This window comes from Opisthocomus hoazin, chromosome 2 (genome assembly GCF_030867145.1).
Source record: "Opisthocomus hoazin isolate bOpiHoa1 chromosome 2, bOpiHoa1.hap1, whole genome shotgun sequence".
NCBI lineage: Eukaryota > Metazoa > Chordata > Aves > Opisthocomiformes > Opisthocomidae > Opisthocomus > Opisthocomus hoazin.
The window spans coordinates 116,278,890-116,423,068 of NC_134415.1; the positions used below are offsets into that span (position 1 = coordinate 116,278,890).

Below are 144,179 nucleotides of genomic sequence, written 5' to 3' on the forward strand. Positions count from 1 at the left end.
GCCAGAAGTGATGTCGGGATGCTGGGCTTGGCACTCCCCTCTGACACACCCAGAAGTCTCACGGATATCAGGGCAAGTTTGTCTGAAGTTACACAGAGTGAGATCTATGATAACCGGATTCTACACTCTGATACTGAACCCAGCAGAAACAGAAGGCAAAATGGGACAAATGGAAAAGAAAATGACCCTTTTCCAGACTTGATTGCATGGAAGAACAGAAAAGCTGTGCTGCCTTCACAGCCGTACAGTTATGGTTGTGTAGTTCTGTGGCTGTGCAGGACGGCAGAATAAAATTTTGACATGAAGAACCTGTCTTGAAAACAAAATTAAACCATTAAAATGTGTACTAAATATGATTAATGACGGTAATAAAATATTGGCAGTGAAAATTCCTTGTATTCTATTCACAGGATTTATAACTCAGCAAATTGTCTGACCATAAAAATCTCATATGGAAGTAAAGATGCCGACTGGAAGTGAATTTGTGTTTGTCAGGCTCTAATTTTTCACTGAACCTTATGACTTCATTAGGGTGTTTGAGGAGTCAGTTGCAAGGAAAGTGTGCTCTGGTTTACTGAGCTCAGATTTCTTGCTCTGACTCTGGTTCCAAGAACCTCAGCAGGTAAAATTAGCAGGCAAACTTGATCACTGGGAATTTATATTCTCTGGAGCTTTGTTGTCGACAGCTAAAACTTGAAGGCAGCATTTTTGTGTATGGCCAAAACCGAGAGCGATTTTAGTGGTGTACGTGAAGAATGGGAGAAAACGATCAGCTCAGGGTGTCGTCTGAGGAGGAAGATCAGCCAGAGACCCTCAGCGGCTCCCCTTGGTCTTGGGTAAGAGCTTACACCCTAACGATGCATAAATGACATTTTAAAGCTCCAGAAAAAATTAAGCAGCTGTGCTGTGTGAACCTGGGTAGAGCTGAGTACCATCAACTTTTTCACTTGGCTGTTGAGGTTGGTGTCTCGTTAATGGTTAGATTATCTGTTCTAGTTCTACCTGTGTACATCTGAAAAAAATTTGAGTGGGGAAAATCATCTTTTGCTTCTGTTGTGTATGTCAGATGCTACGAGAAATACTGGCTGATTCTGCACAGTTTGCTTTGCTGTCTCACTAGCTGTGTAGAGCAGCACCGTTGAAAGTTACCTTTTAGGTGTAATGAAGGGAAAATGATGTAAATAAGAGTGTAAATGTTAGCTCTGAAGGTCTGCATTAAGGAAAGAGCCAGTGAGACCCCTGTTACAAATAGAGAAATGTCCTGCCATAGATTTTTAGTAAGCTAGAAGCTGCCTTAATGAAAGACAATCTGCACTGACGGTCCACCAACAGTGGTTGCATCGCCCTGTGTTTGAAGATCTGGGCTTGGTGCCTGATGCTGCTAGAGAGGGTGTGGGTCAGTATGTGTTCTGATGGAAAGACAGAGGATGCATTCGCTCTGAAAGGGCTTCAAGAGGAAACAGGAACAGCTTTACTGAATGGTCTGGGAATTCTCTAAGTTTCAGGAAAAGGGAAGAGCTTCAACCAAGACTTTAAATTACTTTAAAAAAATAATTAAAGTGACTAAAAACCAATTATATGTCTTGAAATTAGTATTTATAGTTTCATTTAATAACCTTAAATTTCTATATCTTTTTATAGACTTACACACCTCTGATTTTTCTGGAAATGTCAATGTTTGAAATGGATTTTAAGTGTTTGTGGTCAGGCATGAATGGAACTTTCCTTCAGGCACCCAAGGATTTATTAGAGACAATTACTTTTTGAAGGTAAAAGGCATGGAATAAATTGGTTTAGCTGACGATAGGAGTGTGGATTTAAAATAGTCTCTTCTTCGGAGGAACATGAAGGGAGGATGAAAAGGAGTACCAGTTGTTCTCTCTATCATGATAAAGCTTTCCTGGTGAGCAACAGTATTTGTGTGTTGGTGAACATCTACATTTGATGAGTAGGAAGATAATTTATAGATATTGATTTCTGAATTAAACATCAAAGGAAACTTTCTATTTGCAATGAAAATCCGTACAGACGGAGCAGAATGGAGGCTGGGTGTGGAGAGACAGGTACTAAATAGTTAGCAGGTGCTTGGGGAGCCAAGGAACATCTAAACTACATTCAGTATCAACCAAACTCTGAGTATAAACAAAGAAAGCAGGGATTTTTTTTTTTAAACTTCAATCATCAGTGAATTTCTGGCTATCAGTTGTATTAAAATTAAGATGTCTTACATACAATGTTTTTTGACTATTGCATTTGTATGATATGTACTTTAAGTTTCCTTCTGGGAATTTCCTTCACGTCTAAGTCTCTGAAATTTCCACGGGAAATCACAGATCCCACTGCTCTGTGGAACAGTCTGTTCTGCAACAGGTGTGTAAGTTTCATTACAAGTTAAACTAACAGTGTTTTTCAGTGTATAAAGCATATTGGGTTTCTGATAGAAATACATGTGCTAAAGAGCATTTGAAACTGTTGCTATTGGCCTTTAGATGTTGCTGACTCTGGGCTTCTGCTCAGGACTTTGGAAGAGAAGGACCACTTACCTCCACAGATTTACTGAAGTGCTTCTGCATGTCGGTGTATTGCAGAGTACAGAGAAAACTGTGGTCCTTGTAGAGGATGACAGAATACATATATCTGAGAATATGAAAAGCTCATAATAGAGAGCTTTCCGATAAAAGGTTCCTTGGGTATGCAAAGACAAACATATGAGCCCTAGGCTCTGAAATGTAGCATGTGATTACAAAATTACATGCTTACGGAAGCAAAACTTGGTTTTGTAAGCATCTAGACCTCAAAACACTTTATCTGACTTACCATGATGTTGAAAAAGAATCATATAAATGTGATTTCATACATTTTCTTTCCCTAAGGATATGAATGAGATTGTACACTTCTGTCCTTTTTAGAGGAGGAACAAAGAAAAAAAAATAAATAAATAATGAACCATTGAGAGAAGCTGATACAATGCAGAGGGGATGGTGGCACTAGAATTTAAACACAGACTTGAAACAGAAAGATACTTAGGAAGATGGTTTTATGGTAACTACACAAATTAAGCAGCAAGAAAAAAATTACCTTAAAAACCTGCACGATCAGTCCAGCTTCTTCTCCACTTTTGACCGGTCAATGTGACGGCGTGTGAAGGTTCAACAGAGAAATGTGGCTAACCTGTGTTTTTAGAACTGGGAATGTTCAGAAGGGAGGACTCAGTGTGACCTGAAGCCCAGGTTGCTGCTGGACTATTTAGGTTACGCTATCCTGAAATACTTGCCTTTCTAGAACTCCTGTGGAAGTAAGACAGTTACAAATCCTCTGCAGTTGTTATAGTGCATTGCCACAACTTTGTCTGCATAAGGCAAAAGTGGATACCTGTAGCCCATTCTTGCACCCGTTTAGCCCACATCTAAACTGGGGAGAGGCTGCTGTATGCTACAGTGCTCTCTCGTGTTGCGGAGAGCTTATTTCACACTTCTGGACTGCTCTGGGAAGGGCAGGCTAAAGCCTCTCTAGCCTATCCCTGAGAGCACTGTACTGGCAACATCCCCAGACTGCACCCTGCAAAGCTGGGAGGAGGTGGTGGCTGGGGAGGTGACAAGCTCATGACCTGCAGAAAGAGGGCTAGAAGACAACACGTCCACCTCAGGGAAATGGTCTGGCTGTGACGGAGGAGCCAAGCATGGCAGTGCTGTGCCACCGGCGTTTTGACATGGCTGGCTCTTCCCACGCCCCTCTTCCCACTGGTGACACACCCTCGGTGACGGACTCTACCGACCTGCAGACCATGCAGACTCTGTCGATCTGCCGACCAAGCTGGGCTGTGTGTTACTGGTGAGGAACTCATCCCAGCCTAGCTGTTAGCATAGGGCTGTCACTGGGGCTGGCACCCCCATTTCAGTGTATTAACCAAAGGAGACGGGCTGGGGGAGCGGGGAGGGCAGGGACCATTCCTGCCGGCCCCTCCGCCCCCCTGAATCCACACTCGCCCCGCGGTTGGACGCTGCTGCGTTGCAGGGCCCCACGCCGCCCTGTTTGCTCAGCTCTGCTGGGGCATCCCAGCAAGGCAGGGGAGCCGCAGCAGCTTGTGCCCCCCCAGCACTGAAAAGCCAAGGCAAGCCATAAGCGACGGCAGCAGCGAAGGGGTGCCGCGGTCGGACGGCTGCGCGCTGGGCGTGCCCACCTGGATTCCCGTTGTGTGACTGGGACAGTGACGAGCTTGCTTGGATTCCAGCTTGTTCGCTGTTTCACCGGTTCAGTGGGGGGCTATTTATTTTGTTTTTAAGAATGTGATTGACCCCCCCGTGCTCCGGGGCAGGCAGCTGTCTTGCCAGCGCGGCGTGGTGAGGGGCTGCTCTGGGGGAGACATGTCGGGCGGCACGGCTGCCGCTTTCCCGGGAGAGCATCAGCCGGGCCGGAGGGGTCCCAGGGTGGCTGTGGAGCTTCTCTTCCAACCAAACATTGCCCAGAACAGCCACTGCTGGGCCATGTGTGGAGAACGCGTCTGCTCCTCCAGCCGGGGGTGAAGCGCAGTCGTGTTCAGCAGGGCGACAGGACCCTCTCGCACGGAGACCCGGTGCCAGCCCGACTCGCCGGCCAGCGTCCCTGGGCACTGCTGCCCTCCTGCTGAGTCCCCAGCGGCTGAGCCACGCGGGGGTTGTCTCAGTTAGGCTTCGTGGTGGGCATTGAAAGCCAGCAGCGTATTTAACAATAACAAAAGTACATCGGGGGAAAGAGAAAGTTATTAAAACTTCTCCAAGCTCTCCACATGGCAGTGTTTCTTTCAATTTGACCCGATAAATATGTTTTTTTTTACCTGTTAGCTAATAAAATACTGTGGGCTGTGTAGCTTAACTAAGAGGTGCTGTCAATGCTGTTCACAGTTAACGACAGAAATATCAAGGAGAGACACTGAAAGCACTCACCCACCCTGGTTATCACTACATTTTAGAGCAGGACTGGGCCTGTCAAAACATAGCTGACACGAGGAGATCTGTGCAAATTCCTGAATCAAATACAAACTTCCCATATGGCCCTAGGCAGAATTCAGGTTTTATTTTCCAGTGTTTCCACTTACTGTAGGTAGCTCTGCTCTGAGATCCCGTCTGGAGACCTTCACGTTCAGAGGAATTTCTACACATTTCACCTGAACTGCAGGGGCAGAGTGGCTGTGAAAATCCCCCCCAGAGCCGCTCGCAATGGGTGCACAAAGTACATGGGCACACTTGAAAACTGTCACCTTCATCTCTCTCCACTCCCCAACTTTTTAAGGTTAATTTAACCTGAAGCTTATATTGTATTTTGAGATCCTCTGGGAGAAGCCTTCTAGAAATGCAGAGCTTTATTGCAGCGAAGTTGCCATCTGTTGCCAGTGCTCCAGCTGCAGTTGATGCTGCTGTGGGAGAGGGGTGGGCTGGCTTCTCAAGGACGAGTTGCTCTCGGTCTCTGCCCAGTCCCAGGCCAAACCACTGGGTCATTGATAAAATGCTGTCATTTCTCCACGCTGCAGGCAGTCCTGGTTTTACCGTATTCCAGTGGGGGTAACCATTGAGTTAGCATCAGTTTCTTTGGAAACATCTGCGTGTGTCTCGCCGTGAGACTTTTACTGCAAGAAAACTGTCATCGCACGTGAATCAGAAGGAGCAGGCTGGGGACGGAGGCTGCTCCCCCCCGACCCCGCCATGCCGTGCTGCTGGGACCAGCTGGAGACCAGAGCCGGCTCACCTGCAGCTGCGGTTGCCTCCAGTCCCCTGCGCTTGGCAGCAGGAATGCCCACAGGGTCAACAGCATGGGCTCTGGTTCTGCTTTATTTCGTGGGCCTTTCTGCAGCCACCTGCAGAGCAGACCGGCTTTTCGGAGGCAGGAGCTCCTCTCCGCCGTGGTGGCCTTACCCAACTGTGCCCAGCAGGTCAGCGGCTGCAGCCCGGGGAGGAGGTGACACGGGGCTGCTCCCGTTTCAGAGGGCTGACAGGATGTATTTTTGCAAGGGTAAAGAAGTCTCAGCGGTGTTCACCACAGATGTACTTTCCTTCAGCATCAAGAATGTGTGCTGCCTTCCCACCTACCGAAAAACAAACAGTAAATTGAACCCGAATCCTTCCTCGTGGTTCAGCCCGGAGCTCCCAGAGCCCCTCTCTGGGCAGCTGACTGGAGACCAAGTCCTTTCGCATTTTATTTAGAGCAGGTTGCTGGAGGTCAGCAATCCTCCTGCATCTGGAGATCATGTCTCAGAGAGCCTGCCTTGTCTTAATATAGATTTGAAAGTTCAGCTTGGCCCCTGGGGATGAATGGCTGTGAGGGTGATCAGTGGTCAACAAATGGCATCCAGGTTGTCAGCTGCTTCGCCCGCAGTTCCTGTCGCCCACACTGCCTTTGCCTGATAACCTTTCTTTGCATGATGAGTAATGCTTTAATAACATTTATCTTCTGCTGCAGTAAATGCAAATAGGGTGTTAACCTCTCTGTTTCCGACTCTCCTGCTCCTTGTTGTGGTCTGTGACAGCCAAATCTCACCTGGAGCAGGAGTTTGCACCACGTCAAGGCCACAGGCTAAGGACTGGTCAGTCCAGGGGTGAGCTTCAGCAGCCCTGATCGGGCTAAGCAAAACCTACACTGAGATCTTGGCTGCAAGCGCAAAACACTCCTAAAAGTGGAGCACATAAGGAGAACCCAGTCCAAATAGGCAGAAAGCACAAACACATCTCCAGGAACCAGGGCTGCCTTAAAAGATGAGATTTTTGAAAACAGTGATACATACTGGTTCCCTTGTACTCACTTTCAGATTTTTGAATTTAAAAATTTATCAAGCTTTTACCAGTCATGGCAAAGGTTAAAACTTCTTTCCATTTAAAGTCCCCTGTCTCTGGCAGATATGAAAAAGCTTCCTGAAAAGCAGCAGAAGGCTGGCGCTTACACTGCAGGCTCCCAAAGAGCTTCTACTCTGAATCAATGAGCAGACAAGGGCTGGGCTGTCATCAGCTGAGCATCTCTCACCACTGTCACTCACAGAGCCACGAGGCTGCGCGTGCTATAACAGGGTGCGTACCAAAAGGGACCGTCATGCTGGCACCCCAGAACCCGCATCCTTTGGTTTTAATGGGCACAGGCTGGGGAGATCATTGGAGAAGTCCATTCATGGCAAAATGGTTCAGGAAATGCAGAACTGTCTTCTACTTTGCTAGAAATTATATGGGGGAGGGAGGGTGTTAAGGAAATCGGAGCAAATGGTCTTGTGGATGTAATTGCTTTTATGAAGCTAGAAATAATTAATGAATTGCAAATGGAGCTGCATATGTCAAGGGCTAGAGACGGGCGTGGAAGTGAGCGTGGGGGCAGAAAGCAAAGCTATGCTTGCCTGTGGAGTAAAGGAGCAGTGAGAAGAGAAGGGCATGAGACCATGAATTTTCTCTCTTTCAGTACCAGTAGCCACTCTCACAGGAAAATCGGGCACCATTTTTCTGAGAGATTACCAGTACAATGCCTCATATATGGGGGCAGAAGGAAAAAGAATTTCCCAAAACCATTTCTCATTTAACCTGTGGTCTGTATGGTTCCAGATGAAGCTGGTGCCTTCTGTTGCACCTCCATCACCAGCCCCGAGCTCTCTCTACACCTGCGCCACTGCCCGTCGCTGCTGTATCGGGTTGGTTTCCCTGCAAAGCTGACAGCAAAGCAGAGTCTCCAGCCAGCTTTGCAGAGCATCCTTGTGTTTTGTCCTGCAGGGACCTGACACTCCCCTCGTGGGCAGGAATTTCATGTGCATGTGTGTGAGTTTTGTTTAGGTTTCTGAAGCAACTGAAGTAGAAAATGAAGTAAGTACAAAATGCTAAAAATGTATTTTTTTAACAAGGCCTCCAGGGAGATGAGGTTTCAGTGTCTTGGAAAACTCTGCAGCGCTGCCATGGCACTCAGGGGCGGGAGTCAAGAGCCTGCCTATCCCTCAGTAGTACCACTTAGAAGTTATAGCTCTTTAAATCTTCAACAACTGACAAGCTGTGATTTTTATCTTTAGGGTCTCCTAGGCAGTTCATCATCAAACCCACAGACCACAGCACAAAAGAGCAATCATTTACTCAGACACCGCAGGCACTACATTACAGGCACTGCGACCAGGCGATGGAGGCATGGCATTCACAAAAAATTCTCCGTCCTTCTTTCAGAAAGGCCAAGAAGAAAGTACTTGATGGAGGGATTTATGTGGTTTCTGTATGCTCTTGCCCTCTCCTCCTTTTATTCACTTCTGTCTTCTAAATTTCCTAAAAGCCTTGATCTGATCTTGGAGCAATGCTCGCTTTGCAGCGTTGCTGCTGAAATCCACTGCTATAATGGATGAGCAAATCTTCCTGCTACTGGACCTTGTGTTAACAAACAAGGAGGGACTGGTGGAGGATGTGAAGGTTGGAAGTAGACTCGGCTGCAGTGACCATGAAATGGTGAAGTTCAGGATCCTGCGTGGAGGAAGCAGGGCGATAAGCAGGATCAAAACCCTGGACCTCAGGAGGGCTGACTTTGCCCTCTTCAAGGAGCTCCTGGGAGGAATCCCATGGGCCAGGGCTCTCGAAGGCAGGGGGGTCCATGAGTGCTGGTCGCTCTTTAAACAACACTTCTTCCATGCACAGGAGCAATGCATCCTCCTGAGAAAGAAATCAAGCAAAGGAGGCAGGAGACCTGCATGGTTAAACAAGGAGCTTCTAGCGGAGATCAGGCAGAAGAGAAAGGTCCATGGAATGTGGAAAGAGGGACAGGCCACTTGGGAAGAGTACAGAAACGTGGTGAGAGCATGCAGGGATGCGACGAGGAAGGCCAAGGCCCACCTGGAATTGAAGCTGGCAAGGGATGTCAAAAACAACAAGAAGGGCTTCTTCAACTACATCAGCAGCAAAACGAAGGCTAGGGACAACGTGGGGCCGCTGCTGAATGAGGCGGGTGTCCTGGTGACGGAGGATGCGGTGAAGGCAGAGCTACTGAATGCCTTCTTTGCTTCAGTCTTCAGTACTAAGACTGGCCCTCAGGAATCCCAGGCCCCGGAGGTAAGAGAAGAAGCCTACAAAGAGGACGACTTTCCCTTGGTCGAGGAGGACTGTGTGAGGGATCGCTTAAGTGATTTGGATGTCTACAAATCCATGGGCCCCGATGGAATGCACCCACGAGTGCTGAGGGAGCTGGCGGATGTCATTGCTGAGCCACTCTCCATCATCTTTGAGAGGTCCTGGAGGACAGGAGAGGTGCCCGAGGACTGGAGAAAGGCCAATGTCACTCCAATCTTCAAAAAGGGCAAGAAGGAGGACCCAGGGAACTACAGGCCGGTCAGCCTCACCTCCATCCCGGGAAAGGTGATGGAGCAGCTTATCCTGGAGGCCATCATCAAGCAAGTGGAAGAAAAGAAGGTTATCAGGAGTAGTCAGCATGGATTCACCAAGGGGAAATCATGCCTGACCAATCTAATAGCTTTCTACCATGACATGACTGGCTGGGTAGACGAAGGGAGAGCCGTGGATGTTGTCTACCTCGACTTCAGCAAGGCTTTCGACACAGTCTCCCATGATATCCTCCTAGGGAAGCTGAGGAAGTGTGGGCTGGATGAGTGGTCGGTGAAGTGGATAGAGAACTGGCTGAATGGCAGAACTCAGAGGGTTGTCATCAGCGGCGCTGAGTCTAGTTGGAGGCTGGCAACAAGTGGTGTCCCCCAGGGGTCAGTACTGGGCCCAGCCTTGTTTAACTTCTTCATCAACGACCTGGATGAAGAGTTAGAATGTACCCTCAGCAAGTTTGCTGATGACACCAAACTGGGAGGAGTGGTAGACACAGCAGAAGGCTGTGCTGCCATTCAGCGTGACCTGGACAGGCTGGAAAGTTGGGCAGAGAGGAACCTGATGAGGTTCAACAAAGCCAAATGCAGGGTCCTGCACCTGGGGAGGAGCAACCTCATGCACCAGTACAGGCTTGGGGTGGACCTGCTGGAGAGCAGCTGTGTGGAGAAGGACCTGGGTGTCCTGGTGGACGACAGGTTAACCATGAGCCAGCAGTGTGCCCTGGCTGCCAAGAAGGCCAATGGGATCCTGGGGTGCATCAAGAAGAGTGTGGCCAGCAGGACGAGGGAGGTTCTCCTTCCCCTCTACACTGCCCTAGTGAGGCCTCATCTAGAGTACTGTGTCCAGTTCTGGGTTCCCCAGTTCAAGAAAGATGAAGAGCTACTGGAGAGAGTCCAGCGGAGGGCTACAAGGATGGTGAGGGGACTGGAGCATCTCCCCTACGAGGAGAGGTTGAGGGAACTGGGCTTGTTCAGCCTGAAGAAGAGAAGGTTGCGAGGTGACCTTATAAATGCTTTCAAATATCTGAAGAGTAGGTGTCAGGAGGATGGGGCCAACCTCTTTTCAGTGGTGCCCAGTGACAGGACAAGGGGCAATGGGCACAAACTGAGGCACAGGAAGTTCCGTCTGAACATGAGGAAGAACTTCTTCCCTCTGAGGGTGACGGAGCAGTGGAACAGGCTGCCCAGGGAGGCTGTGAGGTCTCCTTCTCTGGAGATATTCAAGACCCTCCTGGACAAGATCCTGTGCAGCTTGCTGTAGGTGACCCTGCTTCGGCAGGAGGGTTGGACTAGGTGACCCACAGAGGTCCCTTCCAACCCCTACAATTCTGTGATTCTGTGCTTTGCCCAGCAGAGACAGGGAATATGAGGGATGAAGGGCTTGCACGGCAGCTCCCAAGCAAGAGAGGCCAGGAAGCAGTCCCCTGGCACCAGAGCCTGAGCAAGCACGAAAAACTGCAAAAAGAAAGAGGCTGAATGTGGATGCCGGTCTAACAATCCCTTTTTATTCAGACACACTGTGCCTCTGAAGTCAATTGTATCCATCATTTAAGGATGACCCCACCAGAGGAGGGGGAGGTGAAGATTTTGCAGGATTCACCTAGAAATCAATCCCATACACAAAACATCACTACTTTTTTTTTGCTCTTGCTTTACTCCTTCAGTGGTAAAAGCCTGAAACTTGGAGCTTTTGAGCTAAGTGGTAGACATCTGATGCATGGATCAGGTGAATAGTTTTAACATCTTCTTTTAAATACAGAGGCAGTAATGTGTCTACATAGCCAAAAAGACAAAAAAATATGTTCTTTCTCATTCTAATCCAATCCCATAGCTGTTTCAATTAATTGATTTATTAATGTTATTGTCTTTCAGGCCAAAATAGCCACATTGCAAAACTCTGTAATATGGAAAAAATTTAGTGAGAATAGCTGTTTCGTGAAGACAATTTACTATTATTCCCTGAACTGCTTCGGGGCTACAAAATATTCTAAAAATAAATAAATATTTTCCAATGAATTTTCCTGAACAAGTTGCAAACTGCAGTTGTGCTCCTTTCTGCTTTTGCTGAAGTTGTACTGCTGCCAAAAGGCCTCTGAAGTGGAGGATTTCTAAACCAAACGTGACCTCCAGTGGTCACACACATTATTTATGGCTGATGTCTAACATTCATCTTAGAAAAGAGACAATGTGATAATTAGCAACCTGTGGCAAGTGTGGGCAATTAAATTGATAAATCCTTAAAAAAAAATCTGATTGTATCCTTACGTCCAGCTATTTTGTATACCTGCTAATCAGTCTGGAAGTTTTTAATTTATTTATGATTACATCAGTGTTATACGTCTCAGGGGTGTTATTTTCTGCATTGTGCTGGGGTATAACGCACTGTTCTCTTTGCTCACCCTCTGCACGTAGCACAGCTTTGAAGCTCACCCCCTCCATAGAGCAATCTGCTACAGGACAGTGGTGACCTTTTAAAAAAGCGAATAATATATCACCAAGCATCTCAAGGTTAATATTTACTTAGACAAACAATTAGGAGTTCTGCATAGCTTTCCTAATAAAATCACTGGTTTTCCTTTAAAATCTGGAAATCATGATGGATTGCCCTGTCTTTTCCCGAGTACTTTAGGATGCCATGGACTCATCCTTTCTTGGATGCGTGAAGGCAGAGAAACGTGAGGCAGAGGCCTAAGTCAGGGCTTTGTGGGATCTCCATTCCAGTAAATATCTCTGAGAAATCTCTAGAGTTCAGGGATCTCCTTGCATCATAAATGTCCGAGCCCCTCCAGTCTGCCAGCTTTTGCTAGGATATTTTTACGAGTCAAAGATGTCTTCAGGGGGGCTTTCCTGCAGAGGGACACTAAGGAAATTCAGTAAAAAAATACTATTTAATAAATAAATAAATTGCAAGAGATATTGTCTGAAAACTCTTTTGAAAAGCAATTTTCCTCAATTTGTATTAGCCTAATTTAGTATTAAATGGATTAAACTTGAAGGAGAGTTTTCCCATATGTATTAAAATGTCCTTCATCTGTATATCATTAGTTAAATTGGATTCACTGCCATTTTCGGAATGTCAGTGGAAATGCATCAGTCACTGCAACTGAGCTAATTTAAAGCAACACAGATATGACCTTTGGTAAAAATGTTTGGGTACTCACAAATCTCTTCCCCTGGAAATGTGATGTTGTGAGTGCAATAGAGGCAATGACTTGAATGTAAGTCAAGCAAGGCTGGACTCCCAGCTAAGACTGGGAAATAAACGCTAGCTCTTGGCCTAATCAGTGCAGTGCTGGCCAGAGACAGGATGACAAAGCTGTTTTCCCTTGTGCTGCTGGATGCGTTTCAAGAACCCAGTGCAACTTTCTCGGTTGCTCCATCTGTTAAAAGGGGATTATGCTGATAACATCTTTTGTAATGCACTTTGAGATTCATGGAGTTTGTGCTGTGTGTAAGAGAAGGGTAATGCATTTAGTAAACAGATTATTAACAAAATAATACTTTCCCCCTTCCCCATGTAAAAAGTAACATTAAGTAAAGGAAGTTTAAACGATGGAAGAAGAAAATTTGCTTTATTTTGCATTTCATCTGTCCCTTCTGCTCCCCTCCAGCTGATGTATTAGACTTGTAAAGTAGGAGCCCATGAAGATGGCCATAGAACATTTCTGCAGCAACACATTCGGATATAAATTGGGTCATAAAGCTTACTTTCTGCTCAAAATTAATATTCTTTCTCTCCCTCTTCCCCCCTCCCCCCCTCCCAGGGTGGTAGGTTGTGTATAGTCAGGCCCTAATGATATAGCTGAGAACCAGTAGTTTCCTGTGTGTCGTCTATGTGACTAGTTCCTGATTTTTGTCTTCTTCCTCCACTTGTAAGCACGGTACAAATCTCAGCAGATTAGGAAAAGGTACAGAAAAGAAAGGTGTGTTAGGATGTGAAACACAGACAAGACGGATAGTGGAAGGCGAAACAGCATTTTATCTTGGCATCAGACTGCGACAGACAAAAAGGTGGTTTATTAATAGGGGTTTGGCAGACATACTATACCAACACTTAATGACTGCAAGAAGACTGAAGCAGGTGTCTAATTTCCTGCAGGCAGTCTGTGCCTAATGGGTGACAGGTTAGTGCAGCAGCAGAGGCAATTGTCAAGTTTCCCGACTGTTTTCTCGGCAGTTGTGGGCAGCTGGGTAGGAGGCGGCGCTTTCTGCAATGGTTGAGGCACTATGAAAATGTTCTGGACTAAGTATTAACTCAGTGCTTGCTGCAGGACCTAGATTTTTAGCTTTTGCGTGGGCTGGGAACTTTTCCTGCAGAACTATGACTAGGAAAGGACTGTCAGTGGGACAGTCTGTGAGGATGGCGCCGGGTTTGGAAGAAAGGCTGGGCAGAGGTGGGGGGTTAAAGGCAAGCGTGAAGCGGAGTCAGGGGGTGGGAGATGGCAGATGCAAAGGGATGGGGGCACTGGCTGGTAGGGAAAAGGTTTCCCTTCCATAGAGCACCTATATAAGATGTATGCAAGAGCTGGGCTGCATCCAGCCCAGCAATGCTCTCCCTTAACTTCTGGCAGGAGCTGGAAGGAGCCTTCAGCCTCCACTGAGGAGGGCTGCCAAAGGCCAGAGGCATAAGCCTTTAACCCTTCCTCGCCTGGCATTTGGGGAAGGAGCTTCAGCCCCAGCCACTCCTGGAATTCCCACAGGTCCCCTGGGGCTCCCCGCTCCTGCTTTCCCATGGACTCCTTTCATCTCCACCCACACCAGAGCGAGCGAGGTAGGATGCTGCAGGTTTTCTTATTGTCTTTGTGTTCAGCAGAAGGAGAGGGACGTCCCTACAGAAGGTTTTGTCTCCCCAGATGAAGACAGCAATCATGTTGGAGTAAATCAATCCCTGAAATCGTCTCTACCTCTCTGCTGCCCACAGAGGGAAGTGTGAGCTCGCTTAGGCTTGGGCTAAGGTTAGGGAAGATGCCACCCACTGGGGATCTGCACAACATTTCCACATTGGACTTGATGATCTTAGAAGTCTTTTCCAACCTTAATGATTCCACGATTCTACATGTGAGAGGCAGTTCCTCACTTTAACTGGGCTTCTGCCAGTTCACAGCTGTTGAAAAAAAGTGGCCTTATTTGCTTGGCAATGCCAGTGATTTATTTTCTGCTTTGTACAATGCCTTTCAAATTCCCAGACAAGCATCCCCGAAACCAGGCCATCGGGAGGGCTGGGGCAGACACCTCCCGACCACTCGCCAGTCCCACGGCAGCCAGGCAGCACATTCCTCACCCCGCCGCACACTCCAAGCAAACTTCTCTGCTCATCCTACGCAGCCTACATTAACGACATGTTTCTCTTTATTATGTTAATAAAACTGGTAACCAGCAGCAGCCAATGAATGACTGACCAGACTTTTGAATATCAATATTTGGAAATCCTTTGCTTTCTTCAAATAGGGAGGACTGCACAAAGGAGAGATCCTGGCATAACCCTTTTGTTTTGTCCCTGTAGAGCGGGTGGCAAAATGGGGCACAATTAAAGCCTCTAAGCACTGCTTAAGGCCAAACAGCAGTATAAAATGTCTGTCTTCATGCACATTCTTTTCCTTTGTAAACCCTAGGATAATGTAATACTGATAAAAATGAAGCTTTTTTGATTGCTGTACTGATTTTCAGGATGTGTTTACATTTGTTTTCACCTTTCCACTGCCCACAAGAGCTTTGCTGAAGAAAAGCTGACATTGTTTCATTGAGCTGCAACCCCTGTGCTTTAGGCAAGGTACAAAACCAGATCTATCCTGTGGGGAAAAACGGTGAAAACTGTGAAGGAAAAAGACTAGGAGGCGGTTACAGAAATGGTCTTCCCAAGACAGACCAGAGGTCCATTTACAGAAAACAGGTTATATTTGAGTGCTCCATGTTGTACCATCTGGAGGTGGGTCAGATGGATCATGCTCTAGTTATGCTACACTTCCTGTTGATTAGGAAGGGAATCCAGACGTAACCGTCTTCATTATAGATACCTAAGGTAAGAGGGGCAGCCCCAGGATCTGATCCCACTTAAGAAAGGTGCCTTTGAGGTCAGGGGGACTATTCCCTGTCCTTGAAGTCAGATGGATGCATCTAGGCTGAATATAGGAGGGTTCTCACATTAACATCTTTGCATTGCATACCATGGGAACTCCAAATCTCATGCTGTCTCACTAAAACTAACGCTAACAAACCAACCCGGAGGCAGCAGACCTTTCTAAGCAGCTGATGCCACATCATGAAAACTGTGACCTGGATGAGACAGACTTTGAAAAGTTAGAGTCCTGTGTTGCCACCTGAAGGAAAACAAGAGCTGCTGGACCCGGGTGCTTGCTCTCTGCAGGAATCCCTTCATATAGCAAGAATTACATTATGGGCATTGCATGATGAAGAAAACCCAAGCAAATATACTGGACCCTGCAAGATTATCTCTTGTTGTCACTGTCTCACTTTTTGCTGACATCCTGATCTGTGAAGTTAATTTAAAAACGGAGTCTGCTAGCTTGGAGTATCAGGAAGTGTCCATTTATTCACAGAGCAGTTAATAATCCTCCATCCCTGTGAATGCAGGAGTACCTTTAAAATCCAGCATAATAAAAATGATAGACAAATTGGAGCTTTGAATTCCTTGATTTCACTTCTGGGGAAAATCAGCCTGTGTAGGTAACAAATGCCAGTCAGGATCCTTCACTGACAGAGGTGGGTCTCTGAAGTCCTCGGCCATGTTACTGGACTCTGGGAGAGGTTGGTAGCACAAGTCTTGAGACCTGTTGCTCCATATTGTTCTTAAGCTACAAATCCAGAAAACAGAGAGCCCCAAGGCATTCCTGAGGGCAGCTGGTTGTTGCTGTGTCAATCCAGCACTGCTTCACCACCAGTTTATCAGCAATGGCATCTTCAGGGCTGTAAAAGAGACACTTGTAGTGAATGTTAGGACCTGTTGCTCTTTTCTGGGGTCAGCTGGCCCTGTGTGGAGCATCCACTGGTGGTGTAAACTGCGTTCTGTACAGCCGGGGATCTGTATAGCTTCACCCACAGCATTGTGCTGCCTGGAGAAAAACTATGTGACATTTAACAAAAGAGCAATAGCTATCAGGCCACTGAGTCTGGTTTAGAGAAAATACTAAGGGAAGTAGGAGGAGAGGCAGGGAACCTCTAAAAGTGTGATATTGTTACATGGTGGAACAATTTCAAAGCCAGCCCAATTATTTTAGTATTAATTAAAGCCCAGTTAAGCCCAGTGGATTATTAACATGTTCTAAAACATTTCTAAAGGCTTTTGAAGCTTTTTGTATGAACATCTCCTAAACTTGCTCCGCAGGGATAATACGCTCCCGCCCAATTGCATTCTGTGATGCTTCTCCCCAAGAATTTGAGTTGAAGACTCCCTCTTGTTCTGGACGTGCTGTTTATCTACTAGTCAGCAAAGCTGTTGTGTATTTTCATTGGTTTTTATGACTGCCTCCTTCTTCCTAGAAATAGTCCTGAACAGTGTGTAGTGTTAGTGAGAAAAACAAAGCACGTGCAACGAAAGCCACACTTCGCTTTCCCCTCCTCCTTATTTTCTGTTCTCCTGGATAAAATCCAGCAGCGAACTGTTTCCAAAGTCTATTTATGAACTTGTGTTTTCTTTTACGTACACGTAGTCTTTACTACACGTGAACACTACGTACTGACCCAAGGAACTCAGAACATCTGTGAACACTGAGAAATTCAGTTTCATAACAGTAGTCTGAGGTTGATTCTGTTGTCTCTATTTTATACTTAAAAAAACAGAAGCTGGGTTGTGCAGCAGAGCACAGAAAGCCTGCGATAGTGCCAGCTGCCATGGAAGTTTCCAAACTTCCTGACCCACCCCTCAGATGTAGGACTGTTTTTCTTCTCCTGTTGTTCCCACTTCAGAGATCTGATCTTGGGACAGAAGTTCTGTCCTCTCTGTATTACAAACACACCCCTGTTCCACAAAATTATGTAAACTTACTCCCTAAAAGGCTGTGGGTAGCAAATAATTTAAAAAAAATATGAAGACTACATAACATACAATGATATATTTTTTTCTGTGGTTAATAATGTGCATGTAAGGCTTTAAGATTTGACTGCTTGAAAGGTTTGAAAGAATCACAGCAAACCTATCTGTGTTTTTTCTCCAGATGAATAGAGAAAAGTGGAGAAAACCCCGTGTGTATTTTAATTCACTTGCACCTTAATGCAGGCTTGTTGTCACTCTTTCAAACCTGTCATGAAGCCGTACCTTGAGATCTGATGTGCACATTACTCTGTTGGTACGCTTGCTGACCCTGGATGGGAGCTTGTATGCAGGTACCTAGATATCAGTACTGATTCAAAGCAACTTCAGTCTGCGGCAAAATTTAATTTGTTCTGAATAAGTTGCATTCTGGTGGGAGGCTTACCACAAATCCATGGGCGGGGGGATGGGAAGCATCACCTGGAGTCCAAAGCATCCGTAACACCCACAGGGAAGACCCTTGCATAAAAGTCTACAAACAAACAAAGTGAGCAAACAGAATAAAAAGCCCAGCTGATTTTTAAAGGCTCGCCCCAGATGTGACCATTGCCTCCCACTTGCTGCTGTGACATTTGTGCCACGCTACAGAGGCAGCTGCCTTAGACAAACAAAGGGTTCAATTCACAACACGAAAGGCTTGTCCAGCTTTTCAGCGTGTAGCACCCAGCTTTGTGCCTGTCACCTTCCCAACCCCATCGTCACTCCTGAAACTCACACCCAGCTTTACACAGAAAACAAACGGGATCAGAGAAATGCTCCTTTCCCAGAGCTCCCCACAAGCTTCTGTAAGGTATTTGTAGGGGATCTATGGCAAAATTTACTAGCAAGTGAAAACACACACAAACTGTGCCCACTGTTATTTAAAGAGCAGGCAGAAGCACAGCAGTTCAAGCAGTTTTTATTCCTGCTTACTTCTGGGTGCTGCAGAGCCTGGGGATCCTGCGTGTCTCACAAACCCTGTTTCTCAAGCTTGTGAACAGGACCGCTCCGGGTTTAGCTCCGCTGCCATACCTGTTTGACCAGAATATGTGCGAACTAAGCCAAGTGCCTCTTAATAGCTCCTGCCTTTTTCTCTTCCGGAGTGTACAGGACTAAGCACGTATCTGATGTCTCCGTATGGAAACCAACAGGGCAGGCATCAGCTTGGTCTGTTTTCTATCTATCATGCAAAACCCAACGTTTCCAGATTCTTCATGGGTGCAAATCCCATATTCTGCCAGATCTAGCTCTGAACTCCTCTGCCTCGTACTTAGCAGTGAGGGTCCGGATGACTCTAAGCTTGCTACAAGGCTAAGTCCGACATGTGAGGGCATGTGTGGTGGAGATACCACAGTCCTGAAGCTCCACCACCCATCAGCTTTCTGTCCCTAAGTGTGAGGAGAAGGCAGTCGTTTTAACCCTCCTCTGCTGAGAGGTGTGCATGGCCTTCCTTGATGCCGAGCTGCAGCCAGCAGCCCCCACCGCCAGGCGTGAGGGTGCGGCGGCCCTGTGAAGGAGAGGGCTGAGAGGCCCCCGGATCTGGAAAGGCTGAAGCCACAAGACACGGTGTGATGATCGGGTGATGTGGAAACATCACCTCATGAAACACCTTTCGGTAGCCTGGGGTAGTTCCTCAGAGGAACACTCCCAGGCACGGTGTTAACTGCAGTCATTAAAATATCTGGCTAAAGCAGGCAGCAGGCGTGGCGGTGGGGCCACCATGCCAGCCAATGGAGGTGGTGGTTAGACACGTTCCTCGAGCTGAATGGTTTGGTGGAGACGAGGAAACCGCCTTTATCAGCTGTCAGTAGATGTGTCACAAGATTTTAGAAAAACAGGTGATAATTTTCACTGTGACTAACAGCCGGGTTGAGAAATGGGAGGAGATCAGTAGAAAGAATTCAGACCCGGGGTGTATTTCAAAGACCTGTGCTGGAGTCTGATGTGTCAACCCAGTGCTGAGATGTACTCAGCAAGGTGTCTGGCTAAATAATTTAACTGCCGTGTAGTGTTCCTCCTACCTTTGCTCAAACTCACTTTCAAATGTGGTTAGCAACCACCGTGCCTGGGCTCTGCTGTGGTTGCCACAGTCCAACAGCTCCTCTTCTCCCACTGGCGCTTAGCAATAAAATTGGAGCTTCAGGAGAGAAATGCCATGGATGCTGGATTATTAAAAAGCATTCAGCATAGGTCTAGATTTCAATATTGTTTAGGAACTTGAGGTAGAGCAAAATGCAGCTATCCATATTTTCAGCAGTGGCGGGGCAGGGAGAACATTGTGCTCAGGCTGCAGGAGCTGCCCTGGCTCCCATGCTGTCCCCAGAGCGATGCAGGCTCTGAGGGCTGGGGAAGTAAGGAGGCACCCAAGCTGCCTGGGATCTTCCCACCCTGTACCCATGCCTCTTTCTCCATGTAATGCCTTGGGACCCTGGAGCTACCGAAATGCTTGAGCATAACGCCCTGTTAGGCTTGAAAGCGATGACACAGGCCAAAATGAGTGGTGACAGAGCTGGACTGGTTTCTTGCTGGGCCTCCTCCACTTTGTCTGATAAAGCTTGACTATGGTTTTCACACTACAAAGTACTTAAACTGTGCTCTGCTGATCTCCATGTGCAGTAGCCCTCCGTGGCCTCCTACAGACCAGTGGCTATATTTTGGTAGCCCTCTTGTAGAAAGTAAATGTAGACAGCAATTCTTTCGCTTGGTGGAGTAAGATGTCAGGGTATTTGACTAGGAACTCACTATTGCAGCTTGTACAGAGCTCTGTGTAGTTACATTTCCGACATTTAATGAAAATACTAATTCATTGATGTTATTTATTTACGTCCCAAGCTTCACTTGACTCTAGCTACACCTCTCCAGAAAAATTTAATATTTTCAGTCAAACCTCAATATCCAAGATAGTAGGAAATGTTTTTCTTTCTTTAGGTCATTTCAAAAGGTAATTTGGTCATGTGCTGAATTTAGAATTGCCATCTTATCTTAGAAGAAGGTGGCCCTCCTTCCTCTTTGGTGATTAAAAGACACTATGTAGCGGAGATAGCATCCCCTCATCAAAGGCACTGGCCCAGATCTGCTGCTCTGCACTATGCAACCACACTACAGAGAAAATGCACGTCACCTCTGGGCATCAGGGGTGGGTCTTCTAATTGTTTTTTAAAATCAGATGCTCCTTAAGGGAGGAAATAGGATGTTTCTACCCGGTATTAGCAGAAAAGCAATGAAACACACGTACAGTGTGTACCTGACTACGTTAAGAGGCATGATTACTGTAGGAAACAGATTTGAATTACCTGAGTAATGCACAAATGAGTAACTTTGTTTACAACATCTATTGCATCAGTGTGATGAGTTAATCACCAGTCAGGTGATGTCGTGAGACTGAGTCGGAAGTTTGAGACAGAACAGCCTCTTAGGTCATGCAGTCCACCCCTCGGCTACTCTGCCATGCTTCCCTACAGCTCGTTTCTGCACTATTTTCTTAGTCAGATTCAAAACATTTAATGTAACAGGGTTTTCACCACCAGTTTCTGAATTTTTTCCACTGTGAGATTTCATTGGTAGGAAAGTGCTCCTGAAAATGCAGCTTCATCCTGCTGTGTCATTTTGTCACAAAATAATAGAATGCAAGGCTGGAAGAGACTCCGAGATCATCCGGTTCATTTCTATGCCTACAGGCAAATTCAGCTATAATTAAAACATTTCTGACAACTGCATGTTCAGTCTGCTCTGAAAGATCTCAGCTTCTTCCAGCAAGCCGTACCAGAGCTTGCCTACTCCTGATACTATAAAGTTGTCCTAATGCCTAAATGTTTCCTGTTGCATTTCATGTTCACTACATCGCCACATCTCTTTCAAGGAGATACGGGATTACAGTTACCACCTTTTCATTTTCCTTGCAATATTTTTATAAAAGATATATATTTCACTCTAGTGAGGGTATGAAGTATAGACCAACCTGTCCTCCCACAGATCTTATGCCATAATATCTGTTGTCTCTGAATCTTCTCTTGTTTTACTCCATCTTCTATCAGCTATAAGAAATCTCTCAACTCTTAAATGATTCATATTTATCTGGGAAAAGTACAGCTTGGCTTAATGCTTCCAGACTGGCCAAGACAGGGTCACAAAGCCTCTCTTTCAGGGTTAAAAGGCAAATTTTGCTTTACATCACAAGATACTGTTTTCTCATGAATATTAATGAATTTACCCTGACAGCTTAGGAGGATATTACTCCTGTCAGACGTCAGCAGAAGTGAACAACAGGACTTGTGATAAGTCTACGCTTGTGGAAGGAAGCAAGCTCAGGCAGCTCCAGAGGACATCTGGATCTCTTGGCTACAGTGGTGTTAGCGAACTAAACAATATGACATTGCCCATCCTCTGGCTTGGATGCTAACCAGTGTGATCCAGTCATCTCCATGCTATTAAGCTTCTTCAGCCCTCAAACCAGTTGGCCCCATTCAGATGCCTGATGGAAATGCTCCATGCTCACTCCCAAGCTGGGAACTGCTAGCTGGCCAGGGCTGCAGCCGTGCCAAGTGCTGCTCTTCCAGCGTCAGGGCACAGACCAGAGTGTCCCAGTGCCTCTGTCTGTGCCTTGGCCCTGTTAAGTTTTCTTGTACAGGAATAGCCCTTGTCTCCTATTTCACTAGCTTAAGCGCAAGGTCAACTTTTGCCTACGTTAGCTTTGTTCTTTAAGGTCAGCAGGGTGACTACAGAGACCGGTACAACTGACGAAAAGATTTGAGGCATCGTGTCTGCTTTAAAATAATTCTTACTCAGGTCAGTTTGCATTTCCAAGCCTACTAAACAGGAAAGGTGGACAGCTGATTTATAACAGCCAATCTAAAAAATGGACAAAACATCATTCAATAAAAATTTTTCCATTAATTGCAGAACTGAGTGAAAGCTCCTTAGGGTTGCCTTTCAAACGTGAGCAGAAGCAGAGATTAGGCAACTTGAAAGATCAAATACTTAACTGCAACATTCATTGCACTTTTAAACTGCTGGCAGGGATCCTGGAGAGTCGCGTGGTTGTTACACCAGTACACAAAGAATGTTTCACAGGACTGTCTCTGGTCACTGTTTTTCAGAAGAACTGAATGCACAGGCAGCAGCACTATTGTACAATTATCAACTCTGTTGCAGCACACTGTTGACTTTTCTGCTAATGAAACATACTGTTTTCCACTGGCAGTTCCTATTATTGCATTTCTGAGATTTTATTTATGTAATTACAGATGTGATTTTTTGGGAACTTTGACTCTTTTTAAGAAAGAAAGGAAAGGAAAGAGAGTGGGAGAGAAAGAGGGAACAAAAGTGAGTGAAAGAGAGTGAAAGAAAGAACAAGAACAAGAACAAGAAAAAAAGAAAAAGAAAAAAAGAAAAAGAAAAAACAACAAGAACAAGAAAAAGAAAAAGAAAATAAAAAGAAAAAAGAAAAAGAAAAAGAAAAAGAAAAAGAAAAAGAAAAAGAAAAAGAAAAAGAAAAAGAAAAAGAAAAAGAAAAAGAAAAAGAAAAAGAAAAAGAAAAAGAAAAAGAAAAAGAAAAAGAGGGTCAGTCTAATCCTTTCATGAATACAGATATTTGTAAAGGAATCTACTTGTCTGAGCTCTTTTCTAGCTGGATGGGCTCCAAAATAGACTGCAAAGGTTGGGGAAAGAGGAAGAAGGGATGAATTAATACAGAAAACCCTTGATCCACTCTGCCAACGTGTCCCTGATGTCTGGAGTATGAAGGTGGCAGCTCCCCGTGTACTGCCTGCCTTCACAGCCAATCCTTCCAGCCCACCCACAAAGCGTCTGTTCTGGACCCAGTGGCATGCACAGGAGGCAGACTGGTACCCTAACTGGTTCTCGTCTTGCACGGCTCATTTTCTCTGGGAAATCCGGACACTACATCCACGCTGTGGGGTGGGCATTTTCCAGGGAATGAACCCAGTTGTTCCCCAAACACTGCATCCAGCTGGCACCTCTGGGTTTCCTTTTCACAGGACAAGACATGCATGGGGCTGGCACCCCTCCCTGGGAGGTGGAAGTGCTCCTAAAATTCAAAAAGCGACAAAGACTAAAGACATGCACTGAGACCCACACCTCAGATTGCGTAAAATGGGATGCAAAATATATTGCAAAATATAGAACACATATAGCATATGTATTTTATATGCCCCAGAAATACAAACATGAAGTACACAAACACTGTGAATTTGCTCTGATATTTCATGTTCTGAATATTTAATGTTATCCCTGAGCAGTCAACTGCCATGAAATCTTCAAGCCACTGTCCTGGTCAATAAAGCAGCATGATGCATCTTCATCCCAAACAGGCCCATACAGCAGGAAAATATGATTATATTAAACCCAGTATTTGCATAAAACACACATCTGTATTTCAATTAATAATATAGCCTGCAAGAGTATTTCTGTTCATTTAATTCTTGGCACAAAAATGCCAGTATTTTTGTTCTGCTTCTGAGAACTGAAAGAAAGGGTAGACTTGTTTTAAATCAGTGGGTCATATTGAAAGAGATCTATTTCTAATTCGGATGCTCTACTTCCTTTGTAACACAGAGCAAGTAATTTAATCAGGGTGTATCTCAGTTTCTTCATTTGGAAAATGGAATTAATAATACCTCCTGGCCCATAGGGTTGTTGAGAGACTTGGTAAATTGTGTTTGAATAGTGTGATGCAATCCCTAATGGAATGCTCATGTACAAGGTATTATCGTGACCAGAGAAGGGCTACGTGCCAGACCTCTACTGTCCTCTCCTGATGGTGCCACCCCAAACTTACTTTTCACGCCACCCACCTGAAATGTTGTTCTAATTATACATGTAACAGAGTGTGTGAGTGAGTGTAATGAACATTAATGGAACCCTTAAGAACTGCACCTACCAGAACTGGGTGAATTTATTTCTGCAGTGCTTGTTTTTTATTTCTGATTCCTCTTTAATTTTTATTCTTTCATTAGCTGTATTTAGATGCGAAAGACTTCAGAAAAGAGACAATTTGGTGCCTTTTCTATTCGCTCAGTAAGATTCCACAGAGTATTCTGGGTGTCATGTAACTTGAGAGTGATAAAGAGTAGAATGGATTAGTTTTTTTCTGGTGAGCATTTGTGCTTGAAAAATTATGAGATTTGAATATGAGGGAACATGCATGTTTTCAGAACACACGTCACCAGCAAACTTGGCCATATTTGAATGTCAATTTTTCTACGCACCAAAGGGAAATCTTTCAAATGATTGGTTCATATCATCATACATATCAATCCTGCAAATTAGTCCTTTCAGTGTAAAATTTCACTATGGAATAAAAAATAGTATAAACTGTAGTACAGAATTTCTCTTCAATAACTTTTCCTTTTATTTTAAACATGAAACCCTTCATCTCCAGCAACACTGGAAGCTTACCCATTTTACTATGTATTAATTTATTTCAACATGTCTTGCAACTGTGGTCTCTTTAAAAATGAAATCACCATTCACTCCTACTTCTGTGTATTCAGAAAGAGGTCGTCACTGTCGTTGTGTGCCACCTCATCTGTGGGGCTCTGACTCTCAGAGTACAGCCACCCCGTTGAAGCTCCTGTGCTGCCTGTCAGGAGGGGACTGCTCAGGGAACAAAGTCCTGGCTCTGCTGTGCAGCCCCTGAAGTCCTTGTTGCCTCAAAGGGGCTGAAACGTGCTCTTCTTGTCCTACAGAACTCCTTTTCTTGTCCTACTGGGTATTACAGTCTTCCTGTACCACAATCAGATCTAGGGATGCTGCCATATGAAAAGATCTTCTCCCCAGGCAGCAGGGTGGGATTACAACTCTGCCTCTGTCCTTTGCATCGGGCATCCCCACCCTGAAAAAGAATAAACAGAGCTTGTTGTGGTCCATGCTTCTTCAGAGCTCACAGGGATCCCCTGCTTGCAAGCTCCCTCTGACTGGTGGTACAGAGCCTGCCAGCGGAGGAGTAAATTCTTCTGCAAAAACCCTGAAAACTGAGATGATGGAAAGAGGGAATTGAGAATACCTCTCAGCACAGATAAAAAGTGAGGAGGAGACCAGGGCAATGTGGTTTACAAAGGAATCACAGGAGAGGTATTCATTAGAGCAGTTGGGTTTCAAGGACTTTAATCGAGGCCTGGATACATTAACTTCTGTTCACAGTTAATTAACTGTATTATTCCTTATTATTCTTTGTTTCTTTCAGATTCCATTGATGAAAGATCCCGGCTGGATTCGAAACGTCTGGACTCTCAATCTAAATGTAGGAATTTAATTGTTTATTTGCTTTTTAACTCCAGTGCCTTAGGGCAGGGCTAGCTTGAAGCCTGGCAGGTCTTTGGGAAAACAGGATAAAGCAGTGGTTGACCCTTGTCCACCTGCTGATATCCAATGCAGCAAGTCCAAGTGTCGCCCTTTGGACACTGTGCTACTGTATGTCCACTGTGGTATTACAACTGCTATGAAAGGCTGGGTGGCTCTGTGAAGCTGGTGGCCCTCACATGTGGCTGGTACTAGCTGGGTAAGGATGGAAACTTTGGAAATTTGGCACGGCAGCAAGTACAGAATCAGAAAACCTGTGGCAAATGTGAGATGTGCGATGTGTCCCAAGCCAGGGAAAACGTGCCCAGACACCCCTGCTGCTGCTCTCCTGGAAGGCAAAGAGCACATCTATGAGGTGGTGGTCTTGGGACACAGCCATGAATCGGACAGAAGAACCACTCAGGAGAAGTGATGAGGGAGGGAGAATGGCACTTACTGCCCCAGTTACAGAAGTGCCACCACTGAACGATTTGTGAAGGAGGCAAAAGAGACAGATCCAGCAAACAACCTGATGATTTCCTAAGTGACTCTGGACTGTATTCCTCAGCAGTCACCTACTCTTAGGGTGACGGTGGGGCAGAATATTTAGAGGCTGACGTGTTCGAAATCACAGGTAGGACCACAGCATTTCCACCCAGCACCGAGCAGAGCCATGTAGGCACATCCGCCCAGCTGAGCTACTGGAGTCACCGCACAGCTCTGCGTAGGTTTCACAGGAGATGTATTAGCCTGGGTGGAGTATAATGTTAGCATAGCCGTATTGCTATCTCGCATAGATCCCACTCAGGTGTTTCCATACAACCCACACAGTGCAGTGTAGGATATACTCTACGGTTTACAGACGAACCTTCCTGATCCAGGAGTCTATGGTGACTTGCGTGTAGCTCCTCGGTGTGCTAGCTGATTGGTACAGCCTGGCAGCTTTTCGGTTTGGGTCTGACAGATTTAGGTCGAGATTTCCATGAAGGTATGTCAACTTTTATAAACTGAGGATCTAACCTTTATGATGAGTTTGATACTAGCAATGTCATGGAAGCTGGATGGGTAGAGAAGTCAACCAGGCAGTCTGAAATGAGGGTGAGGTGGGTTGCTGTTGGCAGTGGCTGGATTTGGACATCCACTTCAGTAGCTGAGCTATGCAGACAGAAAGGTCCCTGGGAGTTGAAACTGTCAGTAAAATAAACAGGGAAGGAGCTCCAATTAGCAAAGGGCAGCATAAAATCTGAAACTTAAATGTGTGAAAAGCAATACTATGGATATGATCTTTCCTTTGCAAACTTGGGGAACATTCAGATCATTCTTCAGGCGAGACTCTGAACTTTACAAGAACATCTCCTGGGTAACTGAAACATATCACGTGAACTTGTGCTGTGACTTTAAAAGCACTGAGGATAATGCATTCCTGCAGTTAGATTATACTTTAAGAAGAAGTCAGTTTACATTTTATTTGGGCAAAATTTTCAATTCATTTTTGTATATCGTTATTACACTGCTTGTAACGTGGTACAGAAAGATATGAGGAAGAGGAGGAGGAAGACCTTTGTAACGTGGCTGTGCTATATTTAAAACATGCCACATGGGAGGGAGATTCTGGGAAATTAGCAAACCACTAACGATAAAAAAATCCCACAGATGTCACAGACAAAAGACGTGTTTGCACTAAGCTGTGCCTATGTCTGTACAGACACGCTAGCAGTATGAAACAGAAAGCGAGAAAACCCTATCGAACTGCGTCTGCCACAGGCAGCAGAATTGCACGGGATGATCTCCATCTGACCGGGACAAGGTAGATGAGCAATGGGCATGATCCCAGCCCCACGCAAGCAGCATGCAAAACACGCCGGGTGAACGAGCTGGGCTGTCACCGAGGGCTGCAGGGGAGGGGCAGCTGCTGTCTCCGGGATGACAGCACAGGGAGGCTTTTTGGTTTGTGCCCAAATTGCAGTGTGGGGGTGGGCACGGGGAAAAACAGGATGTCTGAAGAGTCCAGAGCAGAAGCAGACATGTACCTTGACGTGACTCTGAGCTACCTGTGGGTATGATTTCGGTTTTTTATTCTATTAAATAGAATTATTTTCTGTATTTTCTGCTCAGGCCCTTGTCTCTTCTTGTATTATGACAGAGCTGGACACAAAGCACTATCTGCTTGCCTGTTCCTAGTCTTGCTTTTAAAAAAAAAAATTCCACCCTTTTGAAACAATGAGCATGACCTTCTGTTTGTGTAATACAGAGTTCACTGGCTTGAATGGGATTACGTTGCTTTGTGGGAAGTGAGCACCAGGCCTGATACTTTTCAGACTCCAAACTCACTGGGATGGGAATTCTCTTTGCTCATGATATGCTGAACACAGTGTCGCTGACGTGCGCATAACAGTGAAACAAGCTTATGTTGCTTTTGTGGGCAGAAGCTGCTAGGTTTGAGAGGCTGTTCGTGGTATGTAGATTTGTCTGGAGTAGATAAACATTAAACGGTAATGAGGGTAGCAGGAATGAGGAAAAGTCTCTGATGAATTCTCAGATTTGCATAACGGAATATGTAAAGCATAGAGACCGCCAGGACAACGGCTTTCTACCCCAGAACGTGCTGGACCTAATGAAATGGATTCCACTAATTTCAATGAAATAAATGATTTCCATAGACTTATGCAAAATACTTGTATGTAAGTGCAAGTGCTTGTAAGCCTTTCTCAAACTGTGAATAAAACAGGTGGACACAGAGTTGACCTTTATGTTGGCTTTTACGTGAGGGAGGGATCTAGACAATGATACGTAGAGCGGGCAGTTGATTACATGTTCATTTACAGTATTTTAATACTGGACTAACTAAAATTGTTTCAGCTTTCTCAGTTGACATTGGATTAGAATTCCTCATAATGGATCATTGCCTCCTGAGAGCCATTCAAATACATCATACCTTCTGGCCAGATTACGCAGCCATACTAACCCCCCTTTAAGACAGGTGTTTCACCTGCAAAAACTTCTGTGTATTTTATAGTTCAAGATTCTTTTATATTTCAGAGTCTGTGTTCAAATACTAATATTTGAATACTGAAACTTTCCGTTGCATTAGAATTCTAATTTTTGCTTAGCTTTCAACACAACAGCAAAAATCAGAAAAAGGAAATACTTCCTTTTAAGCCACAGACTGTGGTTCGTCCATTAAACGCTTCCAGATTGGCTGATATACTCTTTGTCACAGCAAACCTAAGTTTAGTTTTTCAAATAATTATTTTTAGACTGATGGACATGAAATGCTGTTTAATTGCAGTTCTAAAATAACATCCATTACAATGTTCAGGGACTGTACAGCTGTAACACTTCTGGAGAGACTACACTCATTTCGACACCAAGAATATTTTGAGGGAAGGATTTACTACTCAGTTACCACGGTCACTTCTCCCACTCATAGAAATTTGAACATGAAGCCAAAATAAAATAAAGTATATTTTCATGGTTTTGGAAAGCCAATCACATCTATTAACTCTATTAGCACTCCAGATGTAAAAATGGTAAAAAGGAAGTCAGTTCCTCAGCTGATGTCACATAGATAGGCACTTCCTTACAGAAGATGTAAAGACAGAGAGCAGGTACAAAACTGAAATAAATGACAATGCTGCTGCTTTAACATATTCAACTTAGAGGTACCAGGGGGAGTTTTATACAAGTCCTCAGCCTAAACTAGTGAGTGAACTGCTTAGATAAGAGAAAGACTGCACAGTAAACAACCTGATTTACTGATTAATTGCCCAGGTTTGATGCAAGCCATGAAAGAGAATTTATTGGCCTGTGACTGCATGTGCAGGATTTAATTCTGTGCCTCAGCTTGTTCCTAGGATTTCAACACAATCTTGATCATTAACTTTATCAGTAGCAATATATTTCTGAGAACAAATCAGCCCAAAACAGTAAGACTAAATCGGCTCTGATAGCAAGCAAGACTGAAAAGATCAGTCACTTACGCCAAACGTATTTTTAAACATTATCATTGTTCCATATAGCTCAAATTTTGCCTGAAGAAATTATTGTCACAAGCATTCAAAGGGTGACTGTACTTTAAATCCAGAACAAGCACAGTCCTTTGCATAAACTCTAATCACTAAAATCCCCAAGAATGGAATTGCAAAGAAAATGCGACTAAGACAAGTTATCTCAAAACAGCATCTCACCTCTCACCCCACATCACCTGATACAGAGTCTAGAGGTTAAAGCTCAGAGAGATCTGAACTCCGTGCTGCCAGATGCCAGCTGTCCTCACAGCTCGGCACAGGAGAAGCGATGAGCAGACAGTGTAGAAGGGCCTGGGGCCAGAGCTCCTGAGCAGACTTGCACCCTGTTCCCGCAAGCCTCGAGGAGGGGCAGCGGGCGCAGGACCCACGCCTCCTGCACAGGCTGAACTGGGAAAGGTGGAGAAGCGCCCTTTCAAATGGCACACACAGACGTTTAAAAAAAATGCCTTAACTTGGTTACATCCTACCACTTCAGATAGTCAAGAAAGCTAAGTCTTAGTGAAAGAAAAAAAAAAAAAGTAGCAAGCAGTTGGATTATCTCACTTTTTTCCAGCAAAATTAATAAGATAGGGCTGAAGAGGGGAACTTTTGGGCAAAGCTGGCAGAGGCCTCCCCATCAGTTCACCAGTAGGGCAAAAAGCAGCCAGGGTCTGCCTCTCCTCCTGGCAGCCTGCTCACAGTCCTCCATCTGCTTCTCTTTCTTGATGGGAGATCAAAACCTTTTCCACCCGGTTTATATGACAGCCTGAACCAACGACAGTACCTGAGACAGTGCAGAATTCTCTGGCTTCAAAGCCAAGTAAACCTGCTTCTTGGAACTACAAGCGAGGGACAGGGTGCCCCTCCATTCAGCAGGAGCCACACACAGAACAATCCCTTCTGCACCCTGGTCTGCACAGAAGGGAAGAATTTTTCTGTCACAGTGAGAAGCACCAAATATTGTTACTTTTATTATAAAACTGATGTTAGACACTTTACTCTCTCAGTGGAGTTCAGAATGAATTTCAAGCTGAGCTCCTGCACTTCATGCCTTGCCTACCACAAGAAACAGCTTTATACAAAAATATCTCTTTATCTTCCTATTATCTTACGTTGGCTATAACTGTTACAACTTTGTCAGCTGCAGGAAAGACAGACTAGTTTGCACAGTAAGGAGGTAACAACTCCGTGAACTAATCAAGATGTGCTACTTTACAACCCCCAAGCAATAACTTTCAGAACATTTTTGCAAGGATAATTCACTATTGGGAGGCAGTCTGATGTAGAAATTGCAGACATGAGACTGAGAGGAAAGCAAAAATCTTCTCAACAGAAGGAGGTGGTTTCCAAATACGTTTTCCTCTTCAGGATTAATATTAGTATTATAGTTTGTGAAAGTTGCAGTTATAGTAAAGAAAAGATGATACCCTGAGAAGCAGAGCAGCTTTGTTTGAAGTTCTCAAAGCGTGCTTTGTACTGTTTTGTTTGAAAAAAATAATACCAAAGATCTTTCATTTGACTTGCTGTGCTTTGAAAGTGTGTTCTGGGCAAAAGCTTTGCTAGTCATGCATTGATTTACCGGACTGATGAAAAGCTAGCTTTTGGGCTGGAAAGCATTTCAGTCTAAACCAGGACAGAGGGGTTTTCCACGGAGTTGTGTACCATCTCTTATTTCTTGTACATGTGTGCATTTAAATGTCAGTATGTATTTTCCCTGAGCAGAGTAAAGGTCTGTGTTTGAACATGCCTATGCAGGAATTCCGGGCTTTGGCTGAAGAAAGAACATGTTGATGATTTCACTTTTATATCCTTAATCTTGTACATTGTGATGGCTTTGCTTTATCAGGGATTAAGACTTTCTGAACTTTCCGAGATCATATGTAGAGGGCTCAAGCTTGGTTGTTTACAGATTTGGAGCTAAATTACTTTCTGATGAGACTGGACTGGCACAAGTGGGCGTCCCGCAGGGCTGATGCATTTAGACTCTCTTGTTTCTAGTTTAAATATTCCTACGCTCTTTTTCTTTGGCCATGCTTGGATCATAGGAGTCAATAGGTGCCTCTGTTTCTCAGTAGCCAAGTAGTTTGTATCAGAGAAATGAGTTTTGACTGTGGAAAGAGCTGCTAGGATATAAAGGAAGCATTGAGGTTTTCATGGTTTTGCAAGGCTGGATGTGGATCTAGAGGAAAAAGAAAGGCTCTTTTGAGAATCATCATCATCGAGACTGGTTATATTCTGAAAAGGAGACAGCAGCTTGTCTGGCAGTTTGTCGGCTACAGATCCCCTTTTTGGGACTATATTTTCGGGGGTGGGGGGGGAAGTGTATCTGTCACAAAACTAAGTCCGAAAGTACTTGGTTCAAAATCAAGTTTGGTTGTGCAACGCAAGCCCTGATGGCATCAGAGCTGATAAGCCTGTTATCATTACAGATGAGCATCTTGGTACATGACCGGTGCCTCCCACCCTGCCTCAAATTCCAGCTGCAGCAGCTCCTGGAAAATTATAATCCCTCATTTGATCGATTAACAAAATAATCCTCTCAGTTTCCCTTTCCACCTGTCATCCCCCTACCTCACTAATGACTTAATATTTATAGTACTTCTGATGACACCACAGTCCTCCTAAGGATGATGTCACCCTCTCACCTCTTAACAGTGAGGCCAGAGAAGGAAGATAAGAAATGATGTCAGAAGTGTGTTGGCTAGCATGCGTGACTGTCAGCAGACAGTTACAATACTGTGACCATATGGAAAGCAAAACCCAACAGCCCAAGCTGGCCGAGTGCAGGGAGCTCAGCTGGGTCAGGCTTGATGGTTGGTGCAGGCCAGAAGCACCTGCCTGCATGTCACAGACTGAACACACCACAAAAGGCAAGGCGGTTTCATACGGAATAAAGTATAAAATCTGTCCTTTATGGCTTTATGTTGGACAAGGACAGCATTCTTTCTCTTTTCAAAGTTGTTTGCTACTCAAATCTTCAAGCACAGGACACTGAAAGTGGGAACAGTGGATCCCAGGAATAGAGACAAAGCAAAACCAGGAGGACAGACAAAACTGGCAACAAGTTAAAGATAAGGGGGGGCCAAACGTTTTAGAAATCTCTGCAACAAAATAACATCTCCTCACACTTCTTAAAAAAAGTTCTCAAATAAATCACCCACTAAGAGGCAGATTAAATGTCAGGATTTACACGCTACAACAACCAGCGCTACTGTGCCTTCAAATGAAGGACAAAATGAAATATGAGATAATTGGACTTCAATGGAAAAGAAAAAGAAAGGGGGAAAATAATGTGAACCAGACAGAGACTTCGGTAGATTATCACAGGTACTGTAGGTACTGTATAAAAATATCTACTTATGTTAGGAGAACTATTCCTATATTAAGATGGTAGAACATTTAATTAGGCAATTATAGAACCAGAGTCCAGCCATTTTCTAATGTTTACACTACAATAAAACTAGATCAACTCTTTATGCTGCCTGAGCTACTCTGAGTTTGATACTACTACAGAGAACATCAGTGCCAGACTCCAGAGCCATCTTTGCTTAGGAGTTCATTATAAATCACAAGCTAAAAGCTCAACTTTTCTATTTACTGGATCATTTTTACATGCACAGTGTGCATGCCTTAGCAATTGCAGTCATTCATAACCCAGGTACTATGTGCCTGAACATGAACTCCACTTCTAGTGGAGGAAATGCCAGACATTGCTGATAGTGCATTAAATAATTAACTTTTTGGTTTGAGTGGTTATGTTGCTCACTGGCAACACACTTGCCAGAAAAATCTAATGTCCCAAGCTAGAACTGAAAGCCTTTTTTTTCCCCCTGCATGAACTTATGTACCTCTCTCTTGGAAACTGTTCTTGAGTTTATTAAACTCCTCTGTGCTTGTAGACTGTTTTTTTTTTTCCAACATACTTCTATTAATTTACAGAAGACTACACAGCTCAACTTTCTTCTTACTTGTATTCTCATTGAAACTGTGAGCCCTGATCACAGGCTAGAATTCCAGTGTGCCAGAACTGTGCAAACACAGAGTGAACACGTAAACTCTGAGCTCTTTGGGACAGAAATCAACAGTTAGGTAATAATGGACAGATACAAACAGACCAGTGAAGGAGTGGAAAGAAAAAGCTTTCATAAGCAGGTTCTTTGAAAGTTTGTGGTCAGTTTTAATTCAGACCTTGGGAAACAAACTTGTGTTGCTCAACAAAACGCCACCAGAAAGCAATCTGTTAAGGGGGAAATGTTACAGGAAGAAAACAGTAAATAGTTCAGAACTTCTCCATTCCTGAGTGTGTTTTGGAAATGCCACCACCAGTGACTGTCCTCTTGCAAGGGCAGAGCACGTCTCCTGACTACAGTGAAGGGCCCTCAGCCATCTGGTTTTGTGGGTAACTCCAGCTTACTTTGTAGTAACCGTCCCCAACCACACAGTCCTCCAGACTCTGCGCTGGGCTGAGCCTAAACCACAGCCTTGACCATGCTGAGGCTTGGGTGGTAGGGAAGGTTACGCACTAGTGCTTATTCCCCTAGACAGATGTAACTGGTGAGAGTAGATCTGAGCTGAAGTGCAGCCCAAGACGAGTAAGGATATCAGTTGGCAGAGGCTGGTCCACAGAAGTAATCTGAGAAACACCGCCCTGCACTGCGGTCACACCATCAGTAACAACAGAGTGAAAAGGCACAGAAGGATGAAGACGGTGCCTTGCTGTTAACAGAAGCTCACTGTTGCTGTGCAGGCATTTGGCACTTCCCATGGCATCTTGTGTGTATCGCGGCTATATTTACACTGCTCCGTAGGCAGAGAAACCTCGCACATGGAACCATTAAAAACGTAGAGCATTATTCCCTGGGTTATTTTACATCAAGCAGCAGATGGCTGGACATGATAAATAACTAAACACAATATAGCACTTCCCAGAGCTGAGGCTCTAGCTTCTGGATTTCTGAACAAAGCAGAGAAGGGTGGGCGTTGTTTGGGCTGTGGAAAGACAGTGGGTTTGGTTCAGTGTGTCACAATTTTGTTTTTGTTTTAGCATAGTAGTGACAGAATGTAGCAGAACAGTATGTTAGAGCAGTCTGGACGGTGATGGCTGGAGGATACCACTCCCCAGGAGAGAACAAAACACGGGCTCGTATTCCTCACCAACGCGGTGGGCAGAGCACTGGTCAGGATCCACAGCCGGCACAGACACAGCTTCTGCCGTTTACACCAGGGATGGGATTATTTGCCAGCACTGCTTATAGCCTGGAACGGCTGACTGCCCACTGAGAAGGGATTAGACACGACACACCTGGGAAGAGAAACTGCAGGCGTTTCTGGGCTCAGGTGCACACTGTTGTATCTCAGGGATTAAGCAAACTCCCTTGGTTGTTGCGCCCAGGCAGAAACCGCCTGCACTGATTTTTTCATTCTAGAACCGAGGTGCGCTCGTTAGCTGTGTAACCGGGGATGGAGGCCAACAACAAGCAGGGGTTCGCGCCGGCGAGCGTGCTCCGGGCCCCGTCCCACGGTGGTTCTGTCACCTTTGCACAAAGAACAGCCAGCGCGGGGCCAGAGTTAGCAGAACCGCGGGAGGAAGGCGCGCTGGAGAAAACCAGCTCGGAGGGTCACAGTCGGGTGATGGCCTTGAGGAGATTCCACTGAGATTGTTTCACAGAATAACTGGAAAGCTGACAGAAAAAGGAAGGCTTAAGTGCTAATTAGTCAACAAGGAACTCTTCCGGGGCTTCAGCTGCGTGTACGTTTTGGGGAATGCAACATGTAGACACACGAAATCCAGCTCTGAAAATCTTGTTTTCAAGCCTAAAATTCGCAGGCTTTTCTTCAGCTAATGAACTTGGATCCTTTTTTTTTGCGGATATTCTTTGTCCTCTTTTTTCCGCGTTGCTCTGTTTCCCGCAGAGTTGGTTTGCACTTAGCGCTGCCCTCCTCTGCCTTCTGGAAACAGACTCAGAAAAGCCTGGAAGGTTCCTCCCTCCGTTAATTCTTGTCACGGACATCCACCCCCCTGTTCAGCTGCGTAAGGCGCTTGCTGTAAAGGGGGGTTACCATATGGCTTAAATGGAAGGGAACGGCTGTCTGGTGGAAAAACTTTATTTCATGGCGTTTATTTGCAGGGCTAAAGTGTAGGATAGTGCCCAGTGGTCTGGGCTGAATCAGGAGGAGAGGCTGAGGGAACTGGGCTTGTTCAGCCTGAAGAAGAGAAGGCTGAGAGGGGACCATAAAAATGCCTATAAGTATCTGAAGGGTGGGTGTCAGGAGGATGGGGCCAAGCTCTTTTCCGTGGTGCCCAGTGACAGGACAAGGGGCAATGGGCACAAACTGAGGCACAGGAAGTTCCACCTGAACATGAGGAAGAACTTCTTCCCTCTGAGGGTGATGGAGCAGTGGAACAGGCTGCCCAGGGAGGTTGTGGGGTCTCCTTCTCTGAAGATATTCAAGACCCGCCTGGACAAGGTCCTGTGCAGCCTGCTGTAGGTGACCCTGCTTCGGCAGGAGGGTTGGACCAGATGACCCACTGAGGTCTCTTCCAACCCCGAACATTCTGTGATTCCCTGTTCCAGGCTCTGGTTTTCCCATCCGCTGTAAAGATGCCTCCTTTGTTAAACGTTTTTGACATCGACTGAAACGAGCTGGTAAAAAAAAATAAGGTATTTCTGTGATTGCCACGTCAAGCTTGACGTCATCGTTTAAACAAACCAGCAGACACAGCGCCCGGCGCTGCCGAAGCTCCCGCCGGCCAAGGCACAGCAGCGGGCGGCGAACTCGGGGCGGCCCCGCGGGGACGGGCGGGAGGAGCCGCCCGCCGCATCCCCTCAGCGCCGCCAGGCCGAGGGCCCGCCCGCCGCTCCGCCCCGGGGCACAGCGCGAGGCCGTCACGCCACCCCCCGCCACCCCCCGCGGCGCGGTTCGTGCCCCGGCGGGAGGCGGGGCCGGCAGCGCCAGCGCCAGCGCCCGCCCGGTCGCCCCCTCCGCCCGCCCCGGGCACCACGGTCCCTCCCTCCGGGGCGGGACCCGGCCCTGTGGCCGCGGCGGGCGGCGCGCAGAAAGGCGGCGGCGGTGGCGGCGGGGCATGCTGCGTGAGGCGGCGGAGGTGGGTGCTGGGGCTCGGAGCCGCCGCTGCGGGGACGGGGAAGGGGAGCGCCTCTCCCCGGCGTTGAGCTGGGCGGGGGAGGCCGAGCTTGGCCCGCCGGAGGCAGCGGGTCCCTCCGGCCTGGGCATCCCGGCGGGGCTCTGGGCGGCCGCCTGTCCTTGCGGCTTTCGGGAGTGACGGCAAGCGGCGGGGCTGTGGGGTTCCTCTGGGGCTGGCCGTGCCGGGGGTCGGGGGCTCGGATGCCCCCCGGCTTTGCCTTCTGGGGGAGGCACCCAGCGCGGCGGGGTCGGGCTGGGCCCCGGCTCCCGCCGAGCCGTGGCGGGGACCGCTGCGCCTTCCCCGGGGACGGTACCGGTGAGGGCGGTGACAGGCCGGGGGGTAATGGCGCGGCAGAGCAGGCTGGAGGGAGCGCAGTTGCTACCTGTGAAACTGAACTTTCATGTATTTTGGGTTTCTTTTCCGTGACTCCCCCCCCCCCCCCCCCCCCCCCCCTTGAAGAGCTGTTCTTTTTCCTGCTGATTAGTGTATCCCCTCTGCCCTCGAGAAGAGAAAGCAGAAGAGAATGTGTCTTGTGGAGAGTGTGGAGGAGACCAAACCCTGCAATGTTTTTGTTAGCTCTGTCAAAAAGGAATTGCATCGAGGCCTGTAGCGATGACAGGAGCTCGGCACTGCTGGTGGGAGGCTGACTAGCAGGTCATTTCTCCTTTCGCATTGAAAATCAGCGGCCTCGACAGATTTGAATTGATTTGGCTCACAATCTGGAGGGTGGTTTGGAATGGTTTGTTGATTTTATTTTCTGGGTTGCTTAATCTGTGCCTCTGCTGTTTTAGGAAACAAATACCGGCAGATGTGGAGTGTACATAGATAAGGTTTTCCTGTCATCCGTGTACCCAGTCAGAAGTCAGATGGATGGATTCCTACTTCAGTAAAGTGAGCCTAATATCATGAAGAGAACTGGAGAAAACGTGGGGAGACAGTGAAGGAGATAGGATGGGAAAGACTCAACATAATTATGTTATGATTTTAGGCATAAAGCCATGCGAATAGCTTCTAATGGTTTTAGGTACCTTATGCTTTTCTGATAGCTCCATTTCACTAATGCGGAGTGTAGACTACCTGATGATATCTACTGACCTGGCTCAGCGTGGTCCGTTAGTAAAGGGGTTGGGCAAGTTCTAGGCTTTGGCCCTTTTCCGTTCCTGCGGATGTGCAGGTGCATGCATTTGTTTACCTATGAACACGCATACACACAGCAATCATTGAAAACAGTTGAAATACAGTAAGAGCTTAGTTTAAACTCTGAAAATGTGGAAAGTGTAAAGTTACAGCCTAACGAACAAATTTGTTTTCCAATCCTAGTGAAAGGACGGACATCAAGTCACATGAGGTATCAGCATAGAGTGGAGCTACTGCTATGCTTCTGCTCTGTGTTCCTCCTCTGACATCAGAACAGTAGCACAGGGCAGCATAGTATGTGATCTACCATATAGTCTCCAGTTACTTCAAAAAGTCTTGGTTTCAGGCATCAGCTGGTACTTTTCAATTTGCTGTGAAGTTTGATCCTGTTTTTGCGGCATCAGTCCAAAGGGGTGTCAGCCTTTGTGTATGTTCCCTCAGAGGGTCTCCATGAGGAGGGAAGCACTGTACAGCTGGGAGGCTGAAATGCAGAGAGTTCAAGGGACATGTGGAAGGTCTTGCAAGAGATCTCTGGGAAAGGAGGAGACAAGTCTTGAGATGCAATTTCAAGATTGCATGAAATGCCAGAAGAGGTGTCCCTGACGCCTGACCCACAATCGGTTCTTTCTCACCTTCTCTCTTTAGTTGATGCTAGCAGTTGTATGGGTGTGTGGTGAGTCAGACCATCCCATTGATCCAGCTGGAAGTTACTTTTGTATGGCTCTCATGGTAGTTTTTAGTGCTGACACAAGGAGATTTGGGAAACTCTGGAATGTACGACTGGGAGGTGGGTGTGGGGACCGTGGTCGTACGCTTAAACTGGCCGTGAAATAGTTCTCTTGGACTCCTGAGTGCCAGTCTGATGCCCTGCCTCTGCCCTTATAGACCAGTCCTCCCTTTGCTTGAACACAAGGATTCATTACAGGCAAGTTTTAAGTCTTCAATTTGAATTTTTGATTTCAAGAAAATATTCTGTCCTTTGCAGGGTCTTTTTTCAAGTATTGGGTCAAGTAATGTTTCAGATATTTGAAAGGCGGTGCAATACCAGAACCAAGTGAATAGTCGTCTTCTAGGCAAAGTCCATGTCTGTGAGTGAGTGTGAGTGAGTGGGTGAGTTCTGGGAGGGACTGACCGCTTGGAAGGCGAGTTTGACATTTGATCCATTTGACACTCTGGACATTATAAGAAGTCACAGTTTTGGCACTGGACTTGGCAAACTTGGAATAGGAATCAAATAGTTCCTAGTAGAATTAAGCCCAGAATAATCCCAGCCTTAAAATATTTCTGGAGATTTGGCTGGCAGGAAGCAAAATGGTCTCACACTGGTGTAGAGCCAGCTACTTGGTGCATCTTGCTTTCTGGTTTGGGATGTAACAGTGAATTGCACTTGTCTCCCGATTGACCAGATGTATTGTCAAATCACCTGCAGGAATGTGGTCTGTTCCATGCCGCTGCAACTGTGGGAAGGTCGAGGAAAAATGTGCACGTAATCAGGTTTGGACAGAGTTTGACCTCCTATTTTACACAACAAGGAGAGCTCAGCAGAGTCCTCTGGAGTTCTACCTCAACAACTTGTCCAAATCAGGGTCATGGCTGCTTATGGCTCCTTGACACCAGATCAAGTGTCCAAGTTTCCTTTCCCGGGAAAAAAGAATATGCAAGGAGAGTGCTTGTCTGTGTCTCACTGATGATCTTGGCGTGCTGCAGTTGAGGTGTAGCCACAGTGGTAGACCCTGCTTGAAACTAATGGGAGTTAAACACTCTCCAAGATCTAAGCCTTCATAACATGCCCAAGACTGCGTGGAAATCTTGTAGGAGTGTAGGGACCTAAACTGAGGCCGCCTAAAGTCCTGTGCAGTGCCTTCGCTGCTGCTCTAGAGAAAGTAAATCCAGGCTTTGATTTTGCTCTGAGAAATGCACAATTTTTAGGTTCTGGGTGGGAATTTACTAAAAAAAAAAAAAAAAAAGTGGGATGGGAATTCATGACAGCAGCCTTGGGTTGGACTGATGTAGGAGCTAACAAATAGTTAAGAAAAAGGCTTTCAAAAGTTCTTAATGATTTTCAGTTTCCAAGCTGAAACGAGTCAAAGTATTAAAAGGGTTTGAATGTGATGGTCACGCAGCATTAGTGATTTAATGTGTTGACCATTTACTAATAAACAGAAGTACCTTTTTAGAAAATGATAGAGTGGTAGTTATTATAAGCTTTTGTAGTTAAGAATTCATCATTACTATGGTTGTGGTACAGGCATGAAGAGCTAAGCTTAATTTTGAAAACATCCATCTAGGGAATCTTAATCTGAAATATTTCCTTCTCTTCCCTACATTTTTATCATAAATCTTTTTTATAACTTAAGCTCTGATACTGCTTTTCATGGTAAAGAATATGTCAACAGTAAAATTCCATCAATTGCTCTAGAGGGAGTTGATGTTCAATACTGCAAACAGAACTGAATTGCTTCAGAGTGAAGAAAATAAATGATGCGTAATAAAAGAGTGACAATAAGCACTTACCTAGGAGTCTTTGAAATACGGTCATTTACTTTTTTGCAAATGAGGACTCGTTCTCTTAAGGAGCCACAGTCTGATTCCCAAATATAGTCCGGTCTCGCTCAAGTCTTACATCTTCAAAACAGAAACCAAGGGCAGATCAGGGGATCAGGTTTGTAAAATTGTCGTAGTTTCAGTGTCAGCAGCAGAGCTGCAGTGATTTATTTTAACTGAACCATCAATTTTTGGCTCCCTTTCACCATTTCACAAGTTGTATGACGAAGTTCTTCAGAAAGTTGATTTGCTTTGTGCTTATGCCCATCTCTTCAGTTGTGGACCGGGATCTCATCATGATGTCAGGTATTAAAAGCATAACCGAAAGATAGGTCTGCATGTGTTGTTTTGCTTTGTGCTAGGCATTTGGTTTGTCTAATGTTTACCATTGCTGCAAATCTTCCTCACATGGCTTACAAAACCAGTGCACAGTCCTAACTATAGAAGCTGAGAAAAGGGGCTGAAAAGGGCCTGGATGTTGCATCCCTACTAATGAACGAAACGGTGCCAAAGTCTGTTCTTGGTGGCCAGACCAGCTAGCACCATCTGTTCACATCTGTTCTGTAAAGCTCTCTTAACCTTTAAAAGAAGGTGACTACTTCTAAACTGGCCATGGGAGCAGTCCCCAGTCCATCTTATCTCATTAGCTGTGGCTGGGAATTGTGGCTGGGAATTGTTGTGAGAGTGCTGATTGGGCTGTACCTAAAATGTACCAGAAGCAGATTTTGTAATGCAAATAGATTCAGTATAGGTAACCAAACTGTAATGATTTGGGCTGTGATATGATCTGGTTTGATTTACAGCTTTGGACACACGCACAGTGGCAGTCTCTGTCCCAAAGATTATGGTTGCCTGGTCCTAAACCAGTCCCAACAGACGTTTGTCCTGCTCCTCAAATTTTTCTGTACTGCAGATTTCATATCTTGCAGAAATGTGTTCCAGTTTTGAATTACCCTTACAGCATGCTACCTAAATCATGTTGTGGTTTTTTTTTTTTTTTTTTTTCTGTTTTCAGAAAGTGTCCGTCTTTAGAGCATGTTGTATGGCACTTGTATCCCTATGTAATTTGGACATGTGTGGATATCTAACCTGTTACACACTGTGTTGTGCCACCCGAGGAGGCATTGGGTCTTGCAAAAGGAAGAAAAAGCCTTTAGTTGCTCTGATTTTTGGTATTGTATTTTACAAAATACAGTAAAGAATGATGAAATAATATGGGGAAGAGGTGGGCTGTGAAAAACAGGCCATGCAGGGTACAGTTACTAGCATTTTCAGCGGAATTAGGACATAATCAGGTGTACCTGTATGAAAGAAGTGGATTATCTAGATGACAGTGCGTTTGATCTTACTGTGGCATTCAGTAGAGTGGGACTTTAAAGAATTAACTTTGTTAGGTTGATCTTTGATAAATGAGTTAAGTAGTAAGGGAACACTGAGCTGTTTATTTTTCACTTGTTTTTCCACAAGATGATCAATTCTGAAAAATGATTGCTGTCTCTAACAATCAAAAGAGTTGAAAATTTTCTGAGCCTTCTGGCGCTAGTTAAACTGACATTAAAAATTATACTAGAAAATACTTTTTATTTCATAATAGATGCATGATGTAGAGCTGTGGAGTGTCTCCTGGCAAAGAACAAAACTCAAACCATTTGAAAATCCTGACAGAAGCAGTACAGACTGTTCTCACTTGCTGTGAGCTGAGATCAAAAGGATTTTGAATTTTCCCAGCAGCAAAAAATATTCTGTTATGTCCACTAGCATGGTATGAGAACAAGAGTTTTACTAAATTCAGTGTAATTAACAGGCAGGCACTGGGGATTTAACCCATGACGTAAACTCACATTGACTGCTGATGTTGCTGCTGCCTGGTTAGTAAGTGAAAGACTTCTTGGAGTGGCCACAGTAAAATGTTGCTCCAAAACCACATGCAGTCTCTCTGGGATTTGAAGAATGTTGGTTTCCTGGACTACTGACATAGTATGGACTAACTGTAGGTTTGGAGTATAAACTTACAAACCTCAGTGTCCAAACAATCTCAGCTTTGGTTGGCAGGTATAAAAGTGAGGATAAAGGGCCTATGTCCATCAGGGTCCACTTTCTGAACTCTCCCCCGTTTTAACTACAGCATCTTTTGTTCCCTACATGTGAAATATAAAACCATTTTTGTCTGATTCGCTGAGGAAGCAGGGTTTATGTGATTAATTTCCCAGTCTGTCTTTTAATTCCACAGTGATTTTATTGCACAGGCCAGGTTCAGCTCAGCTTGAAAGGAGTGTCCATCACAAGCTGGCAGTTTGAATGTGGCACTTTATTTTTAAGGGATAAGAGATTTTCACTGTATGGATGCAAGCTGTGCTGTGCCAGTTGGCCTCAGAGGTTGAGGAAGGTGTGAAACTTTTTTAATTCATGAGTATAAAAATAATCCGTGTCCTAGGACAGGGCGGGCAGTATGGCTAAAATTTGTTGTGAACAAGAATAGTTGCATAGTTCTCTTTAGAAGTTTAGGAGGCCTGCTGGTGTAACTTAAGAGGATGTGTGAGTCCTCGTCTTTGGATTGTTTACCCATAACTCTTCCGAACAGTGGGCTGTATGTACTGTCCCAGCAACTCCTTCCCCACCAAGGAACAGTTGTGGCTGTTTTGCACCTAGAAATGTTGTTACTTCAGCACACCAAGCATTAGCTGGGGTGAACTACACCATGTAATTTTGAGTCTAATCGTAGCCATCTTTAAATTTGAGCTTAGCTCAATAAGAAATGCGTTTCTTAGTGTGCTTTAGGTTAGAAGAATCCCCAGTAGGAAAGGAATTATTTTTCTGAAGAAAAAAAATAATTTTAAAGGTTTGCTTACATCTGTCACCGTGGAGACTCGCTTCTGAACTTAGATCTGTGCCGCTGTGGTGTCAGCTTTTTAGAGTTTGAATGATGGCCACCAAGATAATTCGGGGCTAAGAGCTGGTGAGTTCAAAGGAGAGGCTGGGAGAGCTAGTTTTGTCTTCAGCATATTCGGTTACCTGTTGGGTGGTATAGGGGAAACAGGCCCGGAGTCTTGGAGGTGCACAGTGATAGGACAAGAGGCAAGGGCACAAGTTGCGACAGGAGAAATTCAGTTTGGGTATTGTGAAGAAAATTTGCTGTGAGGGCAGGCAAACAGGAACAGGAGTGCTGGGAGGCTGAAAAATCTCCATCCTTGAAGACACTGAGCACTCAGTGGGACCAAGGTCATGAGCAACCTGGTCCAAGCTGGCCCTCCTTTGGGCAGAGTTTTGGACCAGATGACCTCGAGGTCTGTTCCAACCTGTTGTTCTGTGACACAGCGTAGGGTGCGGCGTGAGTTTCAAGCTTACCACTGGATTTGTATTCAGGAAGGCATGTTTCTAATGTATGATAGGAAGCAGAAGTGCTAAGACCAGTTGAATGCTGGAGAACTGAATATGAATGCTCTTTCTGTCATGAAGTTTTTTTTGTATTGACTTTTCAGTAGGTGGCACTTTCTAGATGCCTGAAATGCTTCTCCAAACAGTATTTAGGGATTGTTCTTTTATTAGTCAACATCTTGTATATGAAATACGTCAAAAAAAGTCTGTTTGGTTTCCAAAGTGAGTGCCTAGTTTTAATCTTAATCTGTTTGTGATTCAGCTCCCCAGTTGTCAGATGGGGAGACCATCATTGCTTTTCAGGGGTACTGTAGTGATGACTGTCGTAAATGCCAAAAGAACATAAGTAATTCTTCCTTCAGAGCATGGCTTGTGTCCTGACACCCATGTATTGCAATAGAAACTGAGAAGGCAGCAAAGCTTCAGTCCATCCTATGTGGAAGGACTTGTGAAAAAACCCCACAGGTGATCATTAGTTATTTAGAACCGTTATACATGAAGAGACCAGCCTTAATTATAGCACTTCCAAATTTTCCAGTTTTTTACTGTAATGCTTTCCCTGTATTATTTTAATAGTTTTTTGTTTCTAAGTGTAAATCACAGTGAAAAATTGAAGCTGTTTTTACAGCATTTCACGCTTACGTGTTATTGTTGTTTATGAAAGAACACAGCTGAAAGAGCATCTCTGTTGTAGCTGATGACGCTGGTTAACACATGCTGCGTGGCTCAGTGCGGTGACCCTCTCTCAGACGCTGAGCTCAGTTCTGTTCTCATCACCAATAACGGGAGTTTTAGCATTGCCTGCCCTGCAGTTGTCGCTTTTATTGATGTCCAGGTGATGTAGTACAGCCTAGCAGAGAACTTGCATGTGAGGCACATGCTTTATACTGAGTGCATAAGGACTTTGTTGAAATCAGTGGCTTAGAATCTGTAGAGGTTTTGGAAAAATAATGAAAACAACAGACATTGGAAGTCCTTAAACTCTGTACTGTTCACGAAGGTATCTGCTTAAATTCATTCACATTTTCGAGAGCCCTTGAAAGACTTTTTGAACTTTTAAGTATGTCTGAGTATGCATGCTGTCCCTGATAGGGGTCTAAGTGCATTGATGGATCATAAGCAGGATGTGCATTAACAGAGTAGAAGCAGGAAATGAAATGGTAAATACGAAATAAGTCCAGGAGCAGGGGAAATAAACCAAATCACTTCAACCTTCAACACATGCCTAATTTTCAATAAACCTGCTGTTACTAAAACGCTGTTTTAAAACAAGAATGGTAAAGTTGCATTAGGAAGCACTCTGAAGTTCAGATGCTCTGGATTGAAGGTTGCTTGTCAAAACTTAATGCAAACCTGTTGTGGATATGCATTATAATAAGCTTTTAGTGGGACAAATCCCTGTAAAGTGGGAAAATAATCTTTAACTTCAGTGTAGTGGAAAAGTAGATCTGCTTAAAACCGTTCACTTGCTCTGCCCTTAAAAGCCTGTAGAAATACATGAGAAAAGTACAGTTGGTGTTGAGGGAACAGTAAATGATAGGAGGAGATGTGATTTTGGAAGTAATGCTTTTCGGAGATAATTGGAGACATTTATGAGCTGCAGAGTCTAAAAGTCGGACAGTGGTTTTGAATGCAGCTGATTTTATGAACTTTTGAAAGTTGTTACAGTTCTCTGAGTTACAAGATCTCTTTTGCTTTTGTCTTTTAATAGCTCTCCACAAACATGTGTCGGCTGTAAATAAATTGAGAAATCCCAATTCGATGTGAAGCTGTTAACTTGTGAAACAGGGGAATGCCCCACTGCTGGAATCTCTGCCTCTCAAATGTCTCTAAAATACAAAGTAGGGATCAAAATCTTATTTGTTCTTTCTTTTGCTTTTCAGGTCCAAACCATGAATTACGTTGGACAGTTAGCGGGGCAAGTGTTTGTAACTGTGAAGGAGCTCTATAAGGGACTAAACCCAGCCACATTGTCGGGATGTATAGATATAATTGTTGTACGTCAGCCAGATGGAAATCTTCAGTGTTCCCCTTTCCATGTACGCTTTGGGAAAATGGGAGTTCTACGTTCTAGGGAGAAAGTGGTAAGAAAATTGACGATTTTGGTATGTTCTGTCTGTGTGTTAACTCTATGGCATGAAAGTTGCTGAGTGTTCTGTAGTCAAGGTTTTCTTTAGACACGCGTTATAAAGTGCTGAAATTGAGGCAAGGTTCATTTAAAATGTTTGTTGCAGATTCTTGCATTTCAAAGCGTGATTTGTAAGACATTGATTATAATAAAAACCAAACAAGCCATGACATTTGTAACATTTATTTTCAATAAAGCAAAATTTTGAATGTTCTAGTTTGGGCCTTTACCATATTTCATTAGTGACTGTGTATTAAGACCACTTTGTTTAATATGTTCAATGATAGTTACAAAAAGGGAGGTAATAGTGAAATAATATTTTCAGATAACAGAACGTTGAGGTTAATTGAAGCTAGAAAAAGCAGTGAGGACCTTGACATAAATATAATCAGGCTGAATGACCTGACAGTATGATATCAGATGCGGAGTTGCCAGTGACTAATGCACAACAGATTATTTTAGGAAATAATTTGCAAGTACATATAGTCTAGGTTCTAATGTAGCTATGATTTTTCAGCAGAAAGATCCTAATGTCATCGTGGATTTTGTTCAATTCTTACATAAATCAGAAAGGAATTCCAATATTTAGGATGGATAAAATCTGCAAATTTTACAGTGCCAATAGTATGCCGTGTCCTGAAAGATAACATAAATGTAGACTTGTCCAAGTCTGCAAAAAAAAAAATACTATGAAAATGGAGTTGGTGGCAAGAATGGTTATAGGCAAAGAAGGAGATGCTTGTGAGAAGAAATGGAAATAATTGAGGGTGTATAGCAATGAGATAAATGTGCAGAAGAAATAGACAAATGAATTGCATTGAGAATGTAAATTTTTCTTACGTGTGTTTCTCACAGTGTAAAGAGAAGTCTGTTTAATTATTTTGAAAGACAGCATATTAAGAATTTGCATGTGGAAGTACTTCTTGCACAATTAAAAATTAGGCTATGAATTAAAATAGCAAGAGGCTTTGTGTGGCTAGTGAAGCATTCAGAATTACATTTTAAAAGATTCAGAACTTTGTATAATGGCTATAAACCTTCCTGAGCAGAGGAGCAAGATGGCAATGAGCTGAACGAGTTAGAAAAACATTTTAACAGTTGACGGCCTTGTGAAGGGGTGAGGAGAGAAACAGAAGTTCATTATTTTACATTTATTGTAAGGTTTCCTACACTTCCCTGAGAAACATTTGCCCAGTGACAGAGGTAGGATAGCTGAACAGGAACTGTGTACCTAAAATAACTTTCTCTTTATATGAGAATATATTTATTTTCTTCCAGGTTGACATAGAAATTAATGGAGAGGCTGTAGATTTGCACATGAAACTAGGAGACAATGGAGAGGCCTTTTTTGTGCAGGAGATGGACAATGATCAGGTAAGAGTCAAAACTAATTTTAGTTCATTAAAAATTCAATGCCTGCTCTTCAGAGTCAGTTTTGAGTTTAGGAATTTTGTTGAAAAATATACCTTTACCCGTTTTATAGTTTTGAAAGTTTCTGGATTATTTTCTGCTGTGGAAATTCAATACCATGCAGTTACTTTGTTTTTTGAGTTGCTGAGGTTTGGAAAAATCTAAGGAAGGTTATCAATAACTGAAAAATAAAGAATAGTTTATGTGCATGCCAGTGTGTGAACAGAAGTAACATGTACAGAGTTCACATGCTCTGAAGATGTGTGCAACAGAGGCTGATAAGCCCATGGACCTGTTTTTTTGCAGAAATCTTTTACTTTGAAGATAGGCACTTAGTAGATTTCCAGTAAAAGTGTGCATGTCCTATAAACATCTGTGCACACAGTAATTCTGGTACTCACCAAAGACGTGATCTTGCAGCTATTATTCGTGTGGAATTATTAAATGAGCGTGCCTACTGTTGAGCTGTGTGATTAAATACCAGTCTATATAAGTTATGGTGAAACTAATTTTGAAATAGTCCACACATAATGTAATGTAACAAAAGCTTTTTACAGGCATTTCTCTTCAGTAGTATTGTCTCTTCAGACAATTTTTGTCACTGTCCAGAGTGGGAGGACTTTTCAAACTCTTATACTGAGTATAATATACTAGTTTCAGGTGAGAGCTGTGTGCATGTGCAGTATTCATCTCTATATCTCTATGTTTAAATCTTCTGATCTTTAAATCTTCTGTATGGTAAATTATTTGGTGACTGAAAATTGCTAGGAATACTTCCATGAGTGTCTAGAGATGTATATATATCATTGAATAAGAGGATGTTTATGTGACCGGGTTGTAGTCCACTGATCTCTGTGGCTACTGTCTCTCATCTGAGTTGTAAAGGAGAATTGGATTTTAGAAAATGTTCAGGTTATAAACTAGGATTTTGTTTCTGCTCTGTATCTAGCATGAGATTGATAAAGGCTGTGCCGTAACCTGGCCAATATTAGATGCTCAGAGGATCCTCTTTATTGAGGGTATTGTTTCTGGCTTGTCTGAGGAGATGCAGCTATGGAACAATTTCCATATGCTATAGGATCATACCGACTATCCAGATCTCTAAACTTTGTTACTTTTCTGAGGAATAAATGACTTAGATTTTGTCAATTGCATAGATTTTATAACCAGATTTATGACTGGTGGAGGAACTGATATGTTGAATGGTTTGAATTTTTGTCTTTCTCAGGAGGTAATTCCTTATCATCTCTCCACATCTCCCATTCTGTCTGAGGCAACTGCTTTAATGGAAGCTCAGTTGAAGAGGAATTCCATAGACAGGCTAAGAAACCTGGACACCAGTGCATCCTCACAAGTACCACCCCAAGCCCATGGATCCCAGCCTTCCACTGAAACATCTCCAGTCAGTAGCTCTGTGAAAAAAAGGAGGAAAAAGAGGAGGAAATCTACCCATAAAATAGACAGCTTGAAAAGAGAAGACAATGGAGACACATCAGAAGACGAAGACATGTTTCCTATAGAGATTAGCTCAGAGGAAGAAAAAGAACCGTTGGATAATTCAAGGTATCACAGTGAAATTGAGATATGTAACGGAAACCTACTGCTAGGTTAATGTTCCATTCCGTACCTTTTAACAGTAGTTTCTATTTAAGTCAGTACACGTGGCTGATGAACGTGTTTCTTTAAGAAAAAGCTTTAGACTAGCAACCTATTGGGAATGTTAGTAACAAAAATAATGAAAGTGACATTGAAAATGTAAGAATAATCCTCCGTTGTGCTGTGAACTAGAAGGGGTGAATCGGATAACATTTCTCTATCTCCTCTTAGTTCAGGTTATACTACTTCTCTGCAGTAGGGTTTTTTGTTATCTGAAGTAGGTGACAGTTCAGTAATCAAACATGGTTTTTAAATGTCATGTCTTTCCCTATACCTAGGATCCTTGTTCCAGATGTGTTTATTGATGACGTATCTGACATAAAGGCTCCTGCAGTTTCTACGTTTTCTCAGTCTGCATCTTACCCTCATTCAGATGGAGAATGGTCAACTCTTCAAAGGTACTTTTTCTGATAGTGCAGTTCTGAATAATCTTCCTCTTTGCATAAATGTCTTGTATGCTAGTGCTATATGACGTCTTACTAAAAATTTTGGTATCCAATGTGGTCACTGTCAACTACTAGATGACTGCGTTCTGTGTTTGAAGTCAGATGGTGTACAAAAACTCCAGGTTAACTTTGTCCTTGATTCAACAAATATATGCGTACAAATGCAGGTCCACAAATTCCGAACATACCTGTTACGGTCACTGCATATGAATAGTGTGGAGAGGATGAATGTGTTGTGAAATCTGAACGTTTGCCTGATGCACACACCTTGTAAGGGCTTCAGTGAATTCAGGTGTATGAGTCTCTAGTGCTTTGGATGTAATCCTTTTTAAGAACTTCCAAGACTGAAGTTGGTATATAAAAATAGTGTTTTTTTGATAAATAAGAACATGATCTTTTTGTGTCCCTTTCAAACCTGATCTATTGAATTGCAGTATAGATAGACATGAAATATTTATGGTGGGAAAAGAACACATACAGTAATTAGCTTACATCTTCCTGTATGTGTATTTATGTGCATGCATCTACCTTTAATGTCAAAACAGATCAGTTTGGACCTTCTGTCTTGTGCCTGTGGAACACTGTCAAAAAGGGACAATTTTTCACTTAATGTGCATTGTATTATAATTCCAGTGAAGTCTCAGCGTGTGTGTGCCCCCATGCACATGTGCCCCACGTCCTCCACGCAGACTGTTGGAGTGGAGCAATATTCACAAGACCTTATCCTGAGAAGTCTAATCTCAATATACTGCCTCTGTAGTTGAGGGGCAGAGGAAGGGAGAGCAAGGAGATTATTTCAGAGTAAAGTCTTGACTGAAATGCTTTGAATTGCATTCAGGAAGAAACTTTCTCCACTGACTGTACAGATTAGTGTGATTAGCTTCACCAGTCTGGTGATACCACATGTCAATGGCTTTTGGAACCATATGTTCCTTTTGTTAGGTGATTGCAGTATTCTGGATTTTGAAAACTCTAGATGTAAATTCAGCATTCGTGTAGCTAATGCACAAAGAGCTTATGTTAATCAGCACTTGTGAATAACACCACCCTGTTTTTCTTTCTACCAACATGCTGTGCTGTCCAGTAAGCCTATAGATTGCACTGGGCAATCCTCTCTTCTCACTATTCCAGCAGATGGAGGCCTATCTAACTCTTGTCCTCAACAATCTTCTCACTTTTTTCCTCCAGACAGGTAGAACAGTTGTCTTCCCTCTTTTATGGGCTGCTCTGCAATCCTTTTAACACACTAACACACTTTTAACATGTTAATTGTATGTGAACTTTGTTGAACTTATAATGGCACTTGTTGCTAACCCAGACACTTTAAAAGAAAGTGGCATTGAAAACCACTTCCTCTGCTTGCTTCTTTGTGGGCATTGACGGGAGGTAAGTTACCTTGACGAATCATCTGTTGAATGAGGATGGCTAATATAAATTCAGGCCAGTGAAAACCTGTGTTAAAACTGAAGTTGATTAAGATGATTTAAAAAAAAAGAAAAAGAGAGCTTGGCTAGTGAAAGCTTAGATTCCTCTGAAGACTGACATTTCTGTGTGGCTGTTTACGGTGAGTGCATATTTTAATGCCATTTTTAGCCATAGTTTTCCTGGGTTGTTTGCTTGTGCATATGTTGCAGAAGTAAAAGCAAAAGAAATGCCTCAGAGATTAATTGAGCCATAAGGAGTGCTAAACTTGTAATGGGAGGAGGCCAGTACCAAAAAAGAACTTGTCTTCCTTTGTTCCCTGGTTTGGGGGAGTGGAAGACTTTCTGTATGTTGGATTGCAGTGGGGGAACATCTTGCAGAGTAGAGATGACACAGGGTAAGGCCTCTTGTCTAAGGTTTAGGAGACCCAGACTTAACCCTTTGCTGTAATGTAGATTTCCTGTGACTGTGGACTGTTTTCTACAGAGCTAAAAGTGGATACAGACACTTTTTATGATACCTGGAATTTAACATGTCTCAAGATTCTGCAGCCAGGTCCTTTCTCTCCATTAAGTCGGTGGAGAGAAGTCACAGCAACTCAGTTTAAAAATTTAAAGAATTTAAAGCAGGTGTCTGAATATGACCTCTGCAATTCTCCGTTAATGCTGAGGAAGCTTTGTATAATAAATCAAGCTAAATTGCTCATTGCTTATCTCAGCATAGATGCCATATTAGATGCCTGAGGCTGTGTTGAAACTGATAATCTTGAGGTTTTCCCAGCTTATAGGTCTGCCCTCTTTAACCTGACCATGTTGCAGCACCCAGTCAAGGTTGAGATCCTGGGACAGTCAAGGCAGTTCCCTGCAGTGTTTTTCATGGGAAGGAAGAGCAGGCGCACAGGTTGGGATGGAGCAGTGATGTGCTCTGAATGGCTTCATGAACTGTCCTCTGAAGTTCATCTCTCCTGCAGTCTAGACGTACAGCTAAAGAGCTGTAGTAGCTTGTCTGAGTAAGGCCCTCTCTGTATCTGCAGCAATTTTGCTCTGTGTGAAAGAAGAAACTCTATTATGGCCACCTCAAAGGAGGTTCAGAGGCTCTCAGCTATTGTAGTGACATGTACATGAGGTAGGCCTCTTCCCTTCTGACTATCTTTTTCCGGTTTATTTGGCCTCAGTCAAGACAAGGCTTTTTCTCAGGTCACACTGCTGCTTTCTCAGGGCTCCCTTTGCTTTCAGTGGGAAACGCTGCAAAGGTCAGCGTGGTTTGCTATTGCAGAACTACCAACTGCAGGCCAAGTTCCTTATTCTTTGACATTGGATTACGTGAAGTGCAATCATAGCTATCGAGGAATACTTAGGACTGACACAAATATTCAGCATTTGTGGGTTGTGAATCAGATATGCTGATCTAAATGACGGAACTGAAGTTTCCCTTCCTTGTGCACTATTGACAGGAGGGGTGGCTCTAGTTTGATCTGCAATATCTCAGCAATCTGTGTAAGGCAAGAGAATTTCAGCCGGGTTGGGTCAGTGCCTAACTTAAGGACAGGGGAACTGCAAGGCAGAGTTCAGCCCTAGACAAACCATTTTGAGTCTGATCCATGGATGCATTTGCAGGATAGTGTCACTGTGTTATGAATCCTACATGGATTTGGTATTCAGCCTTATTGACCCCTAGTGCAAGTGTAACATTAATTCAGGATCTAATTTGACCTAACTGAGCTAAAAAAAATTTAAAGGAGTGTACTTGTGAGCTTTGTTAGTCTTCAGTCTTATTTTAGTTTGGTGGCAATAGTCTGAAGTGAACAGCAGACAAAATAGTCCCAGTGCGGGTAAAGGAGGTGACGTCTGGCGTTACACATGGAAGCAAAACTGTACAAACAGGACTGTAGTAGGCATAATTGCTATCTGTGTCCATGAACTACAGAGATTAGTGTTCCTGTTCCAGAAGGATATTAGTTGGAGAGAGTAGCTATTGAGGGTTAAACAACAATATGGCACATGAAGAAAAAAGTAATGGTATGTCTTTGTAATGGAAAACCAGCCCTCACTGGGAGGCAACCAACCCTGTATTAATGTTTGTGGGTGGCATAGAAAATTCCAGCTAATGGTCCAGATGATATAAGAAATCAGGGTGCTTTAGTATCCTTTACAAACAAAATAATTTACCTGCTGTTTGCCTTGTGGATGCGTGTTTGCAGTCTGATTTGGTCTTGGGCCTTTTAGATTAAGATGACATGGCAATGATAATTCTGGTCTACCCTGAGGTTGTTATAGCATTTATTCACTAATCTACAAGGAGTAATCAACTGAAAAGAATTCTGAAGATCTAATGTTTTGTTACTACTAAATCCTTATATTTTATTTTATAGAAAAGTAGTATTTATAGAATGAAAATTAAGATGTCTCCACTGTGCCTGTGTTGAAAGTTCAGTAGATAGTGTGTATTTTGTGTACGTTGTTTTGGGAGAGTAATGTTTGGGGAGTAGGTAATATTTTGAGGGTTAGATGCTCACCCTGTTTCTACCTCACCGTGGTTGTACTTGTAGCTATATCTACTCTGAACCGATCACCCAGGTGCGTGCATGGATTATCAGGCAGCCTTTCGCAGCAAGAGCCTTCTCAGAGCAGAACTCTGCCTGTTTTAACAAACACACATATGCAAGTGGTGTATTTCTGGCACTTGCATGTATATGTCTGGGAATATATATCATGGTTCTTGGTGCTGAGTAACAGCCTGGGCTTCTTCCCCACTCGATTGTGTGTACAAGGGAGCTGCGTTTTCAGGGAGAGCTGTGGGAAAAGCAAGGTCCCATGTCTGCCCCCCACCTCCCCGCTCCCCCCCCCCCCCCCCCCCCCCGCAGTGTTCTCACTGCAAAATGCAGAGGTTCTAGCCCAAACTGAAGCAATGCCTATATTCTCTCAGGTCATCTGGCTGGGTAAGGGAACCTGGGCTGAAGATACCCCAAAGCCCAGACTGGAGATTCTTCTAAGTAAACAGTAGGTATTTGGAAGGTTAAAATATGTGTAGTGCACAGATTAATTTGTGCAGTGACAACACTTCCTTAAATCCAGATGTTTTGGGATTAAAGCAGCAGTAGAAGCATTATTGCCTGCTTAGATTTTCTCAAGTGCCCAGGCTCCTGATTTCCAAGGTTTCAGTGGGCCCTAGATGCATGAAGAATACTACAAATCCTACAAACATATCAGTGGGAGGTGTAGAAGTTGCTGGAAAACCCACCAGGCATTTCTTGAATCATTAGAGCTTGAAAATACTTTAAAAATCATGTTGTATTGATTCCTTCATCTATCAAATGGTAGGTTTTACTCTAAGGACTAATAAATATTTGAAATTCTTAGGACCAAAAAAGATCTTCCACAGTGGCATTGCTTATAAATTTTATGGTTTAGTTAGATAACATAATTACCTGTAGCTAAAAAGTCATAGCATTTGTCCATATTCAAAGTATATCTTACTGCAACTTAGATGAAAACAAGGAATAATGTAGATAATTAGGTTGCTATTTTTTCATATGTGAAATTCACAGATTTTTAAAAGCTGCTTGGTGTTAGTGTGAAGCAATTATTTTGTTGTGAACAATGGATTCCCGACCAGCTAGGTCTACAAAATTGCCTTATGAGCAAAAGTGGTTTGAATATTCAGTTTATCCAGAAGACGGTAAAGAATAAATCAAGCATGAAGAATTTATGCTAAACGTAGGAAGCCTTTTATTTTTGAGTGTGAAGGTAACTCAGTTTGGACCTTTGATTTAGGAATGTTATGGATTCTTTTGTTGCTTGTAGTTTTTAAATAGGATTGCACAAGTATACCAAAGACATACCATGGCTCAGACAAAAAATAATGGGCTTTGTTCAGGGGGTTCTGGGTGAAATTCTATGACTTGTGTTACAGAATCACAGAATGGTAGGGTTTGGAAGGGACCTCTGTGGGTCATCTAGTCCAACCCTGCTGCTGAAGCAGGGTCACCTACAGTAGACTGTAGAGGACCTTGTCCAGGCGAGTCTTGAATATCTCCAGAGAAGGAGACTCCACAACCTCCCTGGGCAGCCTGTTCCAGTGCTCTGTCACCCTCAGAGGGAAGAAGTTCTTCCTCATGTTCAGACAGAACTTCCTATGCTTCAGTTTGTGCCCATTGCCCCTTGTCCTGTCGCTGGGCACTACTGAAAAGAGCTTGGCCACATCCTCCTGACACCCACCCTTCAGATACTTATAGGCATTTCTATGGTCCCCTCTCAGCCTTCTCATCTTCAGGCTGAACAAGCCCACCTCCCTCAGCCTCTCCTCGTAGGAGAGATGTTCCAGTCCCCTCACCATCCTCGTAGCCCTCCACTGGACTCTCTCCAGTAGCTCCTCATCTTTCTTGAACTGGGGAGCCCAGAACTGGACACAGTACTCCAGATGGGGCCTCACCAGGGCAGTGTAGAGGGGAAGGAGAACCTCCCTCGTCCTGCTGGCCACACTCCTCCTAATGCACCCCAGGATGCCATTGGCCTTCTTGGCAACCAGGGCACACTGCTGGCTCATGGTCAACCTGTCGTCCACCAGGACACCCAGGTCCCTCTCCACAGACCTGTGTTATTTAGAAAGGCAGAGGAGATCATCAGAATTTTTGCTTTTGTCCTTGAAATGTGAATCATTATTTATTAATTGCTGACTTGACATCACATTATTTACTTGACCACATTCAAAATATGCTACAAACTGATAATTAACTAATAAATTATTAAATATTTTATATTGGGTTGTCAGCAAAACAAACAGTTAAATATTTTTGAACTCGAAGGGCTCAGATTCTTTGTACAGCTCTCATAGGTTTCCCTATTGTCATGGTTTAGCCTGGCTGGATGCCAAGTGCCCACCAAAGCTGCTCTGTCACTCCCCTTCCTGAGCTGCACAGGGGAGAGAAAATATGATGAAAGGCTTGAGGGTTGAGATAAGGACAGGGGGAGATCACTCACCAATTACCATCATGGGCAAAACAGACTCAACTTGGGGAAATTAGTTTAATTTATCACCAATCAAATCAGAGTAGGATAGTGAGAAATAAATCCAGATATTCAAGCACCTTCCCCCCGCCCCTCCCTTCTTCCCGGGCTCAACTTTACTCCTGTTTCTCTCCCTCCTCCCCCTGAGTGGCACAGGGGGACGGGGAATGGGGGTAACGGTCAGTTCATCACACGTTGTCTCTGCTGCTCCTTCCTCCTCAGGGGGAGGACTCCTCACACTCTGCCCCTGCTCCAGCGTGAGGTCCCTCTCACAGGAGACAGTTCTCCACAAACTTCTCCAGTGTGAGTCCTTCCCACGGGCTGCAGCTCTTCATGAACTGCCCCAGCGTGGGTCCTTCCCACGGGGTGCAGTCCTTCAGGAACAGGCTGCTCCAGCATGGGTCCCCCACGGGGTCACAAGCCCTGACAGCAAACCTGCTCTGGCGTGGGCTCCACTCTCCATGGGTCTGTAGGTCCTGGCAGGAGCCTGCTCCAGCACAGGCTCCCCATGGGGTCACAGCTTCCTTCAGGCATCCACCTGCTCTGGCGTGGGGTCCTTTCCATGGGCTACAGGTGGAGATCTGCTCCACCGTGGACCTCCATGGACTGCAGGGGCACAGCCTGCCTCAGCATGGTCTTCATCATGGGCTGCAGAGGAATCTCTCTGCTCTGGCACCTGGAGCATCTCCTCCCCTTCCTTCTTCACTGATCTTGGTGTCTGCAGAGTTGTTTTGCTCACGTATTCTCGCTCCTCTCTCCTGCTGCAGTTTTTTACCCCCTTCTTAACTATGTTATCACAGAGGTGCTACCACCATTGCTGATGGGCTCAGACTTGGCCAGCAGGAGGTCTTGGAGCCGGCTCGTGTTGACTCTGTTGGATATAGGGGAAGCTTCTCACATCTTCTCACAGAAGCCACCCCTATAGGCCCCCCTGCTACCAAAACCTTGCCACACAAACCTATAGACATTCATCCCAGTAGAACGGAACAAGTTAGTAGAAGGAAGTAATCAACTGGATTCCTTAGACTAATTTATTACTTAGTCAACATAAAGTGTCTTGTTGATGCGAGTGACCAATTTCTGCACTTCACATCCATTATAGCAGTACTAACATCTATTCATCTACTGCTGCTGGTACTATCCTCATTCTTTCCACACAGAAAAACAAAAATCCTCCTGAAATGTTCAGGTCCAGTGCTCTTGTTCCATCTCTTTCAGCTTCTCAAATCCTACTTCTGTGACAGCACTTACTGAAAAATAGGTGAGACCTCTGAATGCCTGTCTAACAGGATCCTGAACTGTTTGAACCATTTTTCCATGCTTTCGCGCTTTCAATTGGCTAATGATTGTTTAGATTTTCAGTGCTTTGGGTTGGCGGATATCGGTTTGGAAAGTGCTTAGTGCATTGTGGTTAGTTTTGTTTTTGTAATATTTTTTGTTTGTTTTTCTTCAGCCGATCAGGTTCACGCCCTCCTACTCCTCAAAGTGACTCAGAATTAGTCAGTAAACCTATGGACCGAAGTGGACTGAAGAATAATCCCCACATGCACTGGGCATGGGGAGAGCTACCTCAGGCTGCAAAGGTATCCAACGTAATATGATTAATTCCTGCTAGCATTTATTGTGTTTATACATGTGGTTATTCTGTTGCGGACTGCTGAAGAGGAAATCAATCCCATTCTTACACAAAATTGCAATGTTTTATGTAAGAGAATTGCATCTTGTTCCTTAGGAGGCAAAGTACCTTGTGCCATGGATGTTCTCAACACCAATGACATACAGTAGAAAATGAAGAAGTAACTAAGACCTAGTCTTGTAAAAGCTAGAAGCTTAAATAACATAAAATCAAACCTTTGGTAAATCACTGAAATTTGTAAATGATCTGAGATGGAAATTAGGTGCTTGGTGTTAGCAGTGTGATTCACAAGAAGTAAAATCAGTTGCCCGAGTACATAGGCATCTGGAAACACCTGCAGTTCTGTATCTCTGCATGCCCAGGCTTGCTGTTCTCTTGGCTGAGCTGACTGGCTTGGTGCCTGTTCCCTGCCTGAAGCCATTTGGCCCAGTTAGACGGCAGGATCTGTAGTGTGCCAGCAGCATTGTCTCCATGCTGCATGGTAGCCTTGTGCAGCTGACTACACTGCAGGCCAGTCAGGTACTGGCCGGCTCCTTATGACAGCTGTGGAGTCAGAGCATTCATACGTGAAAGGGGAGACCAAGAGCTTACGCCTCCCCAGGGGGTGAGAAATAAAGGTCAGGTTCCAGTGGCGTATTGCAGCGATGGGGGCAGGGATGGTGCAGGGTTTGGCCCCTTCTGCTGAAGGCTGGCTCCTCTGCAGAAAGGGCTGCATGAGTGATGGAGTCAGGAACAGTATAAAGAAACAAAATTCCTGCTTTGCAGGCCAGGGAAGTGGGTATCCTCCTCAGAAGGAAGACTTCTGAATTCTGGTGGTGGCACCAGAGTTACAATGGCAATATTATAATTTATCTTTAATTCACTGTTGGTAGCTGGTGACAAAAACAGGAATGGGAATCCAGAGTTCTTAAATTCTTCAGAGTAACTCTGACCTCTTCATTAGTAGGCTAAAGATGAGCTGTCTCATCACCTCTGCATTATTTTCCTCATGTATATTACAAGAAAATTGGGAGCTATTTTCTGTACATACAGAACTGATTTAAGTGCACAGGTCCAGGTAGGAGTTTCAAATTGACATTTCCAGTCTAGAATCTAGGGTTTCCTCTTAGTAGATTCGGGTGTTTCATTTTTATCCCAGTCACACAGCCTGGTGTGTATTGCAGACCTTATTCCTGGAGGCTTATCATAGAATCATTTTCCCTCTGCAGTCCCTGTCTGTGTCCCTAGCCAAGCTATTCAGAGTTGATCTGGCCATACCTGAACTGAGAGTTATGCTCTGGATACTGTTGATCTTCATGTAAGAGTTTGTTTGCTATGACGTGAAGGTTATAGGAGCTATATAGCTGCTGCTGTAGGAGTTGAGCTCCCCTCTGTAAGTACACCTCCTGTCCCAAACTCAGAAGATCTAGAATTGTTCCTATAAAGTGATTTAAAATCTAAATCTGGGGTATAGATGAATGACAGTGTACCCGTCCTGGTCCCTGAGAGCATCCTGATTGTGTAAGGACTCCAGTGTCCGCTCCCTTCTCGTGTTTGTTGGAGTTACCTTTGGAAGAAAAGCTAGGATTTGTGCAGGAAGGGAGGATGGTAGGGTGGGAGCTGTGATGTGCTCCTGGGCAGGTGAGTGGGAAATGTAGACTTCAGATCACATTGCAGAACAAATCTTTCCTGGGCCCAAGATACAGATGAATTTTGTGCAAGCAAACGCATAGCAGAGAGGTCTTTTGTATGCTGTAGTCCTTGCCTCAGTGAGTGGTGGCTTTCTGGTGTAGTTGGTTACCTTGAGAATCTGATCTCACTGGAGTGAACAGAACAGGTTAAACTCCAGCTGTTGCATTTTTTAAGAGCTTTTCTGTATAGCAGTCTGTTTATTTTTCCTCACAGGCCAGTTCTCTGCTCAAAGCAAAGGAACCCAGTGTGGTGGATGTAAATCCTTCTGAAAGCACTCACTTTCGGGTCATCCAAAGTGCTCCTGTAGAGGAGTTTAACACTGTGTCTCCTCTGCCTGCCCTTGGACAAGCAGATGCAGCAAGTGCTGATGAAAGTGAGCCCTTAGCAGCCGAAACAAATAAGCCAGAGACAGAGTCTCCAGGAGCAGCTGCACCACCGTTGCCTGCCAATGAAGAAATAAAACAAGCTGCAACTTGCTCAGCTCAACCAGCTGGCAAGACAGATTCCCCTTCCAGAAAGAAAGGTAAAGCTGTTGATTCTACACTTTTATAGGTATGATTTTGTCTTTAAATTTCATGGTGATAAAGCACCTCATTGTCATATAAATTAATCCGTGTCCTGAAGGCACTTTCAGATCTGGAAGGGAATAAGCTTTGGAAATAACCTTCAAAACCTCAGCTGTGCAGCAGACTGTTCACAGGAGCCATGTAGTAAGATAGAAGGTTCTCCTTAGTCTGGGTTTTTTGGCAGCTCTGTGTATATGAGCAAGACTGCAAAACTTGCTCCAAATTCATCCATATTTGACAGATTCAGCGTGGTACAAGCACGCTGTAGACTAGCTGGTTCACCTACTCTGACTGCTTTCTGAGTAGTTATGTGTTGCTGGTAATTGTGGAACCTCTCTACTCTGATACAAAGTGGTAGTACACCTTTTGCATATGCAACAGATTTGCCATAAAATAAGGTGCTTTTGTTTCACGTGAGCAATTTCAGTTCTAAGAGGTACAGGTCCTGTCCTGAATTTGTGAAATCTAACTCTGTCTGCTTTTCCACTTCTTATTTCTGGGCACTGTATCCATGGTATTTTATAATAAGGATTGCAATCTTCACATGAAATTTATTTGCTTAAGAATACTATGTTCTAGAGCTCTGATTATTCTGTAATTTGTAAGGCCTATATAAGCCTAGTTTGTGCAGCTGCTTTTTAATCAGTAAACACAAGTTTCTTAGCCCCTTCCTCACGCATTCTGCTGTCTTTGAAGACAAAACTGACAGTGTTGCTCTGCTTACTATTCAGTCCTTACATAACTTTTTTTGCTGATTGCTTTCTGGATGTTTGATGTTGGAAACTGGGACAGTGAGAAGTTGTGGGTTTCAGAATGAATTCCAAACTAAGTTTTGGCCTTAGAGTGGTTACTCGTCCAGATGTACCAGCAACAACAGGACAGCAACAACTGTGTGTTGGCACTAGCGAAAGACCAAGGAGAGTTGTCTTGGTCCCTGCAGTGGTGCGTGTGCACACAACAAATCATCAGCTGAATGTGCTAAACAGTCAGCTGTCTCCATAACAAGCCAGGTATAGTGCATTAGTGACTATAGTATAGTCTGTTGTGTTATTTCCCTTTTGCAAGGGGGAATTGAAGATTAGTTCTTGGACATTAAATGCTCTGATTGCCTTGCTGTGATAATAGGCCTATGGAACTACTCAGAAAGTTTTGCTTTTGCTGTTTTCCTACAGTGACCGTCGACTTATAATTCCTGGTGGTTTTATCTGGGTTAGGGAGGCTTCAGCGTATCTCAAAACCAGTCCTCTGCTGCCCTATTTTGTGCATTCAGAGTCTGAATGATGTATATGAGCAACTCATTTTGACATTTTTGGCAGTACCATTTTATACAAATATAGTTTGCAAAGTGTTAGAACTCGTCTGGTTTCTCAATCTTAAAATGAATAGTTAAACAGTAATAACAGTTCTGGCTTGTTACTCAGAGAATGCTCATTAATAGGCTTATTTGTGCCGTCCCTTACAGACAAACGAAGCCGGCATCTTGGTGCTGATGGTGTCTATTTAGATGACCTCACTGACATGGATCCAGAAGTTGCTGCACTTTACTTCCCCAAGAAGTATAAGTCCTTTTCTTCTATGTTTACTATTTAAAGAGCTCTTGTCACCTTCCAGATTTAGATAAAACTCTTCATTGCCAACCAGATGAGACCTCTTTTTCAGAGTCCAAGCAAAGGTGAAAGCAGAAGGAAAATAATAGAGAGGAACATTAGAGCTTTTGGAAGGCGCTGCATTTGGGCCTGAGAAGTGTGCTTGAAACTGATGTTCTATTTTGGTCAATTAAGCATCATATATTGATTGTGGATTGTTATGTAATGTACGCTGATGTTTGTGAGTGTTACTTGCATGCCCTGGGAGAGCAATTGGCCTTGGGATATATTTATCCCCATGTCCTGGCTAATTACTGTGAAGAACATATCTTACTGTTAACAGTATTAGCACAAAATTATTGCTCTAATATTGTTCTGTTTTGGTTGATCACCTATAAATATGAATGCTAGAAAATAATTTTTGGAAGATGAACGACAAATTTATTTATGAAAATACTGCACCCTGAACATACAATTTCCAGCCTATTCCAGTCTTTATTAGAGCCACGTATAACGCTTATAGTCCTCTTTCCACATCATACTCTCGTCATTTGACTGAAGTCATTGAGCAATAACTAAAGTAACTTGCATGTTTTCTTTCTCTTGCTTAAACTCAACTGTTGTAATATTAGCATTTCAAGAAAACTGAGAAAGGTTTGTAATAGGGAGAAAAAAGTTGTATTGAAAATTGCTTTCTCAAATGCATTCATATAAATCTGGAATGGAAAGTACAGTGTGATGAGCCTGCACTTTGTAATAATGGTCTCATCTATATGCAGATTTTAAGTGGGTACAGTGATTTATCATTTCTTAAAATTTTAATCTTAGTAGTTTGTATGTAGAGTATTTATATATATATATATATACATGACACATACACGTCCTTTGATTTGCGTTTAGCTATCAGTTTATGTAATTAATATAAATTAAATAATCACAGAATCACAGAATAGTAGGGGTTGGAAGGGACCTCTGTGGGTCATCTAGTCCAACCCTCCTTATTCTTGTGTCTGTGGGAATAGTTCTACTAGTATAAACTCTGCTTATAGTAGCATTATTTTATCTACTAAGGTTATACAGTTTATTTTCTTATTTCTCCTACCTCTTGTAAATAAATGAAGCTGTAATTCTACATGCCTAGCTTAGACAAGTAAGTAGAAGCAATCTAATACTTGATGGTACATGAGTCCTATACTACTTTGTTTAAATTTTATGGCAAATCGAAGCAAATTTCTTCCCCCCCCCTTCTTTTTCCTAAGTGTGTGTCAGATCTGAATGGTGCTTGTTGAAGAGAGTGAATTTGGGAATGAATACGTGAAGACTGAATTCCTGTTTTTTTTGTTTTCCAGTGGGGATAATGTCCAAAGCAAGACCATGAGCGACGTGGGGCCACGGTCTGCCAGCCAGTCTCCGCAGTCTGTCGGGAGCTCAGGTGTTGACAGTGGAGCTGAAAGCACCTCGGATGGAATTCGAGATTTGCCCTCCATTGCCATTTCTCTCTGTGGAGGCCTTACTGACAGCAAAGAAATAACCAAAGGTACAGAGTGATTTAAGGAATTACAGGCATGTGCCATCAGCCAGGTTTTAGGATCCTAGATTGGGGAAGCAGTGCCCTCCTGTGGCTGCACTCAAGAATGTGTGGAGAACATAAATACTGTCCCTGTAGTGATAAGTTTCCTAGAATTTTTCATACTTAAAATAGTAGACTTCTGTAGTACTTATTATTATTAACGCATTTTAACAACCCACTATATACTAAACTTTTTAAAAAGTATTTTATTGGTATTTTTATTTCCTGATAGTACTACGTTTTGTGTCACAGTAGTGTTAACGGTACTTTTGCTGCTTGGTACGGTATCTAGCTAGGAAGTTCACAGCTGTCAGTGTCAGGAATGAAAAAGGTGGTCTGTAAATGGGGACACTAGGAGGGGGAGTTGGAAACTTTAACCTGACTTTCTGCTCTACCTCCAATTTCTTGTGTGACTTTTAGATGAATCATTTGCAATGGTCAGTGCCCTAAACTTCTAACTACATAACATGAAGGTAAATGTGTTAAGACTTCAACTTTCTCCAATAATATGGTGTCCTAAAATCATGTGAGCTTGATGCTGCACTGATTGCTGTTCAGAAGCTAGTTATTAAAACACTTCAAGTATATTGTGATTTACTGAAGTTGTACTGTTGTCTGAATCACTTTGAAATTACATAGATTTTGTGAAAGGAGTCACAGCCAGTGGAAGGGGTATTTATTCATAGACATTTTCACTTTGCTGTAGGACTTACAGCCAGAAACTTCACAATCATTTGTGTGTTTACATATACGTTGAGCCCATTAGTTCCTGCTCCTAACTTGGATGGAGGATCAGTGAAAGGCATGACAAAGTACTTAAAGCAATTCCTTGCCTTGCTTGGAGGCCTGATTCTCCTCCCTCACCGTTCCATCCCTGAGCTTTCACTTAGCTTGTATTTTGAGCAGGACAGACACCCAGCAGTGAACAAAGAAACCCTCAGCACCTGAGATTGAGAGTCTCTGAACATCTTGTTTCGATATTACTGCTAATCTCAGCACCCTAGTAATGAATGGCTGACCCAGACTGTGAAACCTACATGACAGACATCCTAAGAGGTTTAGGGTGGCCCATCCCAGACATCTATAAATGCATGCTTTACATATGTAATTTTTTCCCCCCACAGAAGAATTCTTAGAACATGCAGTAACATATCAGCAGTTTGTGGATAATCCTGCTATCATTGACGACCCTAACCTAGTGGTTAAGATTGGAAATAAGTAAGTATATTTCAGGAAAAAAATATTTTACTGTTGTAACAGAAACACTTCAGTGCATTAGATCAGTTTAACCATAGCTGAAAAATAGGTTTTGAGCATTCATAGCTTAGATTCATCCAGTAAGAGCCAACTGTCTAGTGAATTCAGGCTCTTCTAGTTACCTTTCCTCCTTTAAATTGAGAGCAAAGAGCAGTTTCATATGACCCGTTCCATCTGACACAATTTGAGTTTCAAGAAGTTAACATTAAATGCTAATAGTGTATTTGCACTCAGTTGGCAGAGTAAAAACTAAGTAGGATGTGAACTTGCTAAGGCTTACCCTGAGCCAGTCTGAATAATTAATATTTACAGGGATATGGCAGTCTACTTGCAAGCACTCTGTACCCAGCAGTTTGTGTGTATATATTGAATATTTTGCTAATATGCCTCTATGAAGGCATTGCTTTTCAAGACTTGTCAAACTTCACCTACCAAGTATGAAACTTCTATTTCTGCAAGGCTAAGTTGTTATTTCATATGTTTATATTGCTGGCAGCAGTGCAGCACTATGGTCTATGGCAGATGCAGCTTTTTGCAGGATGTTTTAACTTGAGAGCTCCTTGCAACTGGCATACAGTGTTACGGAGTAGAGGAGAGATCATGGCATGGTGATACACTTAGAGGTTAGGCTACCCTTAGTCACAGACAGTGCTCATACAAATCTGGCATGCCTGGTGCATCCTGGTGTGATAGTACTGCGTGTGTTATGGCCTCATACCTGGTCCTCTCTGTGGTCTGAGGTGAGTCACTTAGTAGTTCTCAGAATTTGATGGTGATGTTTACCTGCCTCCTGATTTGTTGGGAAGAGAGGAGTACTTAGGATCTTACTGTCATGTTCTCTGGATGTCATGCGAGCTTCAGCTTCCCTGGACAGATGATAATACTGTATTTGTCCTATTCTTTTTAACAAGAGTTGACCCATGTTCAGCACATAATAGCAAAAGCTTGGCATACTACAGACTAGGCCCCTAACTTTTGTGTAGTTCCTTGATGGAAATACAGTGAAAATAGCTTGTAAATAGTGTAGCTCTTGCTATGATAATGAGGTACAGTAAGGACATGAGGAATGTATGACAAACACCATTTTTACCTAAGGACCTAGCTTCTGTTGCGTATCTTGAAAAGTATATGCTGTAAATACCTGTGAACACACTGTGGAGTAAGGTGGGTCTGCTGTTACTGGTGCAGGCCAGAGTTTGACATGTGCTGAAGAGGCTTCACGGCTTTAAGCTGCCAGATGATAAAAACTAGGTAGATTGTGACCCTGCTTCGGCAGGGGGGTTGGACTAGATGACCCACAGAGGTCCCTTCCAACCCCGAACATTCTGTGATTCTGTGAATTGAAACCTTGGGATTGCAAAAATGCAGTAATCGTCTCTTGCATGCCCAGGTACTACAACTGGACAACAGCTGGTCCCCTTCTGCTGGCAATGCAGGCATTCCAGAAACCTTTGCCAAAGGTGAGATTGAACGTGAAGGTTGGTCAGAGGAGTTGTGACATTCTGCCATTTATTAAGGCAGGGAGGAGGGTTGTTGTACAAAAGGATCCACACATCAGTAATACCTGTCCATACATAACCATTCAACTAGCTTATACTAAGGGCTAAATCAGCAAGACTAAATTTAGTCTGTCAATAGTGTTTATTTGCTAGACTAAAATCATTACAAATATTTTGAAGGAGGAAAACTTCATGTTTTCCTTCATTAATGTGGATTGTAAACATAAATTGTATTGACACATGTTAGTTATTGCTGTAGCTGAATACTTGGTGACTGCTTTCCATTTTATCTGTATATAGCATGTATTAGCAAATAAAAATAGAGGCCAGAAATTTTAACCTCTGTGAATAAGCTTTAACTACTAGATAAGGAAGGCCTGTAGCTTGCTGGTTTTCTGTTTCTCGGTTGGTTGTTCATAGCTAACCCAAGCCGGTAGTGGCAGATAGCTATGACTATGTGACAGCTATATATGTTGGCTTATATTAAATCCATTGATGAACTTAGTCCAATTCCACGTGACCTGGTGCCACATAGATGCTCAGGACAGAAATACACACTACTGTAAAAGTATGTAAAGAAGTAGTATCACCATTGACATTATTTTGTATCCTGGTTAGCCATGGGTTCAGTAAATTTTGGAACCTAAACTTTTCATCTGCCGTTTGCAGCACTTCACATGCCTTTGGGTTTAATCTGTGTGAATTCAAATGCTATCTCTATTGCCACGAGTGTGGAATAATAATTTCTTCAAAGCCCAGAATATTCTCTACTACTGCGTTCTTTCTTAGTGCCACATTACCTGTGTATACAATCATGCATAGGTGCACTGTAGCATCCCAGTATAAAGTAAATTGATCCTAGAAGTCCCAAACATCTTGTAGACCTGGCTTGAATTTCAAGGATGTCACAAAGCCAGGTGTTTTGTGCTTTACTGCAAATACTCTAGCAATCATCAAAAGTGGGATTCATCTCATGGAACTCTGATGCCTACAGGAGGTGTATAGTTACCCTACTTTGTATTTGTTGGGCAGTTCCACAGGGTGATTCAGACCTTGGTAGGCGCCTGTTGGGTCTTCAATGGCAATAGAGATAATGCAAGGTAACTGCATTTTTAATTGTGCACTTTGGTGTCTGAGCCGGATGTTCTGAGTTTTGCCTAGAGTGGGTAAATGGAAATAATTGATATGAAATACTTTTGCTGTTAAGGGAAATGGCAATTTTTCAACAGCATTATGGTTACTCCACTATTCATATAGTTTATCATTTATTCATATAGGTTATCAGTTAAGAAAAGCCTTCTGTGAGTGCGACGTTCAATGTGTTCATTTTTTTAATGGTTAACTTCTGTTCTGAATGCTGTTGACTTTCTAGGCAGTGCAATTTCAATGTAGTGGAGAAGCCAGTGTACATAGTTGGAACAGTCTGTATTATTGGGAAGCTTTACTTGGCTGAACTGTATCTCTGAAACTAAAATTACTCATTTATGCTACCAGTCATCCTACTAGTTTTCTTAATTAGAGTTTTGATTTGCTGTGATAATGGAATTAAGGAATTGAAATACTGAGATACTTTATCAAAACAGGCTTTATGAAGTTGTTGAAAACTGGAGTTTTTGCAAAAAGATCACTCATGTTCTGCAAAATACACTTAATCACATGTCTAACTGTAAACGTGAATTATCTCACTGAAAGTCAGTAGGATGCCTGCTTGATGTTGTCCATGTGTTTGAGAACTTCCTTAAATTATAGCTGCTGTTCTTAACAGTGGCATTATGTTCTCAGTAGCTCCATCTGCTCCTTGTCTTTCTTACTTTGTTTAAAAAAGTTCTCAGCTTATTTGTTCAACTTTATTCCTCTGTCATTTCTTAATTTTCTCATATACTTTAGATGGTATAGTGAAGAGAACCTATGGAAAACTGGGAAAAGGGGTGTATTGTCCCATACAATAGCTGAACTCAGCCCTCTCAACTGCGAAGAGTTCTTGGAATCATTGATTACTGATTACACAGACAGAGCTGCTGAAAGGAGAGGGTGCTGTGCACAGCTTGGACCTTTCTCCTGGGGCAGGGATAGGTGGCAGACCTGCCTGCTGAAGGTGTGTCCAGGGGGAGGAGCTCCTGCAGCAGGTGCCTGAGCAGCAGGAGGTGGTGAGAAGGCTGCAAAACATCAGGGAGACTGAGAAGTAGATGGATAGCTGGTTCCAAGTGCAGTCTGCAGTGGACCCACAGCCCATGGCCAAACAGCCAAAAACTCCCCCACCGACACACACACAAGGGAAGGCCCAATAATGTAGAAGAATGGAAGCTTGCAACGACAAGGACCAGCAGGAAGACTTCCCCCAAAGCCTGAGGTGCCCTTGCAGAACCGCTTCTCTGCTCTGCAGGCTGAAGAGGAAAGACGTCGGGAGAGACGCTGGAGCCAAGTGATGCAGCCCTATCTGCTCTCCATGTACAACCAATGCAACTAAGAAAAGGTGACAGGTGATAGTAGTAGGCGACTCTCTCCTGAGAGGTACCCAGGCACCCATATGCCAACCTGACACAGTCTGTAGAGAGATGTGCTGCTTACTGGGGGCTCGTAGCAGGGATGTCACTGAGAGACTACCAAGCCTCATACAGTCCGCTATTTGCTGCTGTTGTTTCTTGTGGGCACCAGTGATACAGCCAGGAGCAGTCTGAGGAGTATGAAGAAGGGTTACAGAGACCTGGGAGTGGTGGTAAGGGAATCTGGAGTGCAGGTAGCTTTTCAATCAATCCTCCTGGACAAAGAGAAGGGGTTTGAAAGGGCCAGTCGGATGTGGCAAATCAAGAAATGGTTACAGGACTGGTTCTACAACCAAGACTTCAGCTAGTTAGACCATGGAACTCGCTTTCGGAAACCTGGTTTAATGGGGGCTGATGGGGTCCAACGGTCAGAGAAGGGGAAGAGCATCTTCAGTCATAGGCTTGCCGAGCTGGTGAAGAGGCCTTTAAACTAAAGTTGCCAGAGGAGGTGAACCTCAGTCCATCCCACTGCTACCACTTTGATGCTGGTCCCAGCAGCAGATGCCCAGAACCTGGAGAAGGATCACATGTCAGCATGAGAGCACCTGAAGAGCAGCACAAAGGAATTCCAGCCTCTCCAGCCAGTAAGTGAGCTCCATCGGGGGCCCAACTTAAATGCCTTTGTGCAAATGCATGCAGCATGGGAGAGACGTGCGCACACCTGCTGGGCTATGATCTTACTGGCATCGTGGAGATGTGGTGGCATGGGTCCTATCACTGGAGTGTTGGAATGGAAGGATACAGGCTCTTTAGGAAGGACAGGCAGGGGAGATGAGGAGGGGGTGTTGCGCTCTGTCAGTGCCTGGCTGGAGTGCATGGAGCTCTGCCTGGGGATGGATAAGGAGCTGATGGAGGGCTTATGGGTCAGGATTACAGGCAGGGAAGGGACAAGTGACATCACAGTGAGAGTCAGCTACAGGCCACCTGACCAGGAAGATGGAGCAGATGAGGCCCTCTATAGACAGATAGGACCAGCCTCACGTTCACAAGCCTTGGTCCTTATGGGGGAATTCAACCACCCTGATATTTGTTGGAGGGACAACACAGCAGGGTGTAAGCAATCCAGAAGGTTGTGTTGATGATAACTTCCTTTGCCAAGTGATAGAGGGGTGCATGAGGAGAGGTGCTATGCTTATTCTCACCAACAAGGAGAGGCTGGTGGGAAGTGTGAAGCTCAAGGGCAGCGTTGGCTGCGGTAACCATGAAATCATGGAGTTCAAGATCCTTGGGGCAGTGAGGAGGATGCACAGCAAACTCATTACCCTGAACTTCAGGAGAGCAGACTTTGGTCTATTCAGGGACCTGCTTGGTAGAGTACCATGGGATAAAGCCCTGGAGGGAAGAGGGGCCCACGCAAGCTGGTCAGTATTCAAGGATCACCTCCTCCAAGCTCAGGAGCGATGCATCCCGACAAACAAGTCAGGCAAAAACACCAGGAGGCCAGCATGAATGAACAAGGAGCTTCTAGACAAACTCAAGCACGAAATGGAAGCCTACAGAGGATGGAAGCAAGGGCAGGTAGCATGGGAGGAATACAGAGAAATTGTCTGAGCAGCCAGGGATTGGGTTAGGAAGTCAAAGCCCTGATAGAACTAAATCTGGCCAGAGACGTCAAGGGCAACAAGAAAAGCCTCTGTAGGTATGTCAGTGATAAAAGAAAGACCAGGCAAAATGTGGGCCCTCTCTGGATGGACATGGGAGACCTGGTTACCCAGGATATGGAGAAGGCTGAGGTACTCAACGACTTTTTTGCCTCAGGCTTCACTGGGAAGTGCTCCAGCACGGTACGAGAAGATCACGTTCAAGACCATCTAAGGAACCTGAAGGTGCACAAGTCCATGGGACCTGATGAGGTACATCCGTGGGTCCTGAGGGAACTGGTGGATGAAGTTGTTAAGCCGCTATCCATCATATTTGAGAAGTCATGGCAGTCTGGTGAAGTTCCCAGTGACTGGAAAAAGGGAAACATAACCCCCATTTTTAAAAAGGGTGAAAAGGAGGACCTGTGGAACTTCAGACCAGTCAGTCTCACCTCTGTGCCCAGCAAGATCATGGAGCAGATCCTCCTGGAAACTGTGCTAAGGCACATGGAAAATAAAGTCATTGGTGACCGCCAGCATGGCTTCACTAAGGGCAAATCCTGCCACACAAATCTGGTGGCCTCCTACGATGGGGTTACTGTGGTGGTGGAAAAAGGAAGAGCAACTGGTGTCATCTACCTGGACTTGTGCAAAGCATTTGACACTGTCTCACATGACATCCTTATCTCTAAATTAGCGAGACATGGATTTGATGGATGGACTACTTGGTGGATAAGGAATTGGCTGGATGGTAACACTCAAAGAGTTTCAGTCAATGGCTTGATCTCCAAGAGGAGACCAGTGACGAGTGGTGTTCCTCAGGGGTCAGTATTAGGACCTTAACATCTTTGTCAGCAAAACAGACAGTGGGGTTGAGCGCATGCTCAATAAGCTTGCTGATGACACCAAGCTGGGTGGTGAGATCGACATGCTGGAGGGAAGGGACGCCATCCAGAGGGACCTTGTCAGGCTTGACAGGTGGGCCTGATTGAGTCTGAGATTCAACAAGGTCAAGTGCAAGGTCCTGCGCATGGGTGGGGGCAATCCCAAGCACAAATACAGGCTGGGCAGAGAATGGATTGAGAGCAGCCCTGAGGAGAAGGACTTGGGGGTGGTGGTTGGTGAAAAGCTCAGAGTGACCCAGTAATGTGCGCTTGCAGCCCATAAAGCCAACCATATCCTGGGCTGCATCAAAAGCAGTGTGGCCAGCAGGTCAAGGGAGAGGATTCTGCCCCTTTACTCTGCTCTGGTGAGAGCTAACCTGGAGTCCTGCATCCAGCTCTGGAGCCCTCAGCACAGCAAAGACATGGAGCTGTTGGAGCGGGTCCAGAGGAGGCCACAAAAATGATCCGAGGGCTGGAACAGCTCTGCTGTGAGGAGAGGCTGAGAGAGTTGGGGCTGTTCAGCCTGGAGAAGAGAAGGCTGAGGGGAGACCTCACTGCAGGCTTCCTGTGCCTGAAGGGGCCTACAGGAAAGCTGGAGAGGGACTTTTTACAAGGGCCTGTAGTGATAGGACAAGGGGTAATGGCTTCAAGCTGAAAGAGGGTAGGCATAAGCAAGAAATTTTCTACGGTGAGGATGGTGAGGCACTGGAACAGGTTGCCTGGAGAAGCTATGGAGGCCCTATCCCTGGAAACATTCAAGGCCAGGTTGGATGGGGCTTTGAGCAACCTGGTCTAGTGGAAGGTGTCCCAGCGCATGGCAGGGGTGTTGGAACTAGGTGGTCTTTAAGGTCCCTTCCAACCCAAACCATTCTATGATTCTGTGTGATGTTTTTTGGTGGGTTTTTTTGTTTGTTTGTTTTTTTTTAATCACCAATCAACATCACAGTTTTATTTTGGTGACTTTGCTTACATTGGAGGCTATAATCTCAGAAAGCTACTCCAGAGTGTACCAAACATTGTGGCCACCTTTACTGTAATATTTTCCCCTTTTTTCTTTTGCTTGCGCTCTGAGTGAAAGAATTCAGCTCTCCCTGTTACAGTGCATAAGGCTTCAGTCATTCTGGGTGTTGAAAAAAATTTTTCTCTACTGAGATCTAGTATATACAATCAATGAAAAGTAGCCTGGATTTAAAAAAAAAAAAACAAAGCAGTTCTAACACTGTCAGTCAAATTCATAACATCATACTAAACCCGTAAAAGCTAGTAACTTTTTTGCTTTTTTCTGAACTGGTGATAAAATATGAACTTTGTACTTATTTTTAAATGAGAATAACCATCTTGCATGTGGGTTTGTTACTGTTTTGCATGAGAGCTCCTTCAGGAAGTTGTATTTTTCTTTTATTTAATATAGTTTGCACTAAGTAACTTCATTTTAAAAACAGTAGGTCCTCCATTCTAGACATTATACTAATATCTATTTATGTTTTTTTTTCTTCCTTTAATGTTCTCTTTTTCATTTTCCTTTTAAAAATACCATAAGTATTCATGCTTAAGTTACTTCAGAGCGGCTCTGGATACCATTAGATTTTGCTTTAGTAGAATTTATGGTCCACAGACAGTATGTTTACTTTTATTCTCTTTATTATCAGTTAAAATTGTGTGTTTGGTACTTTCTTTCATTTACATATATCAGGTTGTCCTTTGTTTTGGTTTTTTTTATGTTACCATCCATCTATGACAGGCCACTGTGGAATCTATAATGCGTGACAAGATGCCCAAAAAAGGTGGAAGGTGGTGGTTTTCATGGCGAGGGAGGAACAGCACTATTAAAGAGGTAAGTTTAAGAAGCAAGCAGAGTTTTCTTCTGGTTGCAGTGGGAAGGCTGGATACCTCCATATTTGTCCCTGAGAGCTTTGAGAGTAACTCAATATGCAGTTAGTGACTGAGGATATACACAGTAAAAGATGTTTCAACAGGGTCTGAAGTCCAGCTTCTTTTGATTTCAGAAAACTTTGGATCAGACCCTACCTGAAACATTTACCTGTAGTGTTTTGGTTCTGCATTTCTTTTCATTACACAAACCTAAGGCAATATTATCTAATATTTGTGTTAAACAAACATGAAATTTGTGTTTGGGAACCTAGAATCGAAGAGCTGTGCCACTAATTTAACATTTTCATGCAGATTACCTACCTTTCTGCAGCTTTCTTTTGATAGTTTGAAGAACAGACGTATTTATGAGTAGTATGAGCTGTAAAATTCCACAAAACCTAAGATAGAAAACTGACTGTTCATTAGTTTTAAAGTCTGTTTTAATTTCTTTTCTGAGCATGAGAAGTTAGTGGTAACAGTCTTAAAGCCATGGATGAATATGAAAGAACAGTGAAAAAAGCAAAATTTTATATGAAATACTGATTTCCTGTCTAGACATATTTAATCTTTAAAGTTGGCTAATAAAACCTCTTCATATTAATTTATACTACTGAAGCATTAGTACTTGAGGGGAGAAAATGACTTCCAGTACATTTTTATGGTTGTGCCTCAGTCGGTAGACTTTTAGCCTTGTGTGAAATAACCATTGTACTGATCTGTGGGTATGGGCTTCGGAGAGCGAGATTTTATTCTTTACAGTTTGTTGAAGTTCTTAGAATTTCTTTCTGATTGGAAGTATTTGGTTATCTGTTGAGCTGTGGCAGCTATAAATGAATAAGGGGAGGTGTTATTGTTGTTTGTGTGTCTCGTAAAATCATTCACCCTTTAAAAATCTTGCAGGATGAAATTGGTAGAGCTTAGCATTGACTCAAGGCAAAAACAGTTTGGAAAGTTTTGGTGGATTTGTGTTTTTAATGATTCTCTGAAAGGCAATTTTTTTTTTCCCCATACTTCTCCAGAGTCGGACTTTGCTTTATCAGGTGAAATCTAGCTATTTAAGGTGCATGAACTGAGTAGTTAGGGGTCCGATCCCAGAACTTCAACAGTACTAGATGTGAAATCTGATATTTTGTGTACTTTTTCCATGAAAAATTAAATCTTAGTGCTTCTTCTGAGCTATATATTTGCATTTTTTTAGTTCTTTATTCAGCCTTTATTCTTTAAGCAACCCATGGAGTTTTACTGTGCCTACAAGCAAAGGAAATGTATAGCTGTTAATTTTTACCAAGTCTGTACAAGACAGAATTTGGTTTTCAAATACTTTTCTAAAAACATTTGCTCTCTGCCCAACAGGAGATGCACAGCTGCTCATACTTGTATTTTTACAGGAAACAAAACCAGAGCAAGGCATGAGTGGGAGTGGACTTACAGGAGAAGACTCTTTGCAGATGAGCCTGTCAAACAGGTACCACAAATGGGCAGGAGTTACCATTTAAAAATGAAAGCAAGCTACCTCTTATATTTGAACAAAGAAACACTATGTCAGTGAAATATGTTTAATTTGTTATTCATTGCACCAGATAAGTGCAGGTAGGAAGGATCAACACATGGCAGGGTTGCAGACCTTGTGAGTGCGCGCTGGCAGTTCTGTACTTTGGGTGGCAGCTCCGTGACACATATTCCAGCCCCTTGAAAACAAACAATAATTGGAGCAGTTCTCTGGAGCTGTATGTATCTCTCTAGAATTTTCAAGGGAACATCATAGATGACCCTTGCTGTTGTCAGATGCCAGTTACTAAAATTTCTGATTTACTTATATTTATGGCCTGACAACTTGATTTGTTCCTGCATATTTTAGGAAATTCAGGGGCCTAAGACTTTTATGGAGTTCTTCTCACAGTCAGTAGTTATGATTTTCTATTACTTCTTTCAGGGATTGCAGAAGTCTTTTCTTTCTCATGCTCCAAATCATACGGGCTGGCCAGTCTCTCCTTCAGGAGGGTTCCACAGGATGAACTTTAACTTGCTTTGGAGGGATGAGTTAGCCAGGGACAGCTCTCCTACCTACCCTTTTGCTGTACATACAGATCTTACTGTAAAGACAGCCCATCTGTCTGCTGTCTGCACTTAGAGCTGAAAAAGGCCAGATTCAAATATGCTTTATGCTCTTTAAGTAAGTTCAAGGATCATGTTTATGTAACAAAAAGGCATTAACTGTCATTCTTGCTGGAGGTCAGCAGTTGCAGTCCAGGAGAATGTGCTGGAAGAAGGATTCCTCATTCTGTAGGAGACCTGCTGTTAGCTCAGTTGCCTCTCTGAGCGTCTTTGAGAGCCATAGAACAAATTGGAAAGGCTGATTTTCCGTTTAAGGGTGACAAGTGACATTTAGGTCCGTTTTCTTACATGTTTGTTTAAAGATTTGCTTTAAAGTGGGATTAAGACTTCAAGCAGACTAGATTCTGTGATCAGTGTTTTTTGTCAAAGTTTTAACTGACTTTAGAAATCTGTCATTAAGAATTTATTGTTCACAAGCAGAATGTGACAAGTGGGATGTAGAGTAAAGCTTTTGAGATCTGATGTTACAAGGGATAAGATATGCTTTTAAATGTTGCTAATCATGATGTGTGGTACGTTGGTACTGAGTCAAGACTTCTAACGTCAAACAACATCCAGGTGTGATCAAAAGAAAAGCCCAAATGCTGATGAGATTTGTAGGATCCGAAAGGGTATTTTACCTTCTACCTAAGGTGGTAGATCTGTTCACTGTTAGGAAAACTTTCTTTCTGAAGGAAAATATTCTTAACAAATTTCTGAAAAAATGGTTGTAGCAGAAAAAAAAATTTACACTGACGTGTATTTAAACAGAATTGTGTAAAGGGGTTCAGGTTTTATGACTTCTCATCATCATGTCCTGAATGGGGTAATCCTGCCAATTCTGGAAAGGAATGATCTGATGATCATAGAATCATTAAGGTTGGAAGAGACCTCTAAGATCATGAAGTCCAACCATCAACCCAACACCACCTTGCCTACTAAACCATGTCCTGAAGTGCCATATCTACATGTTTTTTGAACACCTCCAGGACTGGTGACTCCACCACTTCCCTGGGCAGCCTGTTCCAATGTCTGACCACTCTTTCAGTAAAAAAATTTTTCCTAATACCCAGTCTAAACCTCCCCTGGCGCAACTTGAGGCCATTGCCTCTCGTACTATTGCTAGTTACCTGGGAGAAGAGACCAACACCTGCCTCACTACAACCTCCTTTCAGGTAGTTGTGGAGAGCGATAAGGTCCCCCCTCAGCCTCCTCTTCTCCAGTTTAATTAACCCCAGTTCCCTCAGCCTCTCCTCATAAGTCTTGTTCTCCATACCCCTCATCAGCCTCATTATCCTTCTCTGGACACGCTCCATCACCTCAATTTCTTTCTTGTGCTGAGGGGCCCAAAACTGAACACAGTACTCGAGGTGCGGCCTCACCAGCGCCGAGTACAGGGGCACGATCACTTCCCCACTCCTGCTGGCCACACTGTTCCTGATACAAGCCAGGATGCCATTGGCCGCCTTGGCCACCTGGGCACACTGCTGGCTCATGTTCAGCCGGCTGTCAACCAGCACCCCAAGATCTTTTTCTGCTGGGCAGCTTTCCAGCCACTCCTCCCCAAGCCTGTAGCGTTGCATGGGTTTGTTGTGACCGAAGTGCAGGACCCAGCATTTGGCCTTGTTGAACCTCATACAGTTGACCTTGGCCCATTGCTCCAGTCTGTCCAGATTCCCCTGCAGAGCCTTCCTACCCTCAAGCAGATCAACACTCACTCCCAGCTTGTTGTCGTCTGCAAACTTACTGAGGGAGCACTCAATCCCCTCATCCAGATCATTGATCAAGATATTAAACAAGACTGGACCCAAAACTGAGCCCCGGGGAACACCACTCGTGACTGGTCACCAGCTGGATTTAACTCCATTCACCAGCACTCTCTGCACTCGGCCATTCAGCCAGTTCTTTATCCAGCGAAGAGTACACCCATCCAAACCACGGTCAGCTGGTTTCTCCAGGAGGATGCTGTGGGGAACAGTGTCAAAGGCCTTACTAAAGTCCAGGTAGATAACGTCCACAGCCTTTCCCTCATCCATAGAAGGAGATCAGGTTGGTCAAGCAGGACCTGCCTTTCATGAATGTATGCTGGCTGGGCCTGATCCCCTGGTTGTCCTTCACATGCCCGGTGCGTGCACTCAGGATGAATTGCTCCATAATCTTGCCTGGCACCGAGGTCAGGCTGACAGGCCTGTAGTTCCCGGGATCCTCCTTCCAGCCCTTCTTGTAGATGGATGTCACATTGGTGATCCTCCAGTCGCCTGGGACCTCCCTTGTTGGCCAGGACTGCTGATAGATGATGGAGAGTGGCTTGGCCAGCTCCTCTGCCAGTTCCCTCAACATTCTTGGGTGGATCCCCTCTGGTCCCGTAGACTTGTAAGTGTCCATGATCTAAAGTTACTCACTGAAAGAGAGGAGCTATTTTCTACAACAAAATTTTCATCACCTGGATTTTTTTTTTTTTTTTCATTGATAAATTGTCTGGGGAAGGGGCGAAAGAGGGGAAAAGAAAGCCGGCATAGCAACGTCGTCTTTCTTCGTCTGAGAACTGAGGAATTTTTGTATTGACAGTATCTAATGAGTATTATTTTTTTAGCACTATGCGATTTTTTGAGTCAATATGGTACATTAATCTACATCTGTTATATTTAAGTAATGAAAACTAGCTTATAGACAAGTGAATGGCTAGAACAATCCAAGTATGAATAACGGGGAACGTGCATGAATGAAAATTTAGCACTTCATTGATGTATTTAAAGCCATGATGTGAATGACCTCCTGTGAGACAGTACTTGGGAGCAGAGAATCAATGACTTATTTGATGACTCATTGTTAATGCATTTTTAATGGATACTGAGATGCATTTACTGACATGATAGCATCATTTTCTGTGTGTGCAATGTTCCAGAATAAAAGATGAATCTTCTTCAAGCGATGAAGACCCCAGAGCTGCCAAACAAAACCTTGGGTCATTACAAACCAACTCAAGTCATCTCTCATTATTGTCTGGAATCAGTTACAAAAAAACACTGCGACTCACTTCTGACCAGCTTGTGAGTTAATTTTACATTCTTGTCCTGAAATGTCATTTTTAATACAACATAAGCAATACTGTTATTCAGACTTGCAAAGCTTAACTAGCTCTTACATCTTGCATATTTAATTCTCTTACTGTTTTTTCAGAAAAAAATACTTTCCCTTCTCTTTTCAGTACTAATCATGAATGTTCTACCTGGCAGCAAGTGCTGGGGTTCAGAGACTGGGAGAGATGGGATCCCATTTAGAAAAATATCAAAATTAAATTCCAAAGTATGTATTTGTCATCTGAATTAAGTGTACTGGAACCACATCCTTTTTGTATTATGTGTGATGTGTATACGTCAACCCACAGGCCTCTCTTCCTTTTTTTTCTTTCCCCCCTTTTTTTCTTTTTTGTTCATGTTCTTTCCTTTCCCTTCATTCATAGGCAGTCAGTCACATTTTACATAAATACGATTTTCTGTTAGTAACTTCTGAAAAAGCTGCTTGTGAATTTACGATGAGGCCAGGCTATTAATTTCTTGGGAGCCAGTTCTCTTCCTCTGTGACAGAGAGGAACAAAACATTAGTTTTGACTAATGGTGACAAAACTGTTACAGTTTGGTGTTCTGCACATTCCAATTTGATCTGGAAAAATGGACTACTTCAGGGAAATACTTTTTGTTGTCTTATGTACAGCCAATTAGTTTTCTGAACGAAACCCACACAGAGCGTACAGCATTAGACAGCCCATCACTCACTGCCTGAATAGTTTGTAAGAAATGTAGAATTTTTCCCAAGAGACAGATGGGATGTGTTTGGTGATTCTGTATAGCAAACAGAAAGCAAGAGTTACACAAATACACTGATATTTTTCAGATTCAGAAACTTCACAGAAATTAGCTGAAGCTAAAACTACTGTTAAATTGGTTTGTTGATGAAACAGTGGGTGAGATGCATCAGTTACCCATCAGTTGTTCTGCATTCCCACCTCCTTTTCACTTTTTAACAAATTGAAAAATTGCAGTGAAATAAATATAACTCAGAAAAAGAGACACTTAAATTACTAAACTCCTGAAGGTTTTGTGAAAATGGTTAGGTCCACAAATGGAATCAAATCAGTATTCTCTTGCCCAGCAAGTCACTAAGTGATGCAGGAGACAGTGGAGGGAAAGACAGGGAAGTGGGAGAGTTAAAGAAATTTTGGTAGAGACTGAAAGGTAATAGGTCATATGGTATGAGAGGTGGGTTATTATAGGGAAGAGACGTAACACCATAGAGCACAAATCCCCATATAAACACTCTTAATTAAGGAGTACATAGAATTCCTTGTTACCCACATTTCTCTCTGCATATATATCTATATCTCAAAATGAGAAACCCCCATAGATAGTCCCTGTTCCATAGTTTGTTATTGTTTGTGTGAATTTGGGGGGATTTTTTTTTCTTCGTATCTCTGACTGAATCAGAAATTTTGTTTGTTTTGTTCTCCTTTATATATCAATGCCTAATGTACACCACACAAGGCAAACCTCTGCTATCGTTATTCAGACAGTAGCTCTGCTGAAAGCAAGAAGATTCAGTGTGACAAAAGCAATGATCATCTGTGGGTCACTGTGTCCATTTCACATGCTCAGTTTGAGTATCTTGCTGATAATGTCTTGCAGAAAAGCTTAAAGCTCAAGAATGGCCCCAATGATGTGACTTTTAGTGTTACAACACAATACCAAGGCACTTGCCGCTGCGAAGGCACCATTTACCTATGGAATTGGGATGATAAAGTTGTTATTTCTGACATTGATGGAACAATCACACGGTGAGTTCATGAACACAGAGAGGTTTTATCTGTAAGGACAAGTTGTCCTTGGGACTAAAGGAAAAAGTAGTTAACAGAGAATTCTGAGTCACAGAATTATCATATTCCAGTGTTTGGGGTGTGTGTGTGTTTTTATTTGCCTTTCAAACAATGCAAGAATCATTAGCTGATGCTATAATTTCATACAGACACATGCCATATGTGCCCATTAGTTGTCACCTATAGGTGTTTCATGATAGTATTTACAGTAGTATTGGAGGACCTTCTGCCAAATCATAACCTTTTTGCTGCATCACGCTTATGTAGTACACTGACTACATTAAAAAGCAGAAACACATGAATTCCATTTTTAAAAGGTATTACTGAGGCATTCCAGTGAGAGGCATTATTATTTAGAAGACAAGACTATGAAATCAGTGTCACAATTAAAAGTTGCTGGATAGTTTCAGGTTAGTACTTTGAGTAAAACCCACATTTCTGGAGTGACCAAAATGATTCACTTGCTGACTTTTATTTATTTATTTAATATTGGGAAAAACAATTGTGTGTGGAATAGGGAAACACATAATAAAAATATAAGCATTTTCTTTTGACCTTTTAAAATGAAATGCTTAGTTTTGTTTCAGAATAAATTTCTTTCAAAATCAAACTTAGCTATATCTTAATTAGAAAAAAGAACACGGAAAAACAATTTCCAAGGACAATCCGAGGTGAATTAAAGTATTTAATTTAAACTGAAACTCTTTTATTCCTTGTTATTTATCCATTGTAGGGCAAACTTTTTTTTTTGGTGCCAACATAAATTAATATTTCTCCCTGCCTTTGTTTTCTTCAGCTTCAATAAAGTGAATGGGATCTACTCCTCTCTCGGCTGTTGAGCTGACCAGAGAGTTACTGAATCACTTCACCTTATAATACCATTGCAAATCCATCCTAAGCCACTGCCCAAAGTTTTCCCTCTAAGATGCAAGATATTCAGGGTGTGGATTTCTTGCTGTGTGTCTGTATAATGCGTAGTCACATGAGGTGCTCGTTTGTTTGAATTTCTAGATGATATTATAGTGTAAATAATTTTGTCTGATGTAAAGCGGAAAATAAGTTGAAACCAGTATAACTATTTTATAATAATTCATATATGACCAACTACAGGCTTCATATGGAGAAGTTAGTTTGAAGTAAATTAGAATGTCAATTCTCATGCTTGTAATTTACCATAAACTTCGTATATGGGTAGATTTGGCTTATTTAGAAAACATTTAATGTAAACCTCAAAAAGTATACTTAGTGCTGGCTGGCCTACTACGCAGGTCTGGCTTAGAGCCTGGGTGCTGTAACTTCCATGTTACCTTATGGGTCACCAGCTTATCCACGAAGACAGGTGCTGGGGCACAAGAGTAGTTAAAACAACATGGCCAAGGATGGACATGTCAGTCTGTCTCAAAAGAAAGGGGAATGAAATCATCCTCTGATCACAATCAATACCTTCCAGAAAACGTTGCTTTCCTTTGCCGCTATATCCTTAGCCAAATAAGTTAGTGAGGTTTGTATTAGCCTCATCTGTTACTATAAGTATTTGGGATTTTTTCAGTTCAACTACATTGTTTTTCCTTTATTCAGGTCGGATACTTTAGGTCATATTTTGCCGACTCTTGGAAAGGACTGGACACACCAAGGGATTGCAAAGTTGTACCATAAAGTGAGCCAGTGAGTATTCAGTAAATCTGTTTATGCATCTGCGGTTTGTTTCTGTTTATTCATTTGCACATAAAAATTAAAATTTCTCTAGGCTTCTCTTAACCTGAAAGGGTGACGATTTTGTCTTGTCACTTCAGTAGTGCTTGCACAGTGTAAACATCTGCTGTATGATACCCAGAGAAAAACCTGCTTTGTGATATCAGAAGCAAAAGCCACCTACCAGTGAGTAGTGATTGCTCTTCCAACCATCCCAAACGATAGCTACAGCTAGTTCTAAAAACTGTAGTAATTTGAATGAGTTCTGTGCAGCTGCAGCAAGTGGAACACTTTGTAAACTGGGAGTTGCAGCAGCATTAATTCCTAAGATGCTGATACACTTTCCCTTCTCTCCCTCTTCAGGTGGTTGTGAAATGCATAAGGACTGTTTAGTCTAGGGTGGTCACTGTAGGTGGAGTTCTGCTTGCCAAACTTGACTCACCTGGAGTCATGCAGGGATGAAATCTAAAACACATGGGATGAATCCATTTGGGGGAGTTCTCTCTCTTTCCAGGGACTAGAAAGGGAGTTTAGCCAAACAGCTTAGACCTGAGCTGTGCAAACATTGGGCTTCTAGTAAAGCATGATAAATATTGCCCTGAAAGCTTAGTGCTGTGGCTTTCTTGAGTAGAAATGGACCCATTTTGGATACTTGCTGCTAATATTCTTGTTGCTTTATTTGTTGTATGAGTAATGCTGAGCTTCAAAGACAATGATCTTTACGACTGATGATTATACAATTTATTTTGTTATTTCTATGTATAAATATTTGTTGTTATTAAATTGCAAGGTTTGGAAGGAGCAGTCTTAAAATATTTTTGTGTCATTGTTTAATTTTGACAGTAGGTTAGAAGTAAACATTGCTTAAAGTGCAATTTAAAGTCATTGAAAGTCACTAAGACATATGCTGTGAAGAGCCTGAGGAACTGTCTTTTACCTGGCAACACCAGTGTGAGCCGCTATATTATAGCATGGTGGTTGATCTGCAGTGGTGCCTGTTGGTCCACAATAACAAATACCTTCTGTGCCACTGGGTGGAAGGACCTGCTTTCATCATGTTTACTGGTGGCTTGTACTCCCTGTGTAATCTGTGGAAAAAGGCAGGCATCTTCAAGAAGTAGCTCAGTATACCTAAGATCTAGCGATGTTTTAGAAAAATTTTTTTTTTCCATTAGCTGTTGAAGAAATATTGTGCTTTAGGTCAGTTAATGTTGTTAACAGGGAGAATATCCTGGTATAACCCTAGAACAATATATTAAAAAAAAAAAGGAGATATTTCCTCTGGTTATGAACAGGAGAAAACCAATCAGAGCATACCAGCTGCCGTGAGGCGATGTGTGGGAATGCTTCTAGGTGAGCAAGGCTAGTGCAAGAGTACGGGTGTACTGTTTGTTCCCTGGATACATTTTGCAATGTAGTCAAGACATTGTGTGCACTGAAGAATCAAAGGCTGAGAGTATGGTGAGTTTTGTGATTAAAAATTGAGAGAAAAAAGAAAATGAGGAGAAAAATTAATTGATGTCTGAATGGGATCAGGTGAAGTATCTGATGTATTCTGACGTTATGCATTCAGATTTTATCTTTTACAAGGAGGATTACTGAGTGCTGTCTATTCAGGTTGATATTTCTGCTTTACGCAGGAAAGAAAATTGGTTTTCTTTTATTACATAAATTCAGCTGTTATATATTCAAATTACTGTAAATGTTTGAAGAGCCTCTGGTACACATCACAACTGTCCTCGTAGTTACTCTGATTTGTTCTGTGTACTGGGGTTATGCTAAGGTTCGTTTATTGCTTGTTTTACAGGGATGATGAATTATAAATTATGAATGATGGAATCTAAATTATGCGAGAGATGCTTGTCTGTGCTTTTAGTCTGTACAGACATACATGATCACAGGAAAGACAGGACAGCATGGGAATTCACATGCTGAGCAGCATTTAGTTCTGTGTATAACCTCTATATTACAGTTGGTGACAATGTTAATTAATTTTTTAAATTGTAATTGTTATTTCTATGCTATTGTCAATTGTTAGGGCTTTGATGATTGTAAACAGGGGGAAAAATAGATTTGAGTCGTGTTGTTTTTCAGATTACTGAGTTAATTATGTAGGGGCTAGATGTTGCAGGTGAACACCATGTAAATGTTCAATAGTTAGATTTAATGACCATACATGCACTGAATACATTATTTCTTGATGAACAATAATTTCTTTATAGGACTTGCAAAGTCAATTGCTAGAAAGTTGAACTAACATCGCTGAACTATGTTCTGTCATGAGCAGAACCTAGGGTAACCTGTGCCTTCTGCCAAAACTTTTATTTCAGTGTCAAGTCAAAGATTACTTCTCATACTGTGTTTTGAAGTTCAAATTTGCTCCGACTTGAGGGAATATATTACTGCTGCACATAGACTAGTCTTTTTTTGCAGAGGCCCAAGAGGCAGGAGTACAACACTGTGAATACAGCAAAGGATAATACACCACTGTCTGCTTTATGCCAAGTGTTTTCCTCTTCGCGGGTGTCATTTCAGTTAAAAGAGTGTGGTTCCACTAAGCAGGGATGAGAGAAAACCGTAAGAAGTCATAAGCCGTAGCCGTAAGACGACCAGAAATAAATGAGCCCTCTTTAGGTGTGAATCACTAACTGCAATGGAGCTAAACAGAGCTTAATTACCCAAGTTTCTGGCATAAATGTTTTTCATAAAATCATAGAATGGTTTGGGTTGGAAGGGACCTTACAGATCATCTAGTTCCAACCCCCCTGCCATGGGCAGGGACACCTTCCAGTAGACCAGGTTGCTCAGAGCCCCGTCCAACCTGGCCTTGAATGTTTCCAGGGATGGGGCCTCCACAACTTCCCCAGCCAACCTGTTCCAGTGCCTCACCATCCTCACTGTGGAAAATTTCTTGCTTTCGTCTAAATCTACCCTCTCTCAGCTTGAAGCCATTACCCCTTGTGCTATCACTCCAGGCCCCTGTCAAAAGTCCCTCTCCAGCTTTCTTGTTGGCCCCTTCAGGTACTGGAAGCCTGCAGTGAGGTCTCCCCTCAGCCTTCTCTTCTCCAGGCTGAACAGCCCCAACTCTCTCAGCCTTTCCTCACAGCAGAGGTGTTCCATCCCTCGGATCATTTTTGTGGCCTCCTCTGGACCTGCTCCGACAGGTCTGTGTCTTTGCTGTGCTGAGGGCTCCAGAGCTGGATGCAGGACTCCAGGTGGGCTCTCACCAGAGTGGAGCAGAGGGGCAGAATCCTCTCCCTTGACCTGCTGGCCACACTGCTTTTGATACAGCCCAGGATATGGTTGGCTTTATGGGCTGCAAACACACATTGCGTGTTTTTATTCCTTTTAAATAAGTCTAGGTTAAACAAAAGTGTGTTGAACAGTCATGATTTGATTTGTGTAAAAATAAACCCGTGAAATTTTTAATGTCAAAATACCTGCTTTATTTTTACGATGATTTCATCTTTTTTTTCTGTTCACAGAAATGGATATAAATTTTTGTATTGCTCAGCACGCGCTATTGGAATGGCAGACATGACCAGAGGATACTTGCACTGGGTCAATGAACGAGGAACTGTGCTGCCTCAAGGGCCAGTGTTGCTGAGTCCAAGCAGCTTGTTCTCAGCTTTTCACAGGTACTGCCATGTCACTTTTATACAGAAAGCAACTCAGAGGTTGTTGGAGGCTGAATTTTAAGCTTTTTTTATCGGAGTGCTTGAAATCATTCATGAAGTTTTTTCTTGCATATCGGTGCAAAATATAATTGAGAAGAAATTTTGTTACTGAAAGACCATAATTCAATAAATAGTCACATTACTTTATCTCTTAGACTAGCCTCAGTATACATCTGTGTGCGCTGCTTACCAATAGGTACTGCCTGTTGACTTCAGTGTGTTTAACATGGTGTGTTAATGTTTAGCTATGAGAAAAATGTTCACATATTAATAACAATCATTCTTGTCTTGACTTGTAAGGTGTTACAATTGGCATAAATATTTTTTTGTGGAAGAATATTACTTGGTGGGTTTTGAAGAACTTCATGTGAAAATGAAATGAAGTTTTATATTCCTGACTGTACTGTGGTGTTCTGTGTGGACAATGTTGTTCTTTCTAGGTGTTGAACTGTAAGAAGTGAATAATAACAGCACAGATTATGAAAATTGTACCTTCTTCCTCATTCAGTGAAGCGTTTCAAGTGATTACTGAAAATATTTTAAGCCGTTAAAAGCTGCTGTGACAGGATATATTTCATTAGAATTCTTAATGGAAGGTTGTTCAGATGTTCTTCTGATTGAGTGACATGCTACAGGCTGTCTTACCAGTCATATTCTAAATATAAGAGACTGTGAAGGTATTACAGTGCACTTCTTAGCCTGATTGAATAATAAATGCAGTGAACGGGTAGTTACTGTTATCTTATGCTCCTCATATCTAAAAGTATATTTAAAGTGATACTCTTTTTGGCATCTTGTTTAGACTAAAGAACACCCATCTTTCAGTACACACTACTGTAACTGCTGTCATGTGTGGGCATTAAATGACTGCATTGTTAGCCATGGATTTAACTATTGTTGTTTTGAGGGCTCTCAGATCAGATGTATGTGAGACTGAGGAAAGATGGTTTTATTCCTCTTTTGCACATTCCCAAACTGTGATTTGTACATGGAGCTGCTGTTCCAAAGGGCTGCATTACTCCTGTGAAGCTTCTGTACTATTCACATCTTCCTTGACATATGTGTTGGTGCTAGGATGTGGGATTCTGGGCTTCTTAAGCGCTTTTGTGTCATGCTGGCATCTTCCTATGTTGTGGGAACTCCAGACTCTGCCACCTGTTCAGCCGCCTTGCCAAGAGAAGCTGCTGTGAAAGGGCTTTCGCCCAAAGATGAGAGCGCTCCTCTGTTCCTTAATGGATTCTGTATTCTGTAGGAGCAACGGAAGAGAAATAGATGATTCCTTTATTCCTTAACTTCTGCTAATTAGCAGTGATGGAGGACCCTGACTGCATAAGTATCTTAACAGGCTGAGGTGCTTCTAGCACATATGGTAATTGCAGTCCTTTAAAAAATATATATATACACACAGTGAAGGCTAGTACAATCTGTGAGTCATTCTGCAGTTCTCAGGAAGCAGTTTTCTTGGTGGCAATTTATGTCATATAAATCTTTATTTAGCAGCTACTCCCTCTAATCAACCATCCTAGCTCAGTACTATCTTCACAACATAGGTTTTAATAGAAGTTCCCTTGTTTCAGAGGACTTATTGACAATGCCCATTCTGTAAGCTTGGGAATGCTATTTTGTCTTCATGGGTACTGTGATTTCCAAATGAATATTTATTCAAGAAGGGCAAGGGCTCTGTAGAATTATGCAGCCAGGTGAAAATGTTGAATAAAGAAAATAAAAATGGTTTGTGCTATGTTCAGTGTATACTTATTCAGCCTCCCTTTTTTTATCATTTCAGGGAGGTGATAGAAAAGAAGCCAGAAAAATTTAAAGTTCAGTGTTTGACAGACATCAAAAATTTGTTTTATCCTAACACAGAACCTTTTTATGCTGCTTTTGGAAACAGACCTGCTGTAAGTAATAGCTGAATTTATTTCTATTGCAGAGAACAGAAATGTTGCTGTTATTTCACGGCTCTGTTACAGTAGAGCCTAGAAGCTTTAAATGGGAGTTAAGAATATTTTACTAGGCTCTGTACAGAGGAAAATATAAAGGTCCTTCCTCAAAGATCACACAGTGTTGGAACTGTAGTTGCAAACAGAGATGGAAGAGCAGCAAAGTAACTAGGTTATATCTGCATAAGTTAGCATAACAGTGGATACTGGTTGAAATCCTAACTAAGCAATCCTTAAGCTTGTGTGAAAAATCTGATCTGATTTTACTCCACGGTGATACACTGTCAGTGAGATACCTGTGGACAGAGAGAAAATTTTTCAGATGAGTGTTGGTAGGACTTCCTCTTCAAACTCTCAGTACATTCAAAAGAACTTGGATGTCCCACTGAAATCAAAAGGTTCTGCTTTACATGGGAAGTGATACGGTGTTTGACACAGAGAGGGGAAGACAGAGCTCCTCACCCCTTTTGAAGGCTGTATAACTGGGCTATAGGCTTTTCTTACTCCTGTCCTAGCCCAAAGAATCTGTTTATGCACCCGGAAAAGGAAACAGTCTCGGGGGCTAGGGCAGAGGCGGGGAACCTGGCATGTGATTATCCCTTCCATGAAAGAGTTAGCACGATGCAAGAGCCTGTCGTGGCACAGGCAGCTAGCAATTTCTGGATACGATTGCTGTGTTAGCTTGGGGCAAGGCCTCTTCCCAATGGGCATTCGATATAGCTGTATTGGGAAGGGTGTGTGTATGGGGGAGTGTGGAGAGAGTGGTTTGTTTTGGTGTTGTTTTTTTTTTTTTTTGCAGGAAGGCATACAGAGAGTTTAATAATTCTGACACAATGTCAGTTGATATCCAGGTTTGAGAATGGGCACTCACCCTGTCGAGTTTACTAGTGTAGATAACGCTGTCAGTGCCTTTGAAATCTTCGAAAGCATCCTGCTCTCAGAAGGGTATATATAGAAGACCTACCTTAGATGTTTCCAGTTTCACTGGGCACCTAAATTTAGATGCTAACTAAATCAGGCAGATGGGCCCCTGATTTGTGCTGAGGAGCCCCACAGAGCGTTTGGTACTTCCTCCCGCTCTGTATTGCCAGGTAGTGTTTGCTGTAGAAACTGAAGTGTCGTGTAGTAACATGTAGCGTGGTAACACTAGTGAGGCGTTTATGGCTAAGGACCCTTGGCATGCAGCTTGGGTGTATCCACCCTGTTTTGGAAGCTAAACCCCCTTAATTGTATGCCTGTCTCCTGGCCATGCCATTCGGTCATAAGAGAATGGTCCATGACCCTGCTTATTTCCTAGTATGGTTAGCAAGAGAACACTTCAGTTGGTTACCTCTTTCTTTAGTTGGTGGAGAGAAGTGGGCCATGTCTGGAGAGTAAATGATTCAAGTTCTAGGTGACCGTCTTTCTCTACTGCCTCCATGAGAGCTCAAGGCTTCTCACGGAAGCGCCTGAGGACCACGGATTCCAGCCCTAGCTGCTCAGTGCTGTAAGAGCTGAGACACCTTCCCTAGCAGAAACATTGACAGCTTGGGGAAATTATCAGTATAAATGTGGACACTGGCCATTGCCTGTGTGAATATGAACATTCAGACTGGGCAGTTTAGATGCGTAAATGTTGGACAGAGGTGTCTGGCAAGATACTTTGGCATTAAACCTGTTGATGTTGTAGGTGCATTTGAGAAGACTCAGGATGTCTTTCTGATGGCACTTTGTCTCTACATTTGCCTCATATTTTTGTTAGGCTTGCTGACATTTGTGAGCAGCAACATTTTCAGCTTCATCTTTTACCGGATTATGTTGTGAAAAGCATTGTGTCAGAGAGGACAGGGGGTCCTCACTGTCCATTTGCTATATGAAGTTGATATGTCATACATGACTTCATTTCCATTATCAAGATACCTTTAGACACGTGGTTCTGAAATAACTTTTTAGACACTTTTGTCTTTTTGCATTATCAATGATGTCTACCTCTAGATCTATTTTCTTGAACCTCAAGGAAATAAAACCGTCATTTTCATGTGTACTTGAACAAAATTTCAAGTAAAGCAGTAAGTTAATGTTTCTGAAGGAATTACTGGTGACTTACTCCTCTGATGGCTGTTGGAGTACAGTCTTCAGGTGTGAGACGTGCCACTGGCTTTGTGAAGGTCAGGATCATCGCTTTCTCAATTTTCTGCACGGTTTGTTTTGTTTCTTTTTTGTTTGTTTGTTTGTTTTGTTTTTTCCCTCAGAGTAAACTGATGAAATTTCAGTGCTCATGAATGTTACAGATGTAGATAGTGCATGGACAGCCAGGATGCTGAATTCTTGAAGTGACTGCTGTTCGCTTTTGTTCAGTTACTTTTTTTTTTTTTTTTTGAACAGTCTTTGTGATACAGAGATAAAAATAATCTTCCTATCTTCATTAACATTCCAGTCTTCCACCACCTCAGCTTTTAAAACCATATCCAGTAATGTATATTGGTAAAATGGAAGCTTGTTTTTGCTCTGATCTTCTGGGAGTTATTTTCATCTTTGCTTTTGTCAAGCTTTTCTGAAGAACACATCAAAACTTACTAATGGCTTTCCTTAACAATTTGGATTTCTTAGAAGACATTCTTACTTCTAATTGTACTTCCCAGAGTTGTATCTGCATTACCTGCTGGAGCTCACTGCTGCTATTTTGGCATCTGTTCCTTGCTTTCCCTGCTTTCTCCCTTGCTCTGACATGGAGTCAATATATGGGTATGGCATGAATCTGAACTCGGGAGCTAAGAGGTGTTTCCAGGGGTTTTAATGTAGACAGAGTAGTTATGACTTCCTTTTGTGACCTTGTCCTTACAAACTAATCACTATTTTACGTGTCAGTTATGTTTTAACCTTTGTGCGCTGTTGCAATATACTCAGTACAACACACTCAGGAAATGAAATAGTCTCTGACAGAAAAATGAAAGCGCAAATGCTTTTATACCAAATGTCATTATTTTTTTTTATTAAATGTTATTTCTGTGTCAAGGGAAGTTACTGAAAAAAAAAGAACAAGATTTTGATCAATAGTTTAAACTGAAGTGGCAAACTCCTTACCTAGCTGCTATTTCATGAGCATTTTGTTAGACTGACCTCGTTTGTAACATACTAGAGAATTTCAGACACACAGTAACCAGGTAGATTTAGTACCAATGCTGTACAGACGTGTTCTTTTGTGTAATATGTTCCAGCAAGAATAAACATTATTATGCAAAGACAAGATCATGATTTTTTTTTTTTTTCCTCTTTTTTTCTCTCTTCTGTTTAGGATGTTTATTCATACAAACAGGTGGGAGTTTCTTTAAACAGAATATTTACAGTTAACCCCAAAGGAGAACTTATACAAGAGCATGCAAAGACAAACATCTCATCGTAAGTAATCTCTTATCCATAACACCTTATAGACTAATTTAATTTGCTGTTCTAATTTATGACTCAAGTTGCTCAAAGATGCATTTGTTTCCTTAAAATATTTTAAAAAAGCCCTAAAAAATTTAGAGTAAAATACAGACTTTCCACTTCAGTTAAACTGATGAAAAGGAATTGTTTATTATTTAGTTTAATACATTACATGATTAAAGTAGATGGAAAAGAATTATCAATGTACTATTTAGTCTGCATGAAAATGAGATTAGCTAGTTTCCTGAAGCCATCTGCCTTTTCATGGCCTTTTCAAAATTTCCCTTTGCTGGAGCTCCTATAGAATCATAGAGTGGTTTGAGCTGGAAGGGACCTTAAAGACCATCCTGTCATGGGCAGGGACACCTTGCACTAGACCAGGTTGCTTAAAGCCCCGTCCAACCTTGAGCAAGGTTCTATCTAGAAGAGCCAGAAAACAAAACCTGAAGATAGGGCTTGAGGGCCAGCAAGATACTTAGGCAGTGTAGCACCTGACACTGAATGGACGTGGCCTTTAGTAATGTTGAGTGCCCTTAATTGAAAGGGAGCAATATGCATATAAAATATGATTAATCAATTGAACAGGGAGTTGCTTGAGCCAAGCTGCACAGAAATGGAGAAGCAAAATAGGGGGCTTGAATATTTTTAGCAGGGGATCTGAGTGGGAAAATGGCATCTGTTTGTTACCAAGTAGGTATCATTGCATAGAATGAATGGATTTCTCATCTGAACTGTGAATCCTCTCTGGAAGCTAGGCACCAAAATCAAGTTTAGTTTTATTTATTTGAGGAGGATGACTTGTCCATGTAATAGCAGCAGCACCTTAGTAGTTGAGGACTTACAAAAATTCGAAGTAAGAAGATCTGAAGTGGTTCAGCATTCTTTTTATTTGTTTATTTTCCAGCTATGTCAGACTGTGTGAAGTGGTAGATCACATTTTCCCTTTGCTGAAAAGAAGCCATTCTTCAGACTTCCCTTGTTCTGACACCTACAGTCAGTTCACCTACTGGAGAGAACCTCTGCCGCCCTTTGAAACTCAGGATGTACATCCAGCCTCATCTTAACTGCATCTCCCAACTGTTGGCCTCAACTTAAAGAATGAGTTAGCTTGTACTGAGAGGACACCGCTTGGCTTTTGCCATTGAAAGTTCAGCTGGGATCTGTGATGTTGTGAGCATTGTATTCTTTTGCTGTGAGCAAATTTAGAAATGCTTTTTCATACTTTGTCACATTTCCAGATGACAAGAAGGAGTCTGACCAGGAATAGGAGTTGCGTTTCTAGCCCTTCACCCAGCTCCTCAAATTGTGCCATGCAGTTTCATCATTTAAGGTCAAATAAAAGTGAAGTGACTTTGGAGTTACAGTTAAACATGCCATAAGGTTGTAAAATGGTTCAGTATCTTTTCTGCAGCACTGAAGTGATCTTTCATCTCATCAGAACCTGCTGCAAGTAAGGGAGCCAAAGGTGCTTGCCATTCCTGACTTCGTCTGGTGACAAGGACAGGGCTCGCAATCCATATGTCAGAATTCCCTTCTTTGAAGGGGCAAATGATTCTTCTTCTTCCCCCTTGCTTGACCAACAGCTGTTTGTTAAGAGTTAGTTACTGCTGTAGATCCTCGGTTGCTGTAAATCAGTGTAGCCATCAAAGCCAATCGAGCTGTGTTTATTTATTACAGCCTGTTGTTTTGACGTGGTAACACTTTTCTGAGGAAATAAATAATGTGTAATCTAAATAGAAAGCAAACGAAATGAGATGGCCAGATGCTGGCAGTTTTTCTCAATTTGAGAAGCACCCTGCGTCAAAAACTACTTGAATTAAGGTAAATGTGCAAGTGGAAGATAGGGGCCACTACGCGTAGTGCCCATCTTACTGAAGTCAGTGATTTTTAGTAAAGACATTTTACCCACCAAATGTGCTGAGTTTCAAGATCGTTATTGAGCCAAGAACACTGAGGATTGTCAAAATGGAATAGTGTTATTTGAAACATTATTTTGGCTAAAATGTGCACTTTGATGCTGGTAAATGATGCATCTCAGGTTTTTACTCTATGGAATTTTTTGGGGGGTTTATATCATAAAGAATGGATGCTTTTAGTGCAATTTACTGTCCTCCAAGATAATGAAATCTCCTCTTTCATCTTTTTTTTTTTGGCTTGTTTGTCCAGACACAAGCTGTAGATACTGTTTTTGCTACCTGCTTTTGACTGCCTTAAGACTTAACTGTACATACTAAAAGCAATATCAGTTGATCAGTTGATAACGTTTTCCAAATGGTCTGCCTTTACACAATGCGGTACTTTACTTAAAATGTAAAATCAAATGACCATGTGCCAGATGATCCTCAAATGTGCTTGTAGCTGGGAGAGAATCTTGTCTTTGTTGTTTTTCCTTTTCAAGTATATTTAAAAGTCTAATAGTTCTCTGAAACACTGGAAATAGCATCATGGGTTTCCATGTATATTGTATTGCAGTATGGCTAAAACAGGGCTCCACAAGCTGTGGTCTCTACCAGCTTGTGATCTGTGAGGCTATGGCACATGTTTTGCAGCTGCTTTGTGGTGCTTTCAGTTAAGAGTTAATGATAGGAAGGCAGAGTGGTACAGGAGAATTTTTAAGAAGCAATTGTGGTCAGTTAGCACCCAAAAGTTTGGGAACAGCTGCTCTGTATCACATTTGTTTTGTTTCAACAAGTTCTGTTTTTGCATGTCAAGAGTAGCAACATAGGTGGGATGGTAGCTCTACCACCCTATCGGCGGGTAGGATGGTAATTCTGTAGTAGAGTTTTTCTAACTTGTAGTGCTGCAGACTTTATCTGGGATGTCAGGGGGCCAATTCATTATTTCCCTGTGCCTTCAATAATAATGAATATAAGTGCAATCCTTTATACAGTTACAATGCGCGGTGGTGAGCTCTGCCTGAGTCTTCCTTTTCACGTGAACGTTGCTGCTTTGGGCAAGGTGCACACCCACTGGGAAATACCAGAATTTGACAAACACAGAGGAAGAAATGCGTGTTTAACAACCCAGACTGATTGTGTTTTCTTTAAAGTTTAAAGAGAATACAAACGTCTTTTTGCTTAAAGATGGAAGAAATATGTTAACGGTTTTTTCAGAAGGACAATCAGTGGGGATCACAGGTTGCCAAACTGAGACGGTTGTGTCTCTAAATGTAGCCACACTTTCCTTTAAGTAGCTATTAATACTTGTCATTAATGATTGAATAAATGGATTAAATGCTAACTGCATCCTGTTTTAATTCAGTTTTCATAAAGGCCTGTCTCAGTCCATTTATTATGCAAAATAAAACCAAACCAACCCTCCCCTTTAGTAAGAGGCTGTCACGTTTTTGTTGATGTGGGTTTTTTTTTAATCTTTCCCAGCAGTTAAGATCTGTTTTTCTGAAGGTACCGCACACGGTAGCTTCCACCAGAAAAGACAGTCCCTGGAAGTTCTCCGCATTTAAAGCCTGTGATGTATTTATTTATAACTTAATCAATAGCTAATCCAGGGTTGTTTGTTGGCCATTAGTACTTCAAACCGAATGACAGCATGAATGAGTAGTCATTTTAATTCCATCAGATTTTTAGGCATAGTGCAGCACTGGTACAGGCAACCCTGAGACGCTGCGCAGTCTCCATCCTGGAATTTTTCAAGACTTGGTTAAGCAGGGTTATGGCCGACTTCATTTGGTGTTGGCAGTCGCTGCTTCGAGCGTGGAGTTGGGCTCGATGCCCTCCAGGGGTCCCTTCTGACCAGCTTTTCTGTGAGTCTGGGAAGTTAAACGCCTTACTGGTGACGTGCTCTGTACCCCTTTGTGTCTGAAAGCTGAAACGAGTGTGTGTTTGTATAATGTTTATCAGATTTGCTCACAGAAAAGACACTTAAGAAAATCAAAGTTTTGATCTGCTAGAAGCATCACCATACTTTTTCGGAGAATGGAAGACATTTTGATGTGGTAGCTGAGCAATTTTATGCAGAATATTTGAACTGCTTTGTTAATTCATGTAGAAGAAAAAGGGATGGTTTAACAAATTCCTACTCTTTCTATGAAAGAAAAAAAGATCAACCTTGCTTGCAGTGTAATGCTGGTTTCTGTTACAGAAAGAATATTTGGCTAACAAATATGCAGACACATTAAGCCACAGTATATTCTATTTATACAATACACATAAACTAGAATATGCAGCAGTGAGGAGTGACTAATGTTTATTTTCTTGAAGCTGATGACCATACCGCTCAAACTGTGACATGTGAGGGAAAGAGTCCCATACTTGTTGCATTAGCTACGTTGAAGTTATGTTACTGCTGTAATTTGGGGAGGGAGGAGAAAGAGGATATTGCGTATGATTTATTTGTAGATACGGATTATTATTTCAAAGCCTATTTATATACAGTATTTACTCTGTATATGTGTGTGCTAGTGCCATGATGAAAATCACTTTAACACCTCATTTTGATCTGCTGAATGCAACAAGGGTAGAAATATATATTGTAATAAAGGCAAATCTAAATTTTTTTCTGACTTCTGTTTTCCTGTATGCTTTGATAGTGGCAGAGTGCTTTTGCAGAGCTGCTGAAACTCTGTAAAGCGTGGCTCTTGCAGCTCCAGTCCCAATTGCCTGTCTCTTACCGGGGCTATCCGGTTTGACTCCCAGCACTTGCAAAATGTTTGCTGTTCACTGCAGCGTTTGACCCAGAGCCTTTTCAGATGGAGAGCGCTCGCCGAGGGAGACAGGGCCAGGGTCTGGGCTCCGGCTGTTCTGGGGTGTGGGAACAGCACCTCGGAGCCAAGAGCAACCAGACAGGAACTGGAGCAAACTGGACCAGTCGGGAATCTTGCCCAACCCCAGATTTGTTTTTTTTAATCTTTCTTTCATCTAATTCCTAATGTGACCTAAGGAAAAACTAGCCATCTGTCTTGAATGGGAGTGTCGTCATTTGTGGCAATGAGACCAGATAGTCTTTATTTTTCTTTTTTCTTCTTTTTTTCCCCTCTCCTTTACTTTGACATTGGCCATTCCATTGGTGAGAAGCAAATACCCTTTCCTCCTGCCCGTGAGAACGCAGCACTGCCTTTTGCTCCCTCCGCCGGGTTTGCTGAGCAAACTGACTGCAGCGAGGTGATACTGCCGGGCTCGTGTTGGCTGGTATGAAAACAAAGATGTTTGGGCTGATAAGGCTCTGCGGCAGCTCAAGTTCTCTGTTAAAAACACAAGAGCAGCCGTGTTTCGGCAGCCTGCAGTCACTGCTGCTTCAGTCTTCTCTATTTTCTGTATGTCTCTGGCTTGTATAAACATTTACCCTGGAGCTCTGGAGACAGGCTTTGAAATGAAGGTGCCTTTTTAATTAAAAGTCAGGAACGGTGCTTTTGCATCAGCAAATGAAACTTTATAAGGACGCATTCATTGCTCCTGGAATATCCCATTAACACTAGAGGTAGAAAAATCTGAGGCAGCAAACCTCCTGAGAAGCAAAGACCGTAGAGTTGGGGCTTTTTGATGCCATGGGGAAGGTAGGGAATATTCCCAGAATACTCCATTAATTTTTTCTTTATAAATAAGTAGTCATAAGTAAATAGTCTTAATTCAATATGCATTGCAGATGCCATAAAGTACCTCAGGGTAGATGATTGCAAGAGGCAGCAGACGATTGGTGCTAAGAGCTAGTGCCTAAAAATATAATGAATACAACCGTCAACTCTTCTGTGAATGCACAAAAAGGTAAAGCCTGGAGGTTTGTTTTGGGGTTTTCTTTTTTTTGTTTGCTGCTTTTTTTTTTTTTCCAAAAGCGTCCAGCAAAGTGCGGTGGTGAAAAGAGTACACTCATACTGCCACAACTTCGGGTAGTCCTAACTCTTTTGCTCGCGGTAAAGTCCAGCCCCGCATCTCGTTCTGTGGCGCGCTGGAGGTGCGCAAGAAAAGGGCTAGTGGTAAATGGGAGAGAAAGCAAGCCCAGCAGGGGTGCAGAGGGGTGACGGCTGCTGGGTCCTTTGGGGGAGAGAGGCTCCTCAAGGCCTTCCCAGCCACTGGGACGTGAGGGAGGAAAATAAAGGCAAAATAAGAAAGGAGTTTTCTTCTAGGAGGAACTAGAGAAAAGGAACAAAACCAGAGCAAGTGGCCAAAAAGCAGCTTCTTGTTTCCTTCCCCGTGCTGGACCTAGGTGGTACCAGGTCAGGCGCTGAGCTCTGCCTTTTGCCTCTTAAGCAGCCTGGCCCCAAATCCCGTGTGCCCGCGTTGCACGGCAGAGGCGGGAAGGACGTTTGGGCTTCATTTGCCAAACAGGAGAGAATAACATTGACCGAAAGGAAATCTATACTGAGGTGTCCAAGGGGTACTGCTAACAGCAAAACAGAGTTGCAATTACAGCTGAATTTTAAGCTTAGGTAACGACTTCTTTGTTTTTTCATGAACTTGGGAAACAAAGCTTTCACCTGCAGTGTGTACACCTCTGTAGTACCATGGGTGCATCCTTTCAGTAAGGCTTGCTTCAGAAAATAAATACAGATATAATGTATCCATCTATGTAAGCATGTGTTTCAGTCACCCCTCCCAGCCCTGAAATTTACGCATATTCTCAAGCACTTTGCTAGATTAAGTCAGCTAATGCCAAGAAAACTGCATGCTGGGGAGATACAGTTTCTGAGCTGAGGAATTGATCTGGCTTTTCTAAAGGCTACTCTTGGACCGGTTGTTAGCCTCCAGCACTGTCAGGTGTTCTGCCCGCTGCCAGCAATCTATTTATTGATACAGGAAATCCATTTTGCCTTGCCGTGCTTTTAATGAGTTTTGCAAGCAAGTGGCCCCTTCCTGTGACTCATTCTGTGTTTTCTGAGCGGGAGATTGTGGTTTTAAGTTTCACTTTGGAAAGTAACCGCTGCGTCTGCTTTCCTTGTCTGCTGGAATCTCAACAAGGGGAATACATTTTGGAACAAAGAAATGTAAATGGAGTAGAACAGTTCACGTTTCTTTGCAAAATTGCATAAACATCCTTCTTCAGGACAGACCAGTGCAAAGTGAAAATAGGTCATGTTTTAAAACAGCTTTATCTTAGAACATTGCTGCTAACATGGGCAAAAGAGACATTTTCCCTGATACATCAATATGCGTTGGCCCTTTGATTGATAGCTAAGAAATACCCAAAAATTGAACAGTGGAGGCCTTTCTCTGAGCTTGCTGACATGGGAGCAGCTCCATTAGCATCTGAATGACTGCTCAGATATAGACAGCTATGACTGCAATCTGCAGTGGGGATACCGAGCGCTACAGATTTCCATCCAATTCCCAATCCCTCTCATCCCTTTGGGATACTGGAGGCAAAGAGGTAAGAGATGCAGATCTATTTGTTTCTGACTTTTGCCAAAAATATAATGGCGGAAGGAGAGAATCCTCTGCAAGCGTGGACCGTTAGCACTGAAAACTTAGGTTTACGTTACAGGCAGCCATAAATACATCAAAACCAATGACCAGGACAGTTTCCATTCCCCATTGCTAGATACAACTATTTATATTTCAGGCTCAGTGACTATGTCTGTACAGATAAATCGCTGCCCAGTAAAGGGCAGGGACTGTTCTGTGGATGCCTTACCACTTGCCACGCTTTGGCCAGTGTCCAGCTGCCTGCCTGCCGAGCCGGGGCAGTCACTGGCCCCTGCTCCATTGCCTGGAGGAGCGCTGGCTGGCCTGGCCGAGGCCATGCCAGGGACCATACCAGCAGCACAGGGGACGGGTGACTGCATGCCAGAGCCTGGTCTCGTGCTCCACCGGTCTGCTGACGTGTCCATGCCATACCCAGGCAGAGCGGGTTGGGGGGGTCAGGTCCGGGCTGTAGCTCCCTTCCCCACCTCTGTCCCATCTGGCTGGATAATGAGGTGTTTGGACCTCCCCTTCCAGAGTCTGTGGGGTGGGATGGGATGGGATGGGATGGGATGGGATGGGATGGGATGGGATGGGATGGGATGGGATGGGCTCTTCCTAAGGGCTTGAGAAGGCACTTCAGGTTTTCTGTAGTTCAGTCTGATCTCAAGAGGAAGCACTACGTGGTCCTAAACTGCTTTCACCTCTAATGCCAGCCTGTGCAAAATTAAAGCATGTTAGGGAGGCTGAGATAATCTCTCCAGTTCTGCAAAAAGGCCAGAAAAACCTAAAAGCTCTGCTAGCCCAGGCTTCTTAGAGACAAAATGTGGATGGGGATGTACAGAAAATCATACCTGAGAGCAAATAAACACATTGGGAAAGCAGGTATTCAACAGATCATGTTAAAAGCGTGACCTTTCAGTTACCCATCTCAGCTGTCAAGTTCAAGCTGGCAGAGACAATAACTGGAAGGAAAAATAGTGACATTCAGAAACTGAAGCACCTTTGTTGGGAAAGTACTGGGAGGGAAGAAATAGGGAGACCCAATACCATCATACTCGCTTTTCTGTAGGGATCCAGATATCATGTAACAATGCAATGCCCTGTATTGTGGACTTCATTTCTGATCCATCTACTCTGTGAATGGAAATCACCTGAGAAATGTCTTCATTTCTCAAAGTATGGTGGGGTGGGTTGGTTGGTTGTTTTGCACCAGTGACAGATTGTACTGAGATGCGGTGACTTAGGGAGCAGTTCACAGAATCACAGAGTTCAGCTGTTCACACCCACGTTGCTTTCTGATGTGCTCTCTGCACAACCCGAGAGCCTGCACAAGTATTACACCTCCCTGCAAGGCTCGTTTCTTCTCTCGTGCTGGAATGCTCCTCAGCACCTATCATTAGCATGGAGTCACTTCCATTTTCTTTTGAGCTAGTAAATTCTTGTGAACCAAGGCTGTGGTTTCATGGGCGGCTGATCTGATCTACTGATCTGTTACTGCCTAAAGGAAAACGTCACTCTTCCTGTCTCGTCCTTTACTGCTCCTGTTTCTCCAGCCCACCCCATTGCCATACTCCTGGGATAGTTTTGTTCTGCATTAGTGAGTTAAGTGGACTCAGAGGGAAGCAGGACCTTATGCTTTTGTCTATGTCTTGTGAAACTGCAACCTAAATTTTGTTATGTCCGTCTCTGTCCTATATCTGATCTCTTCATTCTTATAGTAATTGTCATATAATTGTGGGCAGACCTTATAATGACATGCCTGGTGTCTATCAGTGAACTTGAGAGTATGGACGTAGCCATATCCAGGTGAGACATGAGCGGTGGCATACCACAAGTAAAGAAATCGCAGGATCAAAACCATCTGCCCAGGAAGTAAGAACTGATTGCGAGGCAAAAACCTGGTCCCAAGTCAGGAACAGGATCCAGCCCCTTTCCTGACACAGATGTATTGTGTTGGCTGAGGTGAATCCTTCAATGTGCTTTGTGCCTCAGTTCTCTGTGCACAAGATGGCAGTTCCTCTGTCACAGAGATGCTCTGAGGACAAAGCGTTAAAGCCTATGAGATGCTGTGGTGTGAAACTGAGGGGTTATGCAAGAAAGCTATTTGAACCACCACCCATGGCTAATTTGTCAGGTAAAAAGCTTCTTGCCTTCAAACTCGTGAAGTGGCACTGCTTTGCTAATGGCTGATGGTACTGTGGCGGCCTCTAGCAAGTCTCATCCTGATCCCTGCAGTAAGAGACCCAGAGGGAATCACCTACCAGAAGAACCCAGAAACTCCATATTGCAAGCATAAGGCTGTTTGGATTTACTAGAAGTGGACAGAGAGTTAAAGTGGTGCGTAGAAACACCAATTTAGTGTTAATCATCATAACATGTAGTAGTATGTACCAGGGCATCCTGGCTTTTGTGGGCTAAGTCCAAATAGCTAGGAGATCTGCTCTCAGGGTTATTGCGCAATGTTTGTTTGCTTGCTGGTTATGTCTCAGCTAATTTTGCAATGCGAGCCTAAATCCTTCAACCACACATCCCATTTGTAATTTAAGCATGCATAATTTTATCTCTGCTTGCTTACACCCACTGTCTCCTGGTTTACACAGGCCATTGCTGGTTTCTGTAAGAATTGCTGCGTTGATTGATATGTGAAACAGGAAGGTAGGATGTTTTAACGTGGAACGGTATTTAGAGAGATGCAGCATCTGCGTCTAAAGTGAGAGATAGTTACAGGGTTAGACAAGTAGGCCATCAATTACAGGAGACTGAGGTTAGGACCATCTGGCTGTTTGAAACAACACCAGGTGTTAACAGCAGCAAATTTCCTGTGTTGCAACATAGGATGAGAGCAGCAGGCAAGAAGCAGCCCTCCGGAGCGAATCTCAGCCATGAAGGAAGCCGCTTCTTGTTTCCTTTTTTAGTGCTTTCTTGTGGGAAAAAAAAAAATCGCTCAAAGAACCTGTCGCACCTGTGTCTCCTGCTTGGTGCCTCCCGCGGCTGCTTGGGGGTTTCTTCGCTGGGGATGGGGACCCCTCCTGTGAGGAGGGCTGAGCAGGGCTTGTACCCACACAACCGGCTCGGCCAGCTCTTGGGTTTCAGTCCCACCAACAGCCTGACCCTTGCTGATGAACCTGAGCACCAACGTCCTGGTTTGTGTACCCAGCACTCACGGTCCTCTCAAGGCTGTTGGCGTCTCCAGCCACAAGGTACAAGGCGTCTCCAGCCACAAGCCACCCTGCCTTGGTTTCCCTCCCCATCCCGAACCGTCTCCACCAGCCAAGGGAGGGGCAGCCACGGGTGAGCTGGCTGCTGCTGGAGAGGGTCAGGAGGTGTGGAGAGATGACCATTGCCCACAATCTGCTCAGCAGAGGATCATGCACTTATGGCCATTTTCAACAGTTCAGGGATACTGAGCCATGTTTTTAACCAGGCACTGGCTTGGTGTATGCGAAAAATATTGCTGCGTTACTCATATGTGTTTTGTTAAATCTGAACAAGCCTCTCATGCAGTTATGCTGCTTTAAATTTTCTCATGCATACTTGACAATACTTTATTTTTATTATTTACATTAACAAAATGAATAAACCATAATGCTTAAAATTCATCCAACCTAAATTTTACACTGATACAAATAAGTCAGGACATGCTCACGATGCCCACTGAAATTGTTCTTACTGTGGTAAACTGTAAGTGTGGCTAAGACTGGACAGAGGCTCTAGCAAGATGCAATTTCTGAGGCGGCTGTTCCCAGCAAACACCCCAGCTCAGCGATGTCATTTCACTACAAGCAGGCAAGAGGTGAAAAATTAGGCAAATGCAATCTCAGTAACTGACAGCAGAACCTTAGATCAGTTTTTCCTAGTTTCTGTTTCTATCAGTGAGAAACAGCTCTCAAGGGTTTATTTTAAACTTTAATTATTGTACTTTAATTATCTGGTGACAGGGGGAAAAACCTTTGATTTGGTTATAAATGCTGAACTTACTTGAATTCCTCGATAAAGTACTTCGTTTAGGGAACACAGCAAAGGTTGCTAAGTGACAGCGATGCAGTTCTGTATCAGACCACTTCCAAACCCCTATCTCCATGAAGGAAACGAAATAGCTGGGGGCACCAGTATGTCGGCAAGGTGGGGAGGCTAAAAGGCTAGGGCTTATAAGCAAGCCTGTGCCAAGGTATTTTTAGCTCCCTAATAAATGCAGGCAGGTTTTCAGAAGGGCTGAGCACTTATGACATCCACTGAATAACGGCAATGGTACAGTGTCCAGGTCACTGCTATCCAGGTACTCGGGTGAAGGGGGATGATACGGTGTTAGCTCCAGCTGGATTTGAAAACATCGGCTACTATGCAAATCGGAAGGGCTCACACCGTTCATTAAAATGCAGCAACATGAGTGTTGACCCAGGGCTAACATCTCCAAAATGTACCGGTGACAAACACGGAGGTAGACTTCTGGCTAATCTGAATTTCTGAACACTGCCTTTGAAGAGAGAGTGTTCGGTGGGGAGAACTGTAGATAACAGCAATAACCGTTCCTGAAAACAATGCTGTGATTGCAATTCTTAATTAAAAAAGTGGGAAATTCCAGATATGTGGTAAGATTAGATACCTACTGGTTTACCTGTCAGACTGATTGGTATGTATTAGTAATAACCACATGCATGGCCTTCCATAGTGGCAAGCAAACGCTTATTAAATTCAAGAGGTGTAAGCACATAAGTCGAACAATACCACTGCCTATTTTCTGGAGTGGGATAATCATTTTTATGTTCCTGTTTTGCAGTATATTTTGCCTATATGAATATATTTTGTGCTTAGGGATGAAAACGGAGTATTTATTTTAATGATGCACTATACAAGTATATTATAGTACTTAATTCTTAAAAATGCTTTTTAAAGTTTTTATACGATGATTTGTCAGGTATGGGCTTAGTTTCTTTATCTGGCATCATTTTACATTAAAATAAAATCTTATTTACAAAGCAAATGAAACTCCAACTTCTAAAACTAGGTAAAAATGAGACAGAGGGTTGGTTTGACTGTTAAATGAATATATAAAACTAACACATAACCACAGAATTCTAAGATTGGACTAGAAAGAATTTGTCCAGAAAACTGTGTTGACTGCATCTATCCAGGGCATTTGTTTTGGTGTTTTGGATGGAGAATTGCCTATCCCATGTTTCTCTCTGCTTTTGCATCCACCTCTCCCTCCTTTTTTCCTGGAGACTTGTGCTTGCATTTCAGACTGCCCTGTCTTCCCAGATGTTTAATTTTTACCTTCCCTGAGCTCTGCCTTGTCTGCGTGCTGGCGTCGGCAGCTGTTTCTGTTTCAGATGGACTGGGAAATGGGCTTGCCTTGGGCCTGATCCTGCCTGTGTGCTTGTCTGCTTCTCTGCTGTCAGGAGGCTGGGCTGTAGGGTTGTGGTGGGAACAAAACGATAGCTGCTGGTGGCACCGAGGCTGTCTGCAAAGATCTCACAAGGACTCACTGTATTTATTACCCTCTTGAAAACTGCCGGAGCTGACACACCTAAATCAACCTTCAGCCTGCTCAGTCCAGCAACTAGTTTTAGCTAGGAACAGCCATGCCAAGGGTTTCTGCAGAAAAAGCTGGATAGCGTCACTTTCACAAATGCTGTCAGTGACCTTTACAAGGCCCTCATACAGGAGCCCGATGACCAGCTCCGTTCGCAGCTCTAGCCTGGTTTTGTGCAGACTTTCAACCCTGTGTAAGAGCGTTCAGAAAACGTGGCCCCAGAGAGCAAGAGTGTTGTGGTGAGAGAAGTAGAGCTCAGTGCAGCTTAGGCTCAGTTTGGGGTTTCTCTAAGCTGCAGGGTGATGGATCTGGCCCTGACCTGCTACACTGGGTGAAACATGGTCCTGCTCGGGCAGTAACCACTGCTTTGGCTTTCCTGCTTTGGAGCCCAGTGTTGATGCTTGCTGGTCGTGCAAGGTTGAAACTTTTGAGTTTGAGAAAAGCAGGCCCCTCCGCAAACGGCTCCTGTGCTTGATCAGGTCCATGCAGGGAAGCGGTAGCTCAGATGGCAGTGGGCAACTCCATGGTGAAACAAGCCTGGCCAGCAGGAACACGATGCTGGCGCCTCCTGAATAAACCTGCTCCCACAGCCAAACTCTCGGTACCCCAATAAGTACCCCAGGGCATTTAAATACCCCAGGCTGTGAGTGGTGCAGTGATTTTGGCCCCTTGACTGTTCAGTTAATTCCTGTGGCTTACGGGCCAGGGGGTAGTTTCAGGTACAGCCTTGGGTAAATGCCGAAACAACCGCTCTGCAAGCGGTCCTAGGAGACGCTGTGAACCCACACTCCTCCTCCTGCATTTTCACTCTGGACAACAGGATAGAAAAGCTGATGCCAGGGTCTGCGATACAACCTCCTCCCCTTTGGCTTGGTAGGAGAAACCAAAAGAAACCAGAGAAAGAAATAACACCACAGCTGTCTTTGATCTGACTGAGAAATGCATTCTCATGAATAATATGTGAGAAAGGCATCAGAATTTTTGCCTGCATAAAATTTCCCATTGTCTTCTAAGAAGCAAATACTTTGGTGTGTATTTTGTTTAGCTGGATTCTTTTGCCATGAAGGTCTGTCTACAGTGACTAAATTCTTGTACTAATGGCTCCACGATGCTGCATTTAAAAATTATAATACATTTACAGCCCACTGAAAAAAAAAAAAAAGCTGTGTAAAAGCCAGGTATTAGCTATTATTAAATAAAAATAATTTACAGCTTACCACAGTCACAATGAATGAGACTGACTCACTTATGGGCTTTAGGACTTTTTTTCTGGTTTTTGTTTTATGAGACTGTACATGAAGGATCTTAGCTCAGTTGGAGATTTTCTCTTTTACTCTATGCCAAGGTTTTCAGAAGTGACTAATGACTTTGGGTGCCTAACTGGAAACATTGTAATAACGCCTGAATTTCAGAATGGCTGAGCACCCATCATCTGAAATTTAAGTCCTTTTATGGTCGTTTAAATTCAACTCTCAGTACTGAGATCCTCTAATTCATCAGTAACTCTTGAAAAGCTTGGAAGTTATGGAAATATATTAAAAACTTTAAGACACAATTTCCTGGTTAAAAGCCTCCCCATACCCAATTTTCCATGTCCCAACATGTGTGGAATTAGAAAAAAAAAGAATCTGGCAATTATTGAAGGCAATATGCTTTGATTTTGTGATAAAGAAAACATTGTGTTCATTTCCTACAGTGGGGTAGCCCTCCTTTTCTGCTAAATCGTAATATCCATAACCTTGTTTTTAAAGAGCATTGTGTCAGTTTTCTAGATCCTCAACATAAATCAGTGAAGCAGTTGTGGGAACTCAGCCTTTATTTTGGAGAGGTAGACACAACTCTGTTGTCTTTCCATAGGGAGGAATGATTCACGGGACATAGCAAGCACAGAAGTCTTGGGACACCTGGGGAAGAAAGTCCCATGCAAGCTGTCAATACTCTTCGTTTCACAGACTTTCTGGTGCCGTGCTACTACAACCCACAGTTATGTAGTAGACAGATATTACCTTTCACTAACATTACCTTTGCAGATACCAGGTCAGATCTTTCTTTGATATCCCCCGGTGCAAACTGCCACCAGTTAAATCAGGCCATTTGACACCAGGCGGGCTTAGTGTTTTGCTGCTCACCGGGAGGTGAAGCCTTCCCCTAGATAACTGGAGAGCTCTGGCTGATTGTCTCATGAAAATCAGCTATTGCATAAGGCGCAGAATAGGAGGAAGTTAGCCTCTTAAATGAATTGCAACTGGAAGCTTTTACTCTGTCTAGCCAGGCTGTTACCCATAGCTTAGATTTGATTTGATCTTTTTATGCTTCCCTACAGGTTTGCTTTGATTGTCTTCCTATTTTCGAATAAACACTGTAAGAGACCACTGGGAAATTACTGTGGAAGTCCCTGGGAACTTTTCCCAGCAAGTCTGATCCGCAGCATGCAGGGGATAAGGCACTTGCCCAGTATCACATGCTCCCACGTACACGGGGCACACAGACGGCCGTTCCCAGAAGTGGATGCCGAGAAGCAAGCTAGCGAGGGGCACGGGAACAGCCTGGTGACCGCAGCCAGTGGCTGAGGGCTGCTGCGGGACTGTGAGAAATGAAGCAGCATGTTTGGTTTTGAAATGAGAAACCGAAGTGCTTGTCTAAAGCACACTGGACTTCACTGAGCACCCAGTTTCACAGTGGCAGTGCTACACAGCAGTGCTGCGAGTCCTTTGTCTCTGACTGACTGACCATTTCATCGCTTGGATGGCCCTGAAAGTTTAGCTCCAGGCAAGGACAGCAGAGTAGGTTTATTTGGCACCTGCTACTCTCTTTTTGTTAAAGGGTTGTAGCATTTATCACTTTCTCCAGCTGTTTCCCTATGTGCTACCTCTCTGAGCCTGGACTGTAATCCTATGCTCATTCCAGTACTGCCTTCTTGCCTTCCCAGTCTCTGTCTTCATATCACCCAAAAGTGTCCACTCCCTGGCTTTGGCCAGGTGACCCACTAGCTCTGTGGAGGACACAACGGAGCCAGCAGCCCCTTGCACCTTTTATTGGAACGGTTTATTTTATTTCTTCTTGTTCAGATGCGCCTATTCCAGTCTGCGTTATTGAAATCCATCAAGACACAAGGGAATCCCCCAGTGTGCAACCCCAGCCATGGCCAGGGTTTCCAGGACCTTGCTGGACCCACACCTGTCCGTCTTGTTGGGCAGGCTCCACTCCTCTCCTCCTGGCTGTGAGTCTGCTGAGCCCCAGGTCCACTCAGGCACAAACTCTGGCCAAGAGCAGCCGGACCTGTTCTACAGCAAGGGCTGCACCATCTGTACTTGCACCACGACAGCCTCCTTTCTGCTGTCCTGCACCCTCTCAATTGCCAGCCTGGCAGTTGCAGTCCTCAGCAAGGAACACACCGTGGTGCTGAGGGCAGCCTAATGCCACATGTCCCTGCATTACTGCTGCTTCTTCCTCTTCCTTTGCATGATGTGATGTGCTGGAAGGGTTTCAGGACAAGCAACAGAAGAGGAGGGTGGGGAAACTTTCCGGCTGCCTGGCCACACTTCAGCTGATGGTGAGTAACTTGTCCTCCTAGACATACGCAGCTGCCTAGACACTTTTGTTCATGGTACTTATGGCATTGTCCTTCAGCTAAAATATGTGACTTCCGTTTTAATAAGAGCAGACTAGTGAGACATATATGTCAGATATCAAAGGGCATGGAGTTTTGCAGGTGTAAAATGAATGAGACAATTCTTCCTTTTTTAACAAGTCTAAGAGTTTGGACAACACCATAGCTCAGGGGAGAATAAAATCCACTCTACCTGTACTCAAGCAGATGTACACTGTACAGAGTTAGTGTCGAGACTAGGTAGAAAAGGGAGGGCAATGGACTCTACAAAAAGGGTCTGGGAGATGACATTGGAGGCATAATCAAACGAGCAAGCTGCTGCCTGGCTCATCACCAGATAATAAAGTTTACCCCACTTATAAGGAAATGAACAGGGCCCTGGAGGTGTTTCTGAAGAGACCCTGTCATCTGCACTAAGCGTGGCTTGGAGTGACCTCTAAACCTCAAAGGCCGCATCTTCTGCTCCTGAGGAAGCAGAGCCTGCACTGGCCATGTGGTACCTGTGAACACTGTGCTGCTACACCCCACCAGCAGCTCCCAGCACAGCAGAATGACCCAGCAGAGGCGCAGCCAAAGGGACAACATCCGCTGCCCCAACCGTGTCCCCTCCCGTACCACTTCTGGCAGCAGGGTTATTTTGGTAGTGTTTCTGAATTTTCCTGCATCTAGCAGACGCCGCTCTGGTAGCTGGACTTCATGGTGTAGGCTGAGACTCACGGAAGATGTTTTCATTGATTTTTCATTATTTACTCGGCTACCAGTTTTACAGGAGCGCCTGTATCTCTCAACACTGTGTACAGTGCTGCTTGTGCCCTTATGGCATAGGGCAACATTGGGGTCACCCTAAGGGTTTTCCTGCAATAAAAATTCAGGGAAATTTCAGTCGCCCTACCTGTCCATTCCCTGTGCTTTGAGCAGTGTTATCCACCTTTGTGAAGAGCTGGTGAAGCTGCTGCTTGCCATACCGTCAACTCGGTTGGGTGTTCCTCCTCCTTTCGCTGCCTTCGCCCCTCAGCCCTGAGGTATGTCACAGCTCCGGGTGTCCCTCTTTCCCAACGGGTGACCATGAGCTGGGAGAGGGACTTGTCTGCAGGCTTGTGGGGACTGGGTTTGTTCCCAGGCAATGCCACAATGGTGGGGACACCACACTCTGGAAGCAGAAATAAAGTGTGGCATAGCCAAGGCAGGCTAAAGAGCCTAATGGGCACATCAATGGTGTCCTAATGCCTCCAATTTCTCTTATAAATCTCAGTGTAAGTAAGTCACCAGATATGCCTGCATCCACTATGTGAGCTGTATTTTTTGTGTTGAATAAAATAGACATAAAATTAAAGTGTATTTTACTCCAAGATTTCGTAGGAAGAAGTGACTAGTATCAGGTATCAGAGAAGAATGGCCAGCAGGTTGAGGGAGGGGATTCTGCCCCTCTGCTCCGCTCTGGTGAGAGCCCACCTGGAGTCCTGCGTCCACAGTCCCAGCACAAGAAGGACATGGACCTGTTGGAGCGGGTCCAGAGGAGGCCACAAAGATGATCAGAGGGGTGGAGCACCTCTGCTGTGAGGAAAGGCTGAGAGAGTTGGGACTGTTCAGCCTGGAGAAGAGAAGGCTGTGGGGAGACCTGACTGTGGCCTTTCAGTACCTGAAGGGGGCCTATAGGAAAGATGGGGAAAATATTCTCAGCAGGGCTTGTTGCGATAGGACAAGGAACAATGGCTTTAAACTAAGGGAGGGCAGATTTAGACTGGATCTAAGGAAGAAACTTTTTATGATAAGGGTGGTGAAAAACTGGAACAGATTGCCCAGAAAAGTGGTGGATGCCCCATCCCTGGAAATATTCAAGGCCAGGTTGGATGGTGCTCTGAGCAACCTGGTCTGGTTGAAGATGTCCCTGCTCACTGCACAGGGCGTTGGGCTAAGTGACCTCTAAAGGTCGCTTCCAACCCAAAGCGTTCTGTGATTCTATGGTTCTATGCTTCTAGGTCCTGATGGCTTAAGGAGAGATCAGCTTGCTGCTGCCAGCACCACAACTACCACAGCAGCAGCAAAGACAGCAACCCTGGAGGTGGTGGATTGAATGGTGGAACAGGTTACCCAGAGAAGCTGTGGATGCCCCCTCCCTGGAAGTGTTCAAGCCCAGGTTGGATGGAGCTCTGAGCCACCTGGTCTAGTGGAAGGTGTCCCTGCTCATGGCAGGGGGGTTGGAACCAGATGATCTTTAAGGTCCCTTCCAACTCTTACCATTCTATGATTCTATGATTCCATTCTATGAATTGATCCTCTTTTGGGCCAGCAAATACACAGATTTATCTTCGCCCCTGGAAAACATGGGAAAGCCCAGTGAAGATAAGAAATATACTTTGTTCTCTTTGTAACAAGCTCTCTTTTTTCCTTCTTCATCTGTTCAGCAGTGGCAATGAGCAGCACAAGGGTGTCTGCTGGACACCCCCACAGACAGGTCATTTTTGACACGTCTCCCCCACCTCCATCCCGTCCCTGCACACCCCCCTCTCGGGCACTCAGGCGCCTGTGCCTAATTGAGGCAGTGGCTGGTTTTAATATGAGGTCTGAACACTGTTGCTTTTTTACCTCTTAAATTGCTCTCTGAGGGCTGGAGCATCGCCCCGGCCGTCCCATCCCGTCCCTCGCAACCCCGGGGAGATGTAGCCCTGATTTCCCAACACCAGGTCACACACCGCGCTCCGTGCCTGTCAGCACATTCCTGGAAGGGCACAGCAAGTGATGAATGCTCCTGTGTAGGAGCTGAGGAGGGTTTTTTTTTCCTCTTCTTAATTTTTTTTTTTTCCTTCCATGAATTGCATCACTTGGCGGCCTCTTGGCTTCATTCATTCGACTCCTGTGGTTACAAACCTTTCCCAATTGTTGTCAGCCTGCTTCCTCCACAACCCCTCTGTGGCCAAAGCAGGATATTCATGACTGACTGGCCTGGGGAAGCTGGAATACTTCCAGCTACTCTCCACAGCAGAGCTGCTCACTTTCCTCCCCCCGAGGTCTGAAATATCCTGTGGTTCTGGTTAGCTTTCTCTCCAGATGCACATCAGCTAAAGCACACGCATCATCATGTCATGCCCAAGGTTGTTTCAGTTCAGCTAATTGTGACAGAGGCTTTATTTGGATGGCGTGTAGAAAAAGATGAGTAAAGCACTCCAGGATGAAGTCAGAAGGATATTTGACTTGATCGTGGATGAAAAGCTGATTTTCACTGGCATGTAGCACTGGAGTTCTCCACTGAGCTTTGCACATATGTCTAAGAAGTTTAAATAATTCCAATAAACTGTGATGTCATCTTTGCAGCTCCGTTGCCATTTCCTATGATTTGGTTCATGATTTCTTTCCCCTCTGAGTTCCTAATTGCTCAGGAAGCTTGTGCAATTGAATGGGGCTCTTCTATTTTTTTAGACTCCCTCCCATCCATACAGAAAGCTCAGACCTGCTAATTTTAATTGGGGAAAAACACCTACAGCCAAATTCAGTGTTCCTTCTCAACGGGAATTTTACCAGCACCAGAGTAGCAGTAGTCACTCGGCACAACCCAGACAGTCACTGAAGGGTATTTCGTTGGCATAGGTGGTGTCTGGATGGGTAAAAGGGTTCAGGAAAACCCATGCCAGAGTGAAAGAGGCAGACCTGCATTTGCAAACAGTGTTCAAGGGCCTGTTCCCATGTGGGCACGTACTTCCAAAGGATGGAGACACTTTCAATGATCAGCACCGTTACAGCCTTGTATACCTGATTTTGGTTGCATAAATGCAATGAGGCAGAGGTTCTGAGAAGGGACTGCTGTGATCCCAAGAGTACATCTGTTGAGGCCTCATTCTCTGTCCCTGAAGCCACCTGGCAATGTCGACTCTGTTAAGTCTTTTTGCCTTCAAAACAGGGTGGCTGCCTCTAACTTGGCTGCTGAAGAGTCCCTGGTCTAGTCCAGCCCCTGCACTGTGCGACCTCTGTAGCTGTGCCCAGGAACTGGTTGGAGGATGCTGGCTGGCACAGATCAGAAATGGTCCTGGCACTGCTGTAATCATTTGCTCGTTCAGGTGATGGGAGTCTGAGCTTGTGTCCTGGCTCTGCTTAACTTGCTAGTATGGATGTGGCTGGACAAATTTCTGTGGGCTATACAGGATTCACCTGTAGGACTGGGAATATTCATTTTCAATGGAAAAAAAAACATCCTCTGGGTGGAGAAACTGGATAGGGGGGAGAGGGGGAAGACATGAGTTAAATTCTGAGTGAGAAAGAGAAAAATGTCTGGACTTCAGTAAGAGACTAAATAAGGCCAGAGAGAAATAAATTCAGAGGCCAAATGACTTACAAGTCAATGACAGTGAACTAGAGTAGGAGATATTTTCCAGAAAGCTGCAAGGAAGCAGGTGTTGCTGCCAGTTCATTGGCACATGGGGAGAAAATACTGAAACTTTGAGGGGGTTTTTCAACAGCAACAAATACGGACATTTTGCAAAAGCTTTGGTGAAGACAAACAAATTGCACACTGCTATCCAATAATGGCTACATGTTTCAAAATGTGGAATGAAAGGAAAAGATCTGTGAAATCTGAGGACATTTCACACTTTACACATTGCCAGAGAATTCATCAGATCTTTCAGGCTGTTGAAGAAATGTCAGAAAGTGGAAAACCAGAGGTTTTGCACAACTTCTGGGTAACTTTTAAAAAAAAGTACTCAAGTCGGAGAAAGTAATTAAAACTTGTTTGGTTTTATTTTGATTTCATGAAAGTCCCTTGGTGTTATTATTTCTTAGGTCTGCATTTACAGGCTCAGGTTTCTTTGTCACTTCACTTTGTACAGACCAAGAGCTGTTCCATATACAGGCACACTAACAGCATCAAAAACCTTCTTTGAGCAAAGGTCACTTCAGATCAGGTGAGCTCTTTGTCAACACCAGTAGCAGCTTGATAACAGTATGAGGAAACAGGTTTGCCAAGAGACCGAACAAGACTGAAGCCACCTTTTTCTTTCTACTACAGCATTTCTTGGTGTCACTAAAGGGAGTTGCTAGCAGGACCCTTGTCATGTGCATGGCTGTACCCATCTGCATTCGGTTGCCCTATGTGCCACTCATGAAAAACACAAGGAATACTGATGTCTACAGGGTTTCAGATGAAGAGCTGGAGGCACTGTGTAATGTGAAGCTAGGTCTGCAGCGCATTACAGAGGTGTGCAGAGATCCATGCAGATGTGCCATAGCCAACTAGAACAGCCCAGCTGTGGCCATGCAGGCTTCACCAGAAGCTGTACATGCTTATAATGAATGCTGGGTTTGCAGTTGGTGGCTGTAAGTCCACTGTGTCTGCTTTTCACGCGTTGCCTATATCTCTCCACTGTGTCTAGCTGAGGAAGGGAGATTCTCAGATCTCCTTGTCATGTAGGCATCATACTCCCAGTGCCTCTGAGGAGGAGATGTCACATATATAAAGACCCTTAAGCAGGTCAAGGGTGCTGTCTGCACCTGTCTCCAAGGGCTTTCACAGAGATATTTGCATAATTACTCAGTGATAAGGACTAGAGGTCATCTGACTGCACAGAAGAAGAAAGCCTCCCAAACCTCCCTTTTATGTCTGTCCAGGAGCAAACCTCAGTGTGCCCTGGTGCAGCCAGAAGAGCCTGTAACAGAGGAGATTAGGAAAAGCAGCCTCGTCTCATTTTCGGTGCAATGTAACTTGAGTACTCATGAGTCACAGTTTGCTCTCAGCCCTGACTGAAGGAAAATGCCTGCTGACGTGTAAAGGAACCCAAGAAAAGTAAGGAAGAGCTCTAAGGACCTGCTCAAGGTATTCTGACATGCACACCACACCATTTGAACCTGAAGAACAGCAGAACTGTTATCCAGCGTCAGTAGAGTGACACCAATATGCACTCATCATTGGAGTGAAGGGATTTAACACATGCGTATATGATGAAAAAAATTAGAACTTCTGAAGTTCTTCAAAGAAGGTGATTTGCTGTGCACTCTGAGGTTTGACCTGTGCAAATAAAAACTTCCTGCATATTAGACAGCAAGGTTCTGAGCACTTTCAGTTGAGAGTGAGACCTCAGCTCTCACAGACAGTGCAGCTGGAGTTTACCTGGCAGCAGAGCTACCTCAGACAGCATGACTTTCTCTGCCATGGCCTGTAACAGGTGCTGGCAGAGGAAGGCAGCACCACGGCTGTGACCTTGGATTCTCTTCCTGCTGTCCCAGTTGGGATGGAGAGGGGTAAGGATGAACCTTCTTCACATGTAAGATGGCTTGTTCCTGGATGGTGCAAGTCTCCTGTGTCCTGGCTCCTTCATGTGTGTGCCACAGGCAAAACCTGTACTTCATTTCAGTTTTCTTCTTCTGAGACTCTTGAGAAGGAAAGGCCAGGATACTGGGGGATGGATGTAAAAACTATCAAACGTGATTCTCAATTACCAATACCACAAGTCGAGGCAAATTCAGCATTGAAGTCAACAGGGGTCTTTTTAATGGCTTTAGCTGCACTTGAATTCCTACTCTAATTATATGCCTATGTGAAGTTTGAAGACTGGGATTCATCCCCCTAAAGGTAGGCATTTGATGAAGGTGTCTAAGATACATCAGTACAAAGAGACAGGTGTAGTCAGACAGCCGGTCAGATTATCTGACTGAGCCCATCCCACACTGTTAACTGTTAAGAGTCATTAGAGAGATTAATCTTCTAATCTGGTGCCTTGAATAGTGCCCAAATGTAGTGGGAAGAACAGGCTGAAGCACCTAAAATCTAGCTGAAACAATGGGAATATTATTGCAGAGGTTTCCCCTGCAGCGCTTGTGAAGATTAGGGTGGAAACGTGCACATGTTGCTGGGTGCAACTGAGGAGTGAAGAAAGAACTTAATAGAAAGATTAAAATCAAAATAAACTTTTATTTTTTATGCTTTATCCTAATGTAGCTAGAATGTTAAGAATTTATCACCTGAGATAAAAGACTTAATCATTATTAAACCCTTTGGCAAATGTTTTAATAACATTAATCAAGATGAGCTCATTTAGTGCTAATGGGGGTGTTTTAAGTACTTTTATAGGATTTTCACTGAAATTCAGAATTAAATAATTGGGCCATTATTCTACAGTGTTTTGTCATCCCTCAGGGAAATCCCAGTTTCTTGGTTTTCATCTGCTTGGTTTTATTTCCTCTCAAGCATTAATTCTCATTGCCCTTGACACTTTTGGAACTCCCCCTCCCAGTTATCAATTTGACCTTCTTCTGGGAAGTCTGAGGTTGGTTGTCCCTGCTAATCTATTTTGTCAATGCAGTCATGGACAGGAAAGATTTAAAATACTGTTAAATGAGTGTGGTGATGGATGATGAGACAGGAAGAATGGTGATTGCCATTGGTTAAGGGCTCTAGTGAGTTGAGTTCTTCTCAACACCCAGACTGGATGAGCAGTTGGTTAATGAACTGCCCAGTTCTGCATATAATGTCACCTTAAGCATGCTTAGTTCTTGTTAGGGGCTGTAGTCATTGCAATCTGGAATGCATAGGCAATTGCTGAAGGCTTTATGGAAGGAAGGCAAGGCATTATGGGCTTAGGTCAGTTGCCTGAATTTATGTTTTTAGAGCCAGCTGATATGCCAAAATGTGTCTGAAACATCCCCATAATGATGGCACGTGTAACGCAGGACACACAGTAGACCTTTGACTTTCTTGAGAAGTAGTTAGCTGCCACAAATGATGCTGTGGGTATCTGAAATGACACTAAACGTTTTCGGCAGCTGTATTGAGCCCTGCAGTTGGGAATCCATCAAAGAGTAAGACCCCACATCCCCATGTATACCCATCGACATGTAAACTAGGTGTCTAGACTCCCTTTATAGTCAGTGGAGATCTAGTTAATGCAGTCACTGAAACCCAGCGAGTGATTTGGCTGCTTAGGCACTATCTATATATAACTGGACAAGTTGAATCGCCTTCCAGACTCTGGTGACTGTGTTGAGTAGATCTCCGCTAATATAGTGCGAACTTACATGCCTAAGGCTCAATTCAGCTGACTAAACTTTGATGTCTAGTGCCATGGTAGATTCTCTAGAGTCTCCTGACTGACTTCCAGATGCATCTTCATGAGCAGCAGGTCATCCCTGCCAGTCCAGTGTGGTTGTCTCAGACATCCTGTGATACCTAAAAAAAGTTGCAGGAAGGCTACATATGGGTACCAAAGCACTGCCTTTCATCGCAGATCATAGGATGCAATATATTAAGTCACTTCAATAAAAATGCTAAAATTTTCTGAATCATTCATGTAATATGTTCATTTAGATGGTAGTCATATTAGAAGCTTTTATTTAATCTGGTAGGAAAGCCTGTATCAGTCATTCCTAGCTTTGGTAATCACAGGAGAAGTTGCCATTTCAAACTCACCCCAGTGAATTGTCAGGCCATATTTGACCAGCATGCTTGGTAATTCACATGCTTAAACCTGAAGAATGACAATGAAAGTTAACTGCAATACATTTAAACATGAAGTAATGCATATTTTTCCATTTTCAACCAACTTTATTACTGCTATTTTCTATTTTTTCTGGGAATAGCTGAAAGTTTATTATCTCTTGCTCCATTATGGTGATCCAAAATAGCGCAGGCTGCTAAATATCAAAGTGTGAGGTGAAAAAAGGAGGAAGAATGTATTTTCACTTTACATCTTGTCTGGAAAATAAGCTTTGAAAACTTCTTTGGAAAGATCATTCTCAGTGCAAAGATCATGGTATCAAGCACAATAAATAACCTACATTATATACAGCAAAACTTCAGCTTCATGAATCTCATTTTCCAAGGCTTTATGTGATAATGAAGATCACATTTTGTAACCAAAGTGTGTTTATCTTGCAGCTTTGTGTGTTTTATTTGATTTCAAGTGTTGGCAAACTACTCAACATCTCAGATAGATTTAACAATTCCTATTTTTTTATTCACAGAAGGAAGTTGACCTATTACACTGAGCAACTAATATGACTGAGAATAGTTATTTTCAGGATAGCTTAATCATTTGCTAGGGTTGTTAAGATGTCATATTTTTACTGTGCAATGGAAGCATCTCTATTTTTGTGTGCTTTGTGGTCCCGCAGATGAGTCTCAGGTTTTGCAATGCACGTTGGACATGGCTTATGGCCATGCCAAATATATAATGACTCCCAGGATCCAGGTAAAAATATATGATATGTATCCTGTTTACACTTACACAATTGTAATTATTCAACCATCTACACAAGAGTGATGCAACAGGATTTCTATTTTAAGAGGTTAAACTCTGCCCACATGTGTGACGTATGCCCATTGCTATTATTCAGCATTCTAGAGTTGCAGGCTGCAGCATACACTTACATGTCTCCACTACAGCTGTATGTCACCAGTCCAACAACACTTACTGCATCCAGTCCCTGAAATTACTTATTCAGAACTTCCAAAAGTCTAACTTCATTCAAGCTTCAGTTGAGCCAGAGCTGAATGAGGATTTCGGGATTCCCGTTACGGCAGATAACTGATGCAAAAAAGAATCTGAAAGATTGACACCTCTGGTGCCTTTAAATCATGGCAGTATTGCACCAAACAACAGTCAAAATAGCCATAAAGAATCATGTCTTGAGAGGCCAATTTTTCATGACTAACCCTGTGGATTAGAGCAGAGGAAAAGCAGCTTGGTTAATTGTAACATTTGTTTTCATTTAATAGATTCATAGATTTTAAGGCCAAAAGGGAGCACACTGATTATCTAGTCTGACCTCATGCAGAACAGATGTCGCGGAGCTTCACCCGCTGATTCCTGCACAAACCGAGCGGTTCTTCCCCGGTCCGTAAGGAAACACTCCAGCCAGCCATATGAGGGAGCGTTACCTCATGCAATACACCGGGCCGTATCCTGGCTCATTTTACCAGATTGTAAATCCTGAGGAGTTTCACTTGGCAACTCAGCGCTTACATGGGTAAAAGTGAAATTAGAATTTCACTCACCCTTCCTCACAATATGTTCACCAGCAAAAAGGAGTTTTTACTCCTCTGTATAAAAGTGTAAGATACATATTTATGTGTTTGCAGTATATGGCTTGATCTTGCAGTGTAACGCTTAGACTGTACCAGTGAAGTTGAGGTAACTGGCCTCGTTGGTTCGGTCCTGAATTTTGGATTTGTTTAGCTGATGAGGAAGACTCTTCAATACTTTTACTGCAGTTTATAGATGTGTCTGACCTTCTGCCGTGTACACATCAGATTTCATCCCTAGTATCTGCACTGAATCTAGCACTTCTCAAGCTATGAGAGCAAATCCAACAGAAGACTTAATTTCAGAATCCACCATGTCCTTAAATAACTCTTTTCAAGCCCTTTTAGAAGTTGCGTACCTATCTCCAGAGAGGAAAAAAGTGAAAAGAATGACATTACAGACTGAAAATCCCTGAGTGTAGTCAAATTACGTATTTATCCTTACTGTTAAAAGCAAACGCAGCATATTTTAAACACAGCTCAATCTAACGTGACAAGAAATGAAATTCAAGTACAGTCACTATTCAAGGTAATATTCTTCTGCTCAGAAATATTCTGCATCTGTGCATCTAATTATGCTAAATAGCAGACAAATACTGTCATACTATAGTCAACGAAGAAAAAAGGGGTTAGGACAGCTATGCATGCCAATCAGGTCACTAGGTAGCTATATCTGGGTTTCTGCCAGACCATCTTTTCAAGGCCTGTATTTGGCCGAGACTGCCCAGTTTCTTTGGTATGCACAGTTTTTCGCCCCTATGATCTGTGTGTTGTGCCTTATGTCGCAGTCTTTTTCAGAAGAAAAGGACATAGTGCCTTCAAGCCCTAAGTCTAAAGTGAATATACGAAAATGATCCAGGATGCTATTATACGAACCACACTTCCCAAGTGATAACTTTCTAATATCAGAAAAATTTGTTGCCATAGTGACTGGCCTGACCTGATACAGTGCAGATGATGCTGAGCTTCCTTTCCCTTCCCCAAAAAAGTAACTAAATATAATCTTTTGGAAAGGCAATTTTTCTGTTGATTAGATAATGGCAATCTCTCATGACCTGTTGTTGATGCCATATTGGCTTATTCACACTCGCAGTTAGAAGAAAATGGAGAGTTTAAAGAAAAGTGGGCTTGAAAGTGGACTCCAATTTTAACTGAAAACTATCCTTGTAAAAGAATGTTGTGCTCACCCATCTCAGGACACTATCTAATTTAGCTTCTGCTGAATGGAAGTGGAGAGTTCAAATGTGGAATTAAAAATGCAAGAATTCCAGCAGTGGGTGAATTCAGCATCACCTGCCCACAGAGAAGGTGGACAGTGGTATGTTAAAACATCCTTTGATTCTTAGCAACTCAGCTAATTGGCCTCATCATTAGCATGCATCTTACTTTAATCCTCTATTGGATTAAAATGTGATCTTCTCATCATCCTGAAGAGAAGAATTTTTTTGTTGAAAATTTTCTGTTCTTTGAAAGGGATGCTGAGAAGAAGGATAAGTCAAAGTGACATCCCCTTGCAGCTCCAGCTGCATGCTGGGACATGTTGATTTAATGGTTAAACAAGGGCTGAAATCCACAAACGTCACAGGCTCCTAAGGAAAGACTCAGATGGCTTATCAGTGTTTAAAGACCAAGAATGCAAATCACAAGGCCCATACTCGGCATGAACTATGCCTTCACTGGTTAAGTTGTCTATGCATGTAGGGAAAGGCTCCAACAGCTTTGTGTGCTCCAGCTTGCCTAAGGGTCATCCCTGGGATTCCTAAGGGCAGTAAATTCAAGAAGCTTATGTACATAACCTGGAGGTGAGGGCAGCCTGTCTTTAGAAAGGAGACCAGACTTCTTCCCAGATACCTCGACTTCCTGTGTTTCTCAGAATTTTTTGTTAATAACTTCAGTTCAGGGATGTAGGCTGTAGTCCAAGAGTAGAGTCTGGGGGAAGGATCTTGAGACCCTCCTTGTCAGCCCCTCCAGAATGAAGTGGCATTGTTCATTGTAAATCAGCAAGTGTACTGGTCCCTGTTTCCCCACCTCTCCAGCAATGTCATCCTTCCCATACCAGCACCCTCGTCCTCCCAGCTGAGTGATTTCACCACCATGCTCCAGAATTAGACTTCACTTCCTCTTACTTCTTTTTCTTTTTGGCCCGGGGCTTTTGAAGGTCTTCTGCACTTATGATGCAAATGACTTTCTTACTTTCAGATAGGATTTCAAGCTGTGAATTTTGGTCTTGCACAGGGTCTTGTGCTTTGGAGGCAGGCGTACTGGCATTTCCTGGTATGCCTTTTTGGGCAACAGTTCATCCAGTGTGTGGACCTCCAGGTTTGAACCGGGAATCAAGGGTTTGAATGCAGCATAATGAACTCAAAGAGATATGGGAAGAGTCCCCATGTCTCTTTGTGGAATATGGGGTATACTAAGGATAGGAGAAGCAGCTAACTTGCTCTGTGTTCTTGGTGTGTCTTTTAATCTTTCTCAGGTCTCCTTTCACCAACAACTAGAGGAAGGGACTCATTAAGAGCTGCTCAGAATATTTCCACTGAAATAATGCCTGAATAGAAAATTAGGTTCTCAGCTAGCTAACCAATGATATTGATGATCGAATTCTGCATTGCTCTAATTTTTTCCCCCTTTTGGTTGGGAAAATTATGAAGTAGAATTCTGTGGCTTTTAGACATGTTTAGCTTACAAGATCTTTATTTTGCTAGGTCTTTTTTCAGGAAAAGGTCATTCTGAGCACCAATATTTATGTAAGAAATTTCAGAAAACAGCAATGAAAGATGATCTTGAAGTGCAACAAGGATTAGCTTTATAACTGGGGACACCAGCAAGGCAAGATTTGTAGGGAGAGTAATGTCTTTCAGTGTATCGACTTATATAATCTGGGGGGAAAATGGGCATGCAATCCTTCCTCAGACCTCACTAGCTTAACTTAGAGAAAGGCCTTAGCCAATAGTAAAGGACAAAGAAGCATGTCTTCAACTTCTCCAGAATTGCTCTCCAGGGTCTGTAATTGCTGGCTTTCCCACGTGCATACATACACAGTCAAGTTAAAACCCACTTATCTTGCACAGGTCTGCACCTGCCAAATACCGTGTTCTCTGAGAGGTTACAAAGAAACCTGGGATTCCTCTTACTTCAACAAACTAACTGACTTTGACAGCTAAGTTTCCCCTTAAAGATGTTTAGAACTTCCTTTATATAGAAGTGTGAGTCATTCTGACATGCTTAATTTGTGCTGAAAAATGAATGTGTTAAACTTATTAGCCATTCAGTTTAGAAAGACTGTAAACAGTAGATTGATGACATTTGCACTTCGTGCACTACACACTGCGTGCCTACAAAGTGAAAATACAAGAGTCGATGAAAATCATGCTGAAGATTTGACAGAAAATGTGTCCTAATCCCTTTCTGCTCTTGACTTGATGTTTCCTTTTTATTTCATTTTCTGTAATGAGGAGAATATGTATGAGAAGATGGCCCTTTTTTTACTGCATCATACTTATGGCAATGTATGCATATTTCCGGGAGAACTAAACAACTAATAGCAAATACAACAGTTTGCTGGAGTTAATAAAACACTGCAGGATAGACCAAAAAAAATCTGTTTAAGTTTGAAGACCCATCAGATGATACTTACAGAGATGTTGAAGTTCAAATCTTTGTTTAGCAGCCTTGAGGATATCTGGACCTGAACCTCTCTGACTTGGTTTCTGTGCTAAAAGCATGCCTGACCTGTAAATAAGAGTGAGTAGAAGGAAGAGGGTAGTCACAAAGTCAACTGTGACTTACTTGGGAAATCTCTCAACCTCTGTATCTTCCCAGGGGTAAAAAAAGCTTTCCAGAAGGTGATTTAGAGGTGAAACCTGACTCAGATGCTCATGAGCTCAGCCCAATGTGCACATGCCTCTGCGTCAACTTGTTTGGGGAGAGCCAGCAGGTTCTCCAGGCAGGGACAGCCAGGTGGGAGAGTTCATGAACTTTCTCCAAGCTCTGAGCCTACTGGCCATACCATTGCATCAGGCACTTGGGTTTCAAGACTCACTGTGAAGGGTGATACAGATCTCATCTCAGAGTATGTAAGTCAGCTTTCTGCTTTGAACAGTCTTCTAGATGAATGCTTCTCCCTCTCTGTTTACTACTAGGACACATAAAACTAGCAAGTTAAGTTAGAATGAATAATGGTAGGAATAACTCCTCTGTCCCCTTCATAATCAAAGACTGAACAAATTTATACAGTCTAAGAAGACTTGCTTGCTTATCGTGCTATGATCTTGGCTATCTTTATGAACTCTCTGATGGGACTTTTGATCCAAATGAGCCCCTGTCTCAGTAGGTCAGGCACAGGGTGGGAGCCAGTAGCTAATGCTGAGGCTGATTGAGTCAGTATAGTGCTTTGTCTATCTCCAATTCTTCAGCAAACAGCCATTCAAGAAGTTTCAAGAAGCATACCCGTATTATGTAGGGCACAATATTTCAATGTTATTCATATTTATTTTATGAAGAATTTTCTATAGCCAAGTACTTGAAGAATCAATGGCAGTATGGGGAGACAGTCTCTAAATTAGAGACATTTTAAGGATTTTTTTAGAAATTAGAACTTTGTCACTGGTACTTGCAAAATCATTGTAGCTCATCAAACCCAGTGAGTATATCTGTAGTCAGGAAGGAAATGTCTGCTGAGGTTACTTTCTATTGCTATCCAGACCCTCTGCATCTCTCTGGAGTGTATTGTGAGTGTGGAAGAGAAGATAATGAGAATGCAAAATCCCTATGAAATAATAAGTGACAAGAACAAAAGAGGATTAGAGGTGTATGAAAAAGAACAGTCATCTGATATGAATGTGCCAGTTCTATGAACCCTTACAAGGCTGACAGCTCTGGTGTGATGTACTCAGCAGAGAACTTTGTTTTTCTTCCTTTGCAGAGAATGTTTCTGCTGGGAATCTATTGTATTGTTGTCTTCCATGACAAATGTTTGCAGCCCAGTAGAACGGATAATGAAAATGTGTGACTCATTTGGGACATTTTAACCTGTGTGTGTGTAAGTGTGTGTATGCTTTGAATAACAAACCCACCCTATTTTGAACGTTTGTAGTAACAGAACTGTTCCATTGGTTGAGCATGACATTTGCCACCAGGCCAGACTGCAGATCTCCAAAGTCCTCAAGGATTAGGGCTCCTGTGAAAGCACACATCAGAAAAAGATGTGCTTGTATATACAGGAACCAGTACAAGCAGATCAAGTACATATAGAAGTACAAATTAATCTAGGTCTTTTGGGTATCTTTTTGTTTGGGTATGACTATTTTTTTGGATAGGACTAGAGTAAATTAATAATTTCAGATTTTTTACTATAGCGAATCAGAAAAGATAAATCCAAATGCATTTCTGTGCTCTTGTTACCCTGGGATTATAAAGCCCATTCTACGTTGTGCGGTCTAAGCTAGGTTGTACAGGAAAACAAAATAAAACAAAAAACCGTGCCCAATGTCTAACAGCTCTTAAAAGAACATTGCTAGGGTTGCAGATGCAAAGATTTTAAAACTAATAAAATACCGGAATTAATGTTGTCTATGATTTTTCGTTCGCTTTCTTAAGTTACAGTCCACATATGATTTTTTCCCGGGGGGGTGAATCAGAATTTTGCTGTGAAGGTATTTGTTGTCTGTTAAGTCCCCTGACTCATTTGTTGCACAAGTTGGAAGATGTGAAATGAAGGAGACAGGGGACAGCAGGAGAAAGTGGTTTGTCTAGTGGCTGAGGTAGATGAACGTCACTCAAGAGAACTGGATTTCATCCTTGCCTCTGACACAAAGATCATCTGAGGAACTGTGCAAATCTTTTAAACCAGGGTTGTTATTTCCAGTCATGATTAAGTGGAAATGACACTCTGATCTTCCTACTGACCAGATATGGATTTCAGTTCTTTCATGGGTCTCCCTGCTGCAACCTAATGCTTTCTGGCTCTCCTGCTTTGTCCTTGGTCAGGTGAGTGTAGTAGGGAGCTGAGTCTCCTCCTACAGTAGGGACCACATCAGGACCCTGGCAAATTGCCTTACAGGGTCTGTGGCATCTCCAAAGGTTTTGGGTCCTGAAAATAACTCAGGAAGGGCAGAAGTGTCCAAGGAGAGGTAAGGTACAGATCATGCATTTACAGCCCATGGAGGACTATGTAGCTCACCAATCTTGTGATATTTTCCTCAGTTTTGAGAACTAAATAATATCAGATTTTGTTCATGTCAAACAGGTTGGAGCCTACCTCCCCTTCCCAGCAATTCCCTTGTGCCATCACATGCAGATACCTCATTGCTCATCAGCAGTGCTGCATGTGGCAGAGCTTGGCTGCTTGATGTATCAGGGAAGATCCAGATTTCGTATGTGTACACTAGCAGGGCATGGCACATAGTTAGGGAACAGACTGAGCTGAAAGATTTTGGGCTTAGTTTGTGGCTCTGAGAAGGGTTCAGCTTTTCTGCCCCTGAAGCAGAACTCTTGGGCTGCCTCCTCTTGTTCCAGTCCTGTTCCAGTCCCATGCCTATCTCTTCACTAACCACCACAAAAATCACAGAAAGTCCAGGTGTGCCTTATTAAGGGGTTCCTATCCCATTCTCATTCTTTTCCTTTCCCAAAACTCCTTTTCCCTCACCAGTTCTTCAGTCAGTCTTGGTCAACCCTCAAACTTCTATCAGTCAGTGTTACTCCTCTGCACTCGCACTCAGTCTCTGCACATTGGGTCCTCATCCGATTCCTTGTGCACTCCTGAGCACAGTTTCTTTGCACACACACAGTCTCACCTCTTCCCTCAGCACGGCCATGCCAACTGCTTGGACCAATGGCACACATTGCTGTTCCCAGGCTCTAACCGCTATTTCTCTTCCAGATTTCTTATTTTGCTGAGTCCTTCCCAGACAGACTGGAGGACAGACTTTTTAGCAGGATGTGTAGCAATGGGATCAGGGGTAACGACTTTAAAATAAAAGAAGGTAGATTTATACTGGACATAAGGAAAAATTTTTTTACAGTGAGGGCGGTGAAACACATGAACAGGTTTCCCAGAGAGGTGGTAGATGCCCCATCCCTGGAAACATTCAAAGTCAGGTTGGACGGGGCTCTGAGCAACCTGATCTACTTGAAGATGGCCCTGCTCATTGCAGGAAGGTTGAACTATACGACCTTTAAAGGCTCCTCCCAACCTAAACTACTCTACGATTCTATGATTCCCTTGTTTAGTCCCAGTCTCTACTCCTTGACAATATCTAGACTTAGTGTTCTCTTTCAGAAAAATCCATCTTTTTCTGCATAATTCCTTTTCCTGACAGCCCCTGATCTACCTCTTGTCCTTGTGCAACAGGAGGTAGGGAGCTCACTTCTCTGTGACGCTCTGTTTCAGGAGAGAGTGGACTGAGAGTGCAAGAGGGACCAGCTCTCTGGTGCCAAATCCAGCACCCAGGACTGCTCCAGCTCAGGACATGTGAGGACAGCCATTGCAGTGGAAAACTGATTTCATTCCCACTGCCCCATGCTACAAAATACCTTTTTTTCAACTTTCTTTTTCCAGTGGTTGTGAAGCATGTATGATTCAGCCACATACAGAGCTTGTAAGGAGCTGGGACATGCTCAGTGAAGACAGACTGCCTGGGAATTTCAGCTGTTAAACTCTAGCAGGTTTTTATGAAGTATGTGTAAACTACTACTTGTCAAAGACTTGCATATTTTTAGGATGTGGATGTATTTCACGGGGAATAAAAATGAATAAATAGGGTTTATCCTTCACAAAAGCCACGCTCTTCCTCCACACAGCGTTCCTGCAAAAGACGGAGTTCCAAAGTGTTGCAACTAGATTTTTTAAAATGTTGTTTAGTAGTTTTCTTTTTTCTTCTGCTTTTTGTTTTTGAAAAGTTCTTAGCAATTTTTAAAAAATGAGGTAGCATGAGAGATGACAAGTGTGAAATCTCAGAAAGTTTCTCGAAGCTTCAAATGAAACATGGTTATACAAAAAGAAATGTCAGGCAGCCTTAGCTGGAATGAAAGGATTAGACACCAAGTTGAAGCACAAATGGACCTGCTATGTATGTTCATATCCACACGTTATTTAGTAAAAAATATTGTTAGAAGTCAATTAAATTATCTCTAGTCCTTGTACTCAGGTACTTTGACTACGGTGATCTAGGTGTGTAAATACAAAGCAAATGCCTTTCCCCATGCTTCAGTGTCTCTTTTAGGAGCCAGATCCAGATTTCCATGTTCACTGAGGAGTAAGCCACCTTAAAAGGAATGGAAAATGTGAATATAGGGGATTCTGCTGGATTCACCACACTGCAGTGGTGATTCGGAGCCGCTCAATGGCAGCTCCTGGGCTCATGCATCCTCATGGAGGAGTGGGGCTGCCTCTCTGGCACGTGCAGCTGAGTGCCGGGAAGCCACAAACGGGGCCATTCACATCTGTCTGGCCGTGAAGCTCGTCTGAGAGTAGAAAGAGAAGGAGATCTCATAGCTCTACTGCTAAGCAATTTTTGTTATGGAAACTAATCTTTAATTTGTTCCATATGAATCCTGGGAAAATGAACCATTTGAGAAGTTTATCATCGTTCTAGTCTAGATAAACAGCTCAATAAAGAATGGAAAATATGTATTTTGTCAGAAAGCACCACTAAAAACTGTTCACATATGGCAATTATTTTCTCAGTATTCAGCAAAGGATTGGCTCAGGGGTCTTCTACTGTAGATACAGATCAGATTTATCACTGTAGTAATGTCACCTGACTTATACCATGTTTAAGCTGTGAGTCAGCAGAGCAGAGAGACAGAGTTCTCCAGCATGTACAGTATTTATCCTGTCCTTTTCCACTCGCTGGCACTGATTTTGTTTTTAACATTACTGAGGAGTGATTCTTCATAGTTAAGGTTACAAATGAGTTTGTCTTAGAAGTTTGTTTTGGCTTCTCCCTACAACCTACCCTGCCACTCCGCTGCAGCTGGACCTCAGAGCCGGTACTCCAAGCCGAGAACAAGATAATGAGTCTTTTCAAAATGTGAAGCAAATGGAAGGTTTGCTGGATTACAGCTCTTGGAAAATGAAAGTGCTCCCACACCAGAAAAAGAAGTCGTCTCTGTTTTGCTGCTTTGTACACCTTCTTCAAGAAATTAGCAGAGAGATGCTTTACTTCTCAGTGGGACATTCTAGATGTTTCCCCATCATCCTGGAAAGAGCATGCCTGTTTTACTCATCACAGTTTAAGGACAGACAGTGGTTAGAATAAGCAAAAAACAATAAAGGATATGCAAGTCAGCATTAGCTCTTTGTAAGCAACTGAACAGACTGTGGATTTGAGCCCTTGAAGTCTGTGGAGCAGTGGTTTAGATTTAGATTCATAATTTTTAAGATCTAACTGAAGATGATAAGCCTAAATAAAAAAAAATGTGACCCAACCAAATAAGAACTGTCAGCCTGAGGCCACTGAAGTTGCAGATCCCTCTGTTCAGGCATTGTGGCCCTGAAGGAGGTGTGCAGCTCTGTGCCCAGGATGGTCCCTGCTCAGAGACGCCAGGAGCTGGCAGGGAAGCCAGGAAGAGCAGCACCCATACCCCGCGGGGTCCGCTGCTGCCGGGCAGGGACCCCCAACACCCCGCCAGCACCCGCCTGCTCCTGAAACATGCTCATGAGAGCACCGTTATGCTCTCACCACTAGACTGCACTGTCAAGTGTGAGAATGGCACACTGCCCTCCTCTACCCCATCCTGCTTCCCACTCGTACGGGAAAAGCCACCTCTGTCTGATCTTGAGGTGCTTCAGTGCTAAGGAAGGTCTGGAGTTTATAACAGTTTAAATATTTGTCTTTTTTTTGTTGTGGGTTTTTTTTTTTTAATATTTCCTTTCACCTAACATTGCCTCTGACAGGTAATTTGGGAGGGCAATTCGTCTGTGAAGTACGAGTTTTTATGGTAGGAATTGTGGGAGCCCAATGCAAGGACATAAATTCCATCCTGTGTGTCACGTTCATAAAAATTGGGTGTTGTGCTACATGACACACAGGTAGCTTTTTACTGGATTTCTCTCCCCGAACAACAATGCAGAGCATCAAATTCAGTTCAATGTATAAATGCTTTAAGTTTAGTTTAGTTTATTATATTATTATTACTAGCTGCAGAAAGCTCAGTCTAGGCTTGCAAAGAGTAGGCTTTTTATATCTGGCATTGCTCAACCAGCACAACTCTTACATGCAACCACAGGACTTGCTCTTAGTCCAGCGCACCTGGGACATGTCCCACTTACTAGGTGTGCAGTTCACAGACAGCCTATGCATAAAATCATAGAGATGAAGGGCTGAAAGGTTCTCAGAAAATCATATACTCCAGCCCCCCAGCCCTAAATCACTGACCCCTCACAGAATCACACAGAATCACAGAATGGTAGGGGTTGGAAGGGACCTCTGGGGGTCATCTAGTCCAACCCTCCTGCCGAAGCAGGGTCACCTACAACAGGCTGCACAGGACCTTGTCCAGGAGGGTCTTGAATATCTCCAGAGAAGGAGACTCCACAACCTCCCTTTGGCAGCTTGTTCCAGTGCTCCGTCACCCTCAGAGGGAAGAAGTTCTTCCTCATGTTCAGACGGAACTTCCTGTGCCTCAGTTTGTGCCCATTGCCCCTTGTCCTGTCACTGGGCACCACTGAAAAGACCTTGGTCCCATCCTCCTGACACCCACCCTTTAGATATTTATAAGCATTTATTAGGTCCCCTCGCAGCCTTCTCTTCTTCAGGCTGAACAAGCCCAGCTCCCTCAGCCTCTCCTCGTAGGGGAGATGCTCCAGTCCCCTCACCATCCTTGTAGCCCTCCGCTGGACTCTCTCCAGTAGCTCCTCATCTTTCTTGAACTGGGGAACCCAGAACCGGACAGAGTGCTCCAGATGAGGACTCACCAGGGCAGTGTAGAGGGGAAGGAGAACCTCCCTCGTCCTGCTGGCCACACTCTTCTTGATGCACCCCAGGATCCCATTGGCCTTCTTGGCAGCCAGGGCACACTGCTGGCTCATGGTTAACCTGTCGTCCACCAGGACACCCAGGTCGCTCTTCGCAGAGATGCTCTCCAGCAGGTCCACCCCAAGCCTGTACTGATGCATGGGGTTGTTCCTCCCCAGGTGCAGGACTCTGCATTTGCCTTTGTTGAACCTCATCAGGTTCGTCTCTGCCCAACTTTCCAGCCTATCCAGGTCACGCTGAATGGCAGCACAGCCTTCTGCTGTGTCTACCACTCCTCCCAGTTTGGTGTCATCAGCAAACTTGCTAAGGGTACATTCTAACTCTTCATCCAGGTCGTTGATGAAGAAGTTAAACAAGGCTGGGCCCAGTACTGACCCCTGGGGGACACCACTAGTTACCAGCCTCCAACTAGACTCAGTGCCACTGATGACAACCCTCTGAGTTCTGCCATTCAGCCAGTTCTCTATCCACTTCACCGACCACTCATCCAGCCCACACTTCCTCAGCTTCCCTAGGAGGATATCATGGGAGACTGTGTCGAAAGCCTTGCTGAAGTCAAGGTAGACAACATCCACAGCTCTCCCTTCGTCTACCCAGCCAGTCATGTCATTGTAGAAAGCTATCAGATTGGTCAGGCATGATTTCCCCTTGGTGAATCCATGCTGACTACTCCTGATAACCTTCTTTTCTTCCACTTGCTTGATGATGGCCTCCAGGATAAGCTGCTCCATCACCTTTCCCGGGATGGAGGTGAGGCTGACCGGCCTGTAGTTCCCTGGGTCCTCCTTCTTGCCCTTTTTGAAGATTGGAGTGACATTGGCCTTTCTCCAGTCCTCGGGCACCTCTCCTGTCCTCCAGGACCTCTCAAAGATGATGGAGAGTGGCTCAGCTCCCTCAGCACTCGTGGGTGCATTCCATCGGGGCCCATGGATCTGTGGACATCCAGATCGCTTAAGCGATCCCTCACGCAGTCCTCCTCGACCAAGGGAAAGTCATCTCTCTGTAGGCTTCTTCTCTTACCTCCGGGGCCTGGGATTCCTGAGGGCCAGCCTTGGCACTGAAGACTGAAGCAAAGAAGGCATTCAGTAGCTCTGCCTTCACCGCATCCTCCGTCACCAGGACACCCGCCTCATTCAGCAGCGGCCCCACGTTGTCCCTAGCCTTTGTTTTGCTGCTGATGTAGTTGAAGAAGCCCTTCTTGTTGTTTTTGACATCCCTTGCCAGCTTCAATTCCAGGTGGGCCTTGGCCTTCCTTGTCGCATCCCTGCACGCTCTGACCATATTCCTGTACTCTTCCCAAGTGGCCTGCCCCTCTTTCCACATTCCATGGACCCCTGTTTGATTCTTGTGAGTTTTTAGGATAGCCTGTTCCTAAAGATGCCTCACAACTTTCCAAGGCAATCTATTACACCAGGCTTACCGTTTCTTTTTTATTTCTTCCTTGCACTTTCATTTAAACTCAGTATGCTTTTTTCTTTTCTGCCGCTAGACACAGAGAAAAGAATACTGCTTTCCTTTTTGCAGCTGCTTTTCTGTATCTCAGCACTGCTGTTCTGCGGCTACTCACCTTCCTTTCCAGTCTATACAACTCCTTTTCTTCATTCTTTCCTGGTAAGCCACGTAGACTAGGTCTGACACATTCAGTATGCTGAAGTAGGTCTGATGGAAAGCTTTGGAAGCTAGTCAAAAAGAAAATAACATGGCAACACCATTGTGATGGGATCAGCTAGACACTACTCAACCAGAAACCAACTTCTGTTGACTACTTTAACTGATCAGCTGAGTTCAAATGAGGCAGCACTATGGATTTTTAGCCCAGAAAGTCCCACAGTAGGAGGGTTCCCTTTACGGACGTGGGAAGTGGATACTAAGATCAGCATTAGAGCTGAAACCAGTGTAGCCGAAACTGTATCATGAGACACGCCATCTGAAGGCATATGACTGGCTTAAAATAGTGAGCTTTAGAAATAAGGAAGCATTATTAACTACTTTTACTTGCCTTTGGTTTACGAGCCTGTAAGGGTAACATATTATAACATTTCCAGGTTTTCTCCTGGAAGCCTCTGTGAAAGAGACCGAAAACTGCAATACTTGGCTAATCACTTGGCTCTAGAAATAGAGGCTTTGGGAGAACACCAAGTGTTGTAATTACATTACGAGAAGAGGTGTCATAATATTTTGTTTCTTTCTGTGTGGAAAAGGAGAGAACTGCAGTTGTTGACGAGTTCTTGGATATGAAAAAGGTGATTCACACAAAAGTCCATACAGCCCTTTCTCAAACATCAAGCTTGATTCATCCCTACTCGTCACTGTGAGGGATTTCAGATTGTTGTGACAATTGTTTGACATGAAGATAATTCAGACAGAGTCACATTGCAACTCCCTGTGCCATACATACAGGGGGCAGGGGCACCTTAAAGATTTACCCAGACGTAGCTTAAAGCAGAATCCAAGCTTAGCTGACAGATCAGATGGAAATGAACCATTTGAGGTATGTTCAGGCTTATCATTAAATTTTACTAAGTTCACTGTAAGATGTGGGAAACATCAATAGTTAATATGCAAAGTATCAAATAATCCTTAGGGAGAATTTGTGGGCATATAAACTGACATATCAGATCACTGTAGAACTAACTCTAAAAGATGTTTTGCTTTCTAATGATTAGAATTTGGAGGAGGGAGAAATATTTAAACTCTAAGATAGAGCTACAATTACATGTGACGGATCTCAAAGTCGTTCAAATATTTACTTAATACATGATAATTTAAATGAATTAGACATTAGTTTACAATTGCAATCAAAATGTGTTTTCCCTGAGACTTTAGCGGTTCTAATGATTCTTTAAAAGTAAAGAAAAGCCTGCTGCTTGATTGAAACATGTCCAAAAGGCATCACAGCTGACAGGAACTTGAATTGGTCTTCTGCATTCATTTCTGATAGCAGAGGCAACATAATCTGACAGCAGATGTTACGCAGGCAACATTTCTCTTTTGCTCCTAAGAGCAGCTGACAAGAATCTGTAGCCTAACTTAAACAAACAAACAAATAAAACTACCACCAACAAAGTTGTCCAATTAAAACTGGATTACTTCTTTGGACAGAAACACCATTTAAAGAACAGCAGGGGTGATTAACAGGTCCTGATTATTTGTAGAAGTGAGTACCTAATGTATTTTGCATTCCTTGCCTGATTTTAATGTTTCTGAGCTCTCTGTTCTAAGTTTCTTGCTTGATAATTGTGTTGAACTGTGGCAAACTGATCTACATTTCTGGCAAATAAGGAACCCTGACAATGTTTTTGCCTTATAGGCAGGAATATATGATCCTTGTTTTCCTCAAGAGCCTCCTGAACTGCTCTTTGGGCTTGAGTACAGATCTTTTATTTCTCAATTTTACAATGATTTCTTATTTATCCTCTGTAAAACGTGCCATCTTCTACAGGAGGATTAAAACCTCCAACCCCTATACTGGTTTAGTCCAATAATCAGAGCAGCCTTATGGCCTGATGGTTAGAGCTTTCAACTGTCAGCAGAGGATTTACCTTCCTCTAAAGATATCCCAGTGTCTATGCCAAGGTGACTACTTAGAATCATAGAATCACCTTCCACAAAACCAGGTTGCTCAAAGCCACATCCAAATTGGGCTTGAACACTTCCAGGGAGGGGGCATCCACAGCTTCTCTGGGCAACCTGTTTCAGTGCCTCACAATCCTTATAGTAAAGAATTTATTTCTTATATCTAATCTAAATCTACTCTCTTTTAGTTTAAAGCCATTACTGCTTGTCCTATCACTCCAGGCCCTTGTAAAAAGTATCTCTCCATCTCTCTTGTAGGCCCCCTTCAGGTAGAGAAGGCTGCTGTAAGGTCTCCCTGGAGGCTTCTTTTCTCCAGGCTGAACAACCTTGTACGAGAAGTGTCTAAACTGCAATGATAGTCAATGGAAAGGCAGTGCAGCCAGCGTAGCCTGAAGAGCAGTTTAGATGACCAGCTACTACCTACCTCCTACAACATGCATTGAATCACTTCACTGGCTGTATTAAGTAGCTCTCCAGTGACTACAAAGGGAGATTAGACACTTCCAGCAGTCATCTAATTTTATTTGTGTCCTACCATTGAGTAGTTTCCCACCTGGAAGGTTCCAGTCTGTCTTTCAACCAACGACACCCACTGCTACTTGAGATGCTCTAGGATATGCACAACATCTATATTGACCTGGGAGAGAACTCCATCTTATTGGAGAAGCAGAAGCAGCAGTGGCAGGAGACCAGATAGGTAGCACTCTATGTCTATGCTTGGGCAAATAAGGGAGGATGAGATTTAGTTTCCAAGGTGTAGGTGCTCACTGCTTTTTGAGACACTCCTTGCCATTCAAGGAATCTTCATGGACCACAGACGTAATGAAGGACTTGTGAGAGCCCTGCATCATTCTGGAGTGGCAGTTATGGCTTCAAGATACTCCAAAACTCCAGAAGTGTCACTAGATGACCATGTTCAGGCAATCAAGTCCTAGTTTGAAAGCTGAATTAAGCAGCAGAGTCCTAGTGCAATCTCCACATGGAGAAGAGAGAACTGTAGCCAGGTTTCCCAAGTCCCAGCCCAGAACATAGAACCTCAGCCCAAGGAAGAAGGCTTTAATACACACCCTTCTCAGCATGTCCTACAGAAATGTTTGTGGAGCCTGCTATCAAGAGACAGCTTTTTGTAGAGCCTTTTCTTAAACATGGTCTCTCTTCATCTGCTGTGTAAAACACAGAGGAATCTGAACACTGAGCCCTTCCACATGGAGAGTTCAGAGAAGTAAGGATTTATTTATTTATTGCTTTGGATATAGGTTGATCTTTCTGGTGTCCCAAGTACAGTCACAGAATCTGCTCTAACATGGAAGGCACAGGAAATTACTTTTCTGCCCATGTGCAGAGAACCTTACTGATAATTATCATGAATTGGAACAAACATAGTACATGAGCCATGAAGAGCTTACATAAAGAATCATAGAATTATAGAATCATTCAGTTTGGAAAAGACACTTAAGATCATCAGGTCTAACCATGAACCTAACACTGCCAAGTCCACCACTAGACCATGTCTCTGTTTTTAAATACAGCCAGGGATGGTGACTCAACCACTTCCCTGGGCAGCCCGTTCCAATGCTTGACAACAATTTCAGTGAAAATTTTCCTAATACCCAGGCTAAACCTCCCCTGGCACAACTTCAGGCGATTTCCCCTTGTCCTATTGCCTGTTACTTGGGAGAAGAGACCGCCGCCCACCTCACTACAACCTCCTTTCAGGTAGTTGTAGAGAGCAATAACGTCTTCCCCAAGCCTCCTTTTCTCCGGACTGAATAACCCCAGTTCCCTCAGCCGCTCCTCACAACGTACGTGTTCTAGACCCTTCAGCAGCCCCTTTCCCCTTCTTTGGATGTGCTGCAGCACCTCAGTGTCCTTCCTATAGTGAGGGGCCCAAAACTGAACACAGTACTTGAGGTGCGGTCTCACCAGTGCCGAGTGCAGGGGGAAAATCTCTTCCCTAAACAGAAACATATGAAACAGAACATACTTCTAAGAACAGAAGAGAGATCAAAACCAGTTTTGAGTGCATATTGGCATTAATGCTGATTCCATTTACAGGGGATTAAACATGTCCGCTCAGTTAATGTTTCATTATTAAAAAGACCTGTTTGTGGGACCCTGGCTATCTTTTGATAGATGCAGAGTATTAATTAGCAATTAGTTCCTTTGTTAGACCAGATTAAGTAACAATGACTACAGGGTACAGGAAGCTTTTCTGATACTTTTATCAACTGTGATGGCACAGGCAGAGCCTTTGCCTCTGTACCTGTGACACTGTCCCTTAGTTCTGAGGCCTGGATCAACACTTTTAGAACACAAGTCTTCTCTTGCAGTTGAAAATATTTTCCTCACCTAATAACATTTGAAAGAACACAATTGTTTTTCAACTGTAATTGAAAAAAACCATTTTTATTTAGGAAAGATCAAGCAATATAAGTAATCCAAGCTAGATTCCTCCCAGATTTTAAGTTCATTTTAAATTAAAAAAAACAACTGGTATATGTTTTAAAATCTTGAAATAATTTACGCTCTTCCTTCAGATCCTAAGGAAAAGAAGAACCAAGCTTTGTCCTAGCTCTCTCTGCACCTTCTCAAGATGTCTGCATTTCCTCTTCCCTTCAGCTGCAATAAATGACTACTTGAGTCTCCGAGCAGCATTGAACCAGGACCAGGCTCCTGAAAGCTGCTGCTTGTGCTAGAAATCTCCTTGTTGTGAGCTGTATAATGACAGAGCACAGAGTAGCCAGGGGGAGTACATGCTGCAGTCTGCAAAATCCTTCAGTTATGGGTTTGTGCTTCTGTCCTCGGTGATTCCTCCAGGCACATGGCCTTGACGAGTTCCTGCGGGAACACTGAACCGTTACTTTTTCTGTTAGCCAAGCCTGTGCCTGAGAGCCACAATTTACAGTCCGTAATGCCTGCACTTTGGTAATGGAATGACCCAGAAGTGTTAAATATTATTATTATTACTGCAGAGCACATGACCATATGAATGAACCCAAAAAGCACCCTCTTCATTTTACAGTGACAAGGTCGTTCATTTTTTGGTCCTTTCTGTATCCTAAAATCATTGTCTATATAAAAATTTTTATGGCCATGAAGATCAACAGCCATACACTGAACTATTCATTGAAATGCCTTGCTTCATTACTCTCCTATGTACCTTCATGTAATTCCACTTAAAAAAAAGACCCCAAACAAACCCCTAAACAAGATTTGCACCCAAACCAGTGAAGCCTGTTTCAAATCTATGGCTCCTAGTCCATCCTCAGAGCAATTTCTAGATGGTATTCAAGCTTCATTTAGCTCTGCATTTTGTTCTCCAAGAGCTTCTAATGAACATACGCAGGATTTAACAGTTTCCTTTCCAAAAAGGAGCAATCTCAAGATAAAAAAATTTTATCGTTCACAAAAACAAACAACCCCCACACAGGCCTTTTTTTTTTTAAGCAAAAAGCCTCAGGTTGCTTTCTTGACAATACTGCTATTCTTTCAAGTAAAGAGATCAGTTTGCTATGTTTAAACTTTGGCTGTAAGATGGATAAAAATCATTTTATTTCCCAAATTTATTTGACTCTAGGATACCAGCACATGTTATCACAATTGTAAGTTGTAATTATGAAATTTTGATTAGTACTCTAGGCTGAAAAAGCAGGATTTTTCCATTATTCTACATCCCTTTCTTTGCCTGTAGAGACTACACTGACCAATGATTAACTTCATTAAGCCTGTCTGAGGCATTATTCTTTGGAAATGACAGTTACATGCATTTTAGTCTATCATCGTGCACACACAAAAATTAAAATATTTTCCACTACCTATAATAATCAGCAATGTTCATCAAACTAACAGTGAGTGTTTTCAGCCCTCATTCACTTGGAATGTCCTCACAAACCAGACAGAAAATCACCAGTTTTGAGGGTGAACTACCTTGTTCAAACAGATGTGTACACATGTATGGAAGCAAGTAATCCTCTCTTTTTGATATTAGCCATGTACAGAAAGTGTTTAGGATCATTATCAATAACAGAAAAATATCTGTGCTCCTTCAACTGTCATCATGTGCTTTTAAGGAGAAGCCTAATTCAGTGTTTTCAGGAAAGAATATATTTGTGTTTGCTAAATGACTAAAACCAGCCCACTCCCTACTTCTCTTCTTCAATTGTATATCTAGAAATCTCTGTGGCTAGGTCTTCAAATGAATTTTGAGTAAGAACACAGCCAAAATATCTGAAAAAAGTACCAGTAGTCATTCAGTGCCTGTATTTATATTAACTTAGTGGAAATCTTGTATATGGTGTATATCAGGCCACTGTAAGGATATGCAAGAATTGTGGGGAAAAAGCAGTAATTAAAGCCCGATTTAAGCAATATTCTTGAGCTAAATGTCAATAGTAAGAATTCTGAGCCTAAGGTTATACATATGTTCATGTGTCTGGTTGAATCAGGACTTTGGGTTTATATTTATAGGATTGAACTTTTTTTCCCTTTTTTTTTCTGTACAGAAATAAATAGCCACTCAAACTGATCTTCTCTGCGGTCTCATTACAAATGGCAAAATATGTTTCTTGCAGACTACAGAGAACTCATGGATATTAAGAAGTTACCCAGTTCCTAAATGATGCACAAACCAAATGCCAGTGAAACTACTAGTGGTCAGGCACCTGAGTGCATTTGCTGTTATGGTCCATACAGTCTGCTTTTGTGGCATATCAATCACATGCATGATTTTCTGAGAACTAATCTCTGTGTACCCAAAAGGAGATGACTATCTGATACTAATTATTGTTCAGCTAAGGTGATCTTACATGCTCTGATTCCATCACTGTGCAAGCACAGATACTCAAAAACAGTGCAAAGACAGAGAATAATTTTCAAAATCTTCTCCTTTGGCAAGGCAAACACTTTTCTGGTTTTATTTTTTATTCTGTTTACATCTGTCATCTCAGTAGAGATGATGCAGCCAAAGAAATATTTCTACTCATTTGATTTCTGTGGTCTAGTATTTGACCATAACTTCTTGACTAATTCCTGTAGCAAGGGATTTCCATCTTGTCTCTCAGAGAAGCACAAAACAATTTAGCTGTTGTGATGACACCAGACTGGGCGCGTTCAGTCTGGTATAGCCGTAGGTAAGTTAATATGAAAGTCAAGAGAATAATAATTAAGATTTGGAAACCAAAAAACCACATGAACACTTGGGCAGTCAAAATAGCCAGGTTTCCATGATTCAGCACATCCAAAATCATTCTCAGGTCTTCATGCTACTGCATGCTACTTTTCCAAATGTAAATTTTGCCTGAATATGTTTCTGACCTGATCCTGCAGCAGATCATCTACTGGATTAAACATATTCTTGGTTTTCTCAGTGGTTCAATCATTTGGACTTTTTCATCTGTGGAAAAACACACCTGCAGAAAGTCACTAACTTTATCTTGAATTTACCACCGTTTCCTACCTCCAGTTCTCCAGCTGGAAGGCTTTTTTAAGAACTTAAGTCTTTTAATGTTTAGAAAGATTGTCCTAATTTCCAGTTTAGGTGTACTTCTGGCTAGTATATACATGCAGTTAACCTGTTGCTTGGGAAGAAGAACTTCGAGTAATAACATGATACAAAAACAAAGCATTAAAGGTGTAAAAGGATGTCAGAAGCTGGGACCTATGCTACTTGACAATGACATGGCTCCTTTGAAGATATCATATGACTTGCACCAACCTCAGAAGTGCCACACAGTACATGGACCATTACGAGCCAGGAAAACCAGAATGGGCTTATGTCCTGGTTGAAGTCCAAATTACTTGTGACCAAAGCCTCACAAAATGGCATGGCTCACTGAGATCTCAGAGAAATCTATTAACATCACAAATTTTATCCCCAGTAAAAGTGGCACTCTTCCTGGCAGAGAGGCAAAGGACTGAATGGATATGCACTTGAATTATTCCTTGTTAATACTAGATAGCCAAGCAATAGGGCCTGCTTTTACTAAAGTACCATGAATCAAGAGAGACCAAGAGTATCAGGGTACCCCTGTCTCTTCCTCTCATAAATTACATCTTTGAATAAAACTGTGCGGCAGAGAAAAACAGCTACTGGTTCAAAATGTCACTCTACCAAAATTAAAGAAATGTTCCTTTCATGCAGAGTAGCTTGGTTTGCTGACCGACAGCAGGAATCCTCTTCAAAGCCCTCTCTGGGAGAGCCTTTTCAGCCAGGGGCTTGCAGCCTCCCACGGCACCTGCAGCCTGCAGTCTCAGGGCGCAGTCAGTTTGGTCAGCACAACTCTTCTCCCTGAGAATCAAGGCTTTTCTGCAGTGGCTCCCTCATTGAAGAGAGACTGGAATCATGACAAACACTTCAAATTCAGAACTTAATTTTAACTTTACTTTTCTGATCTAGCCTCCTGTCCATAATATGACAAGAGAAGTTTTTAAAAGAACAAGACTCCAACAGCAACCGACCAATAAAAGCAGAGCTTTGCAGAATGGAGGATGAAGGAACTTAGGGCTGGGGAAGAGGCGATTCTAACAAAAAAAAGAGAAGTTCTCCCTTTAAAAATTTTCTAAAGCTCCAATATACTTTGTGAAGTGATTGGCATTATTTCATACTTCAGAAATAGAGAATAAACCATGTAAGCAGTTTAGCAGATGATCAGAAGTATGGTAAGAGGAAGAGATGATTGGGAGAAATGTACTGATCCCGAAGCATCTTTGTTGTTGATAGAAGATGCTTATTGATAGTACGCAGACATATCTCTGCATAACTGGTTAGCACCAACACAGTTCACTAGTATTAAATTGACATATCATTATCTGAATTTCTTTTTATATCTCTGTCTCTTCTGTTAGGAATAGGTCCTCTTGGAAAGAATTTCTGTTTTTCTTAGTGCTACTTTTCAGAGTAGGGGAAAGACGAGTCATTTGGCACCTTAACCTTTTCCAAATACATAAACAGGTCAGCCTTCCCATTCAACAAGGGAGTTAGAGAAGGAGCAGGAGAAGGGAAAGTTACAAGGCAGAAAGTGGAAAGTCGGTAAGGGGTGGAAAAAATGACAGCTTAGCTGGTGTGGTAGAAAAGAGAAACAGTTATTTAAGAAAAGGGAGAAGGCAGAAGATTTGAAACAATCTGACATTAGAGATTTCTATTATAATTTTGGTAAGGTATTCAGATACCATGGTGATAAGCACAGCTGAAATAGCTAAGCACGCTGGGATAGAATAAATTCAAACAAAAAGGATAATTAAAATAGTGCTTATTTAGATGAGGGATAATGTCTCTGTTCCTATGCAAATGAGCATAGTTAAAGGATCACTTGCCTTTCTATGAAAATGAATATTGCAAGTTTGATGAGAAACTCGGGAGGGAAACATTCTGGAAGTCAAAGCAAATGCAATCTCTATATGCAAATGAAATCAATTAATTTTAGCAGCCATGTATGAGTGTAAATGAGAAAATCAATGATTTTCAAAATCTAGTAATTTGATAGCCATTAGTCTCATTAGACTTTCTTTTTAGAGCATAATTATTCAAAAATACAACTCATTTGAAGTGTGGTTTAAAGAGGACACATTCTTAAATTAATTACAGTAGTGATTTTCCATGTAGCCTGAAGATATGGTGCCAGTGCAAGGCTTTGTAGATAGAAATATGATGTTTTGCTGGACTTGGGAATTAATTTTGGTAAAGAGTCCACCAAACCTCTACAGAACACTTAAAGGCCTATGTAGAAGCATGTGAGTAGTCCCACTGAAGCCCGTGGAGGATGCGTTGTTTGTATCTCCAGCCCTGTTTTTTTAGGGACATGCATAGACGGAAGAGCCTTGACAAAGAGTCAAGTCTGAGCAGAGATGTGACCTTGTGCAGAGAGTCAGCCCAACGGCATGCGGCCCCTGGGGCTGTGACTCCTTAGCACTGGCTTGCCGCTGGCTCACCTTTCCTCAGCTGTCTCTGTGAAAGGAGTTTCTGAATATCTTCAAAATCCTGTCCTGGCTGCAGCACTTGCCGAGGACATGGTGCACTGAGATTTGTGTTCCTTGTCCATCTGGAGGAGATCTAAACTGATTATGACTGTACATCTGATATTTTGAGAGTTTTCTGTGAACTCCGTGAGCTTTAAAGACATCTCTTGTTCTAAAAACCATAGTGTCTTACTATAGGGATATATATGGATATACATATGTATGTATATATGGATATACTACAGGGATATATATAAGTATAGGGACTTACTGTTTGTATTACTTACGTCTGTAAACAGAATGGCACCATGGCCTGTTTCCTGAGCATGAGGTCCTGCTCTGGTTTAGCTGAGTTCATGCTGTTGAACTCCATTGCCATCTGAGACAGCTGGCTGCATCCAGATTGCCTGGTGGAATTGGGCCCTGGCCTTTGTTAACTCCAGAACTGTGCCAGTTCCCAACTGGGAATTGTTTGGATTGATTCTGCCTGGCTCAGGCCAAAATTTTGCCAAGGGCCATTCTTAAAATTTATCAGCACAGACAGTGAAGTTCATGTCCTTGGGACACACCATGGTACTGTTTCATTTAGTAGTGTTGATGATCATTACAAAATAAATTATTCCAAAACATTTTTAATCCATTTCTTCTAGGAAGAAGTGCAATTACCTGGATTCTTAGCTACATTACTTCACCCTTTCTGAGGATCTGCCCTATAGCATTTCTGAGGAGCGTGTTGTGATAACTCACTCCACTGCTGCCAGACTTGCCTATGGCCACTCCTCTGCCTTCCTCTTCCATCCCTCACAGATCTTCCCCTCACTTCTCTCCTCCCCTCTCACCTCCTATTCAAAATAATCAAGATATAAGGAAGATGTACTTTCAGAGGGCCAATTAAACACAGCAGGGCACCAGCTGAGATGAGGAGCTGCAGTAAGTGAATTTAAATCAAACTGTAGTTTCTGCGAGATGAGCTCTGTGCCATCACTGCAATATTTGTTAATGGTGGCAAGGGCTTCAGGCGGATCTGCACATCACCAGGGGTTATGCATCATTGTGTGAGCCAGAAGTGAGGCTAAAAAAAAAAAGAGATTAAATTATTGCTTGTGAGTCACAAACATGGCTGCAAAATTTTATAGTAAGCTTTTCCAGGTGACAGGCAAATGAGGAGCAAAAGAGAAAGAGGCACAGTTGGGTAAATCACAATATTAGTATACATTTATATAACACGTGATTGCAGCAGCTCAGGATTGCAGAGGATTTAAAAAATAATTCTCTTTTATGTAAGGCAGCTACTTTTCAGTAGTGGCATTACCATCTCCTGTCTGTACTCCCTGCTGGCAGAGAGATTTTTCAGACATTACTCTACTGAAGTAGAGCCGCTTAAAAAAGGGAGGAATCAGCACAACCCGATGGATTTTAGAGTGGCTGCAATTTCAAAGATAACCCCAAATTTCAGCCCCTGATGTGGAACATGTCTCCCAGCCCCGCTTTCTCATTCTTCCACTGTGAACTCCTTGATGGAGCTCCCGTGGCGTGAGCCATCCTTGGCCCCCTTGGCAGATGGCGAGGGCTGAGCGACCGTGCATGTGCCGCGCCGCTGCCGGCTGTGCTGCCGCTGATGCCGTGCCTGGTCCCCCGCTGCTGCAGGGCCGCTGGCCCAGGACCCTGCCCTCATCTGTCCGTGGTGTCTGGGCGAAGGCAGCAGCCATGTGGCAGCACACAGCAGCACCGTGGGATGGTTTAGGATAGCAAGTAAATAATTCATCCAGCTGTCTCTGTGGCACGGAGCTAGGAAATAAAAGGTCTTCTTTCTCCGAACAGCATCAGGTCAGCTAGCCAGGTGAAAGCCCTTCAAGGTTGTTCATGATGCCTTCTGGCACTGAAAGCAAAGGGAATTTTGCTTTTGGCTTCTGTGCAAGCAAGCTGAGAGATGGGACAGACACAGATTCTCTGAGTTCGTATCTGTTTGCAGTTTGCTTGACTCTGTCTCGTGGTGAAGGATGTGTCGTGTGCTGCGTGTCCTGGATTGCTCACATAGCGAAACATTTGCTATGTGCGGCAGCTGAGACAACAGCTTTCTCAAACAAACAAGAAAAAATGAAATTGGAGTGAAATCTCTTTTCCTGACCCCTGTGACGCTTGCCGGGGTAATGGCACTGGGATGTGTTTCTGGAGCGTGGAGAGTCCCAGATCTCCATGTATACGTGCCACCAGAAGGCTCTGCCAGTGCAGGATAGAAGTCATGCAGGACTTCAGTCAGCCACGGCAGAGCACCAGAGCACTTTGCAACATGTCCTAAAGTCCGAGAGTGTGTCCCTGTCACTGCCCTACTTAGCAACAGCAGCAGCAGCAGGATTTCAAGGCTCAGCCTCTTTCCACGACTCTGCCCGTAATAAATGATTAAACTCTGCACTTAATAGTAAGTACCGGTGAAATTTAAATGGGTTGCAATGCCCTAGCTTGACTTCTCTTCGTCTCCCTTTTGGAAGCAGGGCTTAAGACGGGCTTATAAAACCTGAAGAAAGGCAGCTGTGACTATTTCTTGGCTGCAGCTGCAGGGAAGAGAGAGGGGAGGCATAAAGGGCAAAAAGGGTTTTCTTGAGCATTCGCGCTGGCCCAGCCTCTGTCTGCTTAGACTGCTGAGACCAGACAAAGCGACTGCATGGCCCATTCCAACTAGGTCTATGGAGAACCCCAGGTACGTGGCCTGATAGTTATATGAACTAATAATATAAATCATAAAATGATATAGAATGATTTCATTCTGCAAATGATTTGGGGACATAGTTTACAGGAAAGACATAGCACAAAGGAAAATTTTATTGCGTGGTATAATTCTTTATAAGTTTTTTGTACTTTAATATGATATAAAATTCATATTAATAGGTGCCATTTTTATGAAGAAATTTATAGATGAAATAAGGCAATTTCTTTTCTGCAAAAGCTACATAGAGAGAGTAAAATTTCACCATTGCTCCTTTTTCTCATTTGTATGGACATTTTGGTGTGAAGTAGTGAATTGTTTAAACCTGAGAGCTTTTATATTATATAATTTTTTGTTAGCTGCTTTGTTCATGATCAACTTTTCTGTGGCATCAGTAAAAAATATGGGATCCGTCCATCGGCCAAAATGACATCTGTACTTTTTCACTTCCATCAGCTGAAGAATGCGTAGCCTAGAGACACAATTAACGCTAGGCTGGCCTCTTCCCCAAATTTGTGGTCTCCTATGCAAAGGTTTATATGCCATATGTGAAGGGCCAAATTAGTCCCGTGTGGGTCACACTTTCCTTGATCACCTCAAGGATTAACTCCACAACAGTGGCTGTTTGTATAGATGTAATTTTCCATGGCTGAAGTGGTATTTACATGTAAAGATATTTTTCCATTAAACATTCTGTGTGAGATTTTGGGACATAAAACACAGCAAGATGTATGTATTAATGAAAATCTATCAAGATTAAATGCCTCTTCTGAGACAAAAACATCTAGGTGTAAAGGCTGCTGCTATTTTCCTTCTTTGGCTGGTGCTGTTAAAGAGTACCCTAAACTGTATCTGCGTACAGATGTGAGAAGTCACCTACTTTCTTCACTGTGGCTTCAGCATGGTTCCTCAAGGACAAACCACAGGCCTGTTACCTGACCTAAAGGGCCAGTGCCAGGACACAATAACCAAATTTGCAGTTAGCCATACAGAGATCGTTGGGGATGTGGCGAATACCGAAGTCTGGCATTGCTCCCCTTGGCAACCCTGCTATGGGACTGAGCATTGGAAAGTAGACCAGGTTGGACAGGGCTCTGAGCAACCTGATCTGGTTAGCGGTGTCCCTGCTCGCTGTGGGGGCGTTGGACTAGATGACCTCTAGGGGTCCCTTCCGACCCAAAACTTTCTATGATTCTATGATTCTAAGGTAAGGGAATGTAATGGGCTATTAGATAAGGCTACACACACATGAGCATGTTGCTTTATGTCAGCAAAAAGATGATAGGATATAGAGGAAAGTGGAAGTTAGGAGTTTCCTAACTTGTGCAGAACAACTTAATTCATGCAGTCTTTCTCCTCCACTTTGCCTCTGAGAAAGGATTCATGGCTACCTGTGATGTGCTTTGGTTGGAGAGCACTGGGGGCATAATACTAGAAAGAACTGATATGTATGTTTGGGTTGTGTGCTTTTACATATGTGGTAGGATGCACAGGTTTTCCTGCTGTTCACATAAGAATGCCAGTACTATACTTTGATGAAACCCTTAAGTGGTCAAAATTTTGATCACATATTTTGGAAGACAATTTAGAAAACATTCAGAAAAAATACAAAGGAAGTAAAAAATGTTTCAATTTTTATATTCTGCATTTAAAACCAAGTAACCTAGATTATATATTGTACTTGATATGAATTTATTACAGTTGTACTGGAGAAGAAAGACATTTTAAATAAATTATTATTGAAATGATTTAAAGAGGGACCATAAATACTAAAAATTCTATAGCATATTTATTTATTACAGGGTGCAGTTGTGTAGCAGGAGTGTTCTTCAGTGCCTTTACTATACAAACTCATGCCTTGAAGTCTGGATTATTTTCCAGGACAGCTTTGTTTCTGACCTCCTGATTTTTTGACTACTCTACTATGGGATAATTGCAACATGGGACGAATGCTTTTTACCCTAAGTGACTGATATGTATGCAGTCATAACGTAGTTTTTTGCTTGATAATATGTATGTGTGATTATAAACTCGCATTTGTTCAGGTTGTTATTAAAATATTATAAAGAAACAACATCTGAATACCACTGTTGTGTGTCAAAATCCCATAATGTTCTTAAGTTCTTCAGTGCTCTGCACACTAGTGGAGCATGGTACTAGCTCTGTGACACTAACTAATAACCCCAGAAGATGCAATTAGAAATCTGGTTTG

General features: G+C 43.2%; 1 protein-coding gene across 6 annotated transcripts; it reads left to right on the plus strand.

Moving 5' to 3' along the window:
• The first annotated feature begins 602 nt into the window (after positions 1-602).
• On the plus strand, positions 603-94,766 carry LPIN1 (lipin 1). Of its 6 annotated transcripts, XM_075414858.1 has the most exons (23): positions 603-836; positions 25,537-25,593; positions 45,722-45,922; positions 47,245-47,340; positions 48,605-48,939; positions 49,311-49,430; positions 50,563-50,670; positions 57,360-57,489; positions 59,427-59,736; positions 61,242-61,335; positions 62,715-62,902; positions 64,060-64,153; positions 65,583-65,652; positions 72,440-72,532; positions 73,959-74,035; positions 77,570-77,714; positions 79,347-79,495; positions 81,113-81,199; positions 84,712-84,864; positions 86,690-86,804; positions 88,915-88,993; positions 90,121-90,224; positions 91,156-91,246. In XM_075414858.1, the coding sequence occupies exons 1-22, from the start codon at positions 756-758 to the stop codon at positions 90,174-90,176; spliced, it is 2,838 nt and encodes a 945-aa protein (XP_075270973.1). In that variant the 5' UTR covers positions 603-755; the 3' UTR covers positions 90,177-90,224; positions 91,156-91,246. The 6 variants fall into 6 exon arrangements, 5 of the variants coding, with proteins under 5 accessions (XP_075270973.1, XP_075270969.1, XP_075270970.1 ...); XM_075414854.1 differs by lacking the exon at positions 88,915-88,993 and having other exon boundaries at positions 606-836; positions 91,156-94,766; XR_012763264.1 differs by lacking the exons at positions 86,690-86,804; positions 88,915-88,993.
• Positions 94,767-144,179: the final 49,413 nt, after the last annotated feature.

What these genes read in the sequence shown, in the direction of transcription:
- LPIN1 (XM_075414854.1), top strand. Translation starts at nt 756, where the DNA reads ATGGGAGAAAACGATCAGCTCAGGGTGTCGTCTGAGGAGGAAGATCAG. An exon ending in AGGAGATGGACAATGATCAG is followed by an intron (nt 47,341 to 48,604) that starts GTAAGAGTCAAA and finishes TGTCTTTCTCAG; the next exon opens with GAGGTAATTCCTTATCATCT. An exon ending in TCCAGAAACCTTTGCCAAAG is followed by an intron (nt 65,653 to 72,439) that starts GTGAGATTGAAC and finishes CATCTATGACAG; the next exon opens with GCCACTGTGGAATCTATAAT.